This window comes from Pleurodeles waltl, chromosome 7 (genome assembly GCF_031143425.1).
Source record: "Pleurodeles waltl isolate 20211129_DDA chromosome 7, aPleWal1.hap1.20221129, whole genome shotgun sequence".
Taxonomy (NCBI): Eukaryota; Metazoa; Chordata; class Amphibia; order Caudata; family Salamandridae; genus Pleurodeles; species Pleurodeles waltl.
The window spans coordinates 179,043,311-179,187,489 of record NC_090446.1 but is presented as its reverse complement, the minus strand read 5'-3'; the positions used below and the strand labels follow the sequence as shown (position 1 = coordinate 179,187,489).

Genomic DNA, 144,179 nt, shown 5'->3' with positions numbered 1-144,179 from the left:
TTTGAGACAGGAGCTATTCATCGAGTTGGCCGCCTTCTCAAAGCAGGAAGCCAGTGAGGGGCAAAGGCAGCCTTGACACGTATTGAGGGAAAGGGCCAGTTGGGTATCGTCAGTGTCAGAGAGACCATAGGGAAGGACGATATCAACATGTGGAAATATGTACAAGTTAAAAAGGGTCAGGCTCAGCAAGGAGCCCTGAGTAACTCCCAATTTTAAGGGGAAGATTTCTGAAGTACGGCCCCCATCAAAGACTTGAAAGTTCCTATTCTCCAGAAAGGACTTCAGCCAGGCTAGGGCAGAACCAGAGATTCCAGCACTCCTGCCCACAAGAATGCCATGGCTTACGGTGTCAAAAGCTGAGCTTAGATCAAGGAGGATGTCAATCCTCCCTGATGTAGCAGCCTTTTGGCTTCTTCGACCACAGCTAGCAGGGCTGTCTCTGTGCAGTGCAAAGGGCAAAATTTTGTTTGGATGGGATGTAAAATGTTATGGTTTCCCAGAAATTCTGACAATCTGTAAGATTCATATGTTTTTCTAGTTTTACTTATCCCCAGAAGGAGAGAGATTGGGTGATAATGTCATAAATCGAGAGGGTCCAGATTGGGCTTTTTTTAACAGGGCTTTGACCTTGGCATGTTTCCATGCCTTAGGGACACAACTCGTAGTTAGAGAGAGATTCCCATTTCTAGCAGAGAGGGGAGTATTTCCTCTGTTACTCTGGCTAGGATACCTGGGGGAATCGGATCCTTGGGAGAGCCAGACTTAATTTTACTAATTATGTTTGTGAGACTATCCAGTGTCAGGGGAGGAATCACATTCAGCGAGTGTGGATTTGTGCCGGACAGGGCATCCTTAGATCTATTACTGCCAGTTTCAGAGGGCTGATGGAACGTATTGTAGATGTTCTGGATTTCTTTCAAGAAAGAATTTGCCAGTTCGTTACAACGTGAAGATGAGAGCAGAGCCCATTGAAGAAGATCCAAGAAGGGTTTTTACTGTTCGAAACATCTTGCCTGAAGGATTGGAAACGCAGTTGATTTTTCCCTCAAAGTATACAGCTTTAGCTTTTTTAATCTCTGTGTGGTAGACTCAGATAGTATCCTGGTAGTTCTGCTTGGCTATCTGTCCGTAATCTCTTTCTACAGATTCTTTCCCTCTCTTTTACCTCCTTGTTTGAGATTTCGGAGGATGAGAGTATACCATGGTGTGGATTTGTCTTTCGCTCGTCTAGTATGAGTTTTAAGGGGAATAACTTGATCAAGGGTAGATTCAAACCACTGCGATATCTATCGACACCAGAAAACCAAGCACCAGAGACCCACCACTATGAAGAACATGACCAGTGCACATCCAAAGAAGTCTGAAAAGCGCAGGCATGGGTAATGCATTTTAGCACTGACCTGACACTATGGGAAGGGGTGGAAAACATCTGGGGGGCACAAATGTAGAATGGAGGGTCAGGTTGAAACATTAGCCCTGAAGTTTGGTAATTTGGCAAACATTGCCCTTTACACTATGTGTATAGTGTGTAGACTTGCACACCGTTTATGGAGAGAATTTTCACACAGAATCATTCTGCCACAGCCTTCTACCAAATTATTTTGTTTTGGCAAAGTTTTCTTCCACAAGTCTATTATTAGACCCTGTAAAGCGCTCCACTGATTTTTGGATAGGTTTATGCTACATGAATATCACATGCATCTGTACTTTTGGTTGCTAGTTGTTTTTTGTGTTTTTTTAACTTTATGTAGTTCAAGACTGCAATGTCTTGGGGACAAATACTTCACGAAGCGGTAGAGGGGACACATCTTTGAATACTCTCAAATAGAATGACTTGACGTGAGGGAGTGGAAAAGAAGTCTGGAAAAGATCCTGTTACATACTAGTAATCATCATTTCTTCAAGTGTAGGTCTTCCTGTCACAGTGCTGATGTAGTATGCAGTCCTCCAGAACTCTAGCACCTAACTCAAAATAAAAAAAAATCTTCCTAATTGGCCTATAAGGTTCCACCTAGGTGGCTGTCCACTCCCATCACGCAGAAAAGGAGGAACTTGGTATGACAACTTCCTGACTTCTCAAACGTACCTGAATAAAACAAGAAACAATCCCACTTAGCATGGGTATGGAGGGATGGACTCAATACTGGGTCAAGAAGGCCTGGACTCGGAGAAAGAAGATTACTGGTAAGTACCCGGTCCAGTACACCCTTGTCAGTCTTGCTGCCTCAGCTTCCACATTGTGAGCCTATACCCAAGCCTTAGGAGATTGATTACTTATGTCTCACTTTATATCAAAGTTATGAAACCAAAAACAAAACTTTTTAATGCTACACCCATGAATTTTAATGACAGAAGTAATGAAATTAAAAGAGATGAACAGAAGACAAAACATGAGCCCTGAACTATGTCGATGCTTCCCGCACATAATTGAAGTTGATAGTGTGACGTAAAGGTATGGGGTGAAGCCCAGGTCAGAGCGCTGCAGATCTAAGAACAGGGGCGTTGTCAACCCCCAGCTTTAGCAGCTACAGTGGTGATGAGGTTTTTGATGGGCTTTTGCTGTCTGCAATTCGGCAGACAAAGCCTCATAATTAGCGCAGAAGGATGAGAAGATGAGTGAGTGAAAGGATGAATCGCTGGATGGATCTGTCAGTGAAAGGGTGGATTGGTTGGTGAGTGAAGGGGTAGATTGATAGATGCATGTATGAATGAGTAAAAGGATGGCTATAAGAATGGATGAGTGAAAGTGAGGAAGGATGGGTGGATGATGAGAGAAATGGATGAATGAGTGAGTGAAAGGATGGATGTTGAGAGAAAGGGTAAATGGATGGATGAATGGAGTGAAAGGCTGGATGTAATGATGGATGAATGATAGAATGGATGAATGAATGAAAGAGGATAGTTAGAAGCTGGATGAAAGCGTGGATGCAGGGCCTGCTTTAGCGCTGGTGGCACCCTGTGTGGCAATCTTGTTTGGCGCCTCCCCAAGACATCCTCTTCGGATTCTCGCTCTACAACCTGGCAAAAGTGCCCCTCATCTCTCCGTAGCCCCTCTTTGACATACATTTTGTTTACACATGCTGGTAAAGACTAACTTTACTAATCCACTCAGCTAGCAACGTAAAATACAGATCTGTTCTTTGCAGCAGGTATATTAACCCTAATTTATGGCGAGTCAAAACTCCCACCGGACAAATCTCGAACTCTTTATCTATCAGGAATGTTAATCACAAGAGTTATCTTGACATTTTTATGGTTGCAGCTGGACGCACAGGATACTCTTTAGCAAGTGTTTTTTGTAAGTATTGCTAAAAGCAGCGCCCACTCCCCCCCGAGGGCAGGACCCCACTCCAAGTCAACGCCCAGTGCGGCTGCACCGGTCACACTCTCCTAAAGCCAGCCCTGGATGGATGGATGGTGAATAATAGGGTGAAAGGTTGAATGACAGAATGAAAATATGGGTGGATGAGTGAAAGGGTAAATGAATAGATATGTGGGTGAAATGGATGGATGGGTGAGTGAGAAAGTGCATTGATAGATGCATGGATGAATGAGTGAAAGGATGGATGTAAGGATGGATGACAAAGGGAGGATGGATGGATGAGTGAAAGGGAGAATGGTTGGATGAATTTAATGGTGGATGGATAGATGAGTGTAAGGTTGGCTGGATGATGGATGATGGATGAATGTATGAGAGGATGGATACATGAGTGAAAGGGTAAATGGATGAATCAATGAGGGGATGGATGGATGATGGATAGATGAGTCAAATGATGGATGGATTGATCGATGGATGAGTGAAAGGATGGATGTAAGGATGGATTGGCAAAAGAATGTATCGATGAGTGAAAGGGAGGGAGGGAAGATAGATGGGTGGATGAAAGGATGGATAGATGAGTGAGTGAAAGGATGGATGACTGAGTGAAAGGGTGGATGGATGAATGAAAAGGTGGATGGATAAGCAAAAGGATGGATGGTTGGATGAATGACTGAAAGGATGGGTGCATGATGAAAGGGGGATGGATAAGTGAAAGATGGCTCACAGAGTGAAAGGATAGATATGTTTGATGTATAGGTTTGAAGATAGATGGATAGGTTTGGATATGGATGGGCAGACGTATGAACCGGATGGTGACAGACTGAATGTTGGATGGAAGACTTAACGGATGACAGAATGTAAAGGTGAAATGGTGGTTAGCAGTGGGTGGATGGAAGGATGAACAGACAAATAAATAGATGCTTGGATGGAAGAGACATGTAACTTCTTCTTGTCTAAAGAGGCTCCTTTAAGCATGAGACATGGGGAAGCCGTACCCCGCGTGGATTCACCTTGAAAGGATAAAGGTAGATACACCTTTGATGATACACGATTTTAGTACTGACATTTTTATCCACCTTAAGAGAGTAGATAAAGTGGGTTGAAAATCCCAACCTGACAAAAAGCGAACCTACTTTCCTGAATGGACCCATCCGACTTAGATAGATGGAGATGTGTTCATAGACCTATGCAATTTTATTTCCTCCAAGGTGGAAGGGTTAGTATGGAAACAGGTAGAACAATATCCTCTTTTCAATGGAATTTCAAGGGAACTTTGGGAAGGAGTAGGGACTTGGCCTATGTATAACCATACTGTGACAGAACATCAAAAATGAAGGACAGGCAAGTAAAGCCCCAATTTCCCAAATCCTACAACCTGAGCAGACAACAAACAGAAAAAATGGCTTTAGTTGAAAGGAATTAAGGGCTGCCACCAATAATGGCTCAAAGGGAATAGGATGCCATATGAAAAAGAATCTTCTCAGTAGACAAGAAGCTAATGGGGCTACTGAGAGAATGTCGGAAATCCTGAATGCTTGAAGTAACACCCACTCGACTCTGACAGTGGACACTGCCAAGCTCCACCTGAACCCATCACGCAAGAAATCTAAAGCTCTGAAGGAATCACAGGACCCGTAAGAGAAACTTCTATCTTTCCACCAGGATTCAAAGTTCCACCAATGGCAGCTGAAAGAGGAGATCTCAGTGTCGAAAGTAGGATGGGAAATTACCAATGAGGTCAAACCTCCATTTTCAATAGTAGGGGAAACCACTGTCTCCTGGACTGTTCTGCTACCACTAGGAAGACTTGGGTTCTTTCCTCCAAACTCTGTGAATGAGGGGGAAAGGGGAGGGGGGAGTCGAGGACACCTTGGAGCCGAAGAATGGCTGAGACAGCTACCACCCAGGCTGTTCTTTAATGGAATTAGGCTGATAAATTGTTTAAAAGTTTTCCTCTGTGGCAAACAGGTCCAACCAAAGTTGATTGAACCAGATGCCAATGTCCTGAAAGAGAAGTAGTGCAAGACAGGGAGCAACCAATAAGGGGAACTTCTGTCTTAGTGAGTCAGCAGGCCCATTCTCCTTCCCCGGAAACAAAAACTGCTGACAGGGAAGTTGATTCCCCTCGGCCCATACACAAATCACCCGTGAAAGGAGAAAGAAAAGAGCCTACACCCTGTGGAGGTATGCTCTGAATACCATGTTGTCTATTTGAACACAGACAAAGACTCTATAGGAAATGAGAGAACCACAGCAGAGGTTTCAGCACAGCAGCCAGATCCCTCCAGTTGGAGGTATGCATCCTTTCTAAACTGGTCCATTTGCCTTAGGATTTTGAATTATCCCTTACAGCTTCCCACTGACACTGCTGGCATTTATCATCAGGATTGTGACTGGAGGAGGAGCTATGCAGTGACACTTGGGACGATTAGCCACCACTTAAAATCCTGAGAGATATCTGGAGTCAAAGGCACCAATGTTTCTTAATTTTGAGAGATAGGGTTCTAGTGACAAAGAAGATGGTGTATCAAAAGTTAAAGGTGGAGGTGACCCCAAGGAAGAATTGGTAGCTTTGAGGCTATCTCCCTTTGGCTGCTTAGTCAGAGTCTTGCAGAAGCCTGGAATTTTGACAGGCGACTTAAGAGAAGGGATGCTTGCTTGGATCAGCCTATTAAACCATCAGGACCTATGAGGATAGTCCAGAAATAAGTGTATGTACTTTAACCATGGGAGGAAACGTTGGAAAATCCCCTAAAAAAAGGTACTGTTTGAAGAAGAATCTTGGAAACTATACTTAATCAGTGTGATTCCATTCATGTGTAAGTATTCGACGTACAGCACTGTGCAATGGTAAAGACCCTAGCTCCACCTGATGGTAGTGGGCGCAAAGCCTTCCTCATTATCTCCAGAAGCAGGAGTGGAAAAATCCAATGAAATGAGCTGACATGGAGACGGTACACGGTAAGAGCGATTTAATCAAGAAGCTCACAAGTAGATAACATCACCCCAGTCCTCTCCATCTTCAGCCCCAAATATCTCTATTCATTTGTTTCACCCAACATTCCAAAGAATGCCTGAGTGGATGCATTCAAACACTGAACGCATCCATCAGACTACATGGCAATTCATATTAATACAATCAGGCTAAGAAATAGGTTTATGTTGTAAAACTGTGACTACCACATTGAGTTTTCCCTTTTTTTTAATACTTTCGTAGGAGTGGAAATACTACCTATACATAATAACATCTGAAAGTCAAAACAAAAGAAAATGCCATTCCTATCAAACACAAATTAAAAGATGTACCATTCAGTGTCAGGGATGAGTTGGAGAAAGTACTAGAGGGTTTACGTAATAAAGGGATTCTTGAATCAATTGAATTCTTGCTATGGCTTTTGCCTTAAGTAGTTGCTAAAAAGAAGAATGGGAAGTTAAGGGCATGTGTCGACCTGAGAGCTTTCAACAGGGAGATTTGGGTGGACTCACAGCCTCTTCCAAAGATCAGTGAAATGTTATGGAGAATATCCGGAGCAAGTTTTTTACTAAACTGGATCTAGCATCAGCTTACCACCAGGTAGAGTTAGCACCTGAGATCCGTCATCTGACGGCATTTGTGTCTCCCTGGGGAACGTATCAGTACTGTTGCATGCAATTTGGACTTGCGTCTGCAGCATCAGTTTTCAGAGAATGATGACTACGTTACTCAAAGGTATACTCAAAAGTATACAACATGTGTCTGTTTTTCAGGATGATGTATTAATCCATGCACCAAACCGAAATGAGCATGATGCAATTCTACACCAAGTGCTCAAAATCTTTGACAAAGCAGGAGTAGTGCTAAAAAAGCGGAAAATGTCAACTCTTACTGGCTTTAGTGGAAAATCTTGGACACATCATTTCTACAAAGGGTGTGTTTTTCAAACCAAGTTTGGTGGAGGCAATACACAAGGCATCTTCCCCTGAAGATAAAATGGGTGTCAAGTCATTTTTTGAGCTCTGTGAATTTTACTCACGTTTTATTCCAAATTTTGCTACTATTGTCAAACCGATTTCTAATTTGTTGAAATCTAAAACAGAGTTTCAATGTAATTTAGATTATATAAATGCATTTAACAACTGCAATCGTATGATCACAATCTTAAGTGTTGTTTGACAGCTGATGCTTGCAGATGGTGCGGTGCTAACTCTAATAAATTATAGTCACTAGCACATAAAAGGTTTTGCTTTGAGAGTGCTTAAAGGAAATGAAATACACTACTCTGTAACAGAAAAAGAGCTCCTGGCATGTTGGCGGGCCATCAAAAAATGTAGATGCTATCTCTAGGGCAAGAATTTAATTCTTTAGACTATAAACATCTAGGCCCTCATTACAACCCTGGAGGTCGGTGTTATAGCAGCGGTAACACCACTAACAGGCTGGTGGTAAAAAAAATGGGATTTGGACCCTGGCGGTTACCGCCATCCAACACCACCACTTTAACACACCGACCGCCAGGGTGGTAACGGCCGCTGGGCTAAAGACTTTGGTCTCCAGCCCAGCGGCCATCACATTCCCACCCTTGGGATTACGACCCGGCCTACCTCCATGGTTTCCGTGGTTTTTGCACTGCCATGAAAACCATGGCGGTAAGCACTATCAGTGCCAGGGTTCCCTGGCACTGATAGGGGTCCCCCTTGCACCCCAGCCCCTCCCCAGAGTCCTCCATCACCCTCCCGCACCCGCCCCCTCGCTCATATCCACACCCACACGCGCACCCATATACACACATGCACACACGCATACCCACCTCCACCCACGCATGCACACATACTCACACACGCCAACATACCTTGTCACACACATGCATCCACAACACTAACAATCACAATCACTCATTCACGCATGCATCCAATGCGACTCACACCTGCATGCACGCATCCCAAAACATACACGCTCCCACCACATACACACAACACCCCCCACACTCCTCTCCGGTCGGAGAACCTGACTTACCTGCTTTCAGGGGGTCCTCTGGCTGGAGATGGTCCGCGGTGCTGCTGTCAGCAGCAGCGTCCGCCAGTAAAACACAGCCAGGCCGTATCATTGCTCATGATACGGTTGGCAGTGTTTTGCTGGCGTGGCGGTGCTGCTGTCAGCCGCGCCGCCTTACCGTCGTCCGACGCCAGATTTCTGGCGGAATACCGTCGGCAGTCATGATACCCGTTGCCGGCTGGCAGCCACGGCGGCAGTATGTTGGCAGCCGTCACTGTGGCTGTAGGCGGTCAATACCGCCAATGTTGTAATGAGGGCCCTAGAGTCTATACTTAGTGGTACTAATGTTAAGAGCAGCACTCCAAGGATTGCAGCTAGATTGCTGCAGTTTGATTTTTCTGTGGAACATAAATCAGGTGGAAAAATGAGAGGGCAGATTCCTTGTCTAAGTTTCCTGCTAAAGGCACTGTGGGGGAAGAGGAAGACATGGAAGACAAATGTTGTTTGATTGCAGCCATTGAAATAGAACATGTTAGTTCTCTCACTGAAACTGAATGGAAGGATGCCTCAATAAATGATGTGGTAATGTGTATAGTTATGAAGTATGCAAAGGAAGGTTGGCCTCATGAGAAGACACTACACCTAAATATACAACCTTTCTTTAAGATTTCAGAAGAACTAACTATTGAAGCTGAAGTAGTCATGCAAGCTGATAAACTAATATGCCCAATGGACATTAAACACATGATCCTAAAGAAAATACACAAAGGACATATGGGTGCCACACTAACCAAAAGGAGGGTACAGGAATCTTATTGGTGGCCATACATGACCATTCATTAGTCAAAAGGTTGTCCAGTTTGTGCCACTAGGGACAAATCTCTTAAAACATTTAGGCCCTCATTATGACATTGGTGGTAAATGCCACCTACCGCCATGCTGACGGCCGCCAACATACCGCCGTGGTGGCAAATATCCGTTCACCATATTATGACACACACACACCAATCCGACAGACTACACCCACATACACAAATCTGCCAGCCCAAAGGTCAGTGATAAAGTGGCGGTACCAACACCCATACCATTACACTAAGAAAACGCCCACCACATTATGACCCGCAAATCACCACAGTGGACATTCAACAGCGGTAAACCATTGGCAGTACATACCGCCGCGTAAAAATGGACACACACATCCAAAACAACACTACATTGGCCAATACCAAAAACACACACCTGACACCCATACAAACACCACATCCACCCACCCACACCACTATAAAACACACACCCACATTACCCACAACCGTTTACGAACAACAATTACTGCCAGGAGAGTGACATGAACAGCACAGACACAACTAGACACCCATACATCCCTCACGCACCCCACATTACACACCCCACCACATTACTTAACACACTCTCACCAACATACACCACACAACACCCATGGCACCACAAAGGCACCTCCGTTTCACTGAGGAGGAGTTAAGGGTCATGGTGGAGCAAATTGTCAGGGTAGGGCCACAGCTGTTTGGAGCACAGGTACAGCAGATATCCATTGCAAGGAGGATGGAGGTTTGGTGGAGAATCGTGGACAGGGTGAACGCTGTGGGATAGCACCCAAGAACAAGGGACAACATCAGGAAGAGGTGGCACGATCTACAGGGGAGATACGTTCCATTGCAGCAAGGCACCAGCTCGCCATATAGAGGACTGGCGGTGGACCCTCACCTCCTCCCCCACAGCTCACAGCATGGGAGGAGCAAGTACTGGCAATACTGCATCTTGAGGGACTCGCTGATGTAGCTGGAGGACTGAACACTGGTGAGTCAATATTTACTACTTATCACCCCCATACCTGCATGCCATCTCACACCCTCACCCTCACTCCCATCACTCCACTCCATTGCACACACTGCCTACACATATGACTAACCACAATGCCAAACCCTGCATGCTATACCAATGCATGGACAGCCCTCCCAACCCTGCATGCACACCCATCACTAAAGTATGCACACAATAGGGAATCTAACACTCCCACAATACATCACCATCCACAAGCAGAAGGTGGCAGGGCAATACTAACGATAGAGGGGAAGCCAGGGATGTAATACACATGAAGCATAATACATCACTTACATCCCCACAGGTACCCCAGCCAATGTCAGTGGAGAGGAGGTGCCATGACTATCCAGTCCCCCAACATAAGATGTCCCCAGTGATGACAGTAACTCTGGACTTCTGGATCTGGATGATCTACCTGGCCCATCAGGGTACACTGGACACAGGGTTACCCAAGCCCACTCACAGACCACTACAGAGCCTCCCTCATCAGGATCCAACACCACAGCACCCTCCCAGCGTACCCACACCTCTGTCCCCAGGACACGTCAATCAGCATTGTGCCCACCTGTACAGGGACCCCAGGCCACACCTCACCCCAAGACAATCTGGGACCTGGGGTCAGTGGCAATGGGCACACTGTTCAGGGAACAGAGGCACAGGCCAACAGGGACACTGGGAGGACTGCTGTGCGCTAGGGGGAGGACAGGACCAGGGAACCAACCCTCCAGGAGGCACTCTCCAAAATCCTGGGAGCGTACCAACATTCCCAGGACACAATGGGCCAGATCCTCGACAGCGTGCAGGAGAACAGGCGGCTGCAGGAGGGACAGTATCAGAGGATCAGGGAGGACTTGCAAGCCATTAACACCACCCTGATCTCCATATCAGGGGTGCTGGCAGACATGGCCAACATCATGAGGGAGGCAACAGCACAGCAGCGGGCCCCTACCACTAGCCAGTCCATTGACCAGCCCTTCACTTCCGCTGCCGCTAGTGGGCAGGAGGCCTGCCACAGGACCCACAGGCCACCAGCATCCCTACCCCGCAGAAGGTGAACCACTCCACAAACGTTCCTTCTGACCCAGACAGAAGCCAGAGACACTTGCCAAGACCACAGCCAGGAAAAGGCGACTCTCCTGATTGTCCCCCTTTTGTCCCACTCAGTCACCTTGTCCACCTTGAACTGCCATTGCTCCCCTTCCTATGGCCACTTGGACACTGCACCTGTACTACAAACAGACTGGAACAATACCCTGGACTTTCCTCCATCATCACCCCATTCCATTGTACTTTTCTGTCAATTTGTTAGCACTAAAATAAACACCCTTGAACACAACTCGAATACTTGTATGTCATGTGTTGAAAAAGTGTATATATGGAAACAGTTACAACCATTGTAAATGAACTATACATTGTGACAGCATAGAAATAATGACCGGTAGCTGGCTGTAGTCAGCACATCAGTAAACAGTTGTCATAGCACCAACATCTGTCAATTGATAAACCATAGGTGACAGTAAGTAGAGGTAAAAGTAGTTAATGCCATCATGCCACAGCCACACAGAATACACCAATAGTCATAGAAATGTCTCACCTGTGTGTCATTGGAAGTACTGACGGATAACTGATGTTCTCATCTCTAGCCTCGTCATCGTCACTGTAATCAGGGTCTACTGCAGCCACAGGGTCATCTCCAGTCTCCTCCTACTGCAGAAAAGGTACATGGCGCCTAAGGGCGAGGTTGTTCAACAGCAGCGTGCCACTACTATCTGGCAGACCTTCTCAGGTGAGCAGTACAAGATTATCGAAATCCTGACAGGTGGATACCTGTCAGATGCAGGCACCTGAACCTGGCCTTCAGGAGGCCGAAGGTTCTTTCGATGATTCGTCTGGTTCGCCCATGTGCCTCATTATAACGTTTTTCAGCCCTTGTCCTGGAATTTCTCACAGGGGTCATCAGCCACGATAGGTTTGGGTAGCCAGTGTCACCTGCAGGTATTGAGGGACAACATTTAGCCACACACTATCCTATGAGGTTAACACCAGAGGGATACACTAACATACAGTGGGTGGGGACCAAGGCTCACCTATTAACCACACCATGTGGCTCTGTAGCTGGGCCATCACATTTGGGATGCTGCTATTCCTCAGGACATAGGCATCATGCACCAACCCAGGATTCTTAAAATTGACGTGGGAGATGTACTGGTCCGCCAGGCACACCATCCCACATAATACTGGGGATATGTCCCATTGCAAAGAATCCGGCCTTCACAGTGGCCAAATCTTCCACCTGGGGGAAAGCTATGTAGCTGCACATGTTTTACCAGGGCAGACAAGACTCTTGCTGGCACGATTGAGAACATTGGCTGTGACATTCCTGCTGCCAAACCCACTGTCACTTGGAAAGAACCTGTTGCCAGGAAATGGAGCACTGAGAGCAGTTGCACAAGAGGGGGGATCCCAGTCGGATGACGGATAGATGAGATCAGGTCTGGCTCCAACTGGGCACAAAGCTTTGTGATTGTGGCCCTGTCCAGTCTATAAGTTAGTATAATGTGCCTGTCCTCCAGTGTAGCTAAGTCCACCAATGGTCTGTACAGGGGAGTATGTCTTCACCTCCTATTCATCTGCAGTGGCAAGTATCTAAGGGACACAAGGGTGAGTAGGCTGTCACAATTTGAACAACAAAACCACAACAGCAGTCCACATGGTGCACTTATGAATTGGGACAGTGTTAATGGTGAAGTATGTGCCAATCTAATCTGTGACGCAGCAATTGTTGATACGCCTGTTCACCCCCCACCCCCCGTAATGGTGACCGCCTGTCCTGTATGTAGGGACAGGTGGAAGTGAGGTAACTCCCCCGATGTTGGGCATCGTGGCGGAAGGCAGTCTTGCACCACCGTGCAATTCTTCATTGGATAATATGGGGCTCCATGGAGTACAGTGGCCAATAGGGATCTACGCCGGCGGTGACTGTGCACACCGCCGTGGACGTGACCACCATTTTCTATCTCAATCCTCACTTGTTTCCTGACTTTCAACAGGAGAACACCTACACTGCGTGTGTTGCTGTGACCTGTGTCTGGAACCTACCATGGCCCGTGTGACCGGGGAAAGGGCCCCTGCCTCCACTTCGGAGGAGTTGGAGCGACTGGTGGTGGTACGGACAGCTGTAGGGCCTCCAGACCAACAGGTGAGTACACTTTGGCCACGATGCATGTGGCAAGGATACATGGAGATGTGTGTTCAAGCATTGTGTAAGGGTGGGGGGATTATCTGTTGGCGGTGTACATGTGCGCTGGGATATGTCTGTGCCATTAATGATGGAAACGGGTATGGTGGGCCATTTGTGTGACAGGCTGGACTGTTTGTTTAATGGTGTTCTCTTGTCTGTATTGCCTCTGCAGTTCAGCGCCCATCAAAAGAAGGGATTATGACATGCCATCGCCGATGACGTGCGGACCCTGGGGGTCTATTGCAGGCGGAGCACCATCTTTCGGAAGCGGTGGGAGGACCTGAGACGCTAGGCATGGAAGACCACGGAGGCCCAGCTGGGAATGGCCTCCCAATGAGGAAGGGGTGCCTGTCCGGCCCTGACCCCCCGATGGCCCGCATACTGGCGGTGACCTACCCTGAGCTGGATGGACGCTTGAGGGCATCACAGTAGCCACAGTGGGTATCAATACTGGTGGGGTGGTATCCAGGTGGTGGATGTGTGTTAGTGGATACCCCTAAGGACAGGCCAGACATTGCTCCGTGGGTCATATGAAGGGTAATGGTGTATGGCAAATACAGGTGACCTAGCTTGTTAGCAGTCCATTTCAGGCAGGGCATTGTGGGTCCCAGGAGTGCTGCAGTTGGCGGGGTGTGGTCCTCATCTTGCCTTAGTGACTAGCCATATCGCTGGAAGTGCAATGCATAGTGCTTAAGCCTGTTCCCTGTGTGTGATGGTGATGTGTATGCCAACTGTGGTGTTGGTGCAGTCATTGACCCAGTGTATCCTTTGTCTCTCTCCCCCCCTTTCTTATTTTGTCATCCTGTCCTTGTGTGCATTAGCATCATCTGGCGGAGGAGCGGGGGCACTGGTGACAGAGGAAGCTGCATCCCACATGACCCAAGAGGCAGTATCTACCGACGCTGAGGGAACCAGTGGGATGGAGGGTGAGGGGAGCACCACGGCGGAGACTGGAGGAGACAACATAGACTCAGATACCTCCTCTGATGGGAGCTCCCTGGTGGTGGCAGACACCTCTGTGACCACCCGAGCTGAGGGTACAGCCACCACCCCCGTACCAGCACCGCCCTCCCAGCAGCCCGTCAGCGAGTTTCCCATGCCCGGTCACCCAGGAGGGTGGGCATCTCCTTCGCCCCAGCCACCTCAGGCCCTGCCCCAGTGAACTTTGCTGCCCTGAGTGAGGAGGCTATTGACCTCCAGAGATCCATTTCTGTAGGGCAGTCAACCATTGTGAATGCCATCCAGGGGCTGGCATCCCAGATGCAGCAATGCAATGCATTCCTGGAGGGCATCCACAGTGGATTGGCGGCCCAACAGAGATCGATTAAGGCTCTGGCCTCCTCTCTGATGGCAGCTATTGTCCCTGTTTCTACCGTCCCCCGCCAACTCCCACTTCTCAGTCCCATTCTCCTCAACCCCAACCCATCCCAGGCACACATACAGACAAGCATGCACACAAGACAACACCCAAGAGTGGCACAGGCAAACACAGGCATCACATATCATCCCACAAGCACACACGCAAACACCATACAGTTGCAGACACGACTACATCCACTGCCTCCACTGTCTACCCCTCCTCCTCCACCGCCTCCCTTCCAGTCAGGTCCACCCTCACACCTGCATGTACTACATCAACATCTACTACCAGCATCACCACACCAAGCACGACACACACCTCACTGGCAGACACCTCCACAACAGCCATGCGTGCATCCCCTCTGCCTTCTCTCACCCTGTCTGTCCCCCCACCTCCGAAAAGGAGACAAACGCAATCACTCAGACACCCAACAGCCATCCACCTCACATCAGCATATAGCCCATGCACCTGCATCCAAGTCCAGCAGACATACACCTCCAACAACCACTCCCTCAAGCTCCACTCCCATTACTCCTCCATTCTCCACATCCTTGAAAAGCTTTTCCTTTCCCAAATTGACCTCTTCCCTACCCCTACCTCCGTCCTGCCCATATGAGCAGGGTACTAAGGACACAGCCCAGCACCTCAGCCAAACAGTCCACAGGGACAGTGGTAGCACCACCTATTCGTAGTGGTAAGGATATCGCATCTCCATGAAGAAGGGGAAGGAGCCAGCACCACCAGGCAAGAAGGGGAAGGAGGATGCACCACCAGGCAAGAAGGGGAAGGAGCCTGCACCACCAGGCAAGAAGGGGAAGGTGTCTGCACCACCAGGCAAGAAGGGGAAGGTGCCTGCACCACCAGGCAAGAAGGGGAAGGAGCCTGCACCACCATGTAGGAAGGGCAAGAACCCATCCACCCCTGCCAGGAAGGGTAAGGGACCCACGCCCCATGTCCTGGAGGAGACAAAGCCCTCTACTCCAGCTGAGGCTGTCAGGGTGACACCTCCACCACCACCAGCTGCCACGGGGCCCCCACCGCCAGCTGATGAATTGCAGCCATCAGAAAGTGTAGAGGCTGCCCAGGAGGCTCTGCCATCTACCACCACACTGCAGCTATCAGAAAGTGCAGACGCGGCCCAGGAGGCTTCACCATCCACCACCACACTTTAGCCGTCACCACCAGCGGATGCCATGTAGGCCACACTCCAGGGGCTGTTGTGCAAGTTGCCACCTCCAGAACCAGTGGGCAATTCACCCACCTGAGAGATTGTTGTCTTGCACTCCCCAGGGCAGAGCAATGGGCATGTATCCCACTACAGAACCAGTGGGAAAGTCACCCACTCCAGAGACTGTGGCCTTGCACTCCCCAGGTCAGAGCAATGGCATGTTGCCCCCTCCAGAACCAGTGGGAAAGTCACCCACTACAGAGACTGTGGCCTTGCACTCCCCAGGACAGAGCAATGGGAATGTTGCCCCCTCCAGAACCAGTGGGCAAATCTTCCACCTGAGAGACTATGGCCTTGAACTCCCCAGGACAAAGCAATGGGCATGTTGCCCCCTCTAGAACCAGTGGGAAAGTCACCCCCATCAGAGACTGTGGCCTTGCACTGTCCTTGACAGAGCAATGGGCATGTTGCCCCCTCCAGAACCAGTGGGAAAGTCACCCACTCCAGAGGCTGTGACCTTGCACTCCCCAGGACAGAGCAATGGGCATGATGCCCCCTCCAGAAGCAGTGGGAAAGTCACCCACTCCAGAGCCTGTGGCCTTGCATTCCCCAGGACCGAGCAATGGGCATGGAGCCCCCTCTGGAACCAGTGGGCTTGTTCCCGCATCCGGCTGAGGTGCACCCCCTTCCCCACCCACTGAGGAGCCTGCCTATTTGCAAACTGATGCCCCTCCAGTGTATTATCTGGATGTGGTGAGGATTCGAGTTGAGCCTTAGCCTGTACCCTGTGGCAATGTGGGCCCTTTGAACACTGGACTGGGCAGTGTCCTGTTGTGTACATGTGTACATATCTGTTTCATTGACAAACTGAATTATTAATTTTGATGTTGATCTGATTACAATCACTTTAGTCAATTCCTGATGTCCTTGCATTATTCTGCTGTTTTTCAGGGACAAATTGTTTTTCTTGTGCAGCTGGTTGAGTGTATGTTGTGTGTGTGTCCGGTGTGTGCGTCACTATATTTTTCCTCTCACCCTCCCTTGTGTGCTAGGCGGCTGCACTAACTGTTGTCGTCTTCGTCGGCGTTGGTGTTCCAGGTGGAGCATAACATAGAAGATCGGCGGGAAAACATGCAGTTTGGGTTCCATGGCGGTGTGGTTCTTCCCTGTGTCTCCAATGCTGAGTCCTTTCACTTCTGAGCTCTGTTTCCACCAGGCTTTTGTTGGCATTGGTACCGCCCCGGAAAAGGTGGCGGATTGCAGGGTCAAAATATGGTGGGTGGAACTTTGTCCTCCGCCTGGCTGTTGGCGGCTACAGCTGTGGTGGCTGTTGTTTCCGCCATGGCGGTTGGTGTGGTACATTGGCTGTCTATGGGAGTTATTACCGCCATGGTCATAATTTGATGGGACTTACCGCCTGCCTGTTGGCGGTATTACCGCCACTTTATCACCTACCACTAGGGTCGTAATGAGGGCCATAATGCTAAAAAGGCTAAAAACGAACAGAAAATTACTATGATGGTAAGAGAAATGTGAAAACTGTCCCTATAACAGTAGGTGACTGGGGTACACATCAAAACACCCAGTTATGTCAAGAAAGGTGACACAAAATTTTCAGACCCGATTAAAGTTGATAAAATGTGTGGGAATGCCATAAGGGTGAATGGGAGTAACTGGGGGAATGTAGGCAAAGTGGCTAAGATTTCGCCAATAGCAAATTATATGCATTCAGTTCTTGCCACTATTTCCATGGGAACTAGTGCTTGCAGTGAAACATTTTTTGTCCCAATCTGTTAAGATGGCCACCACGGTTTTTCCTTTCATTTCGACAGGTGCTTGAGGTGTGATAACCTCTCTTTAATCAGCCTAATATGGCCCCTGGTTGCCTAACTGTTTTCTAATGTTGAGTGGGCACAGGCTGCTTCGAGTTATGGCCACTGGTTTCCTACGCATTGTTTACAGTTAGTTGGACGCAGGCAGTGTCGCGCTAGTGACAGGAGCAGCAACACTGGCTCTTATTAACAAAAGTAAGAGAAGCGCACTTACCCGCTTTCTGTCCAAAACACTAGGAGCCAGATGTATCATACAACCGATTTGCGATTCTCAAATAGCGATTTTTAAGAAATTGCTATTTCAGAAATGCAAAAAGGTATGTATGATTTTTGCGATTCGGTAATAACGATTTCTTTAAAATCGCAAATGCTATTACCGAATCGCAAATAGAGAATCTGTCCCCATTCGCACCTATGGGCCTGTTGGCCCATATCTGCGAATTTTTTGCATTTCCAAAATTGTGATTTCTTAACCAGAAATCGCAATTTTGGAAATGCAAAACCCCAGGGTGCTGGGGGCCTAAGGCCCCCTCTGCGGCACCCCCAATTTTTTTTTGGGGGGACATGTAAGGTGCACACATGCCAAAAGGGCACGTGTGCTTTACATGTACATTTTAAAAATGCATTTTAAATGCATTTTTAAATTGTGCACATGGTTACCACCAGGTTCAACCTGGTGGTAAATAGGGATTCCTAAATGCCCAAATCGCATTTAGGAATGGCTTCATACATGTGCTAAGAAATCGCAAATAAGGAATCCTTATTTGCGATTTCTTATTTAGAGAGTCGCAATTTGCTATTTTTGCGATTCCTTAAAATTGCGTTCAGAATGTCTTTCATACATTCTGAACTGGCTTTTTGCATTCGCAAACGGGCATTCGCACTGTTTGCAAATGTAAAAAACCTTAATACATCTGGCCCTAGATGAATTTGCTTGCCACTCTGTCTCTACTATGGGGTTAGGATACCTCTATCCTGACCCCTTATGTGTGTTTTTAGTATTTTTTTTCTTCCTCCTGATCTGATGCCAGAAAGAAAATGGCAGCTGCAACTTTCCTCTCAGGTTGCAGCCAGCTAGTCTGGGCCCTGCTATTTACAGGGGTCTGCGGATCCTCTGTGAGTGGATCCGCAGAGGGTCCAGACCCCTAGATTTACAAATTTATTTTTCCTTTAGTAACTCCAAAACTACTTTTGAAACTTTTGTGAAGATTCATTGAACACCAAAGGTAAATGCAAAACAAAAAACGCTTTATCTATGTGAATTAAGGCATAACTATACTTACCTAATGGCAACAACCCTTCCCCTGATGCAAAACTTATTGCAGTTGGGAGCTGATTTCTTCTTTCAAAGCCACCAACTAAATCCAACTCTCGGACTATTATCTGTAGCAATTAAGCATTCCATGCTCCTTTTTGCTTCTCTTCTAATTTCCTCTCACACCATCACATTACCTCCTCGTTCGTCTTCCAGTCACAGCTGCTACGTAGTGAGCACTTCTCCAGCAAGGTAGAACTCTTATTACCTAGCCAAAAATAAAAAGTTCCAGCAAGATGGCTGCCAACTCCCGTTATGCAGAAAAGGAGAAACTTGTAATGCCAACTTCCTGTTCTTGTCTTTCTGCTGAACGGACATAGCACTAGCCAGATATCTCAGAGAGGTGTTTTTTTGTTTTCTTACTCAGTGTTTATTTTATGTAAATTTTAAATTAGATTTCTTCTCTTAGAGCTTTGCTTTAGCAGTTTCGATGTGTAGGTTGGTGCACAAATTGCCCATTTTTTTGGCTGATTCGTACAGCCGTGGGTGGCAGTTTGCAGCGTGGACCTATTCTATATTCACATGATGTACATAAATTCTGTAGTTGTATTTAAGACATGTGGAGGAGGGAGTAAGGTCAAATTTAAATAAACATTTTACAACAGTCAGGCCGACTTAAGAGTCTCTTTGAGACTTTCAACCTAATTTAGAGATTGGGGGAGGAGGTACTCCATTGTGTGGAGAACCCTCTGCACCAAACTGAAGGCACACTCACCTCATTTCGAGTCAGACAAGCCTTAAGTATGCCTGCTAGAAAGACTACTCTGTCTCTGTCGCTGACATACCCCTTCGATGGTCGACAAAGTAAGGCAATCAGATGTTTGGCCATTTGACCACCCAGCTGATTTAGAATGGGCAGTCAAATAGGCAGTTTTGACTCTCCAACACTGCTTTGAATAACCTGGCTGTAAGGGGAAGTGAAATCTGCAAAATGACCTTCACACTGTGGGAGACAAATCCCATGGTGGAGGTTTGGGGGGTGGGGGGGATGTTTTTTTAATTTTCAAAAGCAAAATCCTGCTTGGAGATTTTGGTTTCGAATTTTAAAAAAAATGGTTAATAGTTTGAGGGATAGTACAATCATGTTGAATTTTTAATACATTAAAAGGAACCGCAGTGACAAGGGTTCCTGCCAACATATGTCTGTTTAGGTGATAGACATCTCTAATGTGGTTACTCCAAACTCTGTATCAGCCTCTTAATTGTACATAATAATGTTTATGAAATGTATGTAGAGATGATGATGTTGCTGGTGAGTAAAGTGTCAGTAACTGCATTTGACTTTATGTACATGAAGTAATATTTTAATCCCTTAGTTCTAATATTACAATGCTTTGTATTCGAATTCACTGAGACCAAACATTAGTTTATTGTATCAAAAATATATAGAAACACACATAACCACACACACGAACAAAGTTATCTAGTCCACATAAGTGACATAAAAGATTAGGGGCCAGATGTACGAAAAATGCAATTTGCGACTTGCAAATTGCGAGTCCCTGCGACTCGCAATTTGCAAGTCGCAAATTGCTATGCAGTACGGTGTCTCAGACACCGACTGCAACTCGCAATGGGGTCGAAATGACCCACCTCATGAATATTCATGAGGTGGGTCGCAAATAGCGGCCCCATTGCTAGTATGGGCACTCGCTAACATGGAGGCCTGCTGACGTCAGCAGGCCTCCATGTTAGCGACCTGCTTGTCAATAAAGCAGTTTTTTTTTTTTTAAGTGTAGCCCTAAGGGAAAACGAGCTGCACTACAAAAAAAACCTTTAGTTTCGGATTTTTCAGGGCAGGGAGTGGTCCCTTGGACCACTCCCTGCCCTGAAAAAATATTTTTGGGTGCAATCACAAACTGGAAGGGGTCCCATGGGGACCCCTTCCAATTTGCGATTGTGTTACCATCCACTTGAAGTGGATGGTAACTGCGATGCCATTTGCGACCGCATATGCGGTCGCAAATGGTATTGCATCCCAATGCGACTCGCAAATAGGAAGGGAACACCCCTTCCTATTTGCGAGTCTGAAATGCATTTTGCGAGTCGGTAACGACTCGCAAAATACATTTCTGCATTGGGATACGCGCTTTGCGACTCGCAAACGGCAAATTTTGCCGTTTGCGAGTCGCAAAACGTTTTGTACATCTGGCCCTAGATGTGTTGTCACCCATATCAGGGTGTCTATTGCATGACACCAACTATAACAAACATTTGCAATGCAACGGGTTTCGCGTTTGATCATGTTAGAGCTGATAGCGTTGTAAACTCCTAACCCGACTTTTCACCTATCGGGCAAAAGTGCATTTATATACGTAACCCGAAAAAGTGCAATTAACTATGTAAAGCGCTCGACTTCTGCCAAGCGAGATCGCGCTAGTAAATTAGAGAAAAAGAAGTCCACGAGCCCGATGGAAAACAGCGAGCCTCGCATGTTTTCTGTACTTGGTCGCTGCGCTCGAGGAAGGTTAGCCACCGGAAAAGGCATGACGTATGCGTGCCTTCGATTAATGAAAGCAAGCAGATTTTATTAGGCAAGCCCACGAACCAATAAAAAACACTGACGTGACGTTGACAGGGCTCTGAGCCCTTTTCTAAACACTAAAGCGTCTCGCTGCGACACGCATGCGCAAGCGCATGCAAAGCAGGCTCGACCCTAAAAATGTGCATGACATAAGTGCTAAATTTTTTTGTCTGACTCCAGCGTTTAGTGATATGTGCATCTTATGATTAACTTTCTAATTACTTATTTATAGGTTATGTTGCAAAAGTTCTGAAGTGAATTTATGGTCTTATTTCATCTTTTGGAATATGTATGATTTTTGTTTGCATGCGCGTGCCGTCGCATTGTAATAGTGCTGTCAGTACATCAATGCTTTCTGGAAAAGGCAAGCCTGGTTTTGATTTGTGCGTAAATCTGTATTTAAGTGCTGCTCTTTGAAAAAACAGCATGGTCCTGATTTTGAAGACATGGGACCTAAAAGAATAAGTGACCTCATGTTACTTACCAACTATCCCAAATGGAAGACTAATGTCCTCTACTGAAGTGGAGCCACAGATAAGGAGTGGATTTATCCAGTTTTTTCTTTTATAGAATAACACAGTGTGATCAATCTCTCCCTTTCTGGGAGTTTCACAAGCCTTCCTACCGTGAATGAGCATTAGTTGGAACATTAGCATTTCCTGTTTGGGAGCCCCCTTAACATTGCTGTGAGGTTGTAGCACTCATCCAGTACCTCAGCTAACTCACACTTTTTTGTGATCGAGATCACTGTATGAGTTCTACGTCAGCGTCTTTATACTGTATAGGAGATCTTCAACTCAACTTTCAGTATTGTGCTAAATTAAGAAGAAGCATTTCTACAAACAAAGCCGACCCACCTTTACTGCCTAGATGTCTTATCTTTTTTTTGTTCATTTATTTTGTAATTCGAGCTGAGGTCATCTTTTACATGCACTCAGTCATTTTTTCAAAGTTAAGTAAGTCGGGGATAATTGTTTTTGGGCAGGCTCAATCATCTTTTGAAATTGAGTTGTGGCGCCGGTTACACAATCGCTGGTGTGCTTGGGAAGTCTGTTGTCTTATTATGTAATCTGTAAACCTCTGTTACCCGAAATCAGTCACCTTCTGAAGTGGAGTTGTGTCCCTATGTTACACACTTACCAGTATTGCTTTTGACCCAAATGTTAATGGTCTTATCCTTTAGTAAGTTGATTTGAGGGCCGCTTTTGCCTGAACTCGGTGGTGTTGCAAGCCAGTATCATGGTGTTTTTTGCTAAATTTCTATTTCTTCCCAGTGTACTTTGGTTCTGACCCAGAGCATGCCCAGAGGGTCAATATGCCTGCTGCAAAGAACAGATATGTATTTTATATGCAAAGAACAGATCTGTATTTTATGTGGATAGCTGAGTGGATTAGAAAAGCCAGCCTTTACCAGCGCTTTAAAACAAATAAAATATATGTGAAAGAGAGACGATGGAGAGATGAGGAACACATTTGCTGGGTGGTAGTGAGGGAATCCGAGGAGGAGATCATGGGTTGGGAGGCACCAGAAAAGACTGTCGCACCGGGCACCACCAAAGCTAATGCCGACCCTGTATACACATACACGCACGCACCAAACATTAAATAAAAACATAACACTTACCTTCTGCTGCGTCTCTGGAGCGAAACCCCGGAGGTTCCAAGAGATTTGGGACTGCCAACTCTTCTTACTGGATGACCTCAGGTCAGCTAATAAGAGGAGGCAGCAGTCCTTTCCTCATTATAGAGTGGGTTGGGGTCAGTGAGAGTTGCTTATCTCACACCACTCTGTGATGAGGGGCCAGTTCATAGACACTCTGCCCTGGACACTTCAATGCTTAAAACTGAAACGCCTAGGTCCGAGGCTAGTAATGACGCTCCCACTCATCACGAGGGGCAGGTTCTCCAACCCCTTTGCCAGGCTGAAGAGGTCATGCCCACATGGGTTGTGACATCTTCAGTATGGCAAAGTTAAGCTTAGGCAGGCAGTCACATGCACAATTAGCACATCAATAGAGCCTGGCTCCTTGACCTAGAGCCCCTCATTATGAACATGGTGGTCCAGACCGCCATGCTGGCGGTGGCAGAAATTACCGCCACCGGCATGGTGGTCTGGACCGCCATATTATGAACACAGGGGGGACCGCCACAGGCGGCCCTCTGCCACTGCCAGGCTACCGCCACCAGGCAGGCTGACGATGGTGGAGTTCTCTATCCGAAAGAGCAGCGCTGCAAGCAGCGTTGCCCTCCGGATAAAGAAACCGTGTTCCACCAGCCACTCCCTGGCGGTTTCACCCGCCAGGGAAAGGCTGGCGGAAGGGGTGCTCCAGGGCCCCACTGGGGCCCCCATGCACAGCCCCGTCGCGCAGGTCACTGCCCGATTTATGAGCAGTGATATGCGTGGTGGGTGCTGCTGCACCCACCGCACTGTGGCATTGACGACGGCTCCGTGTGGAGCCGTCAGCAATGTAAAGGCCCAGCGGAATGTTGGTAATACGGCCGGCAGGGTCGTCAACGGGCTGGCGGTCTGTGTTCAGACTGCCAGCATGAACACAGCGGGGATTCCCATCGTGTTCATAATGAGGCCCAGAGTGTCTGTCAGGCTGATCTTTCCTCAGCCTGATAGACACTATTTCAGGAAAAAGGTGGGTGGATGTGGCCTCGACACCCTAAAGAAGGGGCTGATGCTTAGTAAACAGCTTATGGAAGAAAGCCATGATGTCCCCAATAAGGGGTGCTGAAAGTAAGAATGTGCAAGATTGTTTTATTATTACTGAGAAGCTTCTCTATGGTGGGGGGCAGACAATTCCAACAAGGAAATGCCATCTTCAAATGAGTGAAGCAAGACTCCAGCTTCTAAACTCAGCTTAGTGGAGGAGGCCCCCTTCACTGCTGCCTATAGCCTGTAAGGATGGGGGCGGCAGCAGTGACGGTGTGTGGCCTACAGAGCGACTGGTGTTCACACAAGTCTCTGTGGCAGCCCCTGTGGCTCTGTACATGGTATATTAGGGACGAGGCCACTGGTTGACAACTTTGCCAAGATGAATGTGATTCCTCTAAAGTGTCAATTTTTCTAAACGTTCATTTATGTGACTTGACTGGGCAAGAGACTCTGCAATAACAACTTTCTTCCTGCTACGTAGCCAATGGTCACAATATAATTCGAACTGCAAACACAAATCTTCTGGCAAAGGAGCATTACCTAAGGACCTTCTTATAAAAACTATCAGGGAGTATACTAGCCCATACACAAAGATGGTTGGGTGCGTGTTATGCCCAATTTGTGTGGAATTATGTAAAAAATCACTTAAAAAAAGGTTTGCCCTAAGATCCCTACTGAAGCGGTATATCCAATTTATAATGAGCAGTGAAACCAAACCACAAGTCATCCCACTCATTACAAATGCTATATTGGCCAACATTAGTAGATGTTCTCATTGCTGATGCCAGATGTGCTAGTCTTGTGGGCTTGTGTTTTTGCAGGACCACTATTAAAAATATAGGACGATAGTCATTCAATAGAAATGAAGCATTAGCCCAAGTGACCATATTTCCTTTTAAGATGATACTGATGGAGCATTGTGGAGAGTAATCAACATCTCACTGCAAGGTCTTTACAGTAAAGCATTCTCCCGACGCTCTCAATAAAAACGTCTGAGAAAATAAAGTGCCACCATCCAGTCCAAACACAAGATTGCAAGAATATCCACAACGTGGATATATAACAGATTCATACTGCAAAAAGTAGAATGCTGTATGATTACAAGTCACTCATTTGTATGGACAAATCTAGGGACTCCACACAAATAGCTAGGATCGTCTGTTTGGCTCCAGTCATTCAATCACATAATGAAATACATGCATGGCATGGGGGATACTATAAATCTCCTGTCCATAATGCCTGCACATATAGACTAAAGTTACAAAGAGTGATTGAGCGTGATGAGTGTTTTTTGCAGGCACTGTGCAAGACATGGGAGAAGTTATTTACAAGAGGAGTCAATAAATGGTGTTTTGAGGTATGAGGCATAGTGTGTTCAAGTTTATTAGGCTGAAAAAGCAATGGTGGTAGAAATTTTCACTTTAGTGGTATCCAGTGTCCCGGACTATTGTAACAGGCAAACAAGGCAAGGGAAACTTTTAAATGCCTAGTAGAGGAAATGTTACAACTCATAATTGTCATCCTAGAATGAGAAAACATATTAGCCTCTAGGTTATTAAAATGCCCGGATAATCCAGCGTGGGTTAAAAAAAGAGAACACAGATCTCCAAAGCCATTCATACGGAGAGACCCCTCAGCGCCTTCCCCTCCATGCATTCTCCAATGGATCTACCTACACAGTTTTCACAATCAGAAGGAAGGAAAATGTTACTTACACAGTAGACACTTTTGTGGCATGTAGTAAGGTAGAACCGCATGTTGTTTATACTTCTGCCAACTAGTGTTTGGTTCAGATGTGTGCAAGTTGTTTTCCTTCAAAAAATACTTTCAAGTCACAAGGGTCGGTGACTCCTCCTCTTGCTGGTTATGTGCATGGGCTTCAACTCCATTGTTAGATTGTTTTCTGCCATAAAGCAGTTGAGGCTGGAGTGATTTTTGAAGCTATGTAAAGATGGATGTTCATGAGAAAGACAAAAGTGGAAAAGAATAGAAAGATTACTGTAACAGCCACAGGTGTCCACGGAGAAGGGTGGGCACATGTGAATCTTCAGCACTGCATACCACAGACGGATGTCTTCTGGGTAAGTAACATTTTCCATTCAAGGCATGTGTGGTTGTTGATACACATTCTGTGCACAGACTATAAATCAGTCCTCCCTAAAGAGGTGGCTAAACTGTGGGTGGCGAAGTGGATTTAAAAGTGTACAGAGCACTGTTTGGCCAAATCTGGCAAGCTAACACATCTAGACAGTAGTGGGTTGTGAAGGTGTGTGGTGTAGACCAAGTAGCTGCTTTGCTTATTTCAGCTACTAGAACGTTCCCTAGGAAAGCCATGGAAGCTCCGTTCTTGCGAGTGCCGTGATCCCTTGGAGGGATTGGTAAGGTTCTCTTTGCTATCTACCTGGCAATACCTGATTGGGAAACTGTCTTCCCTTTCTGAGGTTTTGAAAAAGCAACAAACAACTGCTGAATCTTCCTAAATGATTTGGTTCTATCTATATAGTACTTGAGAGCTCATTTGAATCTAGTGTATGAAAAGCTCTTTCTGCAACCAAATCTGTTTGTGTGAAGAAACAGGGAGATCTATTGATGGTTGAGGCACAATTGCAAGACCACCTTAGGAAGAAATTTTGGATTGGTGTGGTGGACAACTTTGTCTTTATGCACCTGAAAGGATTCTTCTACAGTTAATGCCTGGAGCTCGCTAACATGTCGTAAGGAAGTCATAGCGACTAATAAATCAACCAGTAACTTGTAAAGTGCGACTTATTACTTGTGGGGTCTCAAGGGGCTGTTGCTGGCGTGCTCCTCACTCAAAAAGCCAGGTCTTGAGATCCTTCTTGAACTGCTTCAGCGAGGTGGCCTGCCCAAAATCGAGTGGGAATGTGTTCCATGTCCGGGCTGCGAGATAAGAGAAGGATCTGCCTCCAGTTGTGCTCTTCCTGATTCTGGGGATGGCGGCGAGGGCGAGTTGGGAGGATCGGAGCTGCCTGGTGGGGATGTAGAAGGTCAGGCGGTGGTAGAGGGAGGCCAGTCCTGTGCTGTGCAGTGCCTTGTAGGTGTGCGTCAGTAGCTTGTAGGTGATGCATTCGTCGACCGGGAGCCAGTTCAAGTCTTTGACGTGGGCGGAGATGTGGCTGTGGTAGGGGATGTCCAGGATGAGTCTGGTTGCAGCGTTCTGGATTCTCTGTAGTTTTGTTTGGAGCTTCTTTGTGATGCCGGCATAGAGTGAATTGCAGTAGTCCAGCTTGCTGCTGACAAGCCAGTGGGTGACCATCCTTCTGGTCTCAGTGGGGATCCACTTGAAAATTTTCTGAAGTAGGCGCAGGGTGTGGCAGCAAGCCGATGACTTGTCAAGTCATAGAGAGTCTGAGAACCAGGATGATGCCGAGGTTGAAAGCGTGGCCGGTGCGGGCGTTTCCAAGGGTGGTGGCCACAAGGATTCGTCCCAGGCGGAGGGGGTGGAGCCGATTACGGGGATCTCTGTCTTCTCCAAGTTCAGTTTGAGTCAGCTGGTTTCCATCCAGACGGCAACTGCTCTCATTCCGTTGTGGAAATTTCTCTTGGCTGTTGATGGGTCATCAGTAAAGGAGAGGATCAGTTGGGTATCGCTGGCATAGGATACAATGTTTAGACTGTGATGTCTGATGATTTTAGCAAATGGAGCCATGTAGATGTTGAAGAGAGTCAGGCTTAGTGAGGATCCCTGGGGTACTCCACAGCATGTTTCTTTTGGTGCTGAGGTGAATGGCAGGCGTCTGACACACTGGGTTCTTCCGGTGAGGAAGGACTGAATCCATTTCAGTGTTTTACCATGGATGCCGGCATTGTGGAGTCTGGTGCAGAGGAAGGAGTGGGAGACTGTGTCAAATGCGGTGGAGAGGTCGAGGAGGATGAGGGCGGCTGTGCCTCCATGGTCCAGTATGATGCACATGTTGATGGCTCGCGGAGGGCTGTTTTGGTGCTGTGGTGGCTCCTGAATCTGGACTGGGAGGGATCTAGGACCTTATTGCTTCAAGGAACTCAGTGACTTGCATTTTGATGGCCTTTTCGTAAACCTTGACTGGGAAGGAGAGCAGAGAGATGGGTCTGTATTTCTTCAAATCCCTTGGGCCGGCGGAGAGTTTCATTAGGAGTGGGTTGATCTCTGTGCGCTTCCAGTCGGATGTGAGGGTTGCTGTTTCTACGGAGCGTCTGATAGTCCAGAAGAGCTCTGGTGCAATGGTGGCGCTGGCCAGGTTGAAAATGTGATGTGGGCGCGAGTCTGAGGGTGCCCCTGAGTGGATAGTCTTCATGAGTTTACGGGTGTCATCTTTGGAGAGAGGGGGCCAATGTTTCAGGGTAAGATGCTGCATGGGGTCTGTGGTGGTGCTGGTGGGCAGTGGGGGTGGGCATTGGTTCTTGAATCCTTCATGTATGTCCCGGATTTTCTGGTGAAAAAAGGTGGCAAAGTCATCGCAGAGGTCTTGAGAGGGGGGATGACTGAGGTGTCAGTTTCGGGGATCGTAAATTCCTTGATTGTGGTGAAGAGCTCCTTGCTGTTGTGTCCATTGTTGCTGATGTGTTCTTAAATGGCAGCTTTGTTGGAGGCTCTGAGGAGCTGGTTGCGCATGGTGACTGCGACTTTGTAGGCTGTTCAGTTGTTTTGCTGTTTCTCCACTTTTCGTTCCAGTGTTCTGCAGGTGCATTTGGACTCTGTCGTGAACTAACTTGGTTTCTTGTGGTGTTGGTTTCTGGCGGGTTTTCTCAGAGGGGCTATGCTGAGTGGTTGAGCTGTGATTCTATGACTTTGCCCCAGCTTCTGCTGGGGTACGAGGTGGCGTGCAGTGGTCTTCGTGAAGGCGAAACAGATGCATTGGTGGTTGGTCCACTGGTGTTCGTAGGTGTGAGAGATGGTGGTGATGTTTCCTACTGAGAAAATGGGGTAGAGTGTGTGACCTGCTGTGTGAGTGGGGAGGTTGTCTAGTTGCTTGAGACCGGGGGTTGCTAGGTTGTCTAAGAGAGTTGTGGTGTTTGAGTCATCGCTGATGTCGAGGTGGAAGTAGTCGGTGGAGGCGAGCATGTGGGGGGCAATGAGATCGGCAATGGTTTCGCTGAACTGGGCTCAGGCAGTCCATGTGCAAGCGTGCCCAGAGAGAGGTGTTCGGGTCGGTCTGGATCTGGAAGTGTAGGAGTTCTAGGGTGGTTGGAAGGTTCTGTGTCTTGATGGTGGTGGATATACAGGAACACCCTCTGCCTGTCAACCACAATGCCTCGTCCTGGTTGAATGGCTCGGTCTTTGTGGACGATTTTGTACCTGTCGGGAATGGCAGTGGCGATGTCCAGTGCTGAGGTGGATGTGATCCAGGTCTCTGTGAGGAAGGCGATGTCAGTGGTGATCTAGCCGATGAGGCCCCAAACTTCTACTGCATATTTGAAGCGGGAGCGGATGTTGAGAAGTATGCACCTGAGGTGTCTGTCTGGCCTTGGTGCAAGCTTGTGAGTTGAGTGGAGGCAGGTGCTGGAGCAGAAGCAGCAGGAGAATGGTCCATGAGTGTTCTTCGGGTCAGCTAGGTGGTAGGCTGAAGATCGTACTGGGTTGAAGGCATGCAGAGCTTCGGAGTTGTACCAGTGTTGGTGTGGGAACCAGGGTCCGTGGCACTTGGCGCAGACAGGTGCAGATGTGCTTGACCTTGGCGCGCCAGTGGCCGCACAGCGGCCACCATTTAGGAGAGGAGGGAGAATGAAGGATCTGGTTAGCTGGGAGGCGTGATAGCGCTTCGCAGGGAGGGGGACAGGGCGGCAGCGGCAGGGAGGGACTGCGGGGAATGGTGGAGGAGGAGAAAAACTGACAAAAAAGTGGAAAAGAGGAAAAAGCAGAAAAGAGTGGAAAAAGAGGAAAAAAGACAGAGACAGACAGAAGCAGATGGCCACTAGGCCACCAGAGATGAGACACAGACAGATGCCTGCTGTAGTAGGCGGGCCTCGATCTCAGAGCTGGCAGGCTCCTGAGGAAATCACACGCAGAGGCAGCAGCAGGTGAAGCTCAGCAGGATGGAGCTAACAGACGCTGACCAGAGGGTCTATGGGGGCGCCCTTCACCTCACAGCGGTCACCATTACAAAGGAGAGGGGAAAGGGATGGGCTGGTCAGCTGGGATGATGGGAAAGCACTTCACAAGGAGGGGGCGGGCTGCAGGGGCAGCACCGGCAGGGAGGGAGCATGGAGAATGGCGCAGTAGAAGAAAAACAGACAAAAGGTGAAAAAGAGGAAAAAGCAGAAAAGACTGAGACAGACAGATGCAGATGGCCACCAGGGATAAGGCACAGGCGGGCTGCCTGTGGGTGAAGGTGGACCTTGATCTCAGAGCCGGCAGGCTCTTGAGGAGATCGTACACAGCGGCCGCAGCAGGTGAAGCTGGGCAGGAAGGAGCTAACAGACGCTGACCAGAGGGTCAGTGGAGTCGCCCTTCACTGCACAGTGGTCACCATTAAGAAGGAGAAGGAGGAGGGAGGGGCTGGTTAGCTGGGAGGGTCGGAAAGCACTTTGCAAGGAGGGGGTGGGGCCGCAGGGGCAGCAGCGGCAGGGAGGGAGCACGGAGAGTGGCGCAGGAGAAGAAAAACAGACAAAAAGTGAAAAAGAGGAAAAAAGCAGAAAAGACTGAGACAGACAGATGCAGATGGCCACCAGGGATAAGGTGCATGCGGCTGCCTGTGGGTGCAGGTGGACCTTGATCTCAGAGCTGGCAGGCTCTTGAGGAGATCGTGCACAGAGGCTGCAGCAGGTGAAGCTGGGCAGGAAGGAGCTAACAGATGCTGGCAACACAAAAGGATGATGGACGAAGTGCTGAACAATGCAAACACTCACCCCCAATCACAGATCTGGGTTTAATCCATCGTTCTTTTGCTCACCATGCCACCCCAGTTTGGACCAAGCCATATGCAAATCAGTCTTGACCCTGTTCCTCATGGGAACAGTCCAGCCCGAAATGCCAGGCCAAGACCTCCCTGGACCGGAAACAAGCATCCTGGGACCGGTTCCAGGGTATCACCCTTCTTTAGCCAGGCTAGCTTGAATCCAGTGGCAGAGTGAGCAAGGGACCCACGTCTGGGCAAACCTCCCCACTTAGGGCAACTTTAGCAACTAAAAAGCATGATGGACGGAGTCCTGAACAATGCAAACACTCAGGGGGTCATTCTGACCCTGGCGGCCGGTGGCCGCCAGGGCCACCGACCACGGGAGCACCGCCAACAGGCTGGCGGTGCTCCCACGAGCATTCTGACCGCGGCGGTTCAGCCGCGGTCAGAAGCGGCAAGTCGGCGGGCTCCCGCCGACTTACCGCTGCTCGGGGGAATCCTTCATGGCGGCGGAGCGCGCTCCGCCGCCATGAGGATTCTGACAGCCCCTACCGCCATCCTGTTCATGGCGGGAAACCCGCCATGAACAGGATGGCGGTAGGGGGTGCCGCGGGGCCCCTGGGGTCCCCTGCCGTGCCCATGCCAATGGCATGGGCACGGCAGGGGCCCCCGTAAGAGGGCCCCGCAAAGTATTTCAGTGTCTGCCTTGCAGACACTGAAATACGCGACGGGTGCAACTGCACCTGTCGCACCCCTGCAACTACGCCGGCTCAATTCTGAGCCGGCGTCCTCGTTGCAGGGGCATTTCCTCTGGGCCGGCGGGCGCTCTTATGGAGAGCGCCCGCCGGCCCAGAGGAAATGTCTGAATGGCCGCCGCGGTCTTTTGACCGCGGTGCGGTCATTTGGCGGCGGTACTATGGCGGACGGCCTCCGCCGTCCGCCATAGTCAGAATCACCCCCTCAGTGTCTTTGGATGGTCAAAGTTGTTAAATGTGCCCCCACCTCATGAAAGGAGACAGACAAAAAGTGAAAAAGAGGAAAAAGCAGAAAAGAGTGGATAAAGAGGAAAAAGCAGAAAAGACTAAGACAGACAGTAGCAGATGCCCACCAGGGTTAAGGTGCAAGCGGGTGCCTGTAGGTGGAGGTGGACCTTGATCTCAGAGCCAGCAGGCTCTTGAGGAGATCGTACACAGAGGCCGCAGCAGGTGGAGCTGGGCAGGAAGGAGCGAACTGACTCTGACCAGAAGGTCAATGGAGTCGACCTCCACTGCATAGTGGTACCATTAAGAAGAGGAGGGAGGGGCTAGTCAGCTGGGAGGCAGAAGGGTGGTAAATCGCTTCGCAAGGAGGGGGCGGGCAACAGAGGCAGCAGGGAGGAAGCGCGGGTAATGGCACAGGAGGAGAAAAACTGACAAAAAGAGTGAAAAAAAGCAGAAAAGACAGAGAGACAGAAGCAGATGTTCACTAGGCCACCAGGGATGAGGCATAGGTGGGTGCTTGCCGGTGGAGGCGGGCCTCGATCTCAGAGCCGGTAGGTTCTTGAGATCGGAAGCAGAGGCAGCAGCAGTTGGAGCTGGGCAGGAAGGAGCAAACAGACACTGACCAGAAGGTCAGTGGAGTCGCCCTTCACTGCGCAGCAGCCACCATTAAGAAGGGGAGGACAGACAGAGACTAGAAAAGCCAATTTTCAGCAAAGGAACTGGAGTGGACACAAGTAAAGAGGCTCAAAGGGAAGACCCATAAGCCTAGTGAGTATGATATTAAGGTTTCATAATGGTGCTGGGGGTGTGGGGGGAGTTCGGGAAGGGATTACCCCTTTGAAGCCTTTAATGAAGGCTTTGATTGCTGTAATTTTAAAAAGACGCATATGTTGTCTCTTCTGTAGGTGAGCCTCCACAGCAACAAGGTGTGTAGCCTGCTAGAAGTAAATGGCAGTTCACAATTTTGAAGATGTAGCAGGTAGCAGGAAACGTCCTGTGCCACTGGTGTGAGTGGGTCAATTTGTTTTGAGTGACAAAAATTAACAAACCCTTTACATTTGACCACATAGCATGCACGTGTAGTAGGCCTACGTGCTTCTTGAGAATGGCCATGCGTTCGAGAGGTAGTTTAAGATATCCAAATTCTATGATTTCAGGAACCAGATCGCAAGGTTGAGTGAACTGGGGTATGGGTAGCATATTTTTTTATGGTTCTGTATGAGAAGGTCTGGCCTGATCAGTAGTCTTTTTGTGAGGAACTACTGGAGTGTCGTGAACGAACCATGGTTGGTGAGCCCAAGTGGGTGCTACTAAAATGTGGGTAGGGAATGTGTGCCTTAACCTCCAAACCGGAAATGGAAGCAGAGGGAGAGGAGGAAAAGCATAGGAAAATATTCCTGACCAGTTCATTTATAGTACGTTGCCTTTGGAATGTGGGTGTGGTATCTGGATGCAAGACAACATATGCGACCACTGACCCTCGGGTAGGTCGCTCCCCTGCTCACGCTGCGCCTCCAGTCCCTGACTGCCTTCCTCTCCTGTGAGTGTGCTCCCCCCTTCTTGCCCGTGTACCCCGAGTGCTTGAGCTTGTGCTGGTGCTGACTGAAATCCCTTTTTTCTCCTTGTATCCCATGCGTGTGCCCCTGAGTGACTGAAATTCCCCTTTTCTCTCCTTGTATCCCGTGCGTGTGCCCCCGAGTGCCGTGCGCCGTCCTCCCCTCTCAGCCCCTCCTTTTTAGTAGATTTTAGTAGGCTCTTGTTCCCTTTTCGCCGTCTTGCCGCTTTTCCCGCCGCTCCTACCGCGCTTTTCCCGCCGTTTTTTGCCGCTCTTTTTTGCCGCTTCCAGCTCCCCTGCCCGCCCACCTCCCGCCTCCCAGCTGACCCCGCCTCCCCACCTACCCCTTAAATGGCGGCTGCTGCGAGGCCGCGCAGCGGGCGCGCCGCTGGCGCGCCGAAGGCGCGCCGAAGGCGCACCTAAGGCAAGCCCGTCTGCGCCCGTCCGCGCCTGGACCGCGCCTAGTGCCCGAACCCCTGGCCCCCGCGCCCCCCGCTTGACCTATGACTCCGCCACCCTCGCCAACCTCAACCCCGGCCTCGCGCCGGGCTGCTACCGCACCACCCCCAAACGTACCCACGGACCCTTCACCTGCAGCAACTGCCGCTTCACCTGCCTACGGACCCACACCGCCACCACCAAGAACGACGCCCCCGGAAGCAACCTCGAATGCATCCTGGTCAACACCCGCTCCGTCCACAGGCACGCCATCGAACTGTGGAACCTCATCAACTCAACGAACCCAGACATCGCCTTCCTCACCGAGACCTGGATGAACCCCTCCTCGGCACCCGACATCGCCATAGCCATCCCCGACGGCTACAAAATCATCCGGAGAGACCGCTTCAACCGCACCGGAGGAGGCATCGCCATCGCACACAAAAGCTCCATCAGCATCTCGACCCACACCGACAACTCACTTCCCGACGCCGAACACCTCCACTTCGCGATCCACATCGACCCCAAGACAACCCTAAGAGGCACCCTCATGTACAGACCACCAGGACCCCGCACCAAGTTCAGCGAAGACATCGCAGACTTCGTCAACCCCCACGCACTCTCATCCACCGACTACATCCTCCTAGGAGACCTCAACTTTCACCTGGAGAACCACACCGACAACAACACCACCGCCGTTCTAGACAACCTCGCCAACCTGGGACTGAAACAACTGGTCAACACCCCCACCCACTACGCCGGACACACGCTCGACCCCATCTTCTCCTCAAGCAAACACATCACCTTCAGCCACACCACCGAACTCACATGGTCGGACCACAGCTGCGTCCACTTCAGCTTCAAGAAAACCACCGTGCATCACCACACCCGGCAACCACCAAAAAGATACTGGAACCGAATCACCACAGAACAACTCGCAGCAACGCTCTCCCTGAACCAACCCACCAGCACCAGCAACCCCAACGAGGCCGCCAACAACCACACCAACTGGATCTCCGACTGCGCCAACCTCCTGGCCCCTCTGAAGACCCAAACCAACACCAACAACCACAAGAAAAACTCCTGGTTCACCACCGAACTCAAAAACTCCAAGAAAGAATGCCGCCTCTGCGAGAAGACATGGCGCCTCAACCCGACAGAGGAAAACCTGACAGCTCTCAAGGACACCACCCGCCAACACCACCAACGCCTCCGCACCGCACGAAAAACAGCCTACCAGAACAGACTTGACAACAACGCCCACAACAGCAAGGAACTATTTGGCATCGTCAAAGAGCTCTCCAACCCGGACGCAGAAACCAACCCCATCCCTCCCTCACAGGACCTCTGCGACTCCCTCGCGACCTTCTTCCACCGTAAGATTGCCGACATCTACAACAGCTTCACGACCACCAACATGAACCCGCCCCCGGAAGCCGCAAACGACATCTCCACCATCCTCGCCTGGAACCCTACCACCACCGAGGAAACCACCCGCGTCATGAACTCGATCCACTCGGGATCACCCTCCGACCCCTGTCCTCACCACATTTACAACAAGGCCGACAACATCATCGCACCCCACCTCCGAGACGTCATCAACGCCTCCCTCACCACTGCTACCTTCCCTGAAAGCTGGAAACACGCAGAACTCAACGCCCTCTTAAAGAAACCTACAGCAGACCCCACCGAACTCAAAAACTTCCGGCCTATCTCCCTCCTACCGTTCCCCGCCAAAGTGATTGAGAAAATCGTCAACGCTCAACTCACCGCCGCCCTGGAAACCTCCGACTCCCTCGACTCCACTCAGTTCGGATTCAGGGCCAACCACAGCACCGAAACCGCCCTCATCGCAGCCACGGACGACATCCGAGCCCTGACCGACAAGGGTGAAACCGTGGCCCTCATTCTCCTGGATCTCTCTGCAGCCTTCGACACGGTCTGCCACCGCACCCTGATAGACCGCCTCTGCAGCGCCGGCATCAGAGGCAAGGCCCTGGAATGGGTCATCTCTTTCCTCTCCGGAAGGACCCAGAGAGTCCGCCTCCCCCCCTTCAGATCCGCAGCCACGGAGATCATCTGCGGCGTACCCCAAGGATCCTCCCTCAGCCCCACCCTATTCAACGTCTACATGACCCCCCTGGCAAACATCGCACGCAAACACGGACTCTACATCATATCCTACGCCGACGACACCCAGCTCATCTTATCCCTCACCAACAACCCCACATCAGCAAGGACCAGACTGCACGACGGCATGAAGGAAGTAGCGACCTGGATGACAGACAGCCGACTGAAACTGAACACAGATAAAACGGAGGTCCTCATCCTCGGCCCTACCCCCTCCGCATGGGACGACTCCTGGTGGCCCCCCGCCCTAGGCAGCACTCCCCAACCGACCAACCACGCACGCAACCTCGGCTTCATCCTGGACTCCTCCCTCTCGATGACCAGACAGGTCAACTCGGTGACCTCAGCGTGCTTCAACACCCTCCGCATGCTCCGCAAGATCTTCCGCTGGATCCCCATCGACACCAGGAAGACCGTCACCCACGCCCTCGTCACCAGCCGCCTGGACTACGGGAACACTCTGTACGCCGGCATCACCACCAAGCTGCAGAGGAAACTTCAACGGATCCAGAACGCCGCAGCACGACTCATCCTGGACATACCTCGCCACCACCACATCTCCGGACACCTGAGAAAACTCCACTGGCTCCCGGTCAACAAGAGGATCACCTTCAGACTCCTCACCCACGCACACAAAGCCCTCTACAACCTCGGACCCAAACTCATCAACTCCCGCGTCTCCTTCTACACCCCTCCGCGCACTCTGCGCTCCACCGGTCAGGCCTTGGCAGCCGTTCCCCGCATCCGCAAAACCACCGCCGGAGGAAAATCCTTCTCTTTTCTGGCAGCGAAGACCTGGAACTCCCTGCCCAGTCACCTTCGCGCCATACCCGAACACCTCCCCTTCAGAAGGCAGCTCAAGACCTGGCTCTTCGAGCACTGACCCCCTCCCCCCCAGCGCCTTGAGACCCTTATGGGTGAGTAGCGCGCTTTATAAATGTGATTGATTGATTGATTGATGCTGCGTTTGGGCACTTTGTGTTTTGTGTGGTTGCAAATAGTTCTATTTGTGGAAAGCCCCAACACTGGAAGTATTGGTGGAGGACTTGCAAGTGGAGTTCCCACTCCTGGACTTGTTGCCCTGCCTCCCCCATCCTGTGTTTTTTGCAGGTAAAACATGGCTGTGGTGTAGTCTGAGCAAACAAGGACAACTTTTCCCACTAGGTGGGGAAGAAATGCTTTCAACGCAAATAGAACTGCTAGGAGCTCTAAGTAATTAATGTGAAAGGCCTGTATTTGGCTTTTCAGTGTCTTTGGATGGTCAAAGTTTTTAAATGTGCCCCCATCTCATGAAAGGAGCATCCGTTGTGATGTTATGCTGTGGAATTGGGTCGAGAAAAGTCCACCCCTGTAACAAGTTTTTGTTGATCTATCACATGAGAGTGTGATAAGTTTTATAGCTGACCAACATTAGATTTACCCAGTGACTCTGTGCTGGAGACCACAGTTGTGCTAGACATTCCTACAACGGACGCATGTGAAGTCATGAATGAGGCACTATCGCAATGCAGGAGGCCATCATGCCTAGAAGATGTGGAACTGTTCTGTCTGTAGCCTAGCAGGCTGGTTGAAATTGCAGAAACAGTGTCTGAAAAGACTGTAGTCTTGCCACTTTGGGATAAGCCAGGCCTTTTTTCTGAATTGAGTATTGCTCCTAAGTGTGATTGAATTTGTTGTGGCTGGAGGTAGAATTTTGCAATACTGGTTGTGAATTCCAACTTGTGTAAATGTAAAGTGGCTTGAGTGTGTTTGCTACATAATTGATGGATGGAACTTTTGATGAGCCAGTCATCCAGCTATGGGAAGGCGTGAATGCCCTGCCTTCGTAGGTGAGACACTACTATGGCAAGGCACTTTGTGAACACTGGGGGAGCTCTAGTGACTCCAAAGGGGAATACCTTTAACTGATAGGTTTGTGGCCAGTGGCAAACACTGAGATAACATTGATACGCTGGGTGCACAGGTATGTGAAAGTATGCATCTTTCAGGTTATAAAGTCGTCCTGCTGTAGAGGAGGTATGACATCTTGAAGGGTGACCATATGGAAATGTTCTGAACAAATTAATTAGTTTAGAGGACTTAGGTCAAGCATAAGCCTCAGAGAGCTGTCTTTTTGGGTATTAGAAAGTATATGGCGTACACTCCCAAACCATGTTGTTGAGTTGGAACTACTTTGATGATGCCTTTGAGAAGGAGAGATTGTACCTCTTCTGTGAGCAGTTTTTTGTCTGCGGTCAGAGTTTGTGTTTCTGGGTGGTATTGTTGGAGGTGTAGTAATTAACTCCAGGCAATAACCTTTTGTATAATGTCCAGTACCCACTGTTCGGATGTGATGTTCTGTCAAATGGGTAGAGACTGCTGCAAGTGACCCCCTACAGGTGTTTTGTGATTTGGGGTCATAAGTGGTTAGTCAGGGTTTGGTAGATGTGGAAGAGGCAGCTTCTGGGAAGGAATTTTCGCCTTTCCCTCTTGAAATATTTCTACTGTAGGAGCCTCTAAAATAATCTCTACCTGAGGCTGTCTGGTTCTGCGGGTAATTGTATGTTTTGGAGGTTTCAGGGGAAAGCTGTTTGGAGCCTCCACGAAAAGGTGTACGTCGAAAAGAACTGCAAAAAGTTTATTTTTTAAGTGCACCCATTGCCTTTGCAGTCTCATTGACCTTTTTTTATTTTTTCTGGTATCTGATCTAATTGAAGCCCAAAGAGATGTTCTTCATCAAATGAGAGAGCCAACAAGTTCTGTTGCACATCTAGCTTAAAGGCTGATATGTGCAGTCATGTGTGGCGTCTAAGGAGACTTGAGCAGCTGTGTTGGCGGCAATAAGTTCACATCTTATGGTAGTGTTTGAAATCAATTTTCCATCAGATACTAACACATGCCCTCTTTTACGGCGTTCTTCAGGGAGTTACTCCTACATTTCATCCCATGTAGCTCTATCATACCTTCCTAAGAGGCCTACAAAATTAGCACTCCATCAGTGGTTAGCAGATTGTGCCGCTAAAACTCTCTTCCCCACTGCATCTAATATCCTGCTCTCTTTATCAGAAGGCTTCTCCTATTCTATGGGAGTTACCAGTTTTTCTAGTTGTATGGACAACAAGAAGGTCTGGTGTAAGCTGACCTTGAATGTAAAATGTGTCAGAAGGGGATGCTTTAGATTTTTTGTCTACAGAGGGAGTAATCACCTGTGCATGGACAGAGTCTTGAAAGGTATCCCCAGTGTGTCTCAACATACCCTTTTGCATAGGAAGGGACTGTGTATTGCGTTGCATAGAGGAGCGTGTTACAAATTAAAAAATGTCCTCTATAGGAACCCAGTGGAGAGGAACCTTATGATAAGCTGCAGCTCAAGCATCTAGCTCTAGGCAAGTCAAAGAATCATCTGGTGAGGATAGATGAGCAGGGTACAGGTCAGGGTCAGTGTCTGCTGGGGCCTCAGGGTCGTAAGTGTTCCAGAGGTCTAGCTGTGGTGATAGGGGGTTGCTTCGACACCCTCTAATTTCCCTTGGAATACAAGTGGCAACCCCTGTGGTTTGTATGGAAGGACGTTCTCCATGTGAGGAGTGTGGGGAAGTTGGCCCTGCATAGGCTGGTGATGGAGGTTCAGGAATGGGATGGTGGCCTTGTCCACTTTTTTTCTTGCTTTAGCGACTAGCGCTTCATCCAGTTCTTCCTCGAAGGAGAGCTGTCTTTTGCATGGCAGCTTTAGGTGGCTGAGCAAATTTTCCAGGGGGAAGGGATATTGTTTTGCACACACACATTTTTGTGCAGCTGGTAAGTCCACAATTTCCAGGTCAGAGCTGTTGCTGTCCTCTGGAGAGAACACTTCTTCATCAGCTCAGATGCCTCAGCATGGTGTTCCGGATGCTCTTCAGCACCAAAGAGGTGCACCAGATCTTTGCTGCCTCTGTGGGACATCTCTAAAAGTTGGGCCCAGCGATCACAAAGGGTCTTCTTAGATCTGAACAAGTGACAGGCGTCACACACAAGCTTGTTGTTCTTTGGAAAAATACAAAGATTAAAGACCAGATGAAGGCTGGTCTGCGGATATTTAAAATGACATTGAGGACAAAGTCATTTCATGGAACAATTCAAAGGCCAAAGAAACAAAGACCTCTAAAGGCAAGGACCCCGTGCGGTGACATGTATCCGAGGATCACCCTGTGGAGGTGGATTCTTCAACCAGATACAAATTAAAGAAAGGGATATGCATTCAAAACAAGAATACCGATGGTCAGGAACACCAATGGAAACCAAAAGAGAGTTCTGATGACAGTCTTGATCCACAGCACAGAAGCACACAGCCAAATCAAACAGCGGAAAGAAAACAATCCAACAATAGATTCAATGCCCATTCACATTACCAGCAAGGCGAGTCGTCACCGAAACTCGTGACTCGAAAGAATTCTTCAAAGAAAAATAACTGGCACACATGCAGACCACCATGAGATGACAGAAGTATAGACAGCCTATGTATCTACGGCCACACATACCTTGAATTTTATTTACTCATAATATTCAAAATATACATTGAAACATGATTAGAGGATGTACAAATCTCAATAAAATAGAGTCCTGCTATTTGAGACCAAGCTTGTTTTTCCCATCTTCTTGCAATTCTTCACCCATAACAAACTCATTTAACCCAAGCATTAATCCCAGAATGTAAGCGCATTTTTCTTTTTCAGGAAAAATCCACACCAACTGACATCAACACTCAAAAATCCATTGGATTCAAGTGACCGCCCCTTCCTGTGAGCAGGAGGAATGTTTGTGGCTGGAAAGGGGCAGTGAAGAAGGGAGACCGAAGATTAGGCACTGCAGAAATAAAGAGAAAATTAGGTGCAATCAAACTACACAGAAGGAGTTTGCCAGCATTTGCTCCAATAGCATAGCAGCTCCTTTTCACCCACAACTCCTCCTGAAGCCACCTAAATTCCAGATCAAAGCCATGACCATACTAAGGGTAAATAAGAAGACTAGCACCTCATGACATACAACATTTCACCCTTTGAGCAAGTGCAATATATAACCTGGAGGCAGACTTCTCGAAGCTTCCAAAGCCCCCAGCATCCCTTGCACCATAAAAGCAAAACAAACAAGAGGGAAAGGCATCAAGTGAGGTAGACCTTAAATCAACACTAAGAACTTCTGAAGAGTTACTCATAAAAAAGGTCTTTTCCAGCTAGATGTTAACGCTCAGTGCAAGAACGACAAAGTCAGGCAGATGTAGATACCCATAATTCAACCCTTTTATATAAGTTGTCAATCAAGGCTATTGTTCAGGTAGTTCAAAGCCTTATGAAAAACGCCTACCTTTGAGGACTGCTGCTCACTGTAGCTGGACCCAAAACATGCATCTTTTTTTCCTTAACACATCATGTAGTAGTTACCCTGAGAGCCACTGCACTGCAATGAGAGAAGGTCTGTGAATAGTGAGAAAGATGCACATTAAGTGGTTAAAACAATATCCTCTGCTGCCAGTAAATTCCTGTGTTTATAACATGGCACATCACAAAAAAGCAAAGTCAGGAAGTAGGAGTGAAAGGCAGATCAGAGGTTCCTCAAGTGCCACCAGCTGTACTCCATCATCTTCTCCTCTTTAGAATGGCTGCTTCTTGATGAAACGACTGAAAACTGTAAATGCGGCTTTTGGTTTATCTATTGGCACCATGTGACCAGCTCCCTGGGAACAAAGTAAACCATAATTTAATAAAAGGTTTTGAAAAACAGCACACACATATATATATCTTAAATACAAGGCGTATGTGCATGTTTGTATTTATACACACACACATATATATATATTCAATGAAAAATACAAAGGTTAAGTCTTCATTTTAGTTAGGAAAACTTTTTTCCCTGCACAAACCAACATTAAACTGCACAAACTGCAAAACATATAGGGCTGTTGAATATGAACAACTGAAATGAAGAATTGTATTTGAATATGAATTGGACTGAGATTTTGCAATAAAAAAAGATTTTGAAACACAAGACAAATTGGTCTGAAACTCATTTGACCTCACGATTCTCTACTGTTCGACTGAACTGAGTGCTGTGGTTGTAATGTTTGGATTTATCATGTTATTAGTGAATACATATTTCTGCCTGTGGGTAGCAGGGTAGTCCTCCACATAGCACCATTGGTAGGCGTACTGAAACAAGCCCAGCCCACCAGATACTGTTGGACACTTATAGGAGGTGCATTCACTTTACAAACTGTAAAACATATAGGGTCTGATTACGACCTTGGCGGAGGGGATAAACCCGTCCCAAATGTGACAACTATCTCGCCAGCCATATTGCAAGTTCAATTATATCCTATGGAACTTGCAACACAGCAGCGGGATATCCATCACATTTGGGACTGAGTAAGCCCCTCCACCAAGGTCGTAATCAGGCCCATAGTTATCATTATAATTTTTGTTTACAATTTAGCCATCACCTTCAAATTAGTACGAGTAGCGCACCTCGTTACACACTCTTTTCAGATCGCTAACCAGACAACTCTAATTATAACTCAGCACTCTGCCATGCTCCCATACTGTGTTGGGACGAATGATGCCATTTAAGAAGTTATAAGTGTTATGAATGCTATGATGTCACATGCTGTAAATGATGTAGTAAACATGAGTATTACTGGTGCATATAAAAAGCATGAGTTATTGTTAATGTAGTGAGGCGAGTGAAGTGACGACTGTTTTCGGAAGTGCACAACAGTAATTTGAAGGTGGTGCATAAATTATTAAATTGAAGTTATAATTATAACTTTATAATTTATAATGTTTGTGTATTTTACTTTGGGTTTGTATAGAAAACATACATAAGGTATTTCTAATCATAACTTATCCTTAATCTTAGTTTTTTTCATTGTATGTTAATGGTTTTTATTTTTTAATAAAAATGTGTTTCAAATCACAGTGTGGAGTGTCATTCTTTGGAGTGTCATAAAGTGGAGTGGAGCACAGTACAGTGAAGGAGAGTGTCGTAGAGTCCACAGTTGTAGAGTGGAGTATTGCAGAGTGGAATAGAGTGTAGTCAAGTAGAGTGAGGTAATGTACAGTTGAGTAAAGTGGTATGCAGTGGAGTGGTGTGGTGCGTCCTATCATGGAGTATTGCAGAGTGAAGTTGCATGCTGTGCAGTGTAGTGGTGTGTCAAAGAGTCGAGCTGAGTGTTGTAAAGTGGAGTGTCGTTGACTGCAAGTTATAGTTAGCGTTGTCTGATTAGCAGACTGAAAAGAGTGTGTAAAGAGGTGTGCTACTTGCTATAATTTGAAGGTGGTGGATAAATTGCAAACAAAAATGATAACTATACCTGCATAATTTTAAAGTGTGTGTAGTTTAAGCTTGGTTAGTATAGGGATTTTTTTTTTTTTAATGAAAATGTGTTTAAAATTGTAGAGTCGAGTGTCACAAATGGAGAACTGTTATGTGGAGTGTTACATAGTACAGTGGACCAGAGTGTTGTAAAGTCTATTATCAAAGAGAAGAGTATTGTAGAATTGAATAGAGTGGAGTAGAGCAGAGTATAATCGTACAACAGAATGTATTGGTGTGTCATAGATTAGAATGGCGTGGACTGTAGTGGTGTAGCGTGGGTAGTAAACTGCTATAAATTGGAGTGGGGTCTTGTACAGTAGCATGGAGTGCTGTTTCATGTAGAAAGGTGTTGCGTAGTGGAACACAGTGTTGTACAATGGAGTGCATGGGCAAAGAGTGGATTATAGAGTTGGACAGTGGGGTGTACAGGGATCGAGTGGCATAGAATGTTGTAGCATGCCATAAAGTGTGGTAGACTTTTATAGAGGGACGTTATATAGACTGAAGGAGCATGTCATACAGTGGAGAGGCGTAGAGTCGAGTGGCGCACACTGTATTGGCATAGAGTGGGTTATCTTAAAGTGGAGTAGCATACAGTGGAATAGCATACAGTGGACTACTATACAGTGGAGTGGCATAGAGAGGAGTAGGATACAGTGGATTAGCATAGACTTGGGTGGCGTACATTGATGCAGCATAGTGTAGAGTTGAGGAAATTGGAGTCGTGCCTCATACAGCAGAGTGGAGTGCTGGGTTGTACAATTTTGGAAACTGTCAGAGTGGAGTAGAGTGTTGTACAATAGAGTGTACATGCATAGAGTTGAGTACAAATTTCAACAGTAAAGTGTACGGGGATAGAGTAAAGTAGAGTCTAATAGAGTGGCATAAAGTTTAGTATAGTTTTGTACACTGGAGTTATAGAGTGAAGGAGAGTGGAGTAGCGTACAATAGAATAAAGTAAAATAGCAAAGAGTGGACTGGCATAGAGTGGAACAGCATACAGTGGAGTAGTGTACAGTTGAGAGACATAAAGTGGGGTAATGTAGACTGGAGTGGCATACAGTGGAGTGGCATAGAGTGTAATAGCAGATAGTGTAGTAGGGTACAGTGGAACAGCATACAGTGAAGTGATGTAGATTGAAGTGGTATATTGTGGGGGGTTGCAGAGTGTAACAGCATATAGTGGAGTAGCGTAGAGTGGAGTGGCATACTGTGGATTGGTGTGGAGTGAAGTGGTGTACAGTTGAATGGGTAGAGTGGAACAGCCTGTAGTGGAGTGGCATAGAGTGGCGGCCAATAGACTAGAGTAGAATGGATTTGAGTAGAGTGGAGCAGTGTACACTGGACTGGCCTAAAGTGGAGTAGCGTACAGTGGGTTGGAACAAGTGGAACAGCATATAGTGGAGTGTTCACAGTGGAGTGTTGCAGAGTCGAAAAGCGTACAGTGAAGTAGGGTATAGGGCAGAGGCTTCAGTAAAGTGGTGTACACTGAAGTGGGGTAGAGTATAATAGCATACAGTGGAGTAATGTACAGGGAATGGCGTCCAATTGAATAGCACAGAATGGAGTGACATAACATGGAGTGGCATAAAGTGTTGTAGAGTATAGTGTAGTGGCATACAATGTGGAGGTGTACAGTAAAACATCATAGAGTGGATTGGCAAACAGTAGAATGGCATAGAATAGAATCACATATACTGGAGTAGAATATAGCGGAGTGGCATACATTGAAGTGGCACTGCGTACAGTGGACTGACATAGAACAGAGGGTTTACAGTGTAATAGCAATGTGTGGAGTTGCGTAGAATAGAGAGTTGTACAGTAGAGTAGCATAGAGTATAATTATGTAGAGTAAAATAGCGCCAGTGGAGTGGCCTACAGTGGAATGGTATAGACTGGAGTGGCATACAGTGGAGTGGGTACAGTGTAATAGCAAACAAAGTAGTGGCATACATTGAAGTGGCATCTAATGGAATAGTGTAGAATGAAGTGGCACTGAGTGGAGTGCCAGACACTGGAATAGTGTAGAGTGGAGTAGCGTACAGTGGAGTGGCATACAGTGGAATAGTGACAGTGGAGTGTTGAAGAGTGAAGTGGTAACCAATGGAATAGCATACAGTGGAGTGGCATATAGTTGAATGGCATAGACTGGAATAGCGTATAGAGGTGTAGTGTCCAGTAGAGTGGCGTACAGTGAAGTGACATAGACCAGAGTGGAGTAAAGTGGAGGTGCATACAGTGTGTGTAGTGGTGTACAGTGGAGTTGCGTACAGTGTAACCGAGTGGAGTGGGGCTAGAGTTGAATCTCGTACAGTGAAAAGGAGCAGAATGGAGTGGCATAGAGTGGAAAAATGTAGTACAGTGACATGGTGTATGAATGAATGTGAATTTTGAGCGATGTAGATTATGGCGGTCATTTTGAACACAGCAGGATTTTCCGCTGTGTTCGGGCTGGCGGTCTTTCCATCGACCCCCAGCCTCCTGGAAAACCCACCGGCCGTATAATGTTTTCCCCGCCAGGCCGGAGGGCGGAGACAGTGTCTCCGCCCGCTGGCCTAGCTGGGAACAAGGCTGCAACATTGAGGGCCGCCGCCAATGTTGGTGTGCGGCGGGTGCAGCAGCACCCGTCACGCATGTTACTGCCCGTAAATCGGGCAGTGACATGCGCGACGGGGGCCTGCACGGGGGTCCCTGCACTGCCCATGCAAAGTGCATGGGCAGTGCAGGGGCCCCAGGGGTGCCCCGGGGCACCCGCTCCGCCAGCCTTTTCCTGGCAAGATATCCCGCCAGGAAAAGGCTGGCGGCATTTGAAACATTATCCGACTGGTAGCGCAGCTAGGCGGTGGGTGACGGCTGCGGCTGGCGTCCATCATTCATTTCATAATGTGGCGGGCCGAACCGCCATGTTAAAAATGACCGCCTATGCTGTATAGAGTGAGGCAAACAACAATTGTGCTGCCTTGCATTTTTCCGGATTTAGCAATCGATGCAGGGCTGTGCATGGTGGCCTTGCCTTGCTTTGTAAATCTGACCTAAGTATTGCATTGCCCATGCGACACCATGCGTGATGCAAGCGTACCACAATCCAATAATACAGCTAGTTCTTAGTTATATTTTGGGCCATGGTATACTGCAGGAACTTTCCAGTGTACCATGGTACATGGTGATATCAAGCCAGTATGTAATTGGGTAATGGCTATTGTTTTTACTACACTTTGGTTGCGTTCAATGTTAGGACCTTAGATATAGGTAAGTAGGAATTAAAGTAGTAATTGATAAAGAAATGTATTTATATATCGTTACACATTTTAAAATATTTTTATGGCCATGTACCATGGTAGTATCACAATCTTTTGTGAATTTCAGTGGAAGTACCTCAGTGGCTGTTTAAATGCCTTATAACTTAAAAATATACTTACCCTACTTAACTGCAGTACCAGAAAAAACATCATATGTGCACCATAATGTGTAATCCTGCCACATTTCACGTAAATCCATTCAGCTGTTTTTGCACTTTGTCAAATACAATAGTCTATGGAAAATGAGTTGGTGAAAAAACACATTCCTCCCTCCCTTTTAATCTTTGCACCTCCTTAAAGATTCACAACAAAAATGTATATAGTCTCAAAATGTACAAAATGCTATAGGTCGGAAATGTTTTTTGGTGATTCGTCAAACAGATGGAACGTTACTAAGGAGCTAAAACATGATGAATTCCTATCTTTGTGAATACTAACTATAACTACAGAGTGACAATCAGATTTAAAGTGATTTCTTTCTTTTTATCTATTGTATTTGTTTACTGGTTTACATAACCATGTGACCATAAATGTGCATTTTAGTTGTTCATGTAGTAAATCTGAAACTTCACATATGCAGTCTAGTTTATTTCTTGGGCTTCCTCAATACTTTTAGTAGGATTTTGCTACACAGATATTACTAAGTGGTTGACCCTTATAATTATTTACCCGCTTCATGTAATCACTTGCAATAGCAACAAAAATCACCTACATAGTGTAATGTACAATGCTGTGAAATTTCATTACAATCTGTTCAGCTGTTTTGCCACTAAGTGAAATACAAAAGTCTATGTAAAATGTATTGGATTTGAAGCACATTTTGGGACCCCGCCCCTTCTACATTGCACAATTTATCAGATCCTGATGCCATCATCCTACTCTCTGGCCTTACCCACCCCTTCCATAACACAGCTCATACACATGCCAACGTATCCACATCATTAAAAAAATTGGATAGCAAGTGTGGTCAGAACACAGGAGAATAAGTGGCATCAATGCAGGTTCCCTGACACCTCAAAATCAAAAAGACACTCAATTCATCCTGAATAAAGTTAATCACAGGCACCAAATACACCACAATACCAACAGATGAAGAAACAGAAATAAAGACTTTTTCTAATCAAATCAGGCGCAGGGCGGATTTCACTCCAAACCCACCCATCAGCAATTTCATGGAGAAATGCACCACGATCTACATTTCTTCAGGGAAACAGAGACAAAATTAGCGTGCATATAGATAACCTGGCCAACTACTGAATCATCACACAACTAAAAATGTGTGTGTTAGATCAATGAAAAGGCAGTTGCTAGACGATTCCATTGGGGTGGGGGTGTGACGGGCAATCAAAAACATCCCTCAAGACAAGTTAATCTATAGGACCACTCAGTGCCATAGACCATATTATACCGGAATCCCCTCATCTTGCAGGATCTATGCAGAAAACAAAAAATTAACAGTGGAATGCTTGAATGAATCTTATCCATAATTAAATATTTGGTGCCACATTCCTGTTCATTGTTTTCTTGGCCACTATGCCTCCTCAGACAGGAACCAGTCATCTGTAAATCCAGATTGGTCCTGCTCCAGTAGGAGCAATACAACCTGAACTCCAGGCTAAATCCCCTGTACACCACAACACAGGTAACCCATGTCTGGTCACAACTGTCACATTTAGGGCATCGTACTGAGGAAAACAAAAAAGCGATGATGGAATGCTTGAATCTCAGACACTAGGAACTCATCAGGCCACATTTCAGTTCTATCCTTATTTTGCCCAGCATACAAATTCAGAAGGGCACTAGCCATATGCAAATCAGCCTTGGCCCAAATTACAAGGCCAGGTCTCCTTGGTAATGAAAACAAGTATCACCAGACACGTTCTGACACATTTAAGCCTTTTCAGTAGTGGGCAGTGTTCAACATCACGGATCCCACCCCTGCTCAACACCCTCTTCTCAAGAATTCGTTTAGATGGGCTTGAGGCCACACAAAGATGTCCACATCCTGGTGAACCACCTAGGCTTGCAGGTGAATCATCCGTAAATCTTGTTTATAAATCCTGTTAAGATGCTGGGGGCAATGGACACAAATGGGGTGCAGTTAAGACATGGATCGGAGTGGTGCTTTGTTCAGAAAGACAGAATGAGCCAGTGAGGAGTGGCCCAACCACTGACATAGCACATCGTGCATCTTGTTGGATCTTCTCATCCATTGTCTAAAAAAAGAATCATGGGCGCAATGCGCAGCATCTAATGTACAGAGGGGGAACTGTGGGTATGCATGGCCAATTGTGTAAAGGGTGAGGGTTGTGGCACCAGTGCTCTTGGAGGAATTGGGAAAACGGTAGTCAGAAGTAGGCAATAAGGCTGGGAAGCTGCTAGGATGGTTAAGTAAAAGGGAGAACAATTTGAATCATATTGCTGAAAGGAAAATTGATATAGACAAGACAAGAGGACAACTGGTGATGTGACAATTACCAACACTTTTACCAGACATTTTCAGAAATGTTTTGATTCAAAATCAAACTACAGAACTGATGACTTGATTAACTCCATGTAAGGCTGTTGATCATCACAGCTGACCACACAGCAAATATTATTATTGGAAGAAGATCACAGTGGATGAAGTTAGAATTTTGCTATAAGGACTGTAGAACCAAGACACATGAACGCAATGGTTTGAGTGGAGCCTTAAAATGCACAAGTTCTACAAAAGTCATCACTCCCCAGAAGGGCTGAGAAGTCTAACGTACTGGCATCTTTGGTTGTAAACGTAAACTTTGCACTTGTATAGCGCACTACTCACCCGTTAGGGTCTCAAGGCGCTGTACTCATACCGCTATGGAACCCCTCCTGGCTTTTCCCTGTGAGGCACCCACTCCTGGGCACCCCCAGGGTGAAGCCAGGCATCCAAGCGCTGTTGGGGCCATTGTGGAGATTAAGCAAGCTATTGCCCAGAGTTGGACCCATTAATTAGATCAGGCACCGAGGCGAGAATTATCTGGTCCAAGGGAATTGAGCCCAAGACCTGCCGAAGCGGGACTTGAACCCTGGTCTTGAGCCAGATCTCTGCTTCAGGGTCTGCCGCTCTAACCATTGTGCCACACTTCTCCACTTGTTGTCTGTGGACTGTTGACTGCGTTGAATGCCCCTTCATGTTCTTCCTAAACAATAAGATATTATTTAGCCCTTATCTTTTTTTATCATGGGTAAGGCTATTGTACACTGCTCCAATCCAATCCAAACACGTCCAAAATAAGGGTGGGTGGGCGTCTGGGACCACACAGGGTTGTATGTCATCCCCGATTCTTTTTAGGTGTTGAAAATGGACATGTGACTGGGGCAAACACATCTTCTCCCATAAGAACAACAAATCACTAAGTAGTGCATATCCAGAAATTTCACTAGGTTGAGATTGATATTTAACACTTACGGAAGGGACACCAGATTTTGTATAAACGGTTTGAATCCGTATTATTGTCTCTTAAAACATGGACCCCAGGCTTGGGAAGCCCCTGTGCTCCTCACAATTAAACACATGCATTGTGAATATATTAGGAACTCAATATCAACAGACCCTCAATGGTTTATGTAGAAAATCTTGAGCTCAGTGTAGGACCTGCATTGGAATAGACTAACACTCTCACTACTGAGATGTGAAGCCCTATATAAAATGACACTGCTCCAAAAATGAATGTACATGTTCCATAGTACACCACATATAATGTAAAGAAAAAACTTGATGAAATTGTTATTGTGAAAAGGTGATTCATTTAGCTGCAATAGCAGCTTTTCAAAGGGAGACATGCAAGATTGGGAAGCGGCACAGTTGATAACAAAAAGTTAAGGGGTGTTCGTCCATAGAATGAACCAGCATTCAGAAATGATAAATATATGTTCCAACGGATGCAGAGTCTGTGACCAAAACTTGAACTACATTTATCACAGAGTTGGGCTGGAAAGGGAACTTTACTGTAATAATGCCACTACGGGTGGGACCCAGATTGCAAATGCTACCAACCTGAAACAGGTGGGGGCAGAAGGGGTTAGGATAAAATCAGCATATTGCCCCATGGGATGTGTGGAACTCAGAGGGAGTTATCTTATTTCCACAACTGCAAACTAATTATATTTTATATGAATCTCAATCTTTCAAGTACCTGCAACTTAAGATTGATCTGAACTCTTAAATTCAAGGAAAGGTAAACACAGTGAATGAGTATAGACTACTGGACACTAAAATAGCCAAAAGGCAGCATCACAGATGTATGTAACATTTATGTTTAAAGCACAGAAGGACCTGCCAAGCCTAAAGCATGGTGGGAGTGAGAGGTGGCTCTGTTGATGATGGCCCAAGAGATAAATCACTCCTATATCCATGTGAAGTGCCAGTTGGGATTCCTATTGATCTTTAAAATCCCCACCAAAGTGATTATAGAGCTGCCCAGATTCAGGCATATGGTTGATCTACCAGCAAGGTCTGCCTACGGGGATGTGGGCTTGTATGCACATACATACGTATTCTACAGGGCTGCCAAATTATAGTATTTCAGGCAGGTGTGTAAGGAGCCAAAATTTGGAACCCCTATTAGATATGGAAGCTGCAGTCATGCTGAAATGAATAGAGGTATCCAGCTATCAAAATGTATTTATTAATAAGGGTAGCAGAAATAGATAGAGCACAGTGATAGGGAAGCCATGCTCCACAGATGATTGACAACTGGATTGGAGTTGGTGCATGGCAGCGGTGAGGACAGTATAAACTGGTGGGGGCTTTACCAAAAAGACAAGATCTAGTGGGGCTTGGGCAGTGAGTTAAGGACCAGGGCAAGCATAGGTCTACCCTACAGAAAAAACACTGTATCCTCAAGAGTTTAACTGATAATACAATACATAATAGGAGAACGGAACAAACCTGTTTAGGATGTTTCCTACCCTGAATTAAAATTGTTGTGTTGTCCAGACTGCATTTATGACTGTGATATAGTTGTTACAAAAGGGCGCCATGGCTTTGCTTGAACTATCGTTTTTTAAAATTGTGTTTCCTGTTATAAGCGACTAAAATAAAACTTAGTTAAATGTCAGTTTTTTAAAGTGTTTTGATGTTGATGGCAAAATGCTTCAATTGTTCAAATCTTATCTAAACTTTCAATAGCATCTTGTCTAAATGAGGTACTCCAGATCACATCTTTGAGCCCTTGAAAAATCCATTCTATATTCATCAATCTTTAATCTGGTTGACAAGACTAATAACACCCAAATCCACCTAACTATCACATCAGGAAATAATTTTATCTCGCTCCAAGACCACCTCACCATCCCCCATCCAGGCCTGGATATCCAGTTTATTCGCTAATTTGTGCAATCCACCAGGGTGGCTGGCAACCTTTAAAAGTGGTGGGGCAAGCAAAGTGCCCCACCGCTTCCCAAAAAACAAAACTAAACAACCCCTCCCTCCAAAAGCCCAAAATAAAACATTAAGCATCATGCAACATAAACACAAACTAAACCACTACACTGATATGCATTACACTTACATTTGTAATAAATAAAATAAAATAAAATGGTAGTTACACATGGGCTGCGCGTTCTCCTATGTGTTCTTCTGCACTCTGTGGCACGAAGAGCTCCCCTAACTAATCCAGATGTAGCTCTCATGCTATTAACAAGCATGAGAGAATAGCCAGGATTGGAAGGAGTGGATTAGCTGGACGCTCTCTCAAGCCTTGGAGGCCTGAGCTTGCTCTCCTCCCAGCTGTCTAAGAAGGCTGGGGTTGGTGAGCTTCAAAGTTCCCATGCCAGGCTTGCAGTCGTAAAACACCCAGCCAAACTGACAGGCGCACTTTTTAGTGTCTGGCCAGCCACTGCTCCAGTCCTCTGTGCTGCCAATCGGCAGCAGAGGACACGCCCTGCATTTCTCCTGCCTTGAGGGCAGGCTGATGGCTGTGGCGCGCCATGGTGAAAAATAATTGGTAATTAAATCATTTCATTGCTGTCTTATCCAGGTGACCGGTTGACACCTGTTCGGTATAAGTCAATAAGGACGCTCAATGAAGGACCACACGCCAATTATGAATACAATTTAGCTTTACTAGAATTTCAGGTAAATGTAGGCATTTAGCACATTAACAATACAGGGAGTGCAGAATTATTAGGCAAATGAGTATTTTGACCACATCATCCTCTTTATGCATGTTGTCTTACTCCAAGCTGTATAGGCTCGAAAGCCTACTACCAATTAAGCATATTAGGTGATGTGCATCTCTGTAATGAGAAGGGGTGTGGTCTAATGACATCAACACCCTATATCAGGTGTGCATAATTATTAGGCAACTTCCTTTCCTTTGGCAAAATGGGTCAAAAGAAGGACTTGACAGGCTCAGAAAAGTCAAAAATAGTGAGATATCTTGCAGAGGGATGCAGCACTCTTAAAATTGCAAAGCTTCTGAAGCGTGATCATCGAACAATCAAGCGTTTCATTCAAAATAGTCAACAGGGTCGCAAGAAGCGTGTGGAAAAACCAAGGCGCAAAATAACTGCCCATGAACTGAGAAAAGTCAAGCGTGCAGCTGCCACTATGCCACTTGCCACCAGTTTGGCCATATTTCAGAGCTGCAACATCACTGGAGTGCCCAAAAGCACAAGGTGTGCAATACTCAGAGACATGGCCAAGGTAAGAAAGGCTGAAAGACGACCACCACTGAACAAGACACACAAGCTGAAACATCAAGACTGGGCGAAGAAATATCTCAAGACTGATTTTTCTAAGGTTTTATGGACTGATGAAATGAGAGTGAGTCTTGATGGGCCAGATGGATGGGCCCATGGCTGGATTGGTAAAGGGCAGAGAGCTCCAGTGCGACTCAGACGCCAGCAAGGTGGAGGTGGAGTACTGGTTTGGGCTGGTATCATCAAAGATGAGCTTGTGGGGCCTTTTCGGGTTGAGGATGGAGTCAAGCTCAACTCCCAGTCCTACTGCCAGTTCCTGGAAGACACCTTCTTCAAGCAGTGGTACAGGAAGAAGTCTGCATCCTTCAAGAAAAACATGATTTTCATGCAGGACAATGCTCCATCACACGCGTCCAAGTACTCCACAGCGTGGCTGGCAAGAAAGGGTATAAAAGAAGGAAATCTAATGACATGGCCTCCTTGTTCACCTGATCTGAACCCCATTGAGAACCTGTGGTCCATCATCAAATGTGAGATTTACAGGGAGGGAAAACAGTACACCTCTCTGAACAGTGTCTGGGAGGCTGTGGTTGCTGCTGCACGCAATGTTGATGGTGAACAGATCAAAACACTGACAGAATCCATGGATGGCAGGCTTTTGAGTGTCCTTGCAAAGAAAGGTGGCTATATTGGTCACTGATTTGTTTTTGTTTTGTTTTTGAATGTCAGAAATGTATATTTGTGAATGTTGAGATGTTATATTGGTTTCACTGGTAATAATAAATAATTGAAATGGGTATATATTTTTTTTTGTTAAGTTGCCTAATAATTATGCACAGTGATAGTCACCTGCACACACAGATATCCCCCTAACATAGCTAAAACTAAAAACAAACTAAAAACTACTTCCAAAAATATTCAGCTTTGATATTAATGAGTTTTTTGGGTTCATTGAGAACATGGTTGTTGTTCAATAATAAAATTAATCCTCAAAAATACAACTTGCCTAATAATTCTGCACTCCCTGTAGAGGAATAAGAATAGAAATGAAAAGCATCTATTTATATATAAGTACAATGCAAAGAGCATCTATGTATACGTATGAGCAAAGAGTTCATTGACAGAATAAGAATAGCAATGAAAAGCATCTTTTTATATATAAGTACACTACAAAAAACATCTATGTATACATATGATCAAAGAGTTCATTGACAGATATAAGCTTGGAATAACTGTATACCAAAATGTGTTACACTACGATGTTCAGGAAGTAAAATATAAACAAGTTGAACACTTCAGATAAGCTTTGATTTACTGCACACCAAAATGCATGTTTCAATTACTGCAGCAGGTTCACACTACGATGTTCAGTAAGCAAAATATAAACGAGCTGAATTCTTCAGGTTAGCTTTGCTTAACTGTATACCAAAATGTATGTTTCAATTACTGTAGCAGGCTCACACTACGATGTTTAGAAAGCAAAATATAAACGAGCTGAATACTTCAGATTATAAACACAGTGCAAGCATAATAATCTACCATAATAATAAAGCAGAGAAACAAAGGCCTTTCATCCCTGGGTGGAACTTAACTTAGTCCACGAAATGCTGGGAAGCCCTCTACCGCCCGCTTGGAACACTCTCCCCCTCGAGCGTCACGGTCTCTGAACAGCACAACAGGGAGGCAGCTCTGGGTCTGAAGATGACAGTTTTCACAACTCCATCTGCAAGCTTCAATTCCCTCACCCGCCTTTCAGTGTTTAAGTAACCTGAAGCTTGGATTCTACCCCCTTCCAATATTTTCTAGCTATGTTATCAGCACATGTCTCTTGGCTGCCTTGCCATTCCCTGGCCATTGTTTTCATTCCATCTTTTACTGTGGTCTCGTTCTCAAGGTTGAGACTGAATCTCCTTCACAACCTGTTTCTCACACATGCAGCTGCGAATAAGTTTATCTACGGAATGTCAAAAGAAAAAAACAAGCTTGAAAGCGAACATCGTGAATTTTTTCCACGTTGCTCTGGCTTCAGCAGGCATCACGCTCATCTACACTGATCAAGCTAATTAACCCTTCGCGTCACAATGTCTTCCGCACCTTTCCCTATACTGATCAATTGCCATTTTATTTTTCACATTTACGCGCGGTTCGCAACGGGCGGAGGGGGCGACACTCTTCTGTCATCATGAAGAAACCGCTGCGGGCTATCAGCAACAAGCTACAGGAAGATGTGTGGCAATTGTTATTCGCAATGTATTTTGACTGCTTATCATTGCAAGTGGCCAACTGAGAAAATTCCAGAGGATTACACACCAACACCACCATCAGTTTCAGAATGCACGTTACACAAAGAAACACGAAATGCCCAGTACCATCCCATTTAGCTCCATAAAGCAAAATATTTTCTTACTTGAAGCTGACTTCCAAACAACCATACCAACTATGGTCCATATGTCACCTTGATGGGAGCAACACCCTGCTCTTCATCACAGGGAATGAAATCTGCACCACAATTCCTCTTTTCTGTCGCCCCACCGAAGTCATTCTTTAGGCTGCTATCAAGCTAACCAGGGTTCAGAAGCTTCACCAATCCTCACCTACCCTCAAAAAAGTCAAGAAAGACCAAGGACTCCAGTGGGCCCAGTCAAGAGCATTGCCACAAACACATCAGGCTTGAAACAAAATGAATGCAGGAAGGAAAATATGACACTTCTATATACACCAAAAGGATAACAAAAAAAAACTTCTGTGTTTGGGAGAGGGTAATTAGGTTGTAAACAAAAAAAATCCAGTATTGTTTCTTTTCAGTATATCATATCAACTGTCTGTGACACTTTACTCAGCATGTTGGCATATATTCAACTTATTTTCATACTCAAGACCATAACAATCTATTCACACAGCATAATATAAGTTTATATATTGAGATGTAGTTAATTATTCCTAGAGTAATTCATTATTTATTTCAATGAATCAATTTGTAACAAATCTATTTTACCTCAAGGTAGGATCTGGCCCTATAGGCAGGGTCACCCCTAAACGTTATGCCTTCATCCCTTCTGTTTGCCAAATTTGTTTTTTTAGTTTTAGGACTCTGTGCACTTTAGCACTGTTACCCAGTGTTTAAGTGCATGTTCTATCTTGCTAAAACATAGTAAAATTGGCCTACATCTAATTGGAATATTTAATTTTCTTGTAAATCCCTAGTAAATGGTGCAATCTGTACCCAGAGCGGGTACATTATATAGTGGGCCTGCAGCACTCATGTTTTTAAAAGGCTACTCTAGTGGGTGGTACAATGCCTCAGGCCTGCCACTGCAGCTTGTAATACAGTTTTATGCTGCAGTTTCAAACTAGAAAAATAAACCTTTTGCAAGGACTAAACTTTCCTTTTTAATACTTATAAGTCACCCATAATGTAGGCCATAAAGGCTCAAAGGATACATGATATTTAATAAGTAGGACATATGTGTTTAGGTGTTACATGTCCTGGCAGTGAAAAAACACTCAAAGTCATTTAAAATTATTGTAGGGCCTTTTTCGCCCCTAGACTAACACTGGGTTACCTTAGGACATTTAAAAAGTGGCAACTTCAGATCGGGAGCAGATAAAGATGTGCTGTTTAGACTCAAATGGATTGGAATTTCAAACCCTGTTTAATGGTGAAGGTGAATTTTAAGTTACAATTTTGAAAATGCACTTTTAAAAAGTTGGCATTTTCTTGTACAAACTAACTGTGCCATGCTGCCGTTGCCCTAGGTCACATGCCTGTGAATGTTTCTGCTGTTGGGGTTTGTGTATTGCTTCCAAACAGTGAAACAATGGGAACCTAGATGTGAGGCGAGAGGACATTCCTGACAAGATGACTGGGGAGGAGCTGTGACCTGCTATGACTACATTTCAAAGAAGCATGCCTGAAGCATACACAAGGGAATCCAACACCAGGGCTACCCTTGGATTTCTCATCCTAGAACGTTTAGAGCCAAGACCAGGAGAATGGCAAAGAACTGAGCAGAATCAGTTTTGGGGGTAGTTCAGGGAATTCCCCCACACAAACACTGGAGCCAGGTATAATAGCGTGACCTTTAGAACCTCTCATCAGAACATTCCTGGGCCTATGGAAGATTCAGAGGAAGGTGTCCTGCTACCAGACGGACTGTTTTGCTGTCTAAAGAATGAAGATTTGACTTTGTCTCAATCCCAGGCTACGAGACCTTTGCAAAGACAGAGATGCTCCACCATCGCGAAGATCCAGTGACGACTGGAACATCTACGACATTCAACCTGCTTTTGCACCGAAACCCTCCTCCGCCCCCCGCAATACGAATGGAATGTTACTTTAGACTTTAGAAGGTAACTTTTCAGCTGGACTAAACTGGTCCCTCTATCTGGCACCTGCTTCATTACCGTCGGCCTGAACTTGGGACTTTCGCCAGGTCCAGCATGATCAGCTAACAATAAGTGAGGCTTTCTGCTTTTTTGGCACTACATTCCCTAAAACCTTCAAAAATTATTCTCTCCAGTTCTACTGACTTGAGTTTGTTTGTTTTGGTGTCATCTATTAAGTTTTATTTTTCTAAATTGGTTTGGGAATTTTCTTGTGTTGTGTTTTCACTTTGTTACGCCTAGTTATGTGCTGCATTAATACTATACACATTGCCTCTAAGTTAAGCCTGACTTCATTATGAAAGCTACCGGGGGTTATGCACAGGATAATTTAGTGACCTGTGACTTTTTGCAGTTCACCCTGACAACGATTGTGGTTGTTGCTTGAGTGGGGCTTCCACCTGTCTCAATTAATAACTCAATTTGTTTACAGTTGTACTCTTATCTCATCCATACCATATCATACTCTATCATACTCAATATAAAAACCAAGAAGCTCTGAAAACCATGGTGAAGGTTTAATTTTTACCAGGCTGGCCCTGAAGAAGTTCACAATAAAGGAACAGTGGCTACTGAAATGCCCGTCAACGCTTTTGTCTTTGGTTGTGTGTGGTACACTTGGAATACTCACTGTACACCAATTTCTGTGTTGGGACTATATATGATGTCCGGGAGCCTTGTTTTTTATGTAAAGTTTGATAGCCCATGAGTGAGCTTATGAATGAGGAAAAGGTATAACAGATCTGTAAACGACTTGATTATGCTCAAACCCCTAGTTAGGACTGCTTTAGTACTTAGAGGACCATATCATTTTGTAAAAAAGGGTGTGATGCCAGGTGTCTCTCCTAATGCAGAAACCCTTGCAAGAGAAATTAAACAGGATGATGAAAGCTAAGGTAATGGAATAAAGTGCTCCGTTCTTGGCCAATGTAGTTCTGGTGGCCAAGACAGGCCGTTCGGGTAAACATAAGTGTGTCGAACTCAGGGTCTTGATTAGAGATATCTGAATGAACAGCCATACCCTGACGAATATTTCCAAGAATTGCCAGAGAGTTTTCCCCTGCTGGAAAAAGCATGGGTCTTCAGTGTAATGGATCTTTCAGTCATATATCATCAAGGGAATCTGTGCAATGATTCTAAACATCTTACATTGTTCATTGCATGGTTGGGGACCTTCCATTTCCTTCAAATGCCGTGTGAGCCGGCCTCAGCAACAGCGTTTTTTTCAACAGATTATGAAGAAGGTCCTCTTTGGAATAGACCACGTAACACATTTTACCAGATATAATGGCTTTTAGTGGGAACATCGTGCTATTGTTGAGAAGTCAGATATGTCAGGTCCAAGTGAGAAGTATGTAATACCTTGGTTAAACAATTTTCAGTAAGTAAATTAGACCTAGGATGAAGTTGGTGGAAGCTGCAGCAGTGTTGTCACTACTGAAAGGTAAAGTGAGGTTTGATCCCCAGGGTTTTGCTTTGTATTACTCAACTGTCTGCTAAAGGTTTTGCTGCTGTGGTTTGACCTTTACAGGCACATTGAGGAAGGGAGTATATTTTGAGTGGAAGTAAGAGTGTCAACAAGGATTCGAAATAGTTAGATGTAAAATTGAAAAGGACTTAGTGGCAACCCCATTTGAAGTTATTTGGAAAACCACTTTGACCACAGGTCTCAGTTTAAAGGTTCACTGTGTTGCTGTTCCACACGCTGTTGATAACAAATAGACAGTGATTGCTTTTTTTCAAGGAGATCTAAAGTAAGCAGAAATGAACCACTACGTTATTGGAAAAGGTGCTAAGATGCAGTCATTGAGCATTTTTGAAAATTCTTCTTACGGGGTGTATACCATATGTGCTATGAACTGATCATCAGCACTTACTATTATTTCGGTAAGATACTGGGCTAGGAGGTGGCTGAGTGTGTAAGGCGTACAAATTTAAAGCACAGTATGGTTCTCAATTAAGGGATAAAGTAGCTGACTGTCTAACCAGGCGACTCAGTCATGGTGGAAAAGGTGGCAAGCATTTTCAGGGTGAAGATTTGGAGGAGGCTATGCACAACGAGGGCTTAAATAATGCAAAACCAAAAATAGTTGTGAAGAGTCGGCCGGTGAGATGAATGTACCTAAAAAGGAAGTACTGGAATGTGAAGGAAGAATTGAATATTCGCGAAGGAAACTTACAACATGGAAATAAGAAAATACCACAATAGGGCATACATAAGTACATGATAAATCCATCCCAAGAGACGCATAATGGCAGGAGTCTTACAAAATCCAACATGAGAGCAGTCTATTGGTCACCAAGAATGGATGCTATGGTGAAGATATTGTTAAAGGAATGTGTGTAACTTGCAGATGACGATGACTTTAGATCAGTGAGAGAAGCTCCCTTGTGCACCGTTTTCTTACCAGAGACTCTGGTGCTCAAGTTAGCATCGGACATTAGTCATCAGTTTGCAGTGTTGCCACCCTAATGAGTGTTTTTTTTTTTTTTTTTTTTAGAATTATTGGTGTTACTCCTCTACATACAATGGTGTTGGTAAAGGGGTGAGAAGTGGAATAGCCATATCCACTGAGTTGCTCAAGAAACAGTTTAGGGGCTATGGCATTCCTCAATTGATAGTGACTGACAACAGAAACTAGTTTGTATTGGAGACTAAGTGTGGCAGTAGAAAGCTACTGGACTGCATTACACTTGCTTCAAACAAACGGTTAGTGGAAAGAATCAAACTGATGATTAAACTCAGGGCCTCATTACGGATCTGGGCTCCATGGAACGCCAGACTTGCGGTGGTGCTCGGACCACCGACGACAGGGGAAGTCCGACCTCCATAATATGACCGTGGTGGAGCCGCCACGGTCCGACCGCCGGGACCGCCAGGTTGCTGCCAGCTGATGGCCTGGCGGTGCCGGCGGTCTCAATCCACCAGGGCGGGGCTGCAAGCAGCACTGAAAACAAAAAGAGGGACTGAAGAGTGGGAGGTTTTTAGAAAAAGAGAAGGAATGGTCCTGTGCATAATACTCCCATATAAATCGCACAACACTTAATGCATAGTTCCATACAAAATGGAATGAAAAATAATCCCAGTATGGGAGAGAAAAGCAGGTCCCAGTGAAGATCCTAAATCAGGAACTAGAGCCCTCACTCACCTAATGGTGACATGCTTCGTCATCGGGCTTTGCTCCTCGTCAGGCCGGGCAGTTCCCATTCCCTCACCTTGGTGTCTGAGCCACGAGATTTTCTGGGAACAGGTAGCATGATACTCTATGGAGGCAGAGACACACACCACCCTGCGGCGACTTAGCCTGCCAACTGCTGGTACTGCCAGTGCTGGTTGTGGTGCCTCATGTAGTGTGTGCAGGGTCCAGGACATCTCCTGCAGCCTCTTACGGCTGCCCACTGGGGATGCTGCTGATGTCCGCTGTGGTGGCACTGGCTGGGCACGTCGCATGTTAGGTGGCGGTGGCTGCGGCGGTGTCTGCGGCAAAGATGTTGCCGTGGTGCAGATGTCAGCACCTGTGGAGGGAGACACCAGGACGTCTCCTGCAGTCTCGGACGGCTGCCCACTGGGGATGATGCAGCAGACGTGCAGGTGGTGGTGCAGGTGGCGGTGGTTGTGGCGGTGGTTGCGGCAGTGGCCACCGCCGTACAGGTTGCTGTTCTGCCTTGCAGAAGGGGTGACACCAGTCGCTCACCTGGAGGCTCCGTGCCCTGAGCTGACTTCCCTTTGGCCTAGTTTCCCTTCCCCACCTTGAAAGTCACTGCTGGGATCTTGGCACTGTCCTCTTTTGTCTTGGAGGAGGCCTTGCTGGATGGTTGGTGCGGCTTTTCCCTACAGCATGTAGGCCCCTTCTTCACCTTGGCAGGTGGTGAAATAGGGTGATCCTTGGCTTCACTAGGTGGCACACTGGCAGCCCTGATGGGTGCCGCCTTCAATGTTACTGGACTTGCAGGGACCCCAGTGCTCGAGGATTTTGTGGCTGAGGTGCTGGGCTGGGATCTGGACATCCTGGCCCTAGGGGAAGGACGGGGGGGGAGGTGTAGGGAATAGGTCAATGTTAGCAAGGAAAAGTTTTTTAGACACCACTGGGACGGGAACATGGAGGGGGTTTGGGAGTGGAGGAAGAGGTAGTGGTTGTAGGAGGTGTTCGTCTGCTGAGTTTGGTTGAGGGTGCCTGGGCTGGAGGCTGTTGTGAGGTGGATGGCTTTTGAATGGGTGTGTGCCTGCGTGTGTGTACTTTGGGAGGAGGGCTCACAGACACACTGGGAGAGGACACAGGGGACTTGTGCATGGTAGTGGGGGTGGTGATTCCACGTGAGCGGTTTCTGGTGATGGGCGTACTGGTGATGGAGGTAGTGGCTGAGGATGTAGTGCATGCAGGTTTGAGTGGAGACGAGGGACACACAGTGGAGGCAGTGTATGTTGCTATGTCTGCATGGTATGGTGCTTGTGTGAATGCCTGTTGGATGTGTGGTGCTTATGTTTGCCTGAGCCACTTTTGTGTGTTGATGAGTGTGCATGCTGGTCTGATGGTGAACTTGGGATAGGCTGAGGTAGAGGGAATTGGGTCTGGGTAGTGGAAGTAGGAGGAGGGAGGCTGGACACAGGGACAATGGCTGCCATCAGTGCTGAGGCCAGAGCCTGAAATGCTTTCTGTTGGGTCACCACGCCAGAATGAATGCCCTCCAGGTATGCATTTGTTTATTGCAAATGCCTCTCGACACACTGGATGGCATTCAGTATGGTTGACTGCCCAACAGTGAGGGATCTCAGGAGGTCAATAGCCTCCTCACTGAGGTCAGCAGGGCAGACTGGGGCAGGCCCTGAGGTGCCTGGGGCGAAGGAGATGCCCACCCTCCTGGGTGAGCGGGCACGTGAACCACGCTGAGGGGCTGCTGGGAGGGCAGTGCTGGTAGGGGTGTGGTGGCTGTACCTGTTGTTGTGGTGGGCACAGAGGTGCCCGCCACCGCAAGGGAGCTCCCATCAGAGGAGGAGTCGCAGGTGTCTGCTCCTGTCCCCGTCGTGGAGCTCCCCTCGCCCTCCATCCCACTGGTGCCTTCAGACTCTGTACATTCACCCTCCTGGCCCATGTGGGTTGCAGCTCCCTCCTGCTCCGGTGCCAATGCTCCTCTGCCAGATGATGCTAGTGCACACAAGGACAGGGTGACAAAACAAAAAGGGGGGGAAAGACAGAGGAGACACAGGTCAATGCCAGCAACAACACCACCGTTGGCGGACACAACACACAGGGAGCAGCCCTATGCACTAGCCCATGCACTAACTGTTCTTAGGAAAATCACCTGCCCATGGGGGATGGTGCCTAAGCCCATTTGATGCACACCTGGAACCCACAGGAGCCTGACTAGGTGTATATGGCCACTACCACTTTTGGGGTTGGAGTGCCACAGAGCCTGCCTAACAATGGACCTACCCTAGCAAGTTTGCCCCGGCCTAGGGGAACCCACAGCCCACTTCCCCCACCCAGACACCTCATACAGCGCGCAGAGTCAGCTGAATGACACTGTACTCACCCCCTTGTGGCTGCTGTGATGCCCTCAAGCGCCCATCCAACTCAGGTTATGTCACCGCCAGGATCCGGTACATCAGGGGGGTCATGATGCGACAGGCACCCCTTCCACGTTGGGAGGCCATCCCCAGCTGGGCCTCCGCTGTGTTCTTGCTCCAGCGGCGCAGGTCCTCCCATCTTCTGAGGTAGTGGGTGCTCCGTCTATGGTAGACCCCCAGGATCCGCATTTCCTTGGCGATAGCACACCAAATACCCTTCTTCTGGTGGGTCCTGACCTAGAGGAAAAGTGAAGTAAGAATGGATTTTACTCCCCCGTCCGGTTCTTCTTACTCATTGGCCTCAACTTCCCACCCATGATCTGAAACACATACACTGACCATCCTCACATTCTGGCCACAGCCCCCCCACATGTATCTTCCATCCACCCCACTCCATACATTCATGTCCCATCCATCATGCTCACAGTGTACTCACCTGTTTGTCTGGAGGACAGTAGAGTAGCGTATACTGGGGGAGGACCCCAGCCACCAGGTTGTCCAACTCCTCTGCGGTGAAGGCAGGGGCCTTTCCCCAGACACTGTAGTCATTGTCGCTTCCAGACTCAGATCACAGTAGCACTTGCAGTGTAGGTCCTCTCCTGTTGAAGGTCAGGTATCAAGTGAGTGAACAGATAGAATATGGCGGTTACGTCTGCGGTGGTACGTACCGTCACCGCCGGCGTAAATCATCATTGGCTCCCAGAACCCATAGGGTCCAATGATAGCCAATGCTGAATTGCGCTGCGGTCTTCGTCCGCCTACCGCGACGCTGCACAACGCCAGACCGGTTACCTCATTTCCCCTTGTCCCTCCTTACAGGTCAGGCAGCCGCCATTTCAGAGGGCCACATGGCAGGGCAACTAACTGCATCACAGTACTCTTGAGCAGGAATACAGACAGACAGCGCCACACACCGATTACATCACAATAGTTCAAAACACCGCTTACATTTTGAGGAATAGCAGCATCCCTTATGTGATGGGCCAACTCCAGAGGCACCGTGTGTGACTACCAGGTGAGCCCAAGGTCCCCACACAGTTTGAATAGGTGTCTGGGTATGGGAGAGTCCCTAAGGGTTGGTGTGTGTCTAACAGTTGTCCCTCGAAATTTGAAGGTGACTCTGGTTACCCCAACCTGTGATAGTTACTGACACCAGTGAGGAATCCCAGGACAAGGGTAGAGGAACGCTACAATGAGGCACATGGGTGAACTAGAAGGAAAATAGAGCGGACTTTCGGCCTACTGAAGGCCAGGTTCCGGTGCCTCCATCTGACAGGTGGCTCCCTATACTACTCACCGAAGAAGGTGTGCCAGATCATCGTGGCATGCTGTATGTTGCACAACCTGGCTTTGCGACGCCAGGTGTCTTTTCTGCAGGAGGATGGGCCTGATGTTGGTCTTGTGGCAGCTGTGGAGCCTGTGGACAGTGAAGAAGAGGAGGCAGAAGAAGAAGATATAGACAACCGAAACAACATCATCATGCAATACTTCCAGTGAGACACAGGTAAGAGACTGGCACTGCTCCTCTCATATCATACTACTGTTGGACATTGCATGATTCTGCCTTTTTACCTCTGTGTATGGACCCTGACAGTTCACTTTGCCTTTCCATTTCACAGATCTGGGTGCCACTTTCTGCCTTCTGCTATGTTTACTGCTGCCTAACAACTGTCAAACACTGGTATGTGAAAATGAACAGTGACATTGCTATTTGTCAGAGAGGTTGTGGTAACACTTGTGAAAGTACAGACTTACTCCGGATCGTTTTGTGATTCAAGGGTGTTTATTTAAGTGCTATTCAGTGGAGGGGTATGTGCAATGGGCTGGGGTGATGGTGGAGGAATGTCCATGGTGGAGTCCAGTCTCTTTCTATCACAGGTGCATTGTCCACGGGGGCATAGGAAGTGGAGCAATGGCAGTTCAAGGTTGTCAGGGTGACATAGTGGGACACAAGGGTGACAATCAGGAGAGTCTTATTTCCTGGCGGGGTTTTGTCAATGTTCTCTGTCTTGTGCCTGGATCTCAGGGACCGTTTGCTGGGTGGTTCTCCTTCTGCAGGGGGTGGGGTGCTGGTGGCCTATTGTTCCGGTGGCGGGACCTCCTGTCCACTAGCGCCGGTGGACGTGGAGGGCTGTTCAGCGTTCAGGCTAGTGTCAGGGGCCCGTTGGTGTGCCACTGTCTCCCTCATGGTGTTGGCCATGTCTGCCAGCACCCCTGCAATGGTGACCAGGGTGGTGTTAATGGACTTCAAGTCCTCCCTGATCCCCAGGTACTGTTCCTCCTGCAGCCGCTGGGTCGCCTGAAACTTGGCCAGTACTGTGCCCATGGTCTCCTGTTAATGGTGGTATGCTCCCATGATGTTGGAGAGTGCTTCGTGGAGAGTGGGTTCCCTGGGCCAGTCCTCCTAGTTTCCCTGTTGTCCTGTGCCTCTGTACCCTGAACCGTGTGCCCACTGACACCAGGTCCCTGATTGTCTTGGGTTAGTGGGCTTGCCTGGAGTCCCGGTAGTGGTGGACACACTGCTGATTGACGTGTCCTGGGGACAGAGGGATGGGCCCGCTGGGTGGGTGCTGTGGTGGTGTTTCCTGAGGGGGGAGGTTCAGTGGTGGTTTGTGACTGTGGCAGGGGAACCGACTGTCCAGAGGTCCCTGATGGGCCGGGCTGGTCATCTTGATCCAGGCTGCCGTCACTGTGGGCCTCTTCTATGGGGGGACTGGATATGGCTGGCACCTCATGTCCGGTTACGTTGGGTAGGGGTCCTGTTGGGGTGTAAATGCATAGTTATTGTATCTGTGTGTGCCATCTTGTGCAATGGGTGAGTGTAGGAAGTTGTCTCTGTATGTACTATTTCAAAGTAAGAAATAGCATGCACAGAGTCCAAGGGTTCCCCTTAGAGGTAAGATAGTGGCAAAAAGAGATCATTCTAATGCTCTATTTTGTGGTAGTGTGGTCGAGCAGTAGGCTTATCAGAGGGTAGTGTGAAGCATTTGTTGTACACACACAGGCAATAAATGAGGAACACACACTCAAAGACAATTCCAGGCCAATATGTTTTTATATAGAAAAATATATTTTCTTAGTTTATTTTAAGAACCACAGGTTCAAGATTTACAAACAATACTTTAAATGAAAGGTATTTCACTCAGGTATCTTAGGAACTTTGAATCATCACAATAGCATGTACAGTTTTGGCAACAATGGCAATAAGCTATTTTAAAAATGGATACAGTGCAAAATTCAATAGTTCCTGAGGGAGGTAAGTATTTGTTAGTTTCACAGGTAAGTAAAGCACTTACAGGGTATTAAGTTGGGTCCAAGGTATCCCACTGTTGGGGGTTCAAGGCAACCCCAAAGTTACCACACCAGCAGCTCAGGGCCGGTCAGGTGCAGAGGTCAAAGTGGTGCCCAAAACACATAGGCTTCAATGGAAATAGGGGTGCCCCGGTTCCAGTCTGCCAGTACCCGTGACTTCGGAGGGCAGACCAGGGGGGTTTTGTAGGGCACCGGGGGGGACACAAGCAGGCACAAAAAGTACACTCTCAGCAGCACAGGGGCGGCCGGGTGCAGAGTGCAAACAGGCGTCGGGTTTGCAATAGGTTTCAATGGGAGACCCAGGGGTCTCTTCAGTGATGCAGGCAGGCAAGGGCGTGGGCTCCTTGGGGTAGCCACCACCTGGGCTAGGAAGAGGGATGCCTGGGGGTTGCTCCTGCACTGGAGTTCGGATCCTTCAGGTCCTATGGGGCTGCGGCTGCAGTGTGTTTCCCAGGCGTCGGGTTCTTTGAAGCAGGCAGTTGCGGTCAGGGGGAGCCTCTGGATTCCCTCTGCAGGTGTCGCTGTGGGGGACCAGGGGGGTCAACTCTGGCTACTCACGGGCTCGCAGTCGCCGGGGAGTCCTCCCTGTAGAGTTAGTTTTCCGCAGTTCGAGCCGGGGGCGTCGGGTGCAGAGTGGAAAGTCTCACGCTTCCGGCGGGAAACGTGTGGTCTTTAAAAGTTGCTTCTTTGTTGCAAAGTTGCAGTCTTTGTCCTCTGGAGTTTCTTGGTCCTTTTAGATGCAGGGTAGTCTTCTGAGGCTTCAGAGGTCGCTGGACCCTGGGGGACGCGTCGCTGTTGCAGTTTTTCTCGAAGTGGGGAAACAGGCCGGTAGGGCTGGGGCCAAAGCAGTTGGTGTCTCTGTCTTCACTGCAGGGCTTCAGGTCAGCAGTCCTTCTTTATCTTCAGGTTGCAGGAATCTATCTTCCTAGGTTCTGGGGGGCCCTAAATACTCAATTTAGGGGTTTGTTTAGGTCTGGGAGGTTAGTAGTCAATGGCTACTAGCCCTGAGGGTGGCTACACCCTCTTTGTGCCTCCTCCCAGTGGGGAGGGGGTCACATCCCTAATCCTATTGGGGGAATCCTCCATCTGCAAGATGGAGGATTTCTAAAAGTCAGAGTTACCTCAGCTCAGGACACCTTAGGGGTTGTCCTGACTGGCCAGTGACTCCTCGTTTTTCTCATTATCTCCTCCATCCTTGCCGCCAAAAGTGGGGGCAGTGGCCGGAGGGGGCGGGCATCTCCACTAGCTGAGTTGCCCTGTGGCGCTGTAACAAAGGGGGTGAGCCTTTGAGGCTCACAGCCAGGTGTTACAGTTCCTGCAGGGGGAGGTGAGAAGCACCTCCACCCAGTACAGGCTTTGTTCCTGGCCACAGAGTGACAAAGGCACTCTCCCCATGTGGCCAGCAACATGTCTGGTGTGTGGCAGGCTGGTAAAACTAGTCAGCCCACACTGGAAGTCGGGTATGTTTTCAGGGGGCATCTCTAAGATGCCCCCTGGGTGTATTTCACAATAAAATGTACACTGGCATCAGTGTGCATTTATTGTGCTGAGAAGTTTGATACCAAACTTCCCAGTTTTCAGTGTAGCCCTTATGGTGCTGTAGAGTTCGTGTATGACAGACTCCCATACCATATACTCTTATGGCTACCCTGCACTTACAATGTCTAAGGTTTTGCTTAGACACTGTAGGGGCATAGTGCTCATGCACCTATGCCCTCACCTGTGGTATAGTGCACCCTGCCTTAGGGCTGTAAGGCCTGCTAGAGGGGTGACTTACCTATGCCATAGGCAGTGTGAGGTTGGCATGGCACTCTGAGGGGAGTGCCATGTCGACTTAGTCATTGTCTCTCCACCAGCACACACAAGCTGGCAAGCAGTGTGTCTGTGCTGAGTGAGGGGTCCCCAGGGTGGCATAAGACATGCTGCAGCCCTTAGAGACCTTCCCTGGCATCAGGACCCTTGGTACCAGTTACAAGGGACTTATCTGGGTGCCAGGGTTGTGCCAATTGTAGAGACAAAGGTACAGGTTAGGGAAAGAACACTGGTGCTGGGGCCTGGTTAGCAGGCCTCAGCACACTTTCAAATAATAACTTCGCATCAGCAAAGGCAAAAAGTCATGGGGTAACCATGCCAAGGAGGTATTTCCTTACAGTCAGTTACCCTCTACTCCTGTGCTTGCCTTATTGCCTTGGCCCTTGTGTGATTGGTGATTTTGGGGCCTGGGTGAGTCTCTCTACTGGACATGCTTTGGTAATGGGTGTCCATGCATTGGTGTTACATGCAGGGCTTGGTTTTGGGATGTGTGGGTTGGGATAGTGGGGTATCTGTGGGGTGGTGGGGAGATGGGTGTGAGGGTAGGAGTTTGTGATGGCATGCAGGTAGGGTGGGGGGGGATATAGTAGCAAAGATTTGCCTTACCAGAGTCCAGTCCTCCTGCTACTCGTGCGAGGCCCTCAAGATGCATGATCGCCAAGACTTGTTCCTCCCATGTTGTTAGTTGTGGGGGAGGAGGCGGGGGTCCACCGCCAGTCCTCGGTACGGCTACCTGGTGTCTGGATACCACAGAGCGCACCTTCCCCCGTAGGCCGTTCCACCTCTTCCTGATGTCATCCCGTGTTCTTGGATGCAGTCCCACTGCGTTGACCCTGTCGACAATTCTCCGCCATAGCTCCATCTTCCTTGCAATGGACGTCTGCTGCACCTGTGATCCGAATAGCTGTGGCTCTACCCGGATGAATTCCTCCACCATGACCCTGAGCTCCTCCTCAGAAAACCTGGGTTGTCTTTGAGGTGCCATAATGTGGTGTGAGGTGATGTTTGTTGTGCTGTGTGATGTGTTGTGCTGGTGTGTGTTCTTTGAGGTGCGTGGATGTTGTATGAGTGATGGTGTTGTGTTTGCTATTCTCTCTCACTCTGCTTCTTCCACAAATGTCGTTGTAAGGGGTTGTGGGTAATGTGGGTGTGTGTTTTATAGTGGTGTGAGTGTGTGGGTGTGGTGTGTGTATCAGGTGTGTGTATTTTGAAATGTCCAATGTGGTTGTGTTTTGTAAATGTGTGTGTACTTTGAGCGCGGCGGTGTGTACCGCCAATGGATTACCGCTGTTGAATGACCATTGCGTTGATTCGTGGGTGGTGATAGTGTGGGTGTATTCTTGATGGCGTGACAGTGTAGGATTTGCTATTGCCAGTTTATCACTGACCTTTGGTGTGGCGGACTTGTGTGGGTGTCTGTATTGTGGCGGATTACGAGATGTGGGTCATAATACCTGGAGCGGATTTCCGCCACGGTCTCTTGACGGCCGTCAGCACGGCGGTAAGCGGGATTTACCACCAGGGTTGTAATGAGGGCATAGTGTCAGGTGGTCACAAACCCTATAATCTGGGGTTGTAATAAGAGCAGAGTCAGGAATCCCTATACTGCCCAAAAATAGGTCAACATGTTTCTCGGTCAAGTTGTCAATAGTGATCAGGTGCGATTTGTCAGGACCATAAATAAACTACCTAATCCTCACTTTTAAAAAAAAACTAAAATACCTGTGTGTTACTGGAACCTGCAAGAAAAAAGCAGAACATAATGCATAGTACATCACTGATACCAAGTGCACTAGTGAAAAAGGGGAGGGCCAAGACACATTGGTGAACAAACCTCTCGTGAAGTGATCAACCGTTCTTGAGTGTAAATAAGTGTTCACTCTTGAATATTAATGATTACCATCCTTACCCTCCTCACATTAAAGGATGGGCACCATAGGGATGGCGAGCAGCCTCAATGGTCCAATCACTTGCAGATATCTACATGCATATAAATGTAGAGAATCAATTAAATATAAATTGCATAGTGAATCAATCCGTTCAGTTGTAGACACTTACAAACCAGTCATTGTATATAATGTTGGTCGGAATCTAAAAAGGTCGTAAATATTATCATATCATAAGTCTCAAATCAAAGAAAAACAGGAAAATAATGTTAAGCGCACAAGGCTATCAACATGTAGGCACATCTCATTGCGCACTTGTAGGTACATGTATGTTGCCAAAATCATACTCGATATAGCACTGCCCTCGGATTACGACCTGCGTTTCCGCCAGCCTTTGCAAGGCGGTCCCACCACCATGCAAAGGTTGGTGGAAGCGAGGTGCTGGGAGCCCCATGGGGGCCCCTGCACCTCCCATGCTCTTGGCATGGGCAGTGCAGGGCCCCCCATGGACAGCTCCGTCGCGCTTTTCACTGCCCAAATTTCGGGTAGTGAAAAACGGGACTGGTGCTGTTGCACCTAACAGACCACAACATTGCCAGAACTCTGTGGTGTGGTTCCAGCTGGGCCGGTGGGCAGACCGGCCCAGCAGGAAACTGGTAACAGGTACGGCGGAGCGACGGCCGCATATCAGTTCTATCCTTATTTTGCCCAGCATACAAATTCAGAAGGGCACTAGCCATATGCAAATCAGCCTTGGCCCAAATTACAAGGCCAGGTCTCCTTGGTAATGAAAACAAGTATCACCAGACACGTTCTGACACATTTAAGCCTTTTCAGTAGTGGGCAGTGTTCAACATCACTGATCCCACCCCTGCTCAACACCCTCTTCTCAAGAATTCGTTTAGATGGGCTTGAGGCCACACAAAGATGTCCACATCCTGGTGAACCACCTAGGCTTGCAGGTGAATCATCCGTAAATCTTGTTTATAAATCCTGTTAAGATGCTGGGGGCAATGGACACAAATGGGGTGCAGTTAAGACATGGATCGGAGTGGTGCTTTGTTCAGAAAGACAGAATGAGCCAGTGAGGAGTGGCCCAACCACTGACATAGCACATCGTGCATCTTGTTGGATCTTCTCATCCATTGTCTAAAAAAAGAATCATGGGCGCAATGCGCAGCATCTAATGTACAGAGGGGGAACTGTGGGTATGCATGGCCAATTGTGTAAAGGGTGAGGGTTGTGGCACCAGTGCTCTTGGAGGAATTGGGAAAACGGTAGTCAGAAGTAGGCAATAAGGCTGGGAAGCTGCTAGGATGGTTAAGTAAAAGGGAGAACAATTTGAATCATATTGCTGAAAGGAAAATTGATATAGACAAGACAAGAGGACAACTGGTGATGTGACAATTACCAACACTTTTACCAGACATTTTCAGAAATGTTTTGATTCAAAATCAAACTACATAACTGATGACTTGATTAACTCCATGTAAGGCTGTTGATCATCACAGCTGACCACACAACAAATATTATTATTGGAAGAAGATCACAGTGGATGAAGTTAGAATTTTGCTATAAGGACTGTAGAACCAAGACACATGAACGCGATGGTTTGAGTGGAGCCTTAAAATGCACAAGTTCTACAAAAGTCATCACTCCCCAGAAGGGCTGAGAAGTCTAACGTACTGGCATCTTTGGTTGTAAACGTAAACTTTGCACTTGTATAGCGCACTACTCACCCGTTAGGGTCTCAAGGCGCTGTACTCATACCGCTATGGAACCCCTCCTGGCTTTTCCCTGTGAGGCACCCACTCCTGGGCACCCCCAGGGTGAAGCCAGGCATCCAAGCGCTGTTGGGGCCATTGTGGAGATTAAGCAAGCTATTGCCCAGAGTTGGACCCATTAATTAGATCAGGCACCGAGGCGAGAATTATCTGGTCCAAGGGAATTGAGCCCAAGACCTGCCGAAGCGGGACTTGAACCCTGGTCTTGAGCCAGATCTCTGCTTCAGGGTCTGCCGCTCTAACCATTGTGCCACACTTCTCCACTTGTTGTCTGTGGACTGTTGACTGCGTTGAATGCCCCTTCATGTTCTTCCTAAACAATAAGATATTATTTAGCCCTTATCTTTTTTTATCATGGGTAAGGCTATTGTACACTGCTCCAATCCAATCCAAACACGTCCAAAATAAGGGTGGGTGGGCGTCTGGGACCACACAGGGTTGTATGTCATCCCCGATTCTTTTTAGGTGTTGAAAATGGACATGTGACTGGGGCAAACACATCTTCTCCCATAAGAACAACAAATCACTAAGTAGTGCATATCCAGATATTTCACTAGGTTGAGATTGATATTTAACACTTACGGAAGGGACACCAGATTTTGTATAAACGGTTTGAATCCGTATTATTGTCTCTTAAAACATGGACCCCAGGCTTGGGAAGCCCCTGTGCTCCTCACAATTAAACACATGCATTGTGAATATATTAGGAACTCAATATCAACAGACCCTCAATGGTTTATGTAGAAAATCTTGAGCTCAGTGTAGGACCTGCATTGGAATAGACTAACACTCTCACTACTGAGATGTGAAGCCCTATATAAAATGACACTGCTCCAAAAATGAATGTACATGTTCCATAGTACACCACATATAATGTAAAGAAAAAACTTGATGAAATTGTTATTGTGAAAAGGTGATTCATTTAGCTGCAATAGCAGCTTTTCAAAGGGAGACATGCAAGATTGGGAAGCGGCACAGTTGATAACAAAAAGTTAAGGGGTGTTCGTCCATAGAATGAACCAGCATTCAGAAATGATAAATATATGTTCCAACGGATGCAGAGTCTGTGACCAAAACTTGAACTACATTTATCACAGAGTTGGGCTGGAAAGGGAACTTTACTGTAATAATGCCACTACGGGTGGGACCCAGATTGCAAATGCTACCAACCTGAAACAGGTGGGGGCAGAGGGGGTTAGGATAAAATCAGCATATTGCCCCATGGGATGTGTGGAACTCAGAGGGAGTTATCTTATTTCCACAACTGCAAACTAATTATATTTTATATGAATCTCAATCTTTCAAGTACCTGCAACTTAAGATTGATCTGAACTCTTAAATTCAAGGAAAGGTAAACACAGTGAATGAGTATAGACTACTGGACACTAAAATAGCCAAAAGGCAGCATCACAGATGTATGTAACATTTATGTTTAAAGCACAGAAGGACCTGCCAAGCCTAAAGCATGGTGGGAGTGAGAGGTGGCTCTGTTGATGATGGCCCAAGAGATAAATCACTCCTATATCCATGTGAAGTGCCAGTTGGGATTCCTATTGATCTTTAAAATCCCCACCAAAGTGATTATAGAGCTGCCCAGATTCAGGCATATGGTTGATCTACCAGCAAGGTCTGCCTACGGGGATGTGGGCTTGTATGCACATACATACGTATTCTACAGGGCTGCCAAATTATAGTATTTCAGGCAGGTGTGTAAGGAGCCAAAATTTGGAACCCCTATTAGATATGGAAGCTGCAGTCATGCTGAAATGAATAGAGGTATCCAGCTATCAAAATGTATTTATTAATAAGGGTAGCAGAAATAGATAGAGCACAGTGATAGGGAAGCCATGCTCCACAGATGATTGACAACTGGATTGGAGTTGGTGCATGGCAGCGGTGAGGACAGTATAAACTGGTGGGGGCTTTACCAAAAAGACAAGATCTAGTGGGGCTTGGGCAGTGAGTTAAGGACCAGGGCAAGCATAGGTCTACCCTACAGAAAAAACACTGTATCCTCAAGAGTTTAACTGATAATACAATACATAATAGGAGAACGGAACAAACCTGTTTAGGATGTTTCCTACCCTGAATTAAAATTGTTGTGTTGTCCAGACTGCATTTATGACTGTGATATAGTTGTTACAAAAGGGCGCCATGGCTTTGCTTGAACTATCGTTTTTTTAAATTGTGTTTCCTGTTATAAGCGACTAAAATAAAACTTAGTTAAATGTCAGTTTTTTAAAGTGTTTTGATGTTGATGGCAAAATGCTTCAATTGTTCAAATCTTATCTAAACTTTCAATAGCATCTTGTCTAAATGAGGTACTCCAGATCACATCTTTGAGCCCTTGAAAAATCCATTCTATATTCATCAATCTTTAATCTGGTTGACAAGACTAATAACACCCAAATCCACCTAACTATCACATCAGGAAATAATTTTATCTCGCTCCAAGACCACCTCACCATCCCCCATCCAGGCCTGGATATCCAGTTTATTCGCTAATTTGTGCAATCCACCAGGGTGGCTGGCAACCTTTAAAAGTGGTGGGGCAAGCAAAGTGCCCCACCGCTTCCCAAAAAACAAAACTAAACAACCCCTCCCTCCAAAAGCCCAAAATAAAACATTAAGCATCATGCAACATAAACACAAACTAAACCACTACACTGATATGCATTACACTTACATTTGTAATAAATAAAATAAAATTAAATGGTAGTTACACATGGGCTGCGCGTTCTCCTATGTGTTCTTCTGCACTCTGTGGCACGAAGAGCTCCCCTAACTAATCCAGATGTAGCTCTCATGCTATTAACAAGCATGAGAGAATAGCCAGGATTGGAAGGAGTGGATTAGCTGGACGCTCTCTCAAGCCTTGGAGGCCTGAGCTTGCTCTCCTCCCAGCTGTCTAAGAAGGCTGGGGTTGGTGAGCTTCAAAGTTCCCATGCCAGGCTTGCAGTCGTAAAACACCCAGCCAAACTGACAGGCGCACTTTTTAGTGTCTGGCCAGCCACTGCTCCAGTCCTCTGTGCTGCCAATCGGCAGCAGAGGACACGCCCTGCATTTCTCCTGCCTTGAGGGCAGGCTGATGGCTGTGGCGCGCCATGGTGAAAAATAATTGGTAATTAAATAATTTCATTGCTGTCTTATCCAGGTGACCGGTTGACACCTGTTCGGTATAAGTCAATAAGGACGCTCAATGAAGGACCACACGCCAATTATGAATACAATTTAGCTTTACTAGAATTTCAGGTAAATGTAGGCATTTAGCACATTAACAATACAGGGAGTGCAGAATTATTAGGCAAATGAGTATTTTGACCACATCATCCTCTTTATGCATGTTGTCTTACTCCAAGCTGTATAGGCTCGAAAGCCTACTACCAATTAAGCATATTAGGTGATGTGCATCTCTGTAATGAGAAGGGGTGTGGTCTAATGACATCAACACCCTATATCAGGTGTGCATAATTATTAGGCAACTTCCTTTCCTTTGGCAAAATGGGTCAAAAGAAGGACTTGACAGGCTCAGAAAAGTCAAAAATAGTGAGATATCTTGCAGAGGGATGCAGCACTCTTAAAATTGCAAAGCTTCTGAAGCGTGATCATCGAACAATCAAGCGTTTCATTCAAAATAGTCAACAGGGTCGCAAGAAGCGTGTGGAAAAACCAAGGCGCAAAATAACTGCCCATGAACTGAGAAAAGTCAAGCGTGCAGCTGCCACGATGCCACTTGCCACCAGTTTGGCCATATTTCAGAGCTGCAACATCACTGGAGTGCCCAAAAGCACAAGGTGTGCAATACTCAGAGACATGGCCAAGGTAAGAAAGGCTGAAAGATGACCACCACTGAACAAGACACACAAGCTGAAACATCAAGACTGGGCGAAGAAATATCTCAAGACTGATTTTTCTAAGGTTTTATGGACTGATGAAATGAGAGTGAGTCTTGATGGGCCAGATGGATGGGCCCATGGCTGGATTGGTAAAGGGCAGAGAGCTCCAGTGCGACTCAGACGCCAGCAAGGTGGAGGTGGAGTACTGGTTTGGGCTGGTATCATCAAAGATGAGCTTGTGGGGCCTTTTCGGGTTGAGGATGGAGTCAAGCTCAACTCCCAGTCCTACTGCCAGTTCCTGGAAGACACCTTCTTCAAGCAGTGGTACAGGAAGAAGTCTGCATCCTTCAAGAAAAACATGATTTTCATGCAGGACAATGCTCCATCACACGCGTCCAAGTACTCCACAGCGTGGCTGGCAAGAAAGGGTATAAAAGAAGGAAATCTAATGACATGGCCTCCTTGTTCACCTGATCTGAACCCCATTGAGAACCTGTGGTCCATCATCAAATGTGAGATTTACAGGGAGGGAAAACAGTACACCTCTCTGAACAGTGTCTGGGAGGCTGTGGTTGCTGCTGCACGCAATGTTGATGGTGAACAGATCAAAACACTGACAGAATCCATGGATGGCAGGCTTTTGAGTGTCCTTGCAAAGAAAGGTGGCTATATTGGTCACTGATTTGTTTTTGTTTTGTTTTTGAATGTCAGAAATGTATATTTGTGAATGTTGAGATGTTATATTGGTTTCACTGGTAATAATAAATAATTGAAATGGGTATATATTTTTTTTTGTTAAGTTGCCTAATAATTATGCACAGTGATAGTCACCTGCACACACAGATATCCCCCTAACATAGCTAAAACTAAAAACAAACTAAAAACTACTTCCAAAAATATTCAGCTTTGATATTAATGAGTTTTTTGGGTTCATTGAGAACATGGTTGTTGTTCAATAATAAAATTAATCCTCAAAAATACAACTTGCCTAATAATTCTGCACTCCCTGTAGAGGAATAAGAATAGAAATGAAAAGCATCTATTTATATATAAGTACACTGCAAAGAGCATCTATGTATACTTATGAGCAAAGAGTTCATTGACAGAATAAGAATAGCAATGAAAAGCATCTTTTTATATATAAGTACACTACAAAAAACATCTATGTATACATATGATCAAAGAGTTCATTGACAGATATAAGCTTGGAATAACTGTATACCAAAATGTGTTACACTACGATGTTCAGGAAGTAAAATATAAACAAGTTGAACACTTCAGATAAGCTTTGATTTACTGCACACCAAAATGCATGTTTCAATTACTGCAGCAGGTTCACACTACGATGTTCAGTAAGCAAAATATAAACGAGCTGAATTCTTCAGGTTAGCTTTGCTTAACTGTATACCAAAATGTATGTTTCAATTACTGTAGCAGGCTCACACTACGATGTTTAGAAAGCAAAATATAAACGAGCTGAATACTTCAGATTATAAACACAGTGCAAGCATAATAATCTACCATAATAATAAAGCAGAGAAACAAAGGCCTTTCATCCCTGGGTGGAACTTAACTTAGTCCACGAAATGCTGGGAAGCCCTCTACCGCCCGCTTGGAACACTCTCCCCCTCGAGCGTCACGGTCTCTGAACAGCACAACAGGGAGGCAGCTCTGGGTCTGAAGATGACAGTTTTCACAACTCCATCTGCAAGCTTCAATTCCCTCACCCGCCTTTCAGTGTTTAAGTAACCTGAAGCTTGGATTCTACCCCCTTCCAATATTTTCTAGCTATGTTATCAGCACATGTCTCTTGGCTGCCTTGCCATTCCCTGGCCATTGTTTTCATTCCATCTTTTACTGTGGTCTCGTTCTCAAGGTTGAGACTGAATCTCCTTCACAACCTGTTTCTCACACATGCAGCTGCGAATAAGTTTATCTACGGAATGTCAAAAGAAAAAAACAAGCTTGAAAGCGAACATCGTGAATTTTTTCCACGTTGCTCTAGCTTCAGCAGGCATCACGCTCATCTACACTGATCAAGCTAATTAACCCTTCGCGTCACAATGTCTTCCGCACCTTTCCCTATACTGATCAATTGCCATTTTATTTTTCACATTTACGCGCGGTTCGCAACGGGCGGAGGGGGCGACACTCTTCTGTCATCATGAAGAAACCGCTGCGGGCTATCAGCAACAAGCTACAGGAAGATGTGTGGCAATTGTTATTCGCAATGTATTTTGACTGCTTATCATTGCAAGTGGCCAACTGAGAAAATTCCAGAGGATTACACACCAACACCACCATCAGCTTCAGAATGCACGTTACACAAAGAAACACGAAATGCCCAGTACCATCCCATTTAGCTCCATAAAGCAAAATATTTTCTTACTTGAAGCTGACTTCCAAACAACCATACCAACTATGGTCCATATGTCACCTTGATGGGAGCAACACCCTGCTCTTCATCACAGGGAATGAAATCTGCACCACAATTCCTCTTTTCTGTCGCCCCACCGAAGGCATTCCTTAGGCTGCTATCAAGCTAACCAGGGTTCAGAAGCTTCACCAATCCTCACCTACCCTCAAAAAAGTCAAGCAAGACCAAGGACTCCAGTGGGCCCAGTCAAGAGCATTGCCACAAACACATCAGGCTTGAAACAAAATGAATGCAGGAAGGAAAATATGACACTTCTATATACACCAAAAGGATAACAAAAAAAAACTTCTGTGTTTGGGAGAGGGTAATTAGGTTGTAAACAAAAAAAATCCAGTATTGTTTCTTTTCAGTATATCATATCAACTGTCTGTGACACTTTACTCAGCATGTTGGCATATATTCAACTTATTTTCATACTCAAGACCATAACAATCTATTCACACAGCATAATATAAGTTTATATATTGAGATGTAGTTAATTATTTCTAGAGTAATTCATTATTTATTTCAATGAATCAATTTGTAACAAATCTATTTTACCTCAAGGTAGGATCTGGCCCTATAGGCAGGGTCACCCCTAAACGTTATGCCTTCATCCCTTCTGTTTGCCAAATTTGTTTTTTTAGTTTTAGGACTCTGTGCACTTTAGCACTGTTACCCAGTGTTTAAGTGCATGTTCTATCTTGCTAAAACATAGTAAAATTGGCCTACATCTAATTGGAATATTTAATTTTCTTGTAAATCCCTAGTAAATGGTGCAATCTGTACCCAGAGCGGGTACATTATATAGTGGGCCTGCAGCACTCATGTTTTTAAAAGGCTACTCTAGTGGGTGGTACAATGCCTCAGGCCTGCCACTGCAGCTTGTAATACAGTTTTATGCTGCAGTTTCAAACTAGAAAAATAAACCTTTTGCAAGGACTAAACTTTCCTTTTTAATACTTATAAGTCACCCATAATGTAGGCTATAAAGGCTCAAAGGATACATGATATTTAATAAGTAGGACATATGTGTTTAGGTGTTACATGTCCTGGCAGTGAAAAAACACTCAAAGTCATTTAAAATTATTGTAGGGCCTTTTTCGCCCCTAGACTAACACTGGGTTACCTTAGGACATTTAAAAAGTGGCAACTTCAGATCGGGAGCAGATAAAGATGTGCTGTTTAGACTCAAATGGATTGGAATTTCAAACCCTGTTTAATGGTGAAGGTGAATTTTAAGTTACAATTTTGAAAATGCACTTTTAAAAAGTTGGCATTTTCTTGTACAAACTAACTGTGCCATGCTGCCGTTGCCCTAGGTCACATGCCTGTGAATGTTTCTGCTGTTGGGGTTTGTGTATTGCTTCCAAACAGTGAAACAATGGGAACCTAGATGTGAGGCGAGAGGACATTCCTGACAAGATGACTGGGGAGGAGCTGTGACCTGCTATGACTACATTTCAAAGAAGCATGCCTGAAGCATACACAAGGGAATCCAACACCAGGGCTACCCTTGGATTTCTCATCCTAGAACGTTTAGAGCCAAGACCAGGAGAATGGCAAAGAACTGAGCAGAATCAGTTTTGGGGGTAGTTCAGGGAATTCCCCCACACAAACACTGGAGCCAGGTATAATAGCGTGACCTTTAGAACCTCTCATCAGAACATTCCTGGGCCTATGGAAGATTCAGAGGAAGGTGTCCTGCTACCAGACGGACTGTTTTGCTGTCTAAAGAATGAAGATTTGACTTTGTCTCAATCCCAGGCTACGAGACCTTTGCAAAGACAGAGATGCTCCACCATCGCGAAGATCCAGTGACGACTGGAACATCTACGACATTCAACCTGCTTTTGCACCGAAACCCTCCTCCGCCCCCCGCAATACGAATGGAATGTTACTTTAGACTTTAGAAGGTAACTTTTCAGCTGGACTAAACTGGTCCCTCTATCTGGCACCTGCTTCATTACCGTCGGCCTGAACTTGGGACTTTCGCCAGGTCCAGCATGATCAGCTAACAATAAGTGAGGCTTTCTGCTTTTTTGGCACTACATTCCCTAAAACCTTCAAAAATTATTCTCTCCAGTTCTACTGACTTGAGTTTGTTTGTTTTGGTGTCATCTATTAAGTTTTATTTTTCTAAATTGGTTTGGGAATTTTCTTGTGTTGTGTTTTCACTTTGTTACGCCTAGTTATGTGCTGCATTAATACTATACACATTGCCTCTAAGTTAAGCCTGACTTCATTATGAAAGCTACCGGGGGTTATGCACAGGATAATTTAGTGACCTGTGACTTTTTGCAGTTCACCCTGACAACGATTGTGGTTGTTGCTTGAGTGGGGCTTCCACCTGTCTCAATTAATAACTCAATTTGTTTACAGTTGTACTCTTATCTCATCCATACCATATCATACTCTATCATACTCAATATAAAAACCAAGAAGCTCTGAAAACCATGGTGAAGGTTTAATTTTTACCAGGCTGGTCCTGAAGAAGTTCACAATAAAGGAACAGTGGCTACTGAAATGCCCGTCAACGCTTTTGTCTTTGGTTGTGTGTGGTACACTTGGAATACTCACTGTACACCAATTTCTGTGTTGGGACTATATATGATGTCCGGGAGCCTTGTTTTTTATGTAAAGTTTGATAGCCCATGAGTGAGCTTATGAATGAGGAAAAGGTATAACAGATCTGTAAACGACTTGATTATGCTCAAACCCCTAGTTAGGACTGCTTTAGTACTTAGAGGACCATATCATTTTGTAAAAAAGGGTGTGATGCCAGGTGTCTCTCCTAATGCAGAAACCCTTGCAAGAGAAATTAAACAGGATGATGAAAGCTAAGGTAATGGAATAAAGTGCTCCGTTCTTGGCCAATGTAGTTCTGGTGGCCAAGACAGGCCGTTCGGGTAAACATAAGTGTGTCGAACTCAGGGTCTTGATTAGAGATATCTGAATGAACAGCCATACCCTGACGAATATTTCCAAGAATTGCCAGAGAGTTTTCCCCTGCTGGAAAAAGCATGGGTCTTCAGTGTAATGGATCTTTCAGTCATATATCATCAAGGGAATCTGTGCAATGATTCTAAACATCTTACATTGTTCATTGCATGGTTGGGGACCTTCCATTTCCTTCAAATGCCGTGTGAGCCGGCCTCAGCAACAGCGTTTTTTTCAACAGATTATGAAGAAGGTCCTCTTTGGAATAGACCACGTAACACATTTTACCAGATATAATGGCTTTTAGTGGGAACATCGTGCTATTGTTGAGAAGTCAGATATGTCAGGTCCAAGTGAGAAGTATGTAATACCTTGGTTAAACAATTTTCAGTAAGTAAATTAGACCTAGGATGAAGTTGGTGGAAGCTGCAGCAGTGTTGTCACTACTGAAAGGTAAAGTGAGGTTTGATCCCCAGGGTTTTGCTTTGTATTACTCAACTGTCTGCTAAAGGTTTTGCTGCTGTGGTTTGACCTTTACAGGCACATTGAGGAAGGGAGTATATTTTGAGTGGAAGTAAGAGTGTCAACAAGGATTCGAAATAGTTAGATGTAAAATTGAAAAGGACTTAGTGGCAACCCCATTTGAAGTTATTTAGAAAACCACTTTGACCACAGGTCTCAGTTTAAAGGTTCACTGTGTTGCTGTTCCACACGCTGTTGATAACAAATAGACAGTGATTGCTTTTTTTCAAGGAGATCTAAAGTAAGCAGAAATGAACCACTACGTTATTGGAAAAGGTGCTAAGATGCAGTCATTGAGCATTTTTGAAAATTCTTCTTACGGGGTGTATACCATATGTGCTATGAACTGATCATCAGCACTTACTATTATTTCGGTAAGATACTGGGCTAGGAGGTGGCTGAGTGTGTAAGGCGTACAAATTTAAAGCACAGTATGGTTCTCAATTAAGGGATAAAGTAGCTGACTGTCTAACCAGGCGACTCAGTCATGGTGGAAAAGGTGGCAAGCATTTTCAGGGTGAAGATTTGGAGGAGGCTATGCACAACGAGGGCTTAAATAATGCAAAACCAAAAATAGTTGTGAAGAGTCGGCCGGTGAGATGAATGTACCTAAAAAGGAAGTACTGGAATGTGAAGGAAGAATTGAATATTCGCGAAGGAAACTTACAACATGGAAATAAGAAAATACCACAATAGGGCATACATAAGTACATGATAAATCCATCCCAAGAGACGCATAATGGCAGGAGTCTTACAAAATCCAACATGAGAGCAGTCTATTGGTCACCAAGAATGGATGCTATGGTGAAGATATTGTTAAAGGAATGTGTGTAACTTGCAGATGACGATGACTTTAGATCAGTGAGAGAAGCTCCCTTGTTCACCGTTTTCTTACCAGAGACTCTGGTGCTCAAGTTAGCATCGGACATTAGTCATCAGTTTGCAGTGTTGCCACCCTAATGAGTGTTTTTTTTCTTTTTTTTTTTTAGAATTATTGGTGTTACTCCTCTACATACAATGGTGTTGGTAAAGGGGTGAGAAGTGGAATAGCCATATCCACTGAGTTGCTCAAGAAACAGTTTAGGGGCTATGGCATTCCTCAATTGATAGTGACTGACAACAGAAACTAGTTTGTATTGGAGACTAAGTGTGGCAGTAGAAAGCTACTGGACTGCATTACACTTGCTTCAAACAAACGGTTAGTGGAAAGAATCAAACTGATGATTAAACTCAGGGCCTCATTACGGATCTGGGCTCCATGGAACGCCAGACTTGCGGTGGTGCTCGGACCACCGACGACAGGGGAAGTCCGACCTCCATAATATGACCGTGGTGGAGCCGCCACGGTCCGACCGCCGGGACCGCCAGGTTGCTGCCAGCTGATGGCCTGGCGGTGCCGGCGGTCTCAATCCACCAGGGCGGGGCTGCAAGCAGCACTGAAAACAAAAAGAGGGACTGAAGAGTGGGAGGTTTTTAGAAAAAGAGAAGGAATGGTCCTGTGCATAATACTCCCATATAAATCGCACAACACTGAATGCATAGTTCCATACAAAATGGAATGAAAAATAATCCCAGTATGGGAGAGAAAAGCAGGTCCCAGTGAAGATCCTAAATCAGGAACTAGAGCCCTCACTCACCTAATGGTGACATGCTTCGTCATCGGGCTTTGCTCCTCGTCAGGCCGGGCAGTTCCCATTCCCTCACCTTGGTGTCTGAGCCACGAGATTTTCTGGGAACAGGTAGCATGATACTCTATGGAGGCAGAGACACACACCACCCTGCGGCGACTTAGCCTGCCAACTGCTGGTACTGCCAGTGCTGGTTGTGGTGCCTCATGTAGTGTGTGCAGGGTCCAGGACATCTCCTGCAGCCTCTTACGGCTGCCCACTGGGGATGCTGCTAATGTCCGCTGTGGTGGCACTGGCTGGGCACGTCGCATGTTAGGTGGCGGTGGCTGCGGCGGTGTCTGCGGCAAAGATGTTGCCGTGGTGCAGATGTCAGCACCTGTGGAGGGAGACACCAGGACGTCTCCTGCAGTCTCGGACGGCTGCCCACTGGGGATGATGCAGCAGACGTGCAGGTGGTGGTGCAGGTGGCGGTGGTTGTGGCGGTGGTTGCGGCAGTGGCCACCGCCGTACAGGTTGCTGTTCTGCCTTGCAGAAGGGGTGACACCAGTCGCTCACCCGGAGGCTCCGTGCCCTGAGCTGACTTCCCTTTGGCCTTGTTTCCCTTCCCCACCTTGAAAGTCACTGCTGGGATCTTGGCACTGTCCTCTTTTGTCTTGGAGGAGGCCTTGCTGGATGGTTGGTGCGGCTTTTCCCTACAGCATGTAGGCCCCTTCTTCACCTTGGCAGGTGGTGAAATAGGGTGATCCTTGGCTTCACTAGGTGGCACACTGGCAGCCCTGATGGGTGCCGCCTTCAATGTTACTGGACTTGCAGGGACCCCAGTGCTCGAGGATTTTGTGGCTGAGGTGCTGGGCTGGGATCTGGACATCCTGGCCCTAGGGGAAGGACGGGGGGGAGGTGTAGGGAATAGGTCAATGTTAGCAAGGAAAAGTTTTTTAGACACACTGGGACGGGAACATGGAGGGGGTTTGGGAGTGGAGGAAGAGGTAGTGGTTGTAGGAGGTGTTCGTCTGCTGAGTTTGGTTGAGGGTGCCTGGGCTGGAGGCTGTTGTGAGGTGGATGGCTTTTGAATGGGTGTGTGCCTGCGTGTGTGTACTTTGGGAGGAGGGCTCACAGACACACTGGGAGAGGACACAGGGGACTTGTGCATGGTAGTGGGGGTGGTGATTTCACGTGAGCGGTTTCTGGTGATGGGCGTACTGGTGATGGAGGTAGTGGCTGAGGATGTAGTGCATGCAGGTTTGAGTGGAGACGAGGGACACACAGTGGAGGCAGTGGATGTTGCTATGTCTGCATGGTATGGTGCTTGTGTGAATGCCTGTTGGATGTGTGGTGCTTATGTTTGCCTGAGCCACTTTTGTGTGTTGATGAGTGTGCATGCTGGTCTGATGGTGAACTTGGGATAGGCTGAGGTAGAGGGAATTGGGTCTGGGTAGTGGAAGTAGGAGGAGGGAGGCTGGACACAGGGACAATGGCTGCCATCAGTGCTGAGGCCAGAGCCTGAAATGCTTTCTGTTGGGTCACCACGCCAGAATGAATGCCCTCCAGGTATGCATTTGTTTATTGCAAATGCCTCTCGACACACTGGATGGCATTCAGTATGGTTGACTGCCCAACAGTGAGGGATCTCAGGAGGTCAATAGCCTCCTCACTGAGGTCAGCAGGGCAGACTGGGGCAGGCCCTGAGGTGCCTGGGGCGAAGGAGATGCCCACCCTCCTGGGTGAGCGGGCACGTGAACCACGCTGAGGGGCTGCTGGGAGGGCAGTGCTGGTAGGGGTGTGGTGGCTGTACCTGTTGTTGTGGTGGGCACAGAGGTGCCCGCCACCGCAAGGGAGCTCCCATCAGAGGAGGAGTCGCAGGTGTCTGCTCCTGTCCCCGTCGTGGAGCTCCCCTCGCCCTCCATCCCACTGGTGCCTTCAGACTCTGTACATTCACCCTCCTGGCCCATGTGGGTTGCAGCTCCCTCCTGCTCCGGTGCCAATGCTCCTCTGCCAGATGATGCTAGTGCACACAAGGACAGGGTGACAAAACAAAAAGGGGGGGAAAGACAGAGGAGACACAGGTCAATGCCAGCAACAACACCACCGTTGGCGGACACAACACACAGGGAGCAGCCCTATGCACTAGCCCATGCACTAACTGTTCTTAGGAAAATCACCTGCCCATGGGGGATGGTGCCTAAGCCCATTTGATGCACACCTGGAACCCACAGGAGCCTGACTAGGTGTATATGGCCACTACCACTTTTGGGGTTGGAGTGCCACAGAGCCTGCCTAACAATGGACCTACCCTAGCAAGTTTGCCCCGGCCTAGGGGAACCCACAGCCCACTTCCCCCACCCAAACACCTCATACAGCGCGCAGAGTCAGCTGAATGACACTGTACTCACCCCCTTGTGGCTGCTGTGATGCCCTCAAGCGCCCATCCAACTCAGGTTATGTCACCGCCAGGATCCGGTACATCAGGGGGGTCATGATGCGACAGGCACCCCTTCCACGTTGGGAGGCCATCCCCAGCTGGGCCTCCGCTGTGTTCTTGCTCCAGCGGCGCAGGTCCTCCCATCTTCTGAGGTAGTGGGTGCTCCGTCTATGGTAGACCCCCAGGATCCGCATTTCCTTGGCGATAGCACACCAAATACCCTTCTTCTGGTGGGTCCTGACCTAGAGGAAAAGTGAAGTAAGAATGGATTTTACTCCCCCGTCCGGTTCTTCTTACTCATTGGCCTCAACTTCCCACCCATGATCTGAAACACATACACTGACCATCCTCACATTCTGGCCACAGCCCCCCCACATGTATCTTCCATCCACCCCACTCCATACATTCATGTCCCATCCATCATGCTCACAGTGTACTCACCTGTTTGTCTGGAGGACAGTAGAGTAGCGTATACTGGGGGAGGACCCCAGCCACCAGGTTGTCCAACTCCTCTGCGGTGAAGGCAGGGGCCTTTCCCCAGACACTGTAGTCATTGTCGCTTCCAGACTCAGGTCACAGTAGCACTTGCAGTGTAGGTCCTCTCCTGTTGAAGGTCAGGTATCAAGTGAGTGAACAGATAGAATATGGCGGTTACGTCTGCGGCGGTACGTACCGTCACCGCCGGCGTAAATCATCATTGGCTCCCAGAACCCATAGGGTCCAATGATAGCCAATGCTGAATTGCGCTGCGGTCTTCGTCCGCCTACCGCGACGCTGCACAACGCCAGACCGGTTACCTCATTTCCCCTTGTCCCTCCTTACAGGTCAGGCAGCCGCCATTTCAGAGGGCCACATGGCAGGGCAACTAACTGCATCACAGTACTCTTGAGCAGGAATACAGACAGACAGCGCCACACACCGATTACATCACAATAGTTCAAAACACCGCTTACATTTTGAGGAATAGCAGCATCCCTTATGTGATGGGCCAACTCCAGAGGCACCGTGTGTGACTACCAGGTGAGCCCAAGGTCCCCACACAGTTTGAATAGGTGTCTGGGTATGGGAGAGTCCCTAAGGGTTGGTGTGTGTCTAACAGTTGTCCCTCGAAATTTGAAGGTGACTCTGGTTACCCCAACCTGTGATAGTTACTGACACCAGTAAGGAATCCCAGGACAAGGGTAGAGGAACGCTACAATGAGGCACATGGGTGAACTAGAAGGAAAATAGAGCGGACTTTCGGCCTACTGAAGGCCAGGTTCCGGTGCCTCCATCTGACAGGTGGCTCCCTATACTACTCACCGAAGAAGGTGTGCCAGATCATCGTGGCATGCTGTATGTTGCACAACCTGGCTTTGCGACGCCAGGTGTCTTTTCTGCAGGAGGATGGGCCTGATGTTGGTCTTGTGGCAGCTGTGGAGCCTGTGGACAGTGAAGAAGAGGAGGCAGAAGAAGAAGATATAGACAACCGAAACAACATCATCATGCAATACTTCCAGTGAGACACAGGTAAGAGACTGGCACTGCTCCTCTCATATCATACTACTGTTGGACATTGCATGATTCTGCCTTTTTACCTCTGTGTATGGACCCTGACAGTTCACTTTGCCTTTCCATTTCACAGATCTGGGTGCCACTTTCTGCCTTCTGCTATGTTTACTGCTGCCTAACAACTGTCAAACACTGGTATGTGAAAATGAACAGTGACATTGCTATTTGTCAGAGAGGTTGTGGTAACACTTGTGAAAGTACAGACTGACTCCGGATCGTTTTGTGATTCAAGGGTGTTTATTTAAGTGCTATTCAGTGGAGGGGTATGTGCAATGGGCTGGGGTGATGGTGGAGGAATGTCCATGGTGGAGTCCAGTCTCTTTCTATCACAGGTGCATTGTCCACGGGGGCATAGGAAGTGGAGTAATGGCAGTTCAAGGTTGTCAGGGTGACATAGTGGGACACAAGGGTGACAATCAGGAGAGTCTTATTTCCTGGCGGGGTTTTGTCAATGTTCTCTGTCTTGTGCCTGGATCTCAGGGACCGTTTGCTGGGTGGTTCTCCTTCTGCAGGGGGTGGGGTGCTGGTGGCCTATTGTTCCGGTGGCGGGACCTCCTGTCCACTAGCGCCGGTGGACGTGGAGGGCTGTTCAGCGTTCAGGCTAGTGTCAGGGGCCCGTTGGTGTGCCACTGTCTCCCTCATGGTGTTGGCCATGTCTGCCAACACCCCTGCAATGGTGACCAGGGTGGTGTTAATGGACTTCAAGTCCTCCCTGATCCCCAGGTACTGTTCCTCCTGCAGCCGCTGGGTCGCCTGAAACTTGGCCAGTACTGTGCCCATGGTCTCCTGTTAATGGTGGTATGCTCCCATGATGTTGGAGAGTGCTTCGTGGAGAGTGGGTTCCCTGGGCCAGTCCTCCTAGTTTCCCTGTTGTCCTGTGCCTCTGTACCCTGAACCGTGTGCCCACTGACACCAGGTCCCTGATTGTCTTGGGTTAGTGGGCTTGCCTGGAGTCCCGGTAGTGGTGGACACACTGCTGATTGACGTGTCCTGGGGACAGAGGGATGGGCCCGCTGGGTGGGTGCTGTGGTGGTGTTTCCTGAGGGGGGAGGTTCAGTGGTGGTTTGTGACTGTGGCAGGGGAACCGACTGCCCAGAGGTCCCTGATGGGCCGGGCTGGTCATCTTGATCCAGGCTGCCGTCACTGTGGGCCTCTTCTATGGGGGGACTGGATATGGCTGGCACCTCATGTCCGGTTACGTTGGGTAGGGGTCCTGTTGGGGTGTAAATGCATAGTTATTGTATCTGTGTGTGCCATCTTGTGCAATGGGTGAGTGTAGGAAGTTGTCTCTGTATGTACTATTTCAAAGTAAGAAATAGCATGCACAGAGTCCAAGGGTTCCCCTTAGAGGTAAGATAGTGGCAAAAAGAGATCATTCTAATGCTCTATTTTGTGGTAGTGTGGTCGAGCAGTAGGCTTATCAGAGGGTAGTGTGAAGCATTTGTTGTACACACACAGGCAATAAATGAGGAACACACACTCAAAGACAATTCCAGGCCAATATGTTTTTATATAGAAAAATATATTTTCTTAGTTTATTTTAAGAACCACAGGTTCAAGATTTACAAACAATACTTTAAATGAAAGGTATTTCACTCAGGTATCTTAGGAACTTTGAATCATCACAATAGCATGTACAGTTTTGGCAACAATGGCAATAAGCTATTTTAAAAATGGATACAGTGCAAAATTCAACAGTTCCTGAGGGAGGTAAGTATTTGTTAGTTTCACAGGTAAGTAAAGCACTTACAGGGTATTAAGTTGGGTCCAAGGTAGCCCACTGTTGGGGGTTCAAGGCAACCCCAAAGTTACCACACCAGCAGCTCAGGGCCGGTCAGGTGCAGAGGTCAAAGTGGTGCCCAAAACACATAGGCTTCAATGGAAATAGGGGTGCCCCGGTTCCAGTCTGCCAGTACCCGTGACTTCGGAGGGCAGACCAGGGGGGTTTTGTAGGGCACCGGGGGGGACACAAGCAGGCACAAAAAGTACACTCTCAGCAGCACAGGGGCGGCCGGGTGCAGAGTGCAAACAGGCGTCGGGTTTGCAATAGGTTTCAATGGGAGACCCAGGGGTCTCTTCAGTGATGCAGGCAGGCAAGGGCGTGGGCTCCTTGGGGTAGCCACCACCTGGGCTAGGAAGAGGGATGCCTGGGGGTTGCTCCTGCACTGGAGTTCGGATCCTTCAGGTCCTATGGGGCTGCGGCTGCAGTGTGTTTCCCAGGCGTCGGGTTCTTTGAAGCAGGCAGTTGCGGTCAGGGGGAGCCTCTGGATTCCCTCTGCAGGTGTCGCTGTGGGGGACCAGGGGGGTCAACTCTGGCTACTCACGGGCTCGCAGTCGCCGGGGAGTCCTCCCTGTAGAGTTAGTTTTCCGCAGTTCGAGCCGGGGGCGTCGGGTGCAGAGTGGAAAGTCTCACGCTTCCGGCGGGAAACGTGTGGTCTTTAAAAGTTGCTTCTTTGTTGCAAAGTTGCAGTCTTTGTCCTCGGGAGTTTCTTGGTCCTTTTAGATGCAGGGTAGTCTTCTGAGGCTTCAGAGGTCGCTGGACCCTGGGGGACGCGTCGCTGTTGCAGTTTTTCTCGAAGTGGGGAAACAGGCCGGTAGGGCTGGGGCCAAAGCAGTTGGTGTCTCTGTCTTCACTGCAGGGCTTCAGGTCAGCAGTCCTTCTTTATCTTCAGGTTGCAGGAATCTATCTTCCTAGGTTCTGGGGGCCCTAAATACTCAATTTAGGGGTTTGTTTAGGTCTGGGAGGTTAGTAGTCAATGGCTACTAGCCCTGAGGGTGGCTACACCCTCTTTGTGCCTCCTCCCAGTGGGGAGGGGGTCACATCCCTAATCCTATTGGGGGAATCCTCCATCTGCAAGATGGAGGATTTCTAAAAGTCAGAGTTACCTCAGCTCAGGACACCTTAGGGGTTGTCCTGACTGGCCAGTGACTCCTCGTTTTTCTCATTATCTCCTCCATCCTTGCCGCCAAAAGTGGGGGCAGTGGCCGGAGGGGGCGGGCATCTCCACTAGCTGAGTTGCCCTGTGGCGCTGTAACAAAGGGGGTGAGCCTTTGAGGCTCACAGCCAGGTGTTACAGTTCCTGCAGGGGGAGGTGAGAAGCACCTCCACCCAGTACAGGCTTTGTTCCTGGCCACAGAGTGACAAAGGCACTCTCCCCATGTGGCCAGCAACATGTCTGGTGTGTGGCAGGCTGGTAAAACTAGTCAGCCCACACTGGAAGTCGGGTATGTTTTCAGGGGGCATCTCTAAGATGCCCCCTGGGTGTATTTCACAATAAAATGTACACTGGCATCAGTGTGCATTTATTGTGCTGAGAAGTTTGATACCAAACTTCCCAGTTTTCAGTGTAGCCCTTATGGTGCTGTAGAGTTCGTGTATGACAGACTCCCATACCATATACTCTTATGGCTACCCTGCACTTACAATGTCTAAGGTTTTGCTTAGACACTGTAGGGGCATAGTGCTCATGCACCTATGCCCTCACCTGTGGTATAGTGCACCCTGCCTTAGGGCTGTAAGGCCTGCTAGAGGGGTGACTTACCTATGCCATAGGCAGTGTGAGGTTGGCATGGCACTCTGAGGGGAGTGCCATGTCGACTTAGTCATTGTCTCTCCACCAGCACACACAAGCTGGCAAGCAGTGTGTCTGTGCTGAGTGAGGGGTCCCCAGGGTGGCATAAGACATGCTGCAGCCCTTAGAGACCTTCCCTGGCATCAGGACCCTTGGTACCAGTTACAAGGGACTTATCTGGGTGCCAGGGTTGTGCCAATTGTAGAGACAAAGGTACAGGTTAGGGAAAGGACACTGGTGCTGGGGCCTGGTTAGCAGGCCTCAGCACACTTTCAAATAATAACTTCGCATCAGCAAAGGCAAAAAGTCATGGGGTTACCATGCCAAGGAGGTATTTCCTTACAGTCAGTTACCCTCTACTCCTGTGCTTGCCTTATTGCCTTGGCCCTTGTGTGATTGGTGATTTTGGGGCCTGGGTGAGTCTCTCTACTGGACATGCTTTGGTAATGGGTGTCCATGCATTGGTGTTACATGCAGGGCTTGGTTTTGGGATGTGTGGGTTGGGATAGTGGGGTATCTGTGGGGTGGTGGGGAGATGGGTGTGAGGGTAGGAGTTTGTGATGGCATGCAGGTAGGGTGGGGGGGATATAGTAGCAAAGATTTGCCTTACCAGAGTCCAGTCCTCCTGCTACTCGTGCGAGGCCCTCAAGATGCATGATCGCCAAGACTTGCTCCTCCCATGTTGTTAGTTGTGGGGGAGGAGGCGGGGGTCCACCGCCAGTCCTCTGTACGGCTACCTGGTGTCTGGATACCACAGAGCGCACCTTCCCCCGTAGGCCGTTCCACCTCTTCCTGATGTCATCCCGTGTTCTTGGATGCAGTCCCACTGCGTTGACCCTGTCGACAATTCTCCGCCATAGCTCCATCTTCCTTGCAATGGACGTCTGCTGCACCTGTGATCCGAATAGCTGTGGCTCTACCCGGATGAATTCCTCCACCATGACCCTGAGCTCCTCCTCAGAAAACCTGGGTTGTCTTTGAGGTGCCATAATGTGGTGTGAGGTGATGTTTGTTGTGCTGTGTGATGTGTTGTGCTGGTGTGTGTTCTTTGAGGTGCGTGGATGTTGTATGAGTGATGGTGTTGTGTTTGCTATTCTCTCTCACTCTGCTTCTTCCACAAATGTCGTTGTAAGGGGTTGTGGGTAATGTGGGTGTGTGTTTTATAGTGGTGTGAGTGTGTGGGTGTGGTGTGTGTATCAGGTGTGTGTATTTTGAAATGTCCAATGTGGTTGTGTTTTGTAAATGTGTGTGTACTTTGAGCGCGGCGGTGTGTACCGCCAATGGATTACCGCTGTTGAATGACCATTGCGTTGATTCGTGGGTGGTGAAAGTGTGGGTGTATTCTTGATGGCGTGACAGTGTAGGATTTGCTATTGCCAGTTTATCACTGACCTTTGGTGTGGCGGACTTGTGTGGGTGTCTGCATTGTGGCGGATTACGAGATGTGGGTCATAATACCTGGAGCGGATTTCCGCCACGGTCTCTTGACGGCCGTCAGCACGGCGGTAAGCGGGATTTACCACCAGGGTTGTAATGAGGGCATAGTGTCAGGTGGTCACAAACCCTATAATCTGGGGTTGTAATAAGAGCAGAGTCAGGAATCCCTATACTGCCCAAAAATAGGTCAACATGTTTCTCGGTCAAGTTGTCAATAGTGATCAGGTGCGATTTGTCAGGACCATAAATAAACTACCTAATCCTCACTTTTCAAAAAAAACTAAAATACCTGTGTGTTACTGGAACCTGCAAGAAAAAAGCAGAACATAATGCATAGTACATCACTGATACCAAGTGCACTAGTGAAAAAGGGGAGGGCCAAGACACATTGGTGAACAAACCTCTCGTGAAGTGATCAACCGTTCTTGAGTGTAAATAAGTGTTCACTCTTGAATATTAATGATTACCATCCTTACCCTCCTCACATTAAAGGATGGGCACCATAGGGATGGCGAGCAGCCTCAATGGTCCAATCACTTGCAGATATCTACATGCATATAAATGTAGAGAATCAATTAAATATAAATTGCATAGTGAATCAATCCGTTCAGTTGTAGACACTTACAAACCAGTCATTGTATATAATGTTGGTCGGAATCTAAAAAGGTCGTAAATATTATCATATCATAAGTCTCAAATCAAAGAAAAACAGGAAAATAATGTTAAGCGCACAAGGCTACCAACATGTAGGCACATCTCATTGCGCACTTGTAGGTACATGTATGTTGCCAAAATCATACTCGATATAGCACTGCCCTCGGATTACGACCTGCGTTTCCGCCAGCCTTTGCAAGGCGGTCCCACCACCATGCAAAGGTTGGTGGAAGGGAGGTGCTGGGAGCCCCATGGGGGCCCCTGCACCTCCCATGCTCTTGGCATGGGCAGTGCAGGGCCCCCCATGGACAGCTCCGTCGCGCTTTTCACTGCCCAAATTTCGGGTAGTGAAAAACGGGACTGGTGCTGTTGCACCTAACAGACCACAACATTGCCAGAACTCTGTGGTGTGGTTCCAGCTGGGCCGGTGGGCAGACCGGCCCAGCAGGAAACTCGTAACAGGTACGGCGGAGCGACGGCTGCATATGCAGTTATCCCGACGCAGGACTTTGGCGGGCGGCCTCTTTTTTATATTACAATTTTTGTTCCTCAATATATATTTTTCGAATGCTATTTGTCATTTGCAACTATGTAATTTGGTTACAGTTCTATAATTCCTTTTGTTGTCACAATCATTAAAATTGTTTATGGGAGGGGATGTGTTATGACTGGGGTGTCCCTTTAATGGATCTGCCATCATACTGTTCTTAGAACTTAATGAGAGGGGCATTCTGCACTGTCTAAATCTGTGTCAGTTGCACCCTTATCGAATCAACCGAATGCTTGACTTTTTGACATGCTTAGAAGCGTACAAATATTAGTGCGGGAAATGTGTTCACACCATATTTAAATTTCACTTTGGAACAATAAATGGAGCGGGCAGGAAACAGATCAAATATTTTAGTAAACTTGCCCCTGGTCATGAGACACATGAATCTGAATACGGCAGCCAAACCACCCTTTACAGTATCGTCTGCCAAGACATGTTGGGCAACAGAAACTGGCCGTAACTTGAGTAAATTGTTACAGATGTATTGCTCTTAGGCGGATCAAAGGACTTGCATGATCATCTTGCACAGATGTGAGCCCAGCCCACAGAGAAAGTGTCCATGACAACTGTGTCTGTAAAGCACTGAATGAGAGTAGAGGGGTTGCACTGAAAATTTTCAACATGGCCTGCTATAAGACCTTGACTAGAGAAGGGTTGGAAGATGGGGTCCAGCATTCACTGTATCGGTTCTAGGATCCCAACTGGCCCACACAATGAAGAAGAGACTAGTGTAGAGTTTCTGGATGGTCCTGGGAGGGGGCCTGTTCCAAGGGGGAACGGGGCTGCTCTTTAATATGGTGCTCTTGGTGTTTTTTTGTGGGAGCAGACATCCGGAGAGGTTATTCATTATCTGAAGACTTAACGGAAGGAGAAAGTGAAGCTTTGGGAAATAGATATGGTTATTGCTCCGGAGCAGCTTAACTTCCCATTTCCTGATGGCCTTAGAGTAAATGAAACAGTATGTGTCATGGGAGGGAGAGATATACAGGGACATAGGACAATGACAAACCGATGGAGCCCAAATATGAAATGGCTTAGGTTCCACTGTAAACACAAAAACTAAGCATGTGCTAGATGTCGGGATTGCTGTCCTAAGTGGGGTCAGAGAACTGGTAAGGGTATATGATTAACAATCATATCTTTTTATGAAGCGAGGCTCAATGGGCTGCTGAAACCAATTATGTATTTCAAGCCCTGAAAACACTGAAAAGAGACAATTACCTTACTACAAGAAATACGTCTTCTAAACAAAAATAAATTGCACTTGAGATCCAGGATGTGCTCTAAGACTTTGCACCAGCTAAATGAAAGTGAAAGGAGTAGGAATCCTAGTGTGACAACACATAGGCTTGAAACTGAGGTACTCTTACAAGTATACTGAGGGACATTCGCTCCTTCTAAATGGCGTCTTAAGGGTTAGAGACGTATCTTGCACCAAATCAGGCCCAGGAACCATTACTACTTCAAACAGTACAAAAAATAACAGACGTTATCACTGGACCTCTGATAATCGGAGAGATTGAAATCCGGTGCTGGATGCGTTATTTGAATGTTACAATTAGGCAGAGAACATCCGACGTCAAAAGAAGGCAACAGCTGGTTGGATGAAATAAGTCCAGTCAATGCTTGGAGAAGCAGACTCCAGGGAGAAAAGTAATTCTCCTCTTCTCATACACCATGTGCCTTCCACGTGGTGGCTCAATGACTATCTAATAAAAAGTAAAGTCTTCAGAGAGACGATCCAGACACAAACAAAGGAACACCTACTACATAATGACATAGGGAAATGTGCTCTCCCAATTCTATGGGACACTTTCGTGGCAGTTGTCAGGGAAAACCTGTATTATGAAAGGGGCGAGGCCAAACAACATTTTTAATATCAGAACTGCCGATCTCGAAAATAATTTACACAGTAGAGGAAAACATAAAAAACACTTTCACAGAAGACACAGGGACAATTGATGGATGTCAGAGGCCAACAAAGACTACTGGAACTTAAAGCAAAATATTCCCAAACACAGATACAATATTTGAATGGGCAACAAGGCAGAAGGAGTGTTAGCTTATACATCTACAACTATGGAACAGACAAAGCCACAGATACTTGCACTTAAAGAAGAGGGTGGGAGAGTGACCACGATCAAAGAGGAAAAAGCAAGAGATTCTTGTCCATTTCTACCAGGCAATAAAAGAATATATCAAGATGGAACAATTAGGTCCGCTGACACCTGATCAGACAAAACTTGGAGGGCATCACAAAGTCATTAGGGCAGTAAAGGGCCTCCCCTTCTCAAATGGCATAAACCCAGTATTTTTATAAAAACATTATGGTTGGGACTACTGGGAATTATGACTTAATTGTATAATGACATAGCCAAGACTGGAACCGTTAACCCACGATGGCAGAGACAAGGGGCTCAGTCATTGTGAAAAAATGGGAGAACCCTAAATAATGTGGCTTTTGTATGCTGGTTTCACAGTTTACTGTCAATGTGCAGACTTACATTAAAATGGTTGCCAGCAGAATGAAACTCCTGTTGCCAGTCACGAAGCAGCCTGATGAGGTCAGCTTCACCGCTAAGAGATGGGATGGAGACAGCACCAAAAACATAATCTTGATCGACATAGCCAACAACCTAATGAAAAGCCTTCTACTCATTTCCCCTGATGGGGAAACATAGGATATGGTTAGGAGAGGCCTTAAGGAGCAGGGCTCTGACAGAGAGGCTTACCTCAAAGGCGTTAGATTGTTATACGAAGCCCATCGCTAAAACCCAGTTCACCGGCCAGGACTCTACAGAAATATTAACCGAAGCAGGAGTCATGCAGGGGTGCCTCCTGTCGCCACTGTGCTTAGTGCTATGCCTGGAACTGCAAATGCAATAAATCTGAAGTCCTCCTGTGAGTCAGTGTGTGGAATTAAGCAGAGATTAATTTAAAAAATCCGGTTTCCAGTGATATCTTGGTGGCTGAGCCAAAACAATTACTACATCCACCACTGTAAAAACTATGAGCCTTCTGATGCGTCTCGGGGTCAAACTCAGTGATAAAAACGGAGGCCACAATGATAAACATCCCAAAGGGAGGCAAAAACTAGACAACTGAAACTTTGCCCTATTTGTTTGGACTAATGCTGCCTTTAGATACCTAGATCTACAATTAGCGACCACTGAAAAAGCCATACATGAAGCCAACTTGCCACAAAATAGAGAGATTTGCAAAGCTGGTGAAGCCAACACCTTTCCATGGCACAGTTGTATCACTTTGGTCATCAAAAGGAGGAGACTAGCTGAAGTCATTTTCTTAATGCAGGCCAACCCGATCCAGGTTGTTTCATGAATACTTAAACAAGTAGTGTGCTTGTAGGGACTTCATAGGAGAAGGATATGAAATCACGGGTAGCCACAAAATTTATGGAAAAAAAATGAGACTAGAGGGCCTCACTCTTCAACTTCACGGTCTAAAACCAGCCTGCTAACCTCTGCTACTTACTGAATGGTCAAAAGCGAAACCGGAGTGCCACTGGTGATTTATTGATCATTTTTTACCAGTAGTTCCCTTGGTGGAAGTCCCTAATAATGTCCCTAATAATGTATGAACCTAAAAGTAATGAACACCATGACAGGTTGTGAGACTTAAAAGTACACCCCATTATTCGGAAACCCGAATTTTGATCCCTTACTGTACAGGGTGTCATTCAATGGCGAGAGGCCTGGAGATCCAAACTGAAGAAATTTAAACAAGTTAAGGTGGACTGTGATTTAGAAGAATCAGAAAGATACATATGTACACAGCTCAAACACTGGGTCATGTAAAAAGGCAATAATGGAAGAAATCACACGTCCGTAAGTCAAATTCAAAAAATGATTAAAGGAAAGTGATCAGACAATACACTCCTCGTATACAGAATATTCAAACTAATCAGCAAGTGTAGGATACCTGGTATGGAAACATTTTCACATGGTCTGCAAGAGGTAAAACAGCATTTTGAGAAAATATGGGTCCAGAATTGAAATACATTAGTAAGACTACAGAGACATATCTTGCCCTAGAGCCTTAAACGCCTTGCAGATCATCCACTACTGAAACCAAAGATGATGACAATGAAAATGATAAACTGGACAAGGCCCTACAGTGGTACAAACAATACAGAATTAGAACTGAATGTAGGAGAGGGAGATATGGAGGGACAAAATTAGAGTTGCACGTTGAAAATCAGTAAAACTCAAATGAAAACTAAAGAACAAGAGTCACGGCTGATAAATCATGGTCAGATCCAAGACACCATTTACAGATGTCATGTGAATCTGAGAAGACATATTTTTAAAGTATGTGTGACAAACCCAAGAAACGCTTCACCAGTTGCTGAGGAATTTAATCAGTGGAGCACCAGTAAGAGCTTCGGCGTGCATCCATGAGGTGTGGAAAAACAGGAGCTGGCACTAACTTATCCGTTACTACCTTCCATATCCTACTCCTGTCAGGTCCTGAGTGGGTGAAGCTGCAGGGCCCAAAAGGAGGACCTGGTGAGCTATGGCTTCAGAAGTAGTTTCCAGATCTAGTATCATATCTAGGAAATACTAAGAGAAATCTGTGGAAGTAAGTATCCATTAGATCTACTGGTCTCATTCCAGTAGGGTGTGGCGACTGCTACTAAAGGACCTAGAGGAGTATGACGTGGTTAGAAGCTAAATCACCAAGTCTATTTGGGACTCCACAAATGTCAAAAGGTTTCTACAGCAAATTAGCAGGAACAAGAAGAACTGTAGAGAATTCAATTGAGACTGAAGTGAATGTTGACATCAGAAAGACAAATTCCCGCCACAACTACCAACATGACAAATCCCAAACCGGCCTAATTACAACCACTTTAGTTGTCCGATAATGAAACAGATCCTTTATGTCCAAGCGTAACAAAGAGTACAAGAAGGCTGCGAAGGAGAGTGCAAAGGGGTTAGCAGGAGAGAGGTTGGAAATGAATTGAGGCTAGGTAGTAGGTGGAAGGGAAGCTGGGGTAATGTGGAACTGTAGATTGGGACTTTGAGAGCAGAGAAGAGACTGGACATCCTAGAGCTGAAAGCGAAGTAAAGGATGTAGCGTGCATAGGAGCAAAGAGATCACATCATAGATTGGTGATTAAATGTGTCAGGACATTGCATTAACTTATTAGAATTGGAGATGGGATTAGAACTAAAAAGAACCCAGGAACATGGGGGAAGTAAAATCTTGGGGCTATAAGAAGAGAGTAGAAGGAGGGATGAGGACCACAAGAATGAACATTTGAAAGTGTGTAGGACATGGGTCTCAGAGATCTCGTTGTAGTTTCTTCAGGTGTTAAACTTATTTACATGGGTATTCAAAGAGAGTTGGATCTGGTTGGTGGCCCGCTGGTAAACATGCACAGGGACAAAATCCCTGCACATCAGATCCACAATTGTGAACTTAGTGACAACAAATTGTCTGGACAGTGTACTGTTACAGCAATATTTATAAGGGGATTCCCTGAATATAATGCACGTAGCTCAGACAGGGAAATAACCAAAGTAGGTAAAAACTACTACAAAAGCTACTAAGATAGCCATGAAGATACCATCATCTTCACGTACCAATACTATGGTCTGAGATGATACTAACTATATGTGACTGACCAGTAGAGTATTTTTAATAGGCTACTCAGTTTAGGTACTCAAATAACAGAATCCTATTACATAATTGATACAAGCTTATTTTACAAATATAGATATTTTATTATTCCATAATGATACAATCATAAAAAGTATATACATTAAATCAAAAAAATAGAGGAAAATACATACAAAGCACCTAAGTCAAACATACCACATAGACATTAAATAATTCAAATAAAAAAAAAAAACGTGTCTTATTTACAAGTGAACCAACATATTAAGGAACCAATGATACCATAGGGACCGAAGGCCTACGCGCGTTTCGGTGTTATGTAATATAGAAGACAACCTTCCTCAGGGCCGTTCCCAGTGGTAATAATGTGTAATACTCGAATCTTGGCAGCCAAGTCTTCTGGTCAGATCAATGTACTGTTACAGCTGGGGGCAGGCAGAGAACAAATGCATGAATGATTTAGAAGTTTACCTTGACTGTAAGGAAACTTATGTTGGGAAATTCCTTGACGAAGCCTCCCACTTGCAGTCCGTTTCCATCGTCGTACTTCCACATTCTGCGGTTCACCTGCACCTTAAGAACATTGAATAAGAATATTCAACAAAAAGGCAGTGACATGACATGATGCAGCCAACCTCATCCCCACTACCCTCCCAAGTCATCTGCAATGGAGCACTCGAATAGGCACGAAGCAATAGCCCATTTTGATAGAGTGCCACTGGAACGTAGCCAGAGCCACTTCCAGACACTAGACGTCACATGAATGCTGTGGCCTGCAACTAGTATCTGCAATGCTCACCTTTTGATGCAGCCCTTCCACAAACCACTGATCTCCCAGGAAGTTGCACTGCAAGTCCACATCACCATTATAAATCAGGATCCTGTATTTCTAAAAAGAGGCAGAGGGATCTGTTTAGTTTGCGGATACCCAATTCATCTGCTTCTAATCAACTATAAGACAATCCTTCTTACCCTAGCATTCAGCAGCTTCAAGTATTGCTTCTCCAAGCTCTCCACCAGGGTTGTGTACCCCTGAGAGACCTGTAAACTGCACACAAAAATCAAAGCAGCATCAGGAAGCATGAAATCGAACAACCAGAGGGAAGCAATGCACATGGAGAGACAGAAGAAGTGACGAAGACATTAAGAGCAAGTCGGAGTAGATGCAGGGAGCAGGAGAGAGATAGGGGTTGAGACATGTTTGCAGACAAGTACATGGGAGGTTTTCCAGGGCAGAAATGTGAGAAATTATTTCACTCATTATAAAAAAAATATGAGGTAGGCATGGCCATTATTGTGGATAGATTAGACAATGCGAGGCACAAATTACCCTGCTATATTTGGTAGAGGCTTACTTAAACATGAGACTAACAGGTCCCAACTTTACCACTCACGATTCTAGGGTGCTGTAGAGCATTACCTGTAGACTTCCCACCATGGGGCTTCAGGGGAAATGTGGAGGGCTTTTCTCACATACGGGTTGTTCAAATAGATTCTTGAGGCTGTGCTATTCACACAAGGTAGATCCAGCCTCACAGCTTTTGATGATCTGCTTAAATGAAGCAACTTCTGTAGGTAAAAGAGAAGAGATGCAATACAAAAGAGACACTGCAGCCTCAAAGAGATGTGGGATGAGCAGCCATAGCCTTTCATTGATGCACAAGGAATCACTTCAAACCGTTCTGGCTATAAGGGTAAGCTACTACAACAGTTAACCAGGCACAGGACACTGCTGAAAAACACTAACTGCTAAAAGTGGGCATTTCCAAAATCTTTATCGAATTGCAAACATGAACCTTTCGGATTTCCACTGGGTGCCATAACCATACATTCTTTGCTCAAGATGGAGATTCCGCTACCTCTACACGTTGCAATGTGGAGCTGCTAATTTTGCTGCCCTGAGAGAAGGCCAGGTCAGGGAGAACTTTCCACCACCTCCAGCTACTGAATGGAATGGTCACAACTTCTGCAGAGCTGCCATAAACCCTATATGCTGCAAAAGGAAACGCCACAATATTTATTCCACTAAAATGCACTGCAACGTGAAGTTCAGAAAATGGATGAGCATCCAATGGATCAAATTCTTTTCTAATGAAACAGATGTCATATTTGCAGATGGCAACATGGTCCTCTGGGTTTGTGCATCCTGCTCAGAGGGAATAGGAATTCTCCCAGTGCAGAAATGTGTCGCTCAGACACATCTGTGCTTCGAGATTGACCACGTCTGGCCTCCAGAGCTTTCAACTCAGTATATTCATCTTCTTTTTTTTTAAAGAAAATGAGTTTAAAAAAAACATCCTAGTCGATGCATTTCTATAATAGCTGTAAAAGCGAGAATCATGCAACATCCATTGTCAGTCCAACATAGCCTTGGTACAGAGGGCCAACGGCACCTGACATTGCAGCCCAGAACTTATGTTGAAAATTAGACAGTTAAAGGGAGATCCGGCAGTATTGCTGTGCTGAGTGAGGTATAAACGTTTTCATAACAAAGGATAAGTGGCACAGCTTCACCAAGCTATGCAGATGACATTTGTTCTAAAAGGTCCAATTTCTCACCTGGTGGGAAGTATTAGAAACACAGAGAAATGCTGTCTTCGGTCTGTGTCCACCTGCTGACTAAGGGCCTGATTCTAACTTTGGAGGACGGTGTTAAACCGTCCCAAAAGTGGCGGATATACCACCTACCGTATTACGAGTTCCATAGGATATAATGGACTCGTAATACGGTAGGTGGTATATCCGCCACTTTTGGGACGGTTTAACACCGTCCTCCAAAGTTAGAATCAGGCCCTAAGTTTTTTCGTCTCAGGCTTGGCACTCCATTGATGAGAACACCCCCTCTCCTTCACCATGGTGCACCCATCAATGTATGCACCATATTTCATACTCATGGCCAGAAACCCAAGGTTTTCACACCTCAAGATCCAACTCCGAAGAAAGAGTAACTATCCTCTCTCATACTGCGTTCGCGTGACACCCAGTGCAGCTCACCTTCACACAAATGGGATCCAGTGCCCCCCAAGACCCTACAAAAAGGAACCACATTTACCCTGCTTACTCCAAAAAAAGGTTCCCAGTGTATCACACGTGCACAAACGAATACAGTGTACCAAGGACAGAGCAGCTGCTGCATCGTCACACTCACAAGGGCACGGGGTTTAGTCTGCCGCTCCACTTTCCACACCACAACACTGAGTAATGAATGCTGCCACTCATCGTTTATTTTGGATTAAAGCAAACATTTGTTGATCTTCCGCGCACTACATTGGTATGCATGTCTTATTTGGTCAGATCTGTCTAAAATGGAACGTATCACTCACCTTATTCCAGTGATGGTGAAGTGGTGAACGGTGAAATGGAACTCCAAAATGATGCACAACAATGTTGTCTTTGCCCTCCCTGAAACTCGGAGAAAGAACTCGTCAGCTGAAGCAGAATTAGTCCTTTTCAGCACATACTACGGCTCCGAGCCCCAATACAATACCACATTGTCAAATCACTTGGGGCATCAGAAGGGTTCGCAGCCCAGCCCTCTGAAATCTATGAATTCACCCTATAATGTCTTCCTCTAATCCCTCACAACTAAAACTATGAAGCTGAAAATTCCTACCATCACAGAGTTGCACCAAATAATACCCTAAAACATGAAGCTACAGAAGGCACACATTTAATGTGGCTCCAGACCCGGTGTATTCACAGGTGGCCTGTGGTGCCTCGAAAGTGGTAGAAGATTCTTGCACAAGATCCCACCTTTATCTATTCATGTGGAAAAGAAACTTCAAGTGAGACTGCACGTACCGGATTTCTCCAGGTGCTCCTCCAACACACGGGGCATACAGATTGTAGATGTTTAAGCCCATGTTGTGCACAACATGCAGAACTTCCTGAACCTAGTGAGCCACACATGGAGAAACGTTACCAATAATATATGGCCAAGTCAGTAATGCACATGCGAAGCACTGTACACAACACAAGAGTATAAAGTCAGGACCCAAACTTCTGCCCTATATAGGCTGGGGTCTACTGCACTGCCATCACACTGACCTTGAGAGTACAGTTTCGATCAGATGAGTCATAAAAGTCACAGATTCCTTTCGGACAACAGTAGGTCTGCAGATCTGCCCACAAGCTGAAAGAGGATGAGGTGTTAACTCTTGTTAGACAGCAAAGTAAGCAAAAGAACTTGCCAGAGACATTGTTAACAAAACCCTAGAGCCCCTTCATATCTTCTTTACCTGTCGTCAGTAAGTCCATGATAATAGGCAAACTCTACCAGAGAGTTCTGGTTGCTTGCGTAGCTTGACAGCCCATTCCCAACAGCAATTCCCTGTGAGACACAGAAGCACTGTTAATAAGAGGTGATGGCACAAAGGTGGATGCATGGTATGTATATGAGGCAAGTACCTGCAGTTGACCCTACAGTATCACTCCACTCTATGCAAGCACCATTGTTCAAGAGCCAAAGCAGTGCAATCCACTTCACTCCCCCCCCTCAAACACCTGTATGCATCACAGGTACAAACTGCACCCATGCAAAGAAAGCCAATTGGATCACCCAAGAAATCCAAGAATCTAGGCGCACCTGTCGCCACCTCGAGAAAATCTGGAGAAACACCAAATCCACAGAAGCCCATAGCAACTTCAGAGCCGCCACCACCGCACACAACCAACTCATCAGAAACACCAGAAAGAAAGGTATACAAGACAAGACAGGATCTCCTCACACGCACACGACAGCAAGGAACTCTTCAGCATCATCAAGGAGTTCGCCCAACCCAACAGTGAAACAACGGACATCCCACCCTCACAGGACCCCTGTGACAGACTTAACACCTACTTCCACCACAAAGTCAAGACCATCTACGACAGTTTCAGCAAGGACAACCTACGCGCAGATCCCCCTCTACCAAAACCCACCAACAACAAACCAACAATCACCTGGACCCCCCTCACCACCGAGGATACGCTGAATAAAATGAGGTCCATACACTCCGGGGCCCCCACGGGCCAATGCCCCACCACATTTTCAACAGAGCCGCAGACACCATCACCCCCAAGCTCTGCCTCACCATCAACCCCTCACTAGCTGCTGCCACCTTCCCTGACGACTGTAAACATGCTGAGATCAACCCACTCCTCGAGAAGTCCTTGGCAGACCCCACCGATCTCAGAAACTTCAGGCCCATCTCCCTACTCCCATTTCCTGCGAAAATCATCGAAAAAGCAGTCAACAGCCAACTCGCCACGTTTATAGAAGACCACAACATCCTCAACATCTCCCAATCCGGATGCAGGAAAACCCATAGCACCAAAACAGCACGCCTGGCCGCAACAGAAGACATCCGCTCTCTGCTAGACAAGGGAGAGATGACGGCACTCATCCTACTACACCTCTCAACTCAGAAGACTCAACGAAGCCGGCATCAGAGACAAGGCCCTCGACTGGATCCAATTCTTCCTCTCTGGCAGAACCGAACGAGTGAGACTCGGCCCATTCCTCGCAGACCCATCACCTGCAGAGTGCCCCAGGGATCCTCCATCAGCCCCACGTTGTTTAACGTCTACATAGCCCCACTAGCCGCTCTCGTCAGAAGCTACAGAATCAACATCATCTCCTACGCCAATGACACCCAACTCTCCCACTCCCTGTCTAACGAGCCCAACAAAGCCAGACACAACTTCCACAAAGGCATGGAAGCAGTCGCCAACTGGATGAGAAACAGCTGCCCCCAACTAAACGCAAACAAGACAGAAGTACTCATCATGGACCCTCATACCAACACGTGGAACGACTCCTGGTGGCCACACACCCTAGATATCCCGCCCACCCCGCCGGCCAAGCCCGCAACCTCGGAATCATCCTGGACTCCAACCTCAGCATGAACCTTCAAATCAGCTCTGTCACCTCCACCTGCTTCCGCAGCCTCTGCCTCCTACGCAAGTCCTTCAAGTGGATCCCCCTCAAACATAGAAAGACCATCACACACGCCCCCATCACCAGCTGACTGGACTACGGCAACGCACTCTACGCCGGAATCAACAAGAAACTCACTCGCAAACTACAAAACATTCAGAATGCCGTCGCCAGACTGGTCCTCGACCTACCTTGACATTGCCACATCTCGCAACACATGCGTACACTGCACTGGCTTCCCACAGAGAAAAGCCCTCCACAAAACCGGACCAGCCTACCTGAACCAGCGACTCAACCTCCACATACCCAACAGGACCCTACACTCAGCCCAGCTGTCTCTCGCAGAAGTACCCCCCATCAGGAAAACCAGAACAGGAGCACGCTCCTTTTCCTACCTCGCAGCCACTGCCTGGAACGCCCTCCCCCTCCACATCAGACAAACTACCTCCCTCCTCACCGGTATACGCTACACTCCCTGCTCCCCCAGCGCCTTGAGACCCTAACCGGTGTGTAGTTGCGCTATACAAGCACTGATTGATTGATTGACCATGCGTCAGTGCATGCACTGCACTATGAACCAGTCATTACCCTTTGCTAGTACCTCCTAGCCCTCTATCCTTGCTATATACTACCCTATGCCACTCAGTTATAACTGTGCTAGTACAATGTACTCCACCCAAAACGAGTGTCATTCCTCCATCCTACCACCTTTCACCTGCAGGTAGATGCTTGGATCCTCCATCACTAGCATGCTGAGGGTTGGTACATAGACTCCCGCATAGCTCTCTCCAGTGATATAGAACTCGTTCTTGCTGTACTCGGGGAAGAGACGGAAAAACTCTTTCAAAGCCAGGTAGTTGTCCACTGCAACCTTGAGAAAGAGTGGAAACATGAGAGACTTGAGCCCTTCATTCCACTCAGCAACTCCAGTCAGCAGCAGAATGAAATCATACCATATACACAGAACCTACATTCCAACACTACATATAAATCCTATGTACGCAGAAAAAGCCTAAACTCAGAGAGTATTACATTGCCAGCAGGCAATTCTAATCCCACCTCTACAGAATGGCTATGCATTATCCATATGTAACATGAGAACACACATCTCTTGTTACAAACTCCCTTTTCCCCTCCATCCATCCATAACAAAAACATAATGGTAGTCTACAACTTCACCTGTACTAATACATTAAAATATAGTAAAATGACTAATTTCTTCTTCAACCTTCCATCACAATCAGAACGCTAAACTAATCCCAGAGTGGGCACAATCCCCTCTACCACCACCACCACCGCACATGCAAAGCATACAAACATCTTCAGAAAGACCACAGAAAATAAAGGTTTGGTACAACTACTGCACTGCAAAAGGAGTCTATTCTACAACAGTAAATACAAGGTCGTTTCAGGCCATTGACCAATTCCAACAGACAGCCTTGTGAATCTTGGCCTAAAAAGGATCTTGAATTTTGCAATTTTGCAGAGGCAGTACTTTCTGCTGCATAGTTTGCATATTTTAAGGAAACCTATGAGTTTATAGCCCTAATGGATCAAAAGTTACTAAAAAAAGTGGCACATAGGATTCTATGCTGGCGGAAACCATTTGTTACGGTTAACAAGTCACATTTTACTTACTAAAAGCTGGTGTTAATCTGCCACCAATGAGGTGAAACATTTGGCAAGCCATTAGTAATGTGTGTGAAATTACAAAACAGTGACATTTTACTACTGTATAATTGGGCTTTCCCGACCACACAGTTCAGACAAACATGTTTATAATAAAGCATCTAAAGTCCTCCAGTGCCACATTTTCCCAGGGACAGGTAAGTTCTCCTCACCCCTGCCCTAGGCACAGCACACAATCCTTCACCCGATGAGGTGTGGACATATTGCTTTCACATGCTTTGGCGGGATGGGCACACTACGTTCCTCTCACCTGGGGTACAGGCCCAGATTCCTTCCATAACTCCCCCTATCTACTTTCCTAAGGCTCACCGCTGAGGGCCTTCATTACAAACTGCGCTGCATCATTGTTCATACATTTCACAACCCTACTACCCTCATCAGTGAGGTCTGTTTGAAGACTTTTCCCACCTTCTCAATGAGGTCAGGGATTTTCGAGCCAACATAGGGCAGATCGCTATCCCTTCCGTTAACCGCTTGTGTGCCTTGGACAAGATGATCTCGTCCAAGGCTACAGTTCCCCTGTGCCTTGGACGAGATCACCTCGTCCAAGGCACAGGGGAACTTGGGGGAGCGCTAGCGCGCCCCCCCCCCATGCACCCCCCTGCCCCCCAAGGCGGGGATGGAAGGGGAAGACCTTTTATTTATTTATTTATTTTAGGGCATTTCCCCCCCGGGGCCGGCTGAGCTACAGGCCAAACTCCACAGGTAGGCACCTTGCAAAAAACACCTCTGTTTTCTGTGAAAAAATATGTTGTGTCCACGTTCTGTTTGGGGCCATTTCCTTTCGTGGGCGCTAGGCCTACCCACAGAAGTGAGGTACCATTTTTATCGAGAGACTTAGGGGAACGCTGGGTGGAAGGAAATCTGTGGCTCCTCTCAGATTCCAGAACTTTCTGTCACCGAAATGAGAGGAAAAAGTGTTTTTTTGGCCAAATTTTGATGTTTGCAAAGGATTTTGGGTAACATAACCTGGTCAGAGCCCCGCAAGTCACCCCATCTTGGATTCCCCTGGGTTTCTAGTTTTCAAAAATGTGCTGGTTTGCTAGGTTTCCCCAAGTGCCGGCTGAGCTACAGGCCAAAATCCAGAGGTAGGCACTGCTTTTTATAAAAAAAATTGATGTGTCCACGTTGTGTTTTGGGCCATTTCCTTTCGTGGGCGCTAGTCCTACCCACACAAGTGAGGTAGCATTTTTATCGGGAGACTTGGGGGAACGCTGGGTGGAAGGAAATTTGTGGCTCCTCTCAGATTCCAGATCTTTCTGCCACAGAAATGTGAGGAACATGTGTTTTTTTAGCCAAATTTTGAGGTTTGCAAAGGATTCTGGGTAACAGAACCTGGTCCGAGCCCCGCAAGTCACCCCATCTTGGATTCCCCTAGGTCTCTAGTTTTCAGAAATGCACAGGTTTGGTAGGTTTCCCTAGGTGCCGGCTGAGCTAGAGGCCAAAACCTACAGGTAGGCACTTCGCAAAAATCACCTCTGTTTTCTTTCAAAAAATTGGATGTGTCCACGTTGCGCTTTGGGGTGTTTCCTGTCGCGGGTGCTAGGCCTACCCACACAAGTGAGGTATCATTTTTATCGGGAGACTTGGGGGAACGCTGGGTGGAAGGGAATTTGTGGCTCTTCTCAGATTCCAGAACTTTCTGCCACAGAAATGTGAGGAACATGTGTTTTTTTAGCCAAATTTTGAGGTTTGCAAAGGATTCTGGGTAACAGAACCTGGTTCAAGCCCCGCAAGTCACCCCATCTTGGATTCCCCTAGGTCTCTAGTTTTCAGAAATGCACAGGTTTGGTAGGTATCCCTAGGTGCCGGCTGAGCTAGAGGCCAAAATCTACAGGTAGGCACTTTGCAAAAATCACCACTGTTTTCTTTCAAAAAATTGGATGTGTCCACGTTGCGCTTTGGGGCGTTTCCTGTCGCGGGCGCTAGGCCTACCCACACAAGTGAGGTATCATTTTTATCGGGAGACTTGGGGGAACGCTGGGTGGAAGGAAATTTGTGGCTCCTCTCAGATTCCAGAACTTTCTGCCACAGAAATGTGAGGAACATGTGTTTTTTTAGCCAAATTTTGAGGTTTGCAAAGGATTCTAGGTAACAGAACCTGGTCGGAGCCCCGCAAGTCACCCCATCTTGGATTCCCCTAGGTCTCTAGTTTTCAGAAATGCACAGGTTTGGTAGGTTTCCCTAGGTGCCGGCTGAGCTAGAGGCCAAAATCTACAGGTAGGCACTTTGCAAAAATCACCTCTGTTTTCTTTCAAACAATTGGATGTGTCCACGTTGCGCTTTGGGGTGTTTCCTGTCGCGGGCGCTAGGCCTACCCACACAAGTGAGGTATCATTTTTATCGGGAGACTTAGGGGAACGCTGGGTGGAAGGGAATTTGTGGCTCTTCTCAGATTCCAGAACTTTCTGCCACAGAAATGTGAGGAACGTGTTTTTTTAGCCAAATTTTGAGGTTTGCAAAGGATTCTGGGTAACAGAACCTGGTTCGAGCCCCGCAAGTCACCCCATCTTGGATTCCCCTAGGTCTCTAGTTTTCAGAAATGCACAGGTTCGGTAGGTTTCCCTAGGTGCCGGCTGAGCTAGAGGCCAAAATCTACAGGTAGGCACTTCGCAAAAAATCACCTCTGTTTTCTTTCAAAAAATTGGATGTGTCCACGTTGCGCTTTGGGGCGTTTCCTGTCGCGGGCGCTAGGCCTACCCACACAAGTGAGGTATCATTTTTATCGTGAGACTTAGGGGAACGCTGGGTGGAAGGGAATTTGTGGCTCTTCTCAGATTCCAGAACTTTCTGCCACAGAAATGTGAGGAACATGTGTTTTTTTAGCCAAATTTTGAGGTTTGCAAAGGATTCTGGGTAACAGAACCTGGTTCGAGCCCCGCAAGTCACCCCATCTTGGATTCCCCTAGGTCTCTAGTTTTCAGAAATGCACAGGTTCGGTAGGTTTCCCTAGGTGCCGGCTGAGCTAGAGGCCAAAATCTACAGGTAGGCACTTCGCAAAAATCACCTCTGTTTTCTTTCAAAAAATTGGATGTGTCCACGTTGCGCTTTGGGGCGTTTCATGTCGCGGGCGCTAGGCCTACCCACACAAGTGAGGTATCATTTTTATCGGGAGACTTGGGGGAACGCTGGGTGGAAGGGAATTTGTGGCTCTTCTCAGATTCCAGAACTTTCTGCCACAGAAATGTGAGGAACATGTGTTTTTTTAGCCAAATTTTGAGGTTTGCAAAGGATTCTGGGTAACAGAACCTGGCCCGAGCCCCGCAAGTCACCCCATCTTGGATTCCCCTATGTCTCTAGTTTTCAGAAATGCACAGGTTTGGTAGGTTTCCCTAGGTGCCGGCTGAGCTAGAGGCCAAAATATACAGGTAGGCACTTTGCAAAAAACACCTCTGTTTTCTTTCAAAAAAATGGGATGTGTCGACGTTGCGTTTTGGGGCGTTTCCTGTCGCGGGCGCTAGGCCTACCCACACAAGTGAGGTATCATTTTTATCGGGAGACTTGGGGGAACATAGATTAGCAAAACAAGTGTTATTGCCCCTAGTCTTTCTCTATATTTTTTCCTTCCAAATATAGGAGAGTGTGTAAAAAAGACATCTATTTGAGAAATGCCCTGTAATTCACATGCTAGTATGGTCACCCCGGAATTCAGAGATGTGCAAATAACCACTGCTCCTCAACACCTTATCTTGTGCCCTTTTTGGAAATACAAAGGTTTTCTTGATAGCAATTTTTTTACTCTTTATATTTCAGCAAATGAATTGCTGTATACCGGGTATAGAATGAAAACGCACTGCAGGGTGCAGCTCATTTATTGGCTCTGGGTTCCTCGGGTTCTTGATGAACCTACAAGCCCTATATATCCCTGCAACCAGAGGAGTCCAGCAGACGTAACGGTATATTGCTTTCGATAATCTGACATTGCAGGGAAAAGTTACAGAGTAAAACGTAGAGAAAAACTGATGTTTTTTTCTCCTCAATTTCAATATTTTTCTTTTTCAGTTGTTATTTTCTGTAGGAAACCCTTGTAGGATCTACACAAATGACCCCTTGCTGAATTCAGAATTTTGTTTACTTTTCAGAAATGTTTAGGTTTCTGGGATCCAGCATTGGTTTCATGCCCATTTCTGTCACTGACTGGAAGGAGGCTGAAAGCACAAAAAATTGCAAAAATGGGGTATGTCCCAGTAAAATGCCAAAATTGTGTTGAAAAATTGGGTTTTCTGATTCAAGTCTGCCTGTTCCTGAAAGCTGGGAATCTGCTGAGTTTAGCACCGCAAACCCTTTGTTGATGCCATTTTCAGGGGAAAAACCACAAGCCTTCTTCTGCAGCCACTTTTTCCAATTTATTTGGAAAAAAACGAAATTTTAACTCTATTTTGGCTAATTTCTTGGCCTCCTTCAGGGGAACCCACAAAGTCTGGGTACCTCTAGAATCCTTAGGATGTTGGAAAATAAGGACGCACATTTGGCTTGGTTAGCTTATGTGGACAAAAAGTTATGAGGGCCTAAGCGCGAACTGCCCCAAATAGGCAAAAAAAAGGCCTGGCAGCGAAGGGGTTAAGAGTAAAGCAAACACGACTAGATGGAAAAGTACTTACCTGTATCTACAGTTCTCAGTCATCTGTATTTTACAGATATCCATGTTCTTTGAATATTCCCTTCGTCAGTCGAGTAGTCTTCAGTGGATCAGATGCACAACAGTTTTAAAATGAGTCTAATGCCCATCTACCTCAAGGGCCATTTCAGGCTGAATAGGTGAGTTTATGGGACCCAAGCACTGCTTCCCTGGGGCCATTTTTATATTCCAGCGTATGGAGAGTGGCATAGGTCTTTCACGCAAAGTGTATTACTGCAGACCGAATGGGGTAGTTAGATAGAGAATTGTAGTTAGATAAAAGTAGTAACTTTTTCTTTGCCAGCATTGAATCTCCGATGGAGTGGCGGGCTGAATAGACAATTAAAAGCAGTGATTACCAAAAGAAACTCAAGCCAGCTGTCTCTTGGCTCAGTTGTGTTGTGCAAGTATTATCCAACAAGCAAAGTCCACAATGTGCAGGTTAAGTTCAGTGTTGAAGGATACTTTATGTTACATGTGATTCAGGAGAACCACCACTAAGGTAGCCCAGGAAGAAAGGACTGCTCAACCTACCTTTTAAACTGCTATTACTGCCACTTACTCAAAACAGGGACAAACACTGCTGAACAAGATCAGACAAAGCGCTCGGTGGACATGAAAAGTTACACGAGTCAAAACGTCAAACACTGTCATCCTTTACTATCACCTGGTAAACCAAGAGACAAGAAGAAAAATGAAAAGTATAAATGAACACACACTGTAAACCTCAGCAAGGCAGCATACACCTCAATTCCACACAAATACACAAGACAACGAATGGTGGAAAAGGGTAGGAAAATTCCCACCACGCAAGAATCCACACAGAACATGACACAATACAGACACACACGACATCCTCTTTTCACAACTATACAACACAACAGGTGACAGCATCCTCACAGTAAGAGGTTCAGGTGGGATATTTAAATGAAGAGGAGCTCTTGTAGTCACGACTATTGTGCAAGGAGGTCTGTCTCTTCCTGGTAAGATCCTGCTCACTGTTTGTCTGATGGAAATTTACCTCTATGGCCACAGAACTATTTCAGCCTTCTGAACAAATTAGTTCTGTTGTATCATAGTGCTATTTTAGCACCAAAGGAAGAAAAATCATTGTTTTCTGAGGTAGCTGGATAAAAAACAATTAAAAAACTTTATTGGTTGATACAGATGACAAATGCAGCCTGGTGGATTAAACTAAGATCAGTTCTGGGAACCTATTTGTTGAATAGTGTAGTTAGAGAGCGATGTGGGTGAGAATTTTGGTAAGTCACAAAGTAATATAGGAAGTAGGAGGCAGCCCCGTGTGCAGTGTTCTGTTATTTAATGTTGAAAATATTATTCTGTATTACAAGTCTTGATGCCTGTTAACTTAGTCTGTGTTTAAACGACTGGTTTATTAAGAGTATTCACCTTCACTAAGTTCACTAGGCCTAAACCTCAGGCATCAATGTAAATAAAAATTGGTTTGCTTTATTTTGGGCACGTTGCTGGAATGTCTTGCATGTGCACAAAATACCACACCTTTAGTCCTACAGACAAGAGGACAGAAGTTGCAGACTAATGTGAATGTAGTAGCTTTGCTATTGATAATCTTTGGCCCTCCACTTTAATGTAGTCTTGTTTTATTGCTGTCAGATATTGTGGCAGTCTGGGCAAATCCTCTCCTCAAAGGCGAGTCCAGCTCCTCTGTCACAGCAACAAGGGTACCACGCATCAAGGGTTGGCCACCTCTTCATGGGAAGAAAGCAAACTAATAAGCATTTATTCATGGAAACGTGTGTGCTATGGGCTGATACAGAGTCTCCAGGAAATCTGGACGAGTTTCTGCCTTTTCGAGGCCAGTAATTTTCCAACATTTTGGGCGGAGTGGAGAGGTTGGCCCAACCAAAGTCATGCTTCAATCAAAGTTTAAAGTATTCTTTCAGTCCAGGAGAAGTGCATGGACAAAGAACATAGGAAGGAGGAGAGTCACTGAGGTAGAGGAAATCAACACCAAATACCAGAAGAGGAACAGCAACATCTCCCCACCCAAGATATAAGACTGGTTTGAGAAGTGACCCAATCTCAGGTATATGCAGTCTGAAGCATCCACCATGGAAAAAGCAGTCATTTTTTTAACACTCTTGAAACGCAGTGTCTTTAGAGGATATCTTTCACTAAGTCCTACACAGTAGAACATGCACAGGCACATAATATAAAATACAGCGGCATAAAAAAGGCAACAGACCCAGGCATGTGGAGATACTACTCCTACATCCTCCCATTAAAAATACAGACAAAAAGGTTTGAATGCCTAACCTCTAACCTCTAACCACTGTGCACCACCACCGGTTCCCTTCTAGCCTGGGTTGAGGTGGCAGCCGCCCTCACTTCACTCAGTTTAGGTGCTCACTTTGGATGTGGCCCCAAGTTTCACAATAAAATGCAGAATCTCGAACCTCAACCCCCCCCCCCCACCCGGCGACTCCCCCAGTGGAGTCTTAAGGTTATTGGAGGTAAAACACATCGCAGAGCAACAAATGACTTGTCCCAACAGGGAGGGAAAAAACTTTTCAAACTAAAGTGACAAACAGGGCAAAGAATGGCACAGGTTAAAGGTGGTGAGAAGGAAAGGTGCAAAAATCGGTGCTGTGGGGGGTTCACTCAAAAAAGAAAAACTTTACAAAGTGAAGAAAAAATAACTAATTCTTGGCAAAAAAGAAACCTCAAATTTTGGGGAAATGCTGCCAATTAATTTGAATTTGTTAATCATGTAAACTGCACGCCAAAGTGATTTTCTGTCAAGTGTGGATTTTACATCTTCCAATGCACCACAAATGCGTGTGGATGAATGCACTGCTTGGATCGCTGGGTGGTGCTTAAATCCCAACAACTCATTGACATAAGAAGAAAAACCTGACCAATGTGAATGAGCTACTGGTTTAATGTTCTTTTTTAAGAGACGGTCATGTTCTCACTGTACCCGGATGCAAAGCCTAACAACCAGTAATAACTGGTAAATATATGAAAGATCATTCCTGGAGAATTATCCATAATAAGCACCACTCTCCGGAACAAAAGCGGGCTCTGATGGATCGTGTCCAAGAACTGACAATGCAGCAAAGAAAACAGAAGTCTTCAGACCCCATCAGTTATACTGCCCTTCATGCTGTCTTCCATTACCCAGGGGTCTCCGAATCTTTTAATGCCACGCCCCCTGTTGAAAAATAAAAATCATTGGGCCCCCCCCTCAGAAGTTTTAACAAATATTGTATAAAGATGGCAATGTTTAAATATGTCTAGACGTATTTAAACACTGCAGTTAAGTACTGTTACCTTTTTAACAATGCAAGAACATGTGTCTGCTTAAAACATAACACTCTTATTTGTGTATAGCTTCTTTTGGCCGGAGCCTGGTGCCCCTCGGGATCACTTGAGCCCCCTGCTCCCCCAGGGAGCCCTGCCCCCCAGTTTGAAGACCTCTGCATTAGCCTTATACAATGGGTTGAATCAGGAATCGGGAAATGTTCAGCCAGCAGTACCACCGCTCACCTCTGTGTCATTGGTTGCATAATTCTTATCATCCGAGTAGGAAAACCCGACCCCTGCTGGAGATTCCAGATACAGCATGTGCACGATCTGCGGGAGACACACAGGGCATTTAAAAAGACACACGTATGGCAAACTATCAGTGCCTGTCAGGCAAGGTCTTTTTTTTCATGTAGATTTATTTGATAACTATCACAAACATTGCAAGTCGCAAGCACAAACGTATACAGTCTCATATACCTTCCAAAACACCTATTCAGCTTGTCTTTACAAGTTCAAAACTACCCTGATTTAGCTATCTGGTTTGCTAGTGTGGGCACTTTTATTTTGGTGCCCAAGTCTATCTTCTGCCCCAGTTCCGACCATTCCTACAGGCTATTTGTAGGAAGGTAACGGGTTTCCCGAGTGAGACACGTGGCATATTAAGTTGCATAAAAGTAGATAAACGGGCACGTTTACCTGATTCCATGATTCCGGGTTGTACTGCAGGGTAACACCATCCGGCTGGATCTAACAAGAAGGAGAAAACACAGACGTGTTTCAGGCAATGGAGCAGAAGAAACCATAAAAGAGTAATTTACAGGGGTCCCCATGAAAAGCAAGAGACCCCCCAGAACACTCTGGGTTATTTTGCAACAGAGGGATTGAGACAAAAGGAGGAATGAAGTGAAAGGAGGGAAGCAGAAGAGCAGTGAAAGGCAACCAGGAGAGGGAGGGAGAAGCAGGAGAGGGGTAAGGGGGCTAAGAGATGGAGTAGGGCAGGGCTCTGCAAAGTCAGTCCTGGAGAGCCGGGTCCATGCCAGATTTTTAGAATATCCACATTTGGAAACAAGATGTTTCAGAAATCTATATTTTTCTAAATGTGGATATGCTAAATATCTGGCACGAACCCAGCTCTCCAGGACTGACTTTGCAGAACCCTGGCGTAGGGGATGGGAAGTGCACAGAGGGGGCGACAGAGGCAGGAAAGAGGGGGACAGTAGGAAGCAGGAGGAGGCAAGGGAAAGGATAGGGCGAGAAGGAGGGGAGGTGGAAGGAGGTGGTACAGGGTTTGAAGAAGGGGCCAGGGCTATCAGGGATGAGGATGGAGGGGCACAGCGGGGGAAGAAGAGATATGAGAATGGGGCAGAAAGGCAAAAGGGAGGGGGAGAAAGGGCACAAAAGAGGGAGTGAAGAGGCAAGAGTGATGGGAAGGTGGGAAAGAAATGGGGGGGACAAAAGCTGGAGAAGAGAGAGCATGGCAGAGGCAAGTGGGTTACAGACAGAAGGGCAAGAGAGTGAACAGGTGATAAAAAGATGGTGACTGAGGAGAGAGGATGGGGACAGAACGAAAGGGAGAGATGGGGCGGGACGAGAGACATATGGAATCAGTGGTGAGAGCAAGACCAGATATGTAGGAGGGGTCGCAGGAGAGGTGCAAGGTGGCCCGCCAGAGCGCGATGCGTGAGCCTTTTCATGCATTTCTGTAGCAGTCAGTAGCTTCTGTGTCGTAACTTCTTTAGGTTCCTTTGTTTACCACTGGTGTCCCAGTACCACAATACTGTGGCACTCGACACGGACAGCAAAGCTACTCACTGACTGGCTTGGGATACAAAGGACGAGCAGCCAAAGCATACTTTAGGAGTTGGGGGGAACTAGAAACTGAGATTCAGAAAGAATCAGTAACACCAATGTCCAGCCACTGTTTTACTTTATAACAACCTAACGGCTTTATTGCTGGACGTCTGACACCAGCAGCCCTTTAACAAACTTTATTCTCTAGGGTTTGGTTCATTCCAACGGTGGGAACTTTGGAAGCGGCAGGATTCTCCTTGGCAGAAGTCATGCTACAAATAAAGGTATTCAGACGTGAGCAAGGGGTACAAACGGGGGTGCTATGGATCAAACTATGGTCTTTGGGTATCTACTTTGCCTCGTTCCAGACGCTGTCCAGCCAAGGGTTGAGTTAGACCTTACTACTTCCTTGTTCCTTCGGTTGAGAGGGTGGTAACAACTCTCATTCATAAAGGAAGCACACTTGTGTATTCACTGGTCATGAGGGCACTGTTCTGATGTCGACAAAAGTTACAAATATTATGGAATGCTTGAAGTGGGCTTGCATGGTTGGGGATCGTGCTGTAAAAGCTGGTAATACTGCAGGGTATCCATCTCACATCTGGAACAATGTTGTCATTATGAAACTGTAACGCTAAAGGCTATGCCACAAATCATGATCCATGTTACAAATTATGTTCCTCTCAAAATTCCAAAAGCTGATGATCCATGCTGAAAGGCCAACAATTCGGTACGCCTAAACAGCAGTCACCACATTCAGAAATTATAAATCAAATCATAACAAACGTAGACAACTCTACTCGTCCCGGATCATGAGATGCAGCAAGCCTGGGCAGCATGTAGTGAGTTGTATAACAACTTACAAACAACTGTATTGTTATTGATCTGAAACTGGCACCCAGCTTTGCTATCCTGAATTTCAAGTTCTGATAATGGGAACGAAAACCAATAGGACGGGTGTGACAGAGCAATACAAGGGGGGTAAAGGAGAGAGCAAGAGGGTCAGAGAAGAGAGAGGCTGAAGAAAGCGCGGGGCATAGCGCGTGAGAAAAGCAAGAGACAGGATATGAGAAAACGGGCAGAGGTGAGAAAGACCTGGACGGTGACAAAAGAGGGAGATAACACGGAGGCGACAATTGGTGCAAAGAAGGAGAGAAGTCACTTATGTGACAACAAATAGAGAAAGGCTAGGATATTTTTGTATTTTCCCTCAGATTCATTTTCTGTTGAAACTACAATGCAGAGAAGTAGTTAACGGCAGGAAGTGTTAAACTAACGCACGGCGCCCTAGCTCCGAGGCCCACAGGGCGGCAGGGCTGCTGTCACAGACCAGGGTGCAGAGCTGGTTGTTTACTGACCAGGAAAGGGCCATGCTCACTCAGGAGTCCAAAAAGTGAGCTGCAGCCAGGTCCTCCATTCAGCCAAAGAACTACTGGGCACGTGGCGGGGTCAGTCTGAGACTCCACAAACCTGCAGACAAAGCAACACAACACACGCATTCAAACCCATAATTATTAGATGGGTCGGAGGTTTCGAACACGTATCTCTGACAGGGCCAGGCTCGTGCTAAACTCATAATAACATTCCACAAAGAGCGACTCTCATCGCATTTACTTAATGACGTGGTCCTTGGTGTTCCACAGTACGCAACACGGCACCATTAAAGTTTTGCCCAGAGTAAAAATGACATAATTGTTTTACATCAGCAACTTTCATGAACACAATTACTTTTCTCATGACCAGGAAATCCAACAAGCTGATACCTGAAACAAACACCCTGTGTGACAAACTGACCTTAAAGAAATGAAAAACCTCCAAGACAGAATCTGTCCTCAACTCCTTTATCTGTCTCCTGGGTGCCTCGGTGTCCTGGTATAAGCCCAAAGCTCAAATATTCTATCACTGCATCCTAAAGCGGTAATGCTTAAAACAAGGATCCACTTTACCAAAACGTCATCACGATTCTCGCTCCCTTACTAATAATAAACCTTGTCATGCCGTGATCGAAATGGAAACCATTTACAGAGTTAACCCTCAAATCTGCTGGTGCGGTGGTTCAGCTGCAATGATGAGGGAGGGTCCGAAGCAGTGACTGTCAGTCTGCGGTCTGCCAGCAGAATACTGACTATTCTGACAACTGACCCGCCCCCACCCCCGGCAAAAAAAAAGAAACGGCAAGGAGAAAAGGCTTACATTAGACACAAACAGACTTACCACATATGTGCATAACTGTCAAAAACACGCTCGGATTTATTTCAAGAATAAATGCATATGAAAATAGATTGTGACGAGGGTGGATAATTAAATGCATTTAGCACAGTGCTGCACAAAAACTTGATATTTCACATTACATGTATTTCCAGTTCAAGTTAGATGGAGAGATGTGATTTGCCCACAATGAAACAGTGTATGTCCTTGTTCAGAACAAACAATTACAACTTGATTCTGCAGGTGCCAAGGTTAGATCAGGCACTGAAAAGGTCAAGCGTTTTGGAAGTTGTACTATAAAAGATGTTCATAAGCTTGAGCAACATTCAGAAGAGGAAGAAGGGAGTGCTGATGCCCCTGATGTCTTTCTGCAGAAGAAAGCTTGCAGGGCTGCCATGTCTCCTGGAACTGCTTTCGTGTCAGGGGAGCTTAGCTTCTACAGTGCTGTTCATGTTGTACCGATGCTGCATGTCAATAGAGCATCAAGGAAATATTTCCAACATTACTGAATCGAAAACAAATGACTATTAGGTATATGGGAGCATAACAGGGTGCAAGGGGAGTACAGTGCCAGGCACAAATGAGGAGCTGTAAAAATGCAAGCTTCCACCGCATGAGTAAAACTAGCACACTGCAAGAAATCCCCATATATGCTCTCTTTCCCATATACACACAGAAACTGTAATACATGGAGATCAGCAAGCAAGCGTTGCTCCCACAGAGACCAGACCGCTCACTGAGAATGTAAGTGCAAGCTTCCATCGCATGCGTAGAACTAGCACACTGCAAGAAATCCCCATATATGCTCTCTTCCCCATATACACACAGAAACTGTAATACATGGAGATCAGCAAGCAAGAGTTGCTCCCACAGAGACCAGACCGCTCACTGAGAATGTAAGTGCAAGCTTCCATCGCATGCGTAGAACTAGCACACTGCAAGAAAAAGCTGGCCATGCTCCAGCCCACCACCACATACACAGAAACGGTAATAAATGGCATCAGTGCATGCGTGGCTCCCACTGAGACCAGGCTGCTCATTGACATTGTAAGTGCAAGCTTCCTTCATATAGAACAGGAACAGCACAATCTGTGCTAACACAGAATGATTACAGAAGACATAGAAGCATACAGGAGAGCAATGGAAACCTTTCCTTGGACATACGGAACAGTACATCATAGGCAGCCGCAAGGTATGCATTCTTCACAGAAAAGATAATTGATCTTCCGCAGTGCATCTACATTCGCCCTCAATGAACATTTCATCATTAGTGAAAAACCTGAACGTTTTTTTTACTTCGCGCAGACTTTGCTTGAACCGCAGTTTTAATAAGTAGGTTTTTTGGCAGCCATAAAACTTGTTAGAAATGAAAAATGTGTTTTATAAATTAGCAAATTATTAACATGCAGCAAGAATGTGCATTTAGTTAGGCTAAATCAAAACTCGTGATCCTGACGCAGCAGAACGGCCCACTTACACACAACAAGGGCTGAAAAGCTGAGATGGCATTTTTGTAGCGACATTGACGCAAGATACAAATGTAAAAAACATAGAGAAGTAAACTTATTGACATGAGAAATGCTTACGCTCATATATTAAAGAATGTATTTTGACCTTCTAATAGGCTTAATGTATTAAATGCTGTATTAAATTGTTAGTTACTGAAAAGTTTCTATGCGCATAGAACAAGGGTGAAGTAACTATGAATGTAGTTAAAACATAGTTCATAAGGTTAGGCACATGGATGGGAATGGAAGTTGTGGGTATACAAAGTCATTGCTATTGATAAAACTTAAGTTCTGTCTGAGTTTCATTGTATAGTGCTGCTATGCCGGAAGAAGAAGCCTGTTCCCATGGACGGACAAGACGCTGATTGGATGACTTCGAACAGAATAAGACACAAGGTGCAAAATCTTGTATAATATGAAAAAAGTAAGTGTTCTGAGACTAGACAGGACTCAGGACAGACATGAGAGCAGCTCAGACAGGTGCGGCAGCAGCGGCAGGAGAGCAGAGCGCTGCCATTCTGGAGCGCTTAATCTCTGACACTTTCGAGAGCGGCTGACGCTGTTTCCTTTGCTGGAGACCCTTTATAGAAGGACTCTCAGAAATCTGTTCCCTTTTTTTTCTCTTTATGAGCGGTCCTGAGTTTCTCAACCTCCTTAAATGTATTTTTGTATTTCAATTAGAATTACTTTTGAATGCTAAAGTTTCATGCTTTATGCTTCTTTTCATAAGTTTTGATTCAGCACTTTTTGGGGCATTTTTACAAGCCCCTAGAGCCTCCTTGCGCCAGCCTATAGTAATTTTTTTGTTTTACGCTAAGAGGGCATCAAGGAGGCCTTTTTCCAGCACCAGATTCGCCACATTATTCCAATGTATACAAGGGGAGCGTTCCCAGAAAAATAGTGCATGGAATTTACAAGATTTCACTGCACCATTTTTTCTGTCATTTTTAATGCCTGCCCAAAGCAGGCGTTAAAGTGACGCTTCCATTGTTGCCAATGAGCCTCCACACGCATTGCTGGACTAGCACCATAATCTTTGGCGCAAACTGACCAGTGCGTCACAATAGCGCAAAGATTTTGATGCTATTGTGCTAACATGCGCCGTATTGTAAATATGGTGCTACCATGGTGATGTTAGGGGGACCCAGGGTACGCAAGAAAAGGGGTGCATCTTAGCTGATGCGCCACTTTCTTGTAAATATGCCCCCTTATGCGTTCTGTCTATTACGCAAATAGATTACTTTCCTTTATAGAACGCTGACTTTGTTTAACCATTGGATTTGCTTCTAAACTGAATGAAACTAACCATTCTTTTCTTCACTATGTAATGATAATAAAGATTTCTAAGAGAACAGATTAATAAAGCTTTTGAAACTTTCTAAAACTCTCCTTATTGACTTCCACTGGATAGAACATTTGAAATGTACAGTTCCGCGATTTTTCATTTCTGTAATCAAGGGTCCGTCACCTGTCTTCTGCCGCGGTGGTCACAGCTGGGTGAGAAAAGGTAAGTCTTCTAGCTTTTACAGACAAATTCAGCTTACCTGAGACCCTCGTGTGCAAGCAAATGTAAGGTATTTAAGAAAAAAGTTATTTTAATTGTCCAGGTTCACTCAATTTTGAGGCAGAGTTTAGGACGGGATTGAGTTTTATTTTCCCTAAATTAACAATTTTGCCTTAGGCTTTCTGACCAACACACAGAAACGCATCAGTCAGACGGCAGTAATGCTTTTCATTGTCCTCTTTCTCCCAGCCTTTCTGGAATGGGTTCTTATTCTCTGTATGCAACATTAGGGTGTCTCCAGCATTACCCTTGTTAAGTGGCTGTTACTGATACATGAGCCTTCACTAAATGCATAGTCACGGGTCAATGTTGAATGAAAACTGCAGTATGGTGCAGAGGTGCCTGGTCATAGATCAGTGGTCTCCAAACTTTTTAATGCGGCGCCCCCCGTTGAAAAATAAAAATCATTGGGCCCCCCTCAGAATTTTTCACAAATATTATATAAAGATGGCAATGTTTAAATATATCTAGATGTATTTAACATTGCAGTTAAATACTGTTACCTTTTTAAAATGCAATAACATGTTTCTGCTTAAAACAAAACACTGTTATCTGTGTAATGCTTCTTTTGGCCAGAGCCTGGCGCCCCCCCCCCCACCCTGGGATCACTTGAGGCCCCCATAGGGGGGCCCGCCCCCCAGTTTGAAGACTCCTGTCATAGATGGACCATCAAGGAGAGCTAACTGTTGACCGTCAGGCCTTGTTACCCACCCACCGAACACCAGTTATTGTATTGAGCACCCCATGAATCACAATGCAGTGACAATGTGGTCACCACATACAGGGGCACGCAAAATAGGTCCTTCTCTAGCAAACAGAGATCTAACCTGTGAACAGTAATACTAAGAAGAAGAAATGACACATCTCCACACCCGAAGAGTGACAATGTAAAACTCAGCACAAACCGGAGAGGCAAAAAGTAAAATTAGAAGTGTGCAAAATAGCGTTTGTTCTTAATATTTTGTGTAATTCCATAAAATGTTTACAAAATTATGGTTTTAGAGCAAAATGGAGATAGTTTGTATCTCTCATGACTTTTCATCAGAGTGCGATCAACACCGAATTGAGCAGAAAATGCCTCTCAAAGAAAATTTCTGCCCAAACGATTCTCCTGCATGAACCCCACACGATTGCGCAATGCACAATTTCACATAACACAAAATCAGAAATTACATACATTTCACTGGTGTAATTAAAATGTTGCTCTGGCTTAGTAGTAACGAACATCCCTTTCAACAAACAATAAAAAGACAGGATACCCAGCACGTATTAAGGTCAGTGAGGACACAGAACACCCTTAATAACACAATAATGAAAAAAGCCACAATATGAGGGATTCAATCAGTGACATCCCTCATCAGGAACATACCAACGCTTCGGGCAAGAGCAGAATAAGCAGATGTCTGTCAAGAAAAGGATGATATAGCCTGTAATAAAACAGACAACTCTACACATCCATGGGTGGGGTAAAGGCATGCTTCATAGCTCAGGAATGTGGACACAGAGAGATATATCAAAACAGATCAGCGCTCACCAGGGTTTTTAATCACTCCGTATGCACACCCCTTATTTAGGGCATGAACATAGGAAATACATTATCTCCCCAAACCCTAAAGACTCCAAAGCATACACTTCATAGTAAAGTTGCATGCTCATCGCAATGAGGAAAAACCATTAAAAAAGCAAATAAACTAGGGTAAATGGAACACAGCAAGCCACCCATCACATCGGGCCCCCGTGACTAATCACATCATGAGCGAAGGAGTGGCTGACTTCCAGTCCGCACCGATTAAAATATCCCTAGTGATGTGCAGGTCCGAGATACCACTGCCTTGTCACAGAGCCTGCTTTAAGCTCTGGGCTTCCCAAGACACACTCCAAGTAGGGTTGGCTGCATTCGTAATTTGCATTTGCACAACACTAACTACAGGATCAAATCCCATTTAAGGTAACAGGTCACGCCAAGACAGTAAAACAAAAAATACATACAAAGGGCCCTCAAACGTTAATCAGTGGTAGGAGCTACTCGCTCCAGCAACTCTCGAGCCCGGGTGACACACACCACACCAAGTGGACAAAGACCGAGCGTTCGAGGCTGGAAAGAGCGTTTTTTTTCACAGCTTTAGTGAAGAAGTGCCTTAATCGTGGTGTTTTTATGAAGCACAATTAAAAAACGTGCTTTTTCGCTTGGCACTAAAATCCTATTGAACTCAAAGAAACAATACGTGTTTTCTCTACCAATGGAATAACGAACATATGTGTGGAACCTGAAACTTACAGGGTGGAACTGAAATAGCTTGGATGCTACAGCATGGTCGTGCTTAGGGGGCCTCCAGTTCCCCACCCCAAAGTGAGCAGGGGTGATACCCTGGCCAGGGAGATGCCCACACTCACCAGTAGTGGAGGTGCTTGTTGCCAGATACAGTCAGGTAGCCAGAATACTGCCGAAAGAAAGGCTGTTTCGGCAGCCCAGGAAGGTAGGTGATTTCATCTCCAGCAGGGGCAGAGAGCACCTGCAGCACTGCCAGCAGCACAACGGAGACCTGCAGGGAAAACATCTGCCAAGAGAAAAACGTGATGCATTACAGAGGGATGACAGGAGCCCAGCAGATCACGGATACCTCAAATACATCTCATATCGGACTAAGCACGGGAGTGTCCCGTTAACAGCAGCATAGGACGCCCTATTAAAGTCAGCATCGGCGTGCCCCGTATACAAACCAAGCCTCACCTTACACAGTTACCCAACCCAGCATCAGTGCTGTGACCTGTTACCCAACCCAGCATCAGTGCTGTGACCTGTTACCCAACCCAGCATCAGTGCTGTGCCCTGTTACCCAACCCAGCATCAGTGCAGTGTGCTCTGTTACCTGACCCAGCTTCAGTGCAGTGTGCTGTTACCCAACCCAGCATCAGTGCAGTGTGCTGTTACCCAACCCAGCATCAGTGCAGTGTGCTCTGTTACCTGACCCAGCTTCAGTGCAGTGTGCTGTTACCCAACCCAGCATCAGTGCTGTGCCCTGTTATCCAACCCAGCATCAGTGTGGTGTGCTCTGTTACCTGACCCAGCTTCAGTGCAGTGTGCTCTGTTATCTAACCCAGCATCAGTCTGGTGTGTCCTGTTATCTAACCCAGCAACAGTGCTGTGCCCTGTTACCCAACCCAGCATCAGTGCAGTGTGTTCTGTTATCCAACCCAGCATCAGTGTGGTGTGCCCTGTTATCTAACCCAGCATCAGTGTGGTGTGCCCTGTTATCTAACCCAGCATCAGTGTGGTGTGTCCTGTTACACAACCCAGCGTCAGTTTGCCCTGTTACCTAACCCATCATCAGTGCAGTGTGCTCTGTTATCTAACCCAGCACCAGTGTGGTGTGTCCTCGTATCTAACCCAGCATCAGTGTCGTGTGTCCTGTTACCTAACCCTGCATCAGTGTTCTGTGTCCTGTTAGTAAACCCTGTGTTCCTGAGCTTCATTACCCAACCCTGGATCAGCGTGTCTCGTTGTCCAGCCTAGCACGGTGTATGCCATCATCGAAACTAGCATCGGAGTTCCCCATTATCAAACCTAGCATCAGAGTTCTTCATCATCTAACTTTGCATCGGTGAACCCAATTACCCAACCTAGCATCGCTGGTCCTCTTTAGCCAAAGTGATGGAAGCTATGGGGCAAGCATGGTAAGCCAAGTGAACCTGGGCAAGTTAAATACTCCCAGAAACAATTGCCAACTACTGACACTTTCTAATTCACAGAGGGCATGAGACATTCACTTCTAAATCAAATGTATACCGACGTAAACTCGTCTAGTGAGCGACCTCGAAGAATGTCCAACCTTTTAGTGCTTGAGACTGGGCCAAAGTAAAAAAGTAATTCAATAAGCAACGAGAAGGTTGCATTGGTTTGCATCCACAACAATACAGGAGCCATTTCTACGAAGGTGCTCCAATGCAAGTGACGAATAAAAATAGTGCACACGTTGTAAATTGTTTATTACAAAGATCAAGCATTTAGCAACCTCAGTCAATATTAATCAGCAAGGCAGAGAAGAGTTCACTACATAGTGCTCTAGGTGTGACGAAAATGTCTCTCTGTAACCCAAAAAAACACTATAACCTATCGATGTTTTTTTTTACCCCTTTAGAGCTTCAGTTTTCTACGGTTTCTCCCTCGGGACCAGAAACGGTAGCACCCCAAGGAATGCTCAGAAAACATCAGGAATAGTCAGCTGTACTGCTGTTGATAATAAGCAGAAAACAAACCACTGTCTTACTGACCTCAAGAAGTCAGACTCTGCTTTTGGCTGCGCCTACCTCGAGCAATGCTGGAAACATTCATCCAGACCTGCCAGGTGAGGCCCCTTCCAGAGGGGACACAAGCAACCCCCGACCAGCTTCAGCCTACTTGAGCCGCCAGTGGGAGGGGCCTGAGTCCAACAGCACCGTTAGCATGAGCCACCTGCCACACTTAGTGCATCAGCTGCAATAAACACGGCGGTGAATGAAGTGCATGTATGCCAATAGACCAGATTCAGGCGGGAGACTCACGATTTTTTAAGCACCACGGGCTTTATTTGGGTTACCTCCTGCCTGATATGTCCCCGGGTTCAGTAGATATCAATGGGGGAATTACATTCCCCTGATTATCTTTCAGAATCTCCCTCTTTCCTCCTATAAAAATGTTGGCAAAGATGTATGGGAATGATACCAAGAGCCTCTGCCAGCGGTTACACTGGCCTATTTGCAAGCAATCCCCATCACCTTTAGAGTGTTTGTTGTTCATTATTAAACCTAGCATCAGTGTACCCCATAATCCAATGTAGCACCGGTGTTCCCCATTACCCACTCACCATCTGTGTGACTCCCTTATACAGCCCAGCACGGGTGAGCCCTTAGGTAGCGTCGGACCGCTGTCTCAACCAAGCCCCACGCTCCGATCGCATTCAACATCTCTAATAGTTTCACCGCGAAATCTGCAACCCACTTCTGCGAGAACGTGATGGCACCCACTTTTACTCGTCCGACCAATGCAGCTCTTTCCCTCATTACCCCCCCCCCCCCCCCCCCCCCCCCCCCCCCCCCCCCACCATCTTGCTTCCTGGTCTGCTCAGGATCTTCCTAGAACCTGACTCGCCTTCAATAAACATCACGAGATGGGCCGGGGACACCGCCGAGGTGGGCCAGTCTGACGAGTTTGAGGCCTGAAGGAAGCTCAACCCCTATAACGAAGTGGAAAAAATTGCTGAGAGGAGAAAAGTTAGGGGCTTGAAAATTAACAGACATAAAGCTGTCAATAAATAAACAAGTTCACAAGAACGAACAAAGTCAAAAATATGAAAACATGCATTAAAACAAGCCTCTGTCTACATTATGTTTAAAATATTTTTACTGAATTGGTGACATTTTCGTATCTTTCTTAAATCAAAAACGCAAAGGTATCCTTTTGATAAAGGCTGAGACATTGCCGCCAAGATCCCGGAGTCCATGCAAGATGAGATGCTAGACTCCAGGATTTTTGCTTTGAATTTTGGAACTTGTAGTTTCGGTTTTAGAACGCAACCATGCCAACAGACCCTATTTCAGTGGGAAACTCCCGAATTCTGAATCACAATAATCACAGGTTTTAGCTGTCTCCCGCCTAAAATCGCCTCTTCTTCCGTAGAAGTCAAATGGGAAAATACTTTTCCACATAAAAAAAAAAAAAAAAAAAACACTTTCCTGTTCTGAAATGTTGCCATGTATGATAATGGAATAAACAAGACTACACGTCCCACGTTTCAAAGAACACAATCTTGATTGGAGCATATCTTTACACATGGGTCCCAGAAACTTACAAGACTGGCACTGCAAGACTGCTGTACATTCGCAAGCATGCAACCCAGACGAGTTAGGATGCTGCCTTTCACCAAATCAGACTCTGGACTGTGGCATCAACAATGGTGGAACCTGGCAATAGTATGGACATACATTATAGACACATTGTCAATTTTACAAGCACAATAAATTATACAGTAAACCTTATCCAACCATAAAAATGAACAGCTTACATACATAGGGCCTGATTCTAACTTTGGAGGACGGTGTTAAACCGTCCCAAAAGTGGCGGATATACCACCTACCGTATTACGAGTTCCATAGGATATAATGGACTCATAATACGGTAGGTGGTATATCCGCCACTTTTGGGACGGTTTAACACCGTCCTCCAAAGTTAGAATCAGGCCCATAATCTGACCAGCATTTTCATGCCAAGGCATCTAGAAAAAAGTGGATAAATGGTCGAAATCTTGCATTTTCCCATTGTTATGAAACATAAAACTCAAGCAACAAAGACTAGACAACCACAATAAAAGTATCCTCGAGTTACCCAAGCAATTCCTAACCGGCAAAAAAACGTATACACTGGATATGACATAAACTGTATTAAAAAACATCTCCATATCTGTTAACTTTTCAAGTCCAAAATGAGGGTGAGTTACATGGCAAGTTGACCATGCATGAGGTAGACATCTTGGGGTAATTAACAGAACATTGGGCGCACTTTTAACAGGCTAGTGGTTTCCAACCAAAAATAATGTCCGTAAATGTTGTGACAAAGGGTACCTATTAAGGCACACTACACCAGTAACATAGGTAAAATATAGATACTATGTAATAAGCAGGCTGGAACTGCCCCCTAAGAAACTGAGCTTTCGTTGTACATCTTGAAGTAAAATGGGCCAACCCCAGTGGATAGAAGTCGATAGGGTACCAAGAGGAACACGTTATACAGCAGCTTGAGTACCCCCAGAAATTTGGTGAAACGGTTTAAAGTAAATTGCTCCCGTGCTATTAGACGGAACTAGATATAATGAAAATATAGCTCAACAGACGATTCGTAAGCTTTCCCCAAAATAATTTTGTGTGAAAGTTGTGGAAAGCATATTTAAGGGATGAAAACAACTGAAGGAACAGGAGCAGTGATGTTCTTAGTTTATGATGCATGCAGTGACCCTAATGCAGCATCAGGTGATGTGCTAATCCACTGATACTATTCAGTAACCAGAATGAAAGCACCAAGTTCTTTGCAGCAAGTGTTATGTTAATAGGCAAGTACATGAGCTCGTAGCCTCAATGGTTGTCCATACCATAGCAAGGTGGTTGAATGTTGTGAAGTGACAATAAGTCTTAGCCAGACTACTTCACAAGTCAATTACCTTTTGTTTAGGCCTGGCTTTAGTCATTTTCCTGCTTTTTGCGTTAGTTCACACGATAACAGATGGTTCTAACCAAAGATCCACTCTGTTAAACAAGAACGTTTCTTTGTCATTAGTCGCTGAGCTTCCACAATTACATCTGATATTTTGATAGTAGACTTAAGCACCCGATTTTCTTTTTTTCAGTAAAACAAGGTCTCTCTGGGTGCTCTGATGTTTTTCAAGAGATTTTGAGATTTGACAGCCTTGCTCCCTCCGATGAAACTTCCGAGGTTCAAATATGTAATTCCACACATGCTTTTGACACTTGCAATGAAATCCATTTTTTAAAAATCTCTGGTCTGGTTCTGTTTGTGTTGCAGGCTAAAAGCAACATTTGATGGTGTAGACACCCGGCTGTGGGTGACATCTACAATATGAGGGTGAGTTGATAAGTCTGCATCTCCTGGCCCATCCGGAATCTCATACTACGTACAAATGGCTAGTATTTTTCTCCGAGCAAAGGTGGCAACCACATGCAGGCGACAATGTTGGGAAGTGCTTGGATGAACGATTATTGTACGTCTGTTTTGATGCCTGTTTTAAGATGTTATTGTAGAGGAGAAAAATAGTTATATTTCACAATTGCGATTGAGAAGTGTGATCAAATGAATAGCTCTCAGAAGCTGATGATTAAACAGACATCAAGGAAGGAAGGCTTTTTCACAAAAAATAAATATAGCTCCTGGGTAGATTACCAAGTAAGCAATGTGCCTAAATTTAGTGGTGCACTGGCGGAACTATCTCCAGGCAGAGCATAGTGCTTTGAAAAGCAAGTTACAGGAGCAAATATTTCTTGTACAGGAAGCAGCTCTAGCTGCTATTTACTCTTCATAAAGCACAAATTCATCGAAGTTTCTCAGCACTGTAGTGACATTATTGTATTTTTTTAATAGGAACACTTTATTGCATTTTTACACAATAACAACAAAGCAATCGCCTTGTTAAACACTGATATCAACCCGCATTATGGCGCTGTCATCTCATGATGACTCAGTCCGGCACCATGGCCCCCCGCTGCCACATCCTATCCCCCCCAAAGTTATCAATTCGGCAGGTCATGGTATGTCCACTGCTTCTCCCAGATATTGTCATATTTGTGGGGACAACCTCTAGCGTTATACATTTGTTTCCTCCAATTTGCCACACCAGTTCATACCCAGAGTCCAGGTCACTATTGAAGGAGCCATTGTGGGGATCCAGTTATGAGTGAAGTTTCTTTTGGCTAATTCCCACCAACGTTCTGCCACCCCTGGGTCCTCCCATGTCATCAAGAATACCAAGCAAAGCAACTGTGGGATCTGCTTCTACAGTGTCACCCACTACAGCAGCTAACAAAGTGAAGATGGCATTCCAATAGACTTGAACTAAAAGACATTCCCAGACAATGTGAAAAAGTTCCCTCGAGGATCCTTGCACCGATACCAAGCTGGAGAAGAAGCAAGGCCTGCTTTCTGCATCTGGATGGGAGTAGTATAGGTTTGGTGTAAGTACTTAAACTGAATGAAGCAAAGTCTAGCAGAGATTGACAAAGTGCAATGAACCATACAGGCATCTCTCCACTCCACCTCATCCAACTCACCAAATGCCCCCGCACCCCCACACTTCTCTCTCAGTGGATTCAGGGACGTAGGAGAGTGGATCACCAAGGATTCATATATTTGAGATACTACCCTCTGCCTAAGGGGCTAGTGAGAACCATGTTTTCAGAGGACTGTATTTGGGAAGGTTCTGAAGTGCGTCATCATATGCATGTAGAGTGTGATGTAAATGTAAGTAACAAAAGAACTTGGAGTTGGGCATGTAGAATTTGGACTGGAGCTCCTGGAATGGCCTCATGTGGCTGCCGCACCACACATCGCCCAGCTTTGTTATTCCTATGGAATCCCATCCATTGAAACCATTCAGGGTGGACACCTGATCCATCCACCTGCCTTCCTACAACAGGGTTTCCCCAGTCAGTTTGCGGTTCCAGCCCAGCCACTGTAGAACAGCCCGCCACACTCCAATGCTACCTGGGTCACTTCTGGAATGTCACATGGAATGGGAGCACCGTACACAATGTGAAGGACTTTGTCCAAGCCTAGAATAGCTAGCTCACCTCTTTATGAGGGATCATCCTACGACCCATGTAACCGATCATTGATAGGGGGTAGCGGAGTAGACCAGTAATAAAGACATACATCCGCCATGGCCAGGCCCCCATCATACACTGCCCATTTGCATTTGCTGAAGGCTTCCTTGGTGGAGCTGCCCCCCCAAATACATTTGTGGCTTAGGGACTGAAAGGAGTCAAACCATGCTTGTGGGATGCACAGGGGATAGTTTTGTAAAATGTACACACGTTTGGGAAGGATCATCATCTTGAACAATGCAATCCTACCGATGGCGGGGAGGGGAAGGCTGGTCCAACGCACAAGATCCTCCTTCGCTTTGCACATTAAGGAGACAAGTTTCAGGCTCCATGTCAAATTTGGTTCCCAAGATATGTGTATTCCAAGATACTGAAAACGAACCCAATGCACCAGGAGTTGAGATTGCCAGGTCTCGTCCCAGTGGTCTCCCGGCAGCAACCAGTACGGATTTGTCCTAATTAACTCAGAGCCAAGAAGTGTCCCCAAATATGTTCAGGATCCAAAGGAGTCAAGGCCCAGTCTCCTCGGGTTTAGACATGAACAACAGAATATTGTTCGCATAGAGTGCAATGTGGTTCTCCTGCATCAAACCCTAAACCTGAGCATCGTAGCGAATTCACACCGACAGGGGCTCGATAGCAAGCAAAATTAAGAGGGGGGTCAGAGGACACCCATGTCTGCTGCCCTGTGTCACCTGGAAGATGTCCGACAGGACTCTGTTTACCCTCATAGCCATGGGTCATGGTGCCCTCATAGAGTCCTAATATATGCCTGGAAACAGGGTCCATGGTCCATACCCTCAAGCATTTCAGCAAGATAAATCCAGTCAACTATGTCAAATGACTTTTCAAAGTCGATCAACATAAGGGTCCCTGTACCACCCAGAGCCTTCATACGAGACAGTGCAATGTGCACTCTGTGGATGCAATGTCTAGTACTGCACCTAGTGATGAACCCACATTTGTCAGTATGGACCAGTCTGGGAAGGACTGTCAAGAGCCAGTTCGCCAAGAGCTTTGCATAAACCTTGAGCCTGCTATTAATGAGGAATATAGGTTGGAAGGAAGCGCAAGTTGATGTAATGGGATTAGACTTGGGAAGAACAATGATCGTGGCCTGGTCTACCTCTGGGGAAAAGTGGCCCCTGGCTGCAGTCTCAGTATAGAATCAAGCAGGGGCGGAATAATGTCAGGGCACAGTTTGTGATAAACCTCCACTGGGTATCCATCGGTTCCAGATGTTTTGCCTGCGTTAAGGTCTGCCAGCGCCTCTCCTATTTTTTCTCTGGTAAAGTTTCATCCAAACAAATCATCTCCACCGGGGTCACGCAGGACAGGGGGAGCTCCCCCACCAACGAGGACAACATTTATGAATCTGGACGCCTGGAGCGTGCATAGAGCTCCCCATAATATTGAGCAAATGTAGCCACAATTCCAAAAGAGTCCTCTACCATTCTCCCAAACCCCTCAAAAAGCGGGGTATCACTTGTTTTCAGACTGTGTGGCTAGCCAGTGTAATATTTTACTAGATTTGTCACCCCATTCATAGACCCCATGAGTGGATGTCATCCAACACTTGGGGGCCTCATCTAGACTTAATTAGCGTAGTGATGTGTGGTCTAGCTCAAGCTGTCTGGCCTCCACTTCGCTCAATGATTCCAGTGCCCGGTGGTCCCAAAACGAGATTGAACGTTAAAGCAAGCCATGCCCCTCATATAGGCCTTGCTTGCCATCAAGGGGTCCCAGTGGAATCGACCAACACTCATTTACCCTAAGGAAGGATTTAACTTCACTCTGTAAGTGTTCCATAAACGTATTGTCCTGCAGGAACCATGCATTTAGGCAAGACATCAGGCAGTTGTCACTGGGGTGCGTGTAAACTTGAAGTAGGACTGGTGTATGATCGGACATTCCTCGAGACAGGATCTGGGATCCTGTGCTCTGTAGGAGGTCTGTAGTCAGCAGGAACAAATAATCAATACAGGATAACGAATTGTATGAGGCTGATGCATGGGTGAAGCCTGGATCAATTGTCTGCTGCAACCGCCACACGTCACTGAGGCCCAGCCCCTGCAACAAGTCCACCACACCCCAACCACATCTGGGGCCGTGACTCCCAGGTCCAGGCCAGTGGTTCTGCCCCAGTATGTCATTAAAGTGTTGCCCCAGAATAGCCCTTTCCTGTGGGAGTGCAGCCACCATGTCTCCAGACACTGCATCAGCATATGATGAACATCCTTGGAGGATATAAATACTAAAAATGAGGTATAGGATACCCTCCATAGTGCATAACAGCAATAAAATGAAGGCGCCTGAATGCACTAGGCCGCGCCGAACATGTAAACAAAGTATTGAAAAACCACAATAGCATAAGGGAAAATGCGAAAGTGCTTAGCCCTGCGCTGAAGCAGCAAAGAAAGAGGATGGACTTTGATGTTTATGATCTATATACTAGATGGTGGGCCCCGGTTGGGGGTCATAACGAGGCTGCAAGGCTGTTGGGAAATATAGGGGGTCATTCTAACCCTGGCGGTAAAAACCGCCAGGGTGAATGACCGCGGTAGCACCGCCAACAGGCTGGCGGTGCACCGCTGGGCATTCTGACCGCGGCGGTTCAGCCGCGGCCAGAAACGGAAAGTCGGCGGTGTACCGCCGACTTTCCGCTGCCCTTGAGAATCCTCCATGGCGGCGGAGATTCTGACACCCCCTACCGCCATCCTGTTCCTGGCGGGTCTCCCGCCAGGAACAGGATGGCGGTAGGGGGTGCCGCGGGGCCCCTGCAGTGCCCATGCCAATGGCATGGGCACTGCAGGGGCCCCCGTAAGAGGGCCCCAAAAAGAATTTCAGTGTCTGCCTAGCAGACACTGAAATTCGCGACGGGTGCTACTGCACCCGTCGCACTCCAGCAACTCCGCCGGCTCCATTCGGAGCCGGCTTCATCGTTGATGGGTCTTTCCCGCTGTGCTGGCGGGCGGCCTTTTGGCGGTCGCCCGCCAGCACAGCGGGAAAGCCAGAATGGCCGCCGCGGTCTTGTGACCGCGGTGCAGTCATTTGGCGGTAACCGCATGGCGGGTGGCGACCGCCGCCCGCCGCGGTTAGAATCACCGCCATAGTGTTGTTTTTTTATTGGCTGCTGTGTATTCACAGTAAAGAAAGAGATAGCATAATCCGAAGCCTCTGGTCCTGACATAAACTCATTAGCACAGAGTGGTAGTACAGGAGCTACAGAAGTCTGCCCGCCATCCTGGCAGTCCCGGCCACACCTGATATTATTAATGTTGTAATTCCCCACCAGATCTTTCAGCAATTCATGGAAAAACACCTTGATTGTGCATAATAGTCAGTTATGTGAATTGTACCAGAGTTGTGCAGCAAGTGCAAAGAAACTTCACCAGCTCACAAACTGCAGTTCAAACTTCAAAATTCATTCTACTAACTGGCAATCAAATGTAAAAGTTAAAAAAAGGGACTGACCAATGTTTCAAATGACTAAGACATCTTTATGTACGTACTGCTATCCAGACATTGAGTGCATTTTGTGAAGGTGGGATCCCAGAGCTCTCAAGTTTTTTATTTTCTTGAAACGTAGTCGCCTATTGCTCATGTCACAGAACAGAACTGATGTCACACAATATTTGACATAATATCATCATAATAAGGCACATAAGTGAAGTGAAAAAAATCTCTAACTTCAGGTAAAATTATTGAATAACACCTAAACTGTCGTGCTGTTTGCACAAGGTGCGGCTATCTAAATGCAAGCAAGGTCCAAAGAGATGTGACTGAAAGGGAAGAAGGTTGGATTGGTTGGTGGATGTAGCAACAGGTGAAGTATGTGTAGAAAAGTAAGGAGAATGTGAAACTGGGCTGTTGACAGAGCCCAGGTGAAAGCAAAATAATTTATTAGAAAATAGTTTTTAATAAAGGTTTGGTTTAGTTAGCATTACCTGGCCTCGTTAACAAGAATGTTTGTCAAATTGCAGAAAGGCACATGTTTATTTGTTCTATTTGTTTTCTAAAAATCATGGAAATTCAGTCGCAAATCATGATCTCTGTCCCTGTGCACTAACGTAATGTATTCCTAGCTTCCTTGAGAAGAGATATCCTTATATTACAACATTACAAGGTTAGGAGCTAAATTCCCATTGTAATGTCGAAATTATAAATGTGCAGAAGCAGTTTGGTTTGTGGTTTTGCAGTAATAAAATGCCCAATTTATTTGTGCAACACATCATGTATTTAACAGCCAATGAAACTAACTTGCAAGTAAGTGTTGTTTTGAAAAATGTGATTGGGGCTGCACAAGTAACATTTTAGTGCTCCCATTGACTTAAAATCATGCTATGAATGTATTTGTTTTCTTTGTCAGGAACATTAGAAAAGATTTGACATATGGGAATGAGCCAGTCACAATCTCCTCATCTTCTCCTTCTGCTTAGGTTTTCATACTTTTCTGCTTGCTGCTTAGGGAAGACTAGATATTATTGGTCCTTTTTGTATTTAGGCCTATTTTCTATTAATCTGATATTACTTATGTTCTTAAAGGTACACAGCTTTCTGCATTACTACGATTGATTTTTTTAATACCCATGACTCTAATGACTTTTGCATTCTGTAATATTATTTAAATAACTACAAATACTTAGAACTGGAAAAGCATTGTTGTGCAGGTTGTCTTAATGATTTTGACTGAGCGAGTCTCCATTCCCTCTCCATGGACCCTCTGTAATAAATCACAGGTGGTGTGTTGACATCTAGCACTAGTAGAATAACTAAATGAAGATTTGACAGGATGATTTCCAAGATAAAAGGCTGGAGGATTTCGTGTCTGATTTTCCTAAGCACAATAGTATTTGAGCTCAGTGTATTACAAATATTATATGTATTTTTAAATAACATTGAGCTACTGTATGTTTTGTTAATTGTTATAATGGGAAGATGTTTGTCATGTTGCTTTCCCTATTGTTGCTCAGCTGAGCCACTACAATGTGTATTGTATTCCTTTTTAGATTATTTTTAGGATGTTCTATTGAGGACAGTTACAGGGTGGACACAAACTACACCGGTTGCCAGATCTGTAATAAAGATTTGAGTACTGCCCTACATTCGTGAGACATACCATTTATATGCAAGAAGTGCCTCACTAAAACAGACACACAGAACTGTTCCACTGAATGTACAATTTCTGTAGGTGTCTGATGGGCGTGGCCCTTTCTGCAGGATCATTCTCGAACTCTATTCCTCCATCCTCCTGTTTTCTGACCCCATTATGTTGGTGTTTAGGACTCTGCGCACTTTACCACTGTTGACCAGTGCTTAAGTGTTTTTGCTCTCTCCTTTAAACATGGGGAATTGGTTTACACCCATTTGGCACAATTAAGTTACTTCTACGTCCCTAGTAAAGTGGTCGTACATGTACCTAGGGCCTGTAAATTAAATACTACTAGTGGGCCTGCAGTACTTACTGTGCCACCCACTTAAGTAGTCTTTTAAATATGGATCAGGCCTGCCTTTGCAGCCTGTATGTGGAGTTTTAAAGTGCCATGGCAAAATAAACCTTTTGCCAGGCCTAAACCTTCTTTTTTAATGCATGTAAGTCACCCCTAAAATAGGCCTCAAATAGCCCATAAGGCAGGCTCCAGTATATTTGAAACGTTAGACATGTTTTTTAAAAAAAACTTTTACATGTCCTGACAATGAGGCCTACCCCTCACATAAAATAATATTGGGTTACCTTATTACATTTAATAAGAGGTAACTTTTGTAGGAAAGTAGATTACTATGCAGTGAGGCTGGTTAGGCTTCACTATGTAATAACTTCAAGTTACCCCAAATTGATCCTTGGATGCACACTAATAAATCCCTATCTCATCCTGATAACGTGGCACAGAGCAGTCAGGTTTTACTAGAAGAACGTGTTAAGCATTTTAGAGTATCAACATGGACGATAAGTAATAGACAGGGGACTTGAAATAAATCTGACAACAATTTATAAAAACAAACAGATTTTAGATCCATTTAGAAACTAATATGAGGTCAATTGAATATGCATAACCAGAGTAATGGATTTTTAAAGGAAAAATAAATCCTTTAATTTAAATTCTGCAAACAATCATGGTGTGGTCAATGGAGAAAGGTGCTACTTGCAAACAGCCACCTGTCCATCAGGTTCACTGCTGGATCAGACCTGGCCAGTCAGTTGAATTTTACCCAGCTCATGGGGCCTGGGTGCAAAGAAGTCCATGTCTGGCCATGGTGCTGAAAAGAAGGTTTGTGGGTGCTTGTTTTGCTGTTTAGATGTTGCTGGCAGGAAAACAGTTTTAAACTCTCGATAACGGGGCCACTGGGGCAACAGGTTGACAATGCTGTGGGGTTCCCTCGAGGCACAGTGTCAAGTAAAGGTAGTGGTAGCACAACAGACCACCAGCAAGCGATGGTAACAATGAGCTTCGTCGTCCTGGAGTCTCAGGAATTGGTGGAGGTCAGGACTACATTTCAGACAATGCACTTGACCATTTACTTTTGGGGGATCCCTTAACGGGTCCCATGGTCAGGTTCTGGGAGCACATTCTTGCCAGCTGAGTGAAGGGGGCTAGTAACTCTAGTCCAAGGGAGTTCTGGGATTGCCTTTGGCTACAAAGGGGTTCCTCTTTCCTTTGGAGCTGGTCTCTGGTCCTGGACCAGTCTCAGCCGTGCAGCTGCAGGGTGGTTGCCACAGGTGCAGTCCTTCTCACCCTTTCTTTGGGCAGGCCCTGAAGTCGCAGACTCAGGTCTCTTCTTTGTCCTTTGCTGCAAGTCAATCAAAATCTAACTTCTGATGTCCAGGGACCCCCTTAAATCCTATATTTAGGGGTTTTAAAGGAGGGGGTGCTGGTAGCCAATGGGCTACTAGCCCCGGAGGCTAAGCCACCCCTGAGGTGTCCACATCTGCTAGAGTGTGGCATATTTTCTACCCAGAAGTCTCTATTCTGCCACTTTTAAAAATGACAGGACCCTTCCTTGGCTGTAGAGACAAGGTATCCTACCTTAGGGGTGAGGCTAGCCTTTTGGGGGTGTACGCCTTCAGACTACTAAATTTCCCACCTGCCGGGTTACATATTAGCCTGGGGCAAGGAGCTGGCTTTTCCTCCTTGGACAGGGGAAGCCTACTTGTGTATCAGAGGTGGTGAGGAGCGTTGAAGCTCACTGCCTTGATGTGCCACTAAACTAGCCATCCTGCAAGGGAGGGAGGTGACACCTCGCACCCAGGCAGGCCTTTGTTTATGAGTTCTGGGAGTATTCACACCTCCTGGCAGGGAGCCAGATTCCTGTCTTGGTGGCAGTGGTTGCAGGCTGTCAGCCAGGACACAGGAAAGGCTGGGACAACCTTTAAGGTAGCCACCAGGGTGCATACCACATTAAATCCAACTTTAGAAAAAAGGCTGGTTTAATAAAACAAGTTGTTTGATATCAAGTATGACACTTTTCAGTGGGACCATAACGGAGCTAGAAAACTCAGGATGTCCAAGTGCGAGCCAATATTATCCTATGGCCCTCCTGAACATTTCTAGTAGCCCCTAATGGAAGGAGGTTACTATAAGAACATAAGCTTGCACTTCTATGTCCACGCATTTAATATAATACACGCCTGCCTTAGGGGTAGATGACATACATTAAAAAAGTGACCTTGCCACTCATGGTGAGTGCAAAGTCGAGTTCGAGCAGTTGGCACTGCTCATGCTGATAATGTGGGTCACTCAGGGTGGCACAATCAGTGCTTTAGGCCCTGGTGACTCTTCCCTGGGTATCACAGTACCACTTACCAGGGACTTATAAGGGGTTTAAAACCCTGGCCAATTGGGTTTACCAATTCACATGCCTCATATTTTAGGGAGAGAGCACAGGCAATTTGGTCTGGATAGCAGGCTCTAGTGCACTTTCAGAGTTAAAAACATCAGCACTGAAGAAAAAAGTGTGTGGTGACCATACTAAACAGACATTTTTCTACATGACCCCTCCAGGGGAAAGGTGATGAGCAACTATCCTCTACCCTGGTAGTTATCAAAGTGGAAGAACCTGAAAAGGCCATCTGTATTGGCATGGTCATTTCCAGATCTGTGTTCCACTGAATAGGCCATACCCTGTAGGGAAAGGGACTACCTCAGCAACTTGGGCTTCTCTCCTTTCATCTGCATCAGTTATCTGAAAAGCCTGTGGTCAGTCTGAACCTTTAAGTGAGTCTCAAACAAGAATGGTCTCAGCTTGTTCGGGGACCAAGCCACAGCAAGGCTGCCCTCTCAGTGGCATTCCAACACTGCTCCCTGGGGAGGAGTCACCTGCTAATAAAGGCCACTGGTTGATCATGGCCCTCATCATTTGTTTGTAATAACACTGTCCCAATACCCCTGTTCAGAAACATCTGTCTGGACAATGAACTATTTTCCATAGTCTGGGGCTTATAAAACAGGTGCTGGGCACATAGCTTCTTTCAGGGTGCCGAAGGCCTTTTGATATCCTGTGGTCCAGATGACCTTCTTAGGCTGCGTTTTGGAGGTGAGTCAGTGATAGGTTCCACAATGGTATACTTCCTTTCACAAACCTCCTATAGTACCAAGTCAAGCCAAGGGCAAACCTGAACTTGAGTCTGGGTCTTGGGAGCCTCCCAATCGTGAATGGTTTGGATTTTGGGCTGAAGAGGTTGCACTTGACCTCCACCCACAAGGTAGCCCAAGTAGACAACACAGCTCTGCACTAATCAGCCTTGATAGTTAGGCCTGTCTGCCGCAGGGACTGTAGTACTTCCCTCAGGTGGACCAGGTGATCCTCCCAGGTTGAACTAAATACAGCAACAACATCCAGATATGCTGCACTAAAGGCACCTATACCTGAAAGAACTCGACTCACTGAGCTTTGGAAAGTGGCAGGGGAATTTTGCAATCCAAATGGCATCACTTTAAACTGTAAGTGGCCTTCAGAAGTAGAAAAAGGTTGATCTCTACTTTGTACCCTGGATGAGCCCGATTTGTTAATACCCTGATGGTAAATCAAAGGTAGTCAGGAATTTGCCTGCAGCCAACTTGTCAACAAGCTCATCTGCTCTTGCTATGGGGTGTGCAGAAGTTTTAGTGATTACATTAAGACACCCATTATCCACTCAAAATCTCATCTCTGGTTTTTCACCCTCGAAGTGAGGTATGGGGACTAGCCCAGGAACTGTCAGTAAATTCTATCACTCCTAGCTTTAGCATCTTGATGACTTCAGCATTGCTGCAGGCCTTGATTTGATCAGATGGTGTGTGAATTTTGTTTTTCACAAGCAAGCTGACACCTGCGTCCACATTGTGAACACACAACATTGTCTGACCAGGGGCCAAGGAAAAGAACAGAGCAAACTGGTTTAGGACGTGTCTGCAATCAGTCTGCTGTTGTGCATTAACAGAGTCTGAGAACACAACACCCTCTACTGAAGCATCTTTTAGGTTGTTGGACAATAGGTCAGGTGGGGTTCACTTAACCCCTCCTGGCATCCATCAGTTATCATGAGCATGGTCATGTCTACCATGTCTTGGTGTGGGTTCAGGTGATTTAAAGGTAGTACTCTATGAGTACTCCTAGGAGTGCCTATGTCCACCAGGTATGTGACTTCTTTCTTTTCCAAGATGGGATAGGGCCTGGTCCACTTGTCCTTGAGGACCCTGAGAGCCACTGGCTCCACCACTCACACCAATTGTCTCGGTTTGTTCTCAACCAGTCTAGACTGTTGGCCATACCAAAGCTGGAGAATCTCTTAGCTGGCCTCCATATTTTTCCTTGCTTTTTTCATATACTCAGCCATGTAGAACACAGGCCCAGTACATAGTCCACTACATCAAGTTTGGGCTATTTGCGTGGTTTCTGTAGCAGCCTCTGTGGTGGTAAGGTAGGAAGAATGGGGTACAGACCCACTCTCAGCAGCTGCCTTTACACATGCACCATGGGCTCTTGCAACAATTCATCCCTCCAAGGACTGCCTCCAACTGTTTAGCTAGGGAGAACATGCCTATCATGTCTCCACTCTTCTGTCAATGTGAAAGTCAGTAACAACAAACACTGCTTCACAAATGGCACCTAGAACAGGCAACACAAGTTCCTCAGATAAAGTGCTACAATACTTAACAGTCCATGAAAAATGCAGACAGGTGGTCCCCCATATTGGGTCTTCCTCTATTTTCATGACAATACAACACAAAGATTGAAGTTGAGCATATGAAGGTAAGAGAAGTTTCTTGTCAAAGTATTTCTTTACAAGGTGATCAGAGACCATTGTACATCTTTTATGATATAAGGGTATGGGTCTAACACTGGGTCATCTTTGTATAAGACTCTTGACTAAACTTTTGACTTGGCTAGCATATATCCTCTACACAAAGATGAGAGTGTGTCTCCCTCATATTCCAATCCCCTTACTGATTCATGGGCCTCTTTTCTCATTCATCCTGCTGCCATATTGACTCTGCTGCTGAAGTCCTTGTTGAACACTTAGGTACATATCCAGATGATGGCGTCTTAGATGGCATAGAGCTCTCAAATGGCTTTCCAAGTGTCGAGAGCTCCATCGGTTGGTGCTAACCAGAGATTTAGGGCTACTATTGACAAGGCATCTTCTAATGTCTCACAGTCTCAACCTGAGTCCCAGTCGCCCAGCTTACTCTTCTGGGCCCTCTGCTTTCTCCATTATGGCTTCAGGTGGTATTTAATGAAGTGGCTGATGCAATAAACATTTTATAACTCCTATTCTCCTGAGTCCAAGGGTGGTCCATTATGCCATTTTGCTGCCTTTGGATGAGTGCCCCAAATATTCTCTAAAAAAGACATGTAATATTTTAATGAGACTTGGTTTAAAGATGAGGAGATGTTTGGATTTTCACTAACCTTGACAGAGGTTAAAACCAATTTCCTTATGGAAATTCTAGGTCAGAGCTTGCTATCCTTCAAGGAGATATTCATGGAGCCCATTAAGATTGTGTAATAGACTGGCCTTTGCAGTGGCAGTCATGGACGATTAGCATGCCGTTATTGCTTGGCTCAAGGTGACTTGGTTTTCTGTCATCTCAGCCTTAGTGTGATGCCCTTTTAGGTTACAGAGTTGACTAGAACCCTCCAACTTTGTCTTCAACCATTCCAATGGAATGGGGAACTAGTGTTATATGATAGGAAGAGCACTTTCTCGTCAGGAGAAATGTGCCTCCTCTCTTGTAATGCTATATGCCTGCTGGACAGTTACTCCATGCTGCCTGGGAGATGACACAAATGGTTGTACCCTTCTTCCTGGTCCTGTGAGTGGCTATTTTGCTGAAGTTGTTTATGATGAGTTGTTCATGATGAGACCTAACAACCCCTTTAGTCTGACTTTGACGTCGTGGGCACAGTTGCCAACTACATGGGCACCTTATGAATCTCTTTGCTGTAGTGCTAGGTCTGGTTCCTTTGCTGGCCTTATTGTCTAAGATCCGGGAATCACACCCTTAACACAGTGCACTTGCTGCACAATGAGTCAAAGTTTCTGTGATGATTCATTATCTCCTACCAAATATCTGCCCTATGGGCTGCACATACCAAAGAAGAATGTCCTCAATTTGTATGGACTTTTTTGGAGCATATCTTTTCAGAACAAGGAGAACTCATAACACATGAAGATTACTATTTTAATGCTTCACTAAAATATTTGTAAAATATGACAATTTTTTTAGGGCAGCCAAATGACAAAAGTATCCATTAAATCCCAGATTTGTTACACACAACCTAAGCCTTCATGGGGCTACGGGCTACAAAATTTCATGAGGCAGTTTTTGAGGATTTATCATAGTGTCCATTTTAGAAAGTTCAAATAATATGAGTCTCATTTAAAGTACATGCCTTCTGATGGAAGACCACCTTCTGTATTTATAGCAAGGATCTCAAAGACTTAAGTGAATTCAGATCCACTGAAGGCTCAGATGAATGACAAGCAAGCTGCCATGTTTTTACTACCCTATTAGATAATTATTTTGTTTCTCAGAAACTCCAAAAGCAAGAGTTTGGGAACAACAAAATAACATTGATCCTAATGCACAGGGGCTCTTCTCTCTGGGAATGTGAGCCATTGTTTGATTTCTCTTCCCAGGCCAGACATAGATAGAGAAAACCAGTTATTTTCATCCCACCTTAAAGAGGGTGATGAGACCTCATGGCACAGGAGCCAGACGGTTGCCAGGTAAAGGGATTCTGACAGCAGAGCCAGATGAGGCTCTGCCATTGAAAATCTGCATTTCCACTGACTCTAAATGAGTCAGGGAACAACAAGTCTGGTATGTTTGGCAGTGTCACCATTCCATCAAACTCTAAGTGAGTGCTTGTATTTTGAGTAAGGATCAGCATGCCACGATTCAGCAGAGGGCTATCTTTACATTCATTATCCCTCACATCCATTGAATTAAGCATTCAAATGTTGACGCTTTTGATCCATCTTGCCCATCTGGGACACAATTCACTGTACTTACAGGCTCCTGATCTGCAGAATAAAAGCACTTGGGAGCCAGCATCTTGGCCTCTAAATAAGGGATAAACTGAGCATGCTACCGGGTCTGAGACGCTTTGCAAACGGCTCCAGCAGCACCCTGTCTAAGCCTAGTTTCAATTCAGTCTTTTGGGGCCATTCTGGTTGCTTGCATTTACCTGTATTAGAAAGTGGCTACAGGCAGCTACCTTCTTGGAGTTTGTAAAATGTGCAGCTTTTCCTGCCAATGAAAGTAAGAAAAAATTCACCAACTGATTTGTTTATCCGTGAGTGGCATATTTGATTTACTAGTTAGTCCCTAGTATAGTGCACTATGTGTGCCCAGGGC

The 144,179-nt window shown here is 46.3% G+C and overlaps 1 protein-coding gene across 2 annotated transcripts; it reads right to left on the bottom strand.

Annotated features, from left to right (window-relative positions):
- Positions 1–40,661: 40,661 nt before the first annotated feature.
- LOC138303936 (lysosomal protective protein-like) lies at positions 40,662–126,999 on the bottom strand. 2 transcript variants are annotated; one of them, XR_011205470.1, is made up of 16 exons: positions 126,819–126,999; positions 124,369–124,532; positions 118,053–118,164; positions 115,600–115,650; positions 115,144–115,230; positions 106,021–106,176; positions 103,627–103,718; positions 103,436–103,520; positions 103,190–103,281; positions 102,712–102,790; positions 100,809–100,957; positions 100,361–100,436; positions 100,188–100,277; positions 99,860–99,961; positions 41,506–41,875; positions 40,662–41,007 (listed from the first exon to the last, which is right to left on the bottom strand). XR_011205470.1 is itself a non-coding variant. In XM_069243510.1 (15 exons), the coding sequence occupies exons 1-15, from the start codon at positions 126,819–126,821 to the stop codon at positions 41,792–41,794; spliced, it is 1,422 nt and encodes a 473-aa protein (XP_069099611.1). In that variant the 5' UTR covers positions 126,822–126,999; the 3' UTR covers positions 40,662–41,791. The 2 variants fall into 2 exon arrangements, 1 of the variants encoding a protein (XP_069099611.1); XM_069243510.1 differs by having other exon boundaries at positions 40,662–41,875.
- Between the last annotated feature and the right edge of the window lie 17,180 nt (positions 127,000–144,179).

Excerpts from the sequence above, each read along its gene's own strand:
- LOC138303936 (XM_069243510.1), bottom strand. Across the intron at positions 103,282-103,435 it reads ATCGAAACTGTACTCTCAAG|GTTCAGGAAGTTCTGCATGT; the intron begins GTCAGTGTGATG and ends GTGGCTCACTAG. Across the intron at positions 102,791-103,189 it reads GGAGCACCTGGAGAAATCCG|GGAGGGCAAAGACAACATTG; the intron begins GTACGTGCAGTC and ends TCCGAGTTTCAG.